At 48.1% G+C, this 137,385-nt stretch overlaps 11 protein-coding genes across 14 annotated transcripts in view; 9 read left to right on the plus strand and 2 right to left on the minus strand.

The window, feature by feature from the left end:
* The first annotated feature begins 2,176 nt into the window (after window positions 1-2,176).
* Window positions 2,177-4,374, plus strand: Ramp2 (receptor activity modifying protein 2). Its single transcript, XM_057775639.1, has 4 exons — window positions 2,177-2,683; window positions 3,153-3,218; window positions 3,673-3,778; window positions 3,920-4,374. Exons 1-4 carry the CDS (start codon window positions 2,260-2,262, stop codon window positions 4,173-4,175), a joined length of 852 nt encoding a protein of 283 aa, XP_057631622.1. The 5' UTR covers window positions 2,177-2,259; the 3' UTR covers window positions 4,176-4,374.
* A 6,240-nt stretch (window positions 4,375-10,614) lies between these two features.
* On the plus strand, window positions 10,615-15,640 carry Vps25 (vacuolar protein sorting 25 homolog). Of its 2 annotated transcripts, XM_057775251.1 has the most exons (7): window positions 10,636-10,703; window positions 10,911-11,056; window positions 11,783-11,836; window positions 12,196-12,284; window positions 13,053-13,128; window positions 14,337-14,482; window positions 15,013-15,060. In XM_057775251.1, the coding sequence occupies exons 1-6, from the start codon at window positions 10,651-10,653 to the stop codon at window positions 14,447-14,449; spliced, it is 531 nt and encodes a 176-aa protein (XP_057631234.1). In that variant the 5' UTR covers window positions 10,636-10,650; the 3' UTR covers window positions 14,450-14,482; window positions 15,013-15,060. The 2 variants fall into 2 exon arrangements, with proteins under 2 accessions (XP_057631233.1, XP_057631234.1); XM_057775250.1 differs by lacking the exon at window positions 14,337-14,482 and having other exon boundaries at window positions 10,615-10,703; window positions 15,013-15,640.
* Window positions 15,641-16,646: 1,006 nt separating this feature from the next.
* Wnk4 (WNK lysine deficient protein kinase 4) lies at window positions 16,647-33,126 on the plus strand. Of its 3 annotated transcripts, XM_057776517.1 has the most exons (19): window positions 16,648-17,379; window positions 18,817-18,989; window positions 20,036-20,256; window positions 20,499-20,656; window positions 21,138-21,226; window positions 21,310-21,526; window positions 24,003-24,267; window positions 24,490-24,611; window positions 24,848-24,906; window positions 25,007-25,121; window positions 25,386-25,502; window positions 30,085-30,222; window positions 30,715-30,757; window positions 30,857-31,416; window positions 31,505-31,565; window positions 31,671-32,070; window positions 32,160-32,359; window positions 32,526-32,623; window positions 32,733-33,125. In XM_057776517.1, exons 1-19 carry the CDS (start codon window positions 16,771-16,773, stop codon window positions 32,733-32,735), a joined length of 3,648 nt encoding a protein of 1,215 aa, XP_057632500.1. In that variant the 5' UTR covers window positions 16,648-16,770; the 3' UTR covers window positions 32,736-33,125. The 3 variants fall into 3 exon arrangements, with proteins under 3 accessions (XP_057632499.1, XP_057632498.1, XP_057632500.1); XM_057776516.1 differs by having other exon boundaries at window positions 16,647-17,379; window positions 30,860-31,416; window positions 32,526-33,126; XM_057776515.1 differs by having other exon boundaries at window positions 16,647-17,379; window positions 32,526-33,125.
* A 760-nt stretch (window positions 33,127-33,886) lies between these two features.
* Window positions 33,887-34,624, minus strand: LOC130878521 (cytochrome c oxidase assembly factor 3 homolog, mitochondrial). The gene is made up of 2 exons (XM_057776525.1): window positions 34,395-34,624; window positions 33,887-34,135 (listed from the first exon to the last, which is right to left on the minus strand). The coding sequence occupies exons 1-2, from the start codon at window positions 34,606-34,608 to the stop codon at window positions 34,023-34,025; spliced, it is 327 nt and encodes a 108-aa protein (XP_057632508.1). The 5' UTR covers window positions 34,609-34,624; the 3' UTR covers window positions 33,887-34,022.
* A 367-nt stretch (window positions 34,625-34,991) lies between these two features.
* Cntd1 (cyclin N-terminal domain containing 1) lies at window positions 34,992-43,569 on the plus strand. Its single transcript, XM_057776523.1, has 7 exons — window positions 34,992-35,160; window positions 39,222-39,297; window positions 39,525-39,693; window positions 40,591-40,753; window positions 41,607-41,751; window positions 42,396-42,492; window positions 42,963-43,569. Exons 1-7 carry the CDS (start codon window positions 34,992-34,994, stop codon window positions 43,128-43,130), a joined length of 987 nt encoding a protein of 328 aa, XP_057632506.1. The 3' UTR covers window positions 43,131-43,569.
* Window positions 43,570-43,794: 225 nt separating this feature from the next.
* Window positions 43,795-57,909, minus strand: Becn1 (beclin 1). The gene is made up of 12 exons (XM_057776522.1): window positions 57,763-57,909; window positions 57,360-57,488; window positions 55,430-55,497; window positions 51,616-51,674; window positions 50,549-50,639; window positions 50,308-50,444; window positions 49,999-50,193; window positions 49,021-49,167; window positions 46,730-46,879; window positions 45,932-45,992; window positions 45,277-45,419; window positions 43,795-44,522 (listed from the first exon to the last, which is right to left on the minus strand). Exons 2-12 carry the CDS (start codon window positions 57,484-57,486, stop codon window positions 44,354-44,356), a joined length of 1,347 nt encoding a protein of 448 aa, XP_057632505.1. The 5' UTR covers window positions 57,487-57,488; window positions 57,763-57,909; the 3' UTR covers window positions 43,795-44,353.
* An 11,559-nt stretch (window positions 57,910-69,468) lies between these two features.
* Window positions 69,469-75,781, plus strand: Psme3 (proteasome activator subunit 3). The gene is made up of 11 exons (XM_057776524.1): window positions 69,469-69,745; window positions 70,423-70,455; window positions 70,581-70,643; window positions 70,852-70,956; window positions 73,143-73,191; window positions 73,560-73,672; window positions 73,861-73,929; window positions 74,012-74,079; window positions 74,175-74,229; window positions 74,346-74,432; window positions 75,550-75,781. The coding sequence occupies exons 1-11, from the start codon at window positions 69,704-69,706 to the stop codon at window positions 75,628-75,630; spliced, it is 765 nt and encodes a 254-aa protein (XP_057632507.1). The 5' UTR covers window positions 69,469-69,703; the 3' UTR covers window positions 75,631-75,781.
* A 154-nt stretch (window positions 75,782-75,935) lies between these two features.
* Window positions 75,936-84,916, plus strand: LOC130878516 (retina-specific copper amine oxidase). The gene is made up of 4 exons (XM_057776520.1): window positions 75,936-80,675; window positions 83,033-83,318; window positions 83,499-83,628; window positions 83,894-84,916. The coding sequence occupies exons 1-4, from the start codon at window positions 79,067-79,069 to the stop codon at window positions 84,158-84,160; spliced, it is 2,292 nt and encodes a 763-aa protein (XP_057632503.1). The 5' UTR covers window positions 75,936-79,066; the 3' UTR covers window positions 84,161-84,916.
* A 467-nt stretch (window positions 84,917-85,383) lies between these two features.
* Window positions 85,384-90,677, plus strand: LOC130878517 (retina-specific copper amine oxidase-like). The gene is made up of 4 exons (XM_057776521.1): window positions 85,384-87,013; window positions 89,241-89,526; window positions 89,707-89,836; window positions 90,102-90,677. The coding sequence occupies exons 1-4, from the start codon at window positions 85,411-85,413 to the stop codon at window positions 90,366-90,368; spliced, it is 2,286 nt and encodes a 761-aa protein (XP_057632504.1). The 5' UTR covers window positions 85,384-85,410; the 3' UTR covers window positions 90,369-90,677.
* A 661-nt stretch (window positions 90,678-91,338) lies between these two features.
* Window positions 91,339-99,271, plus strand: Aoc3 (amine oxidase copper containing 3). The gene is made up of 4 exons (XM_057776518.1): window positions 91,339-93,288; window positions 95,971-96,256; window positions 96,638-96,767; window positions 97,837-99,271. Exons 1-4 carry the CDS (start codon window positions 91,689-91,691, stop codon window positions 98,110-98,112), a joined length of 2,292 nt encoding a protein of 763 aa, XP_057632501.1. The 5' UTR covers window positions 91,339-91,688; the 3' UTR covers window positions 98,113-99,271.
* A 29,087-nt stretch (window positions 99,272-128,358) lies between these two features.
* Window positions 128,359-137,385, plus strand: part of G6pc1 (glucose-6-phosphatase catalytic subunit 1) — a 14,007-nt gene continuing 4,980 nt past the window's right edge. The window contains exons 1-3 of the mRNA XM_057776406.1: window positions 128,359-128,588; window positions 132,690-132,799; window positions 136,889-136,994. Coding sequence (XP_057632389.1) covers window positions 128,359-128,588; window positions 132,690-132,799; window positions 136,889-136,994 — 446 coding nt within the window. The remainder of the gene's footprint in view (window positions 128,589-132,689; window positions 132,800-136,888; window positions 136,995-137,385) is intronic.

The following is a 137,385-nucleotide window of genomic DNA, read 5'->3' on the forward strand; positions in this document are numbered from 1 at the left end:
TCCTGGAACTCAACATGGTGGACCACGTTGACTTTGAACTTACAGAGATCTGCCTGCCTCTGCCTCCTGAGTCCTGGGATCAAAGGCATGTGCCTGGCAAGTCCAAATTTTTTTAAAAACATATTTCTGTGTGTTTTGCTTTGTTGCCATAATTTCTGAGAGAGGGTTGGCTAAGTAGCTCTGCTGACCAGGAACTTACCTTTAGATCCGTTAGATCAGGCTGGCCTTGAACCTGCAACCGTCCTACTTCCATTATGCTAGACTGTCTCATTTAAAACTGTATTTGCTTATGTGACCTTTAACCTTGACCCTGACCCATAGTGAGCTCTAGTCCCAACCAGTGGAAATGCCTTCTTTTTGATCTTTTTGGTTTCTACACCTCCTTGCTCACCTCTCAACCAATCAATCTTTCTATCTTTTTTTTTTTTTTTTTTTTGAGACAGTGCTTGTCTGCAGGTTTGGAGCCTGTTCTGGAACTAGCTCTTGTAGACCAGGCTGGCCTCAAATTTACAGAGATCTGCCTGCCTCTGCCTCCCGAGTGCTGGGATTAAAGGCGTGCGCCACCAACGCCCGGTTTATCTCTCTTTCTCTCAATTTTATGGCCCAGAAACCTCCCTCTTGACCAAATTTCCTTCTTGAAAAGGGCATCCTGGGCTGGAAATACGTTCAGCTGATGGAGAGCTTGCCTCACAGTCATGAGGCCCTGGATTTTCTCCTTAACACAGCATAAACTGGGTGTGGGTGTATGCGCCTGTCATCCCAACACTCTACTCAGAAAGTGGAGCAGGCAGATCAGGAGTTCAACGTCATCCTTGACTGTGCTGAAGTCAGTTAGAGCTTTATGAGGTACTGATCCAAAGGAAGGAAGGAAGGAAGGAAGGAAGGAAGGAAGGAAGGAAGGAAGGAAGGAAGACAGGCTAGGGAGGTGGCTTAGTGGTTAAGAATGTTTTCTGCTTTTGCAGAGGATGGGGGGTTCTATCCCCAGTACCCACATCAGGTAACTCACACCCTCCTGTAACTCCAGCTCCAGAGAACCCCACACTGTATTCTGGCCTCTTCAGGCACCTGTACACATATGTACATACATACATGTCCACTCATACACACACAGATAAGTAAAATAGTACTTAAAATTTAATGAAGGGGCAGTTCCAGAAAGAATGAGAGATAGAAATCTTGCTCCCCCGTTTGAAGTGGCTCTGAGGCTACCTGAATCTCCTCTGCACCTTTGCAAGAATGATCCTTACTAATGGACCTTTGAGGTCCTGAGACAATAATCTTTAAAAAAGAGATCACAAAAGAGAACTTCAGTGGACAGGAACCAGTAAACTGTGACAATAGCAACAGCTGAGTTCAAGGGTCAACGTCTGGGAATAATTGGGAAAGTTTTGTGCTGACAGCTGTGTGCCTGGGGTTGAACATCATAGCCAAACCAGCTCACGAACTGCTGGCTCAGTATCCAGCAACAGCTGAGCTGTGATAGCAGACAGGGTCCCTAGAGGCCTAAGCTGAGCCTTGGGGCTTCCCAATAATGTGACCTTAGTCAAGTCACTCAGGAAAGGGAAAGGGAAAACCGGCTTCTGCAGAGTAAGTGCAATCTCTTTCCACAGATGAGGTAAGTCATCGCAACAGGTTATGAGAAGCCCCGATGGCAAATGTGGGCTTCACGGCTGTACAGCTGGGGAGTGGGAAAGGAGCATCAGGACCAGAAGTTCCCAGTTCACGTCTTGCAGTCTTTCCTCGAGCTTTAGCTGCTGCCTCCTCGGTCAAACAGGTGACAACAGGCATACCTTGGGGCTGAGGTTCCACTCACAGCAGCAAACAATAACTCACCTCAAACACTAGAGGAATATTGGAAGTTCTAATCCCTCCCTGCTTTATAGCAACCTGGGTGGCCATATTCCTGGAAATGTAGCCATGTTACGTTTGCACTGCCATATCAGGTTTGTGGGCGAAGGACCCAGAATTTACTTCCTCCCTACCCTGCTTCCCTGCTCGTTTCCATTTCTCAGTAGAGCCAGGCCCCTCTTCTCCTCCCTGGGACTTGGCAGACAGGCTGACATCAGTGGGTGTTCCCTGGGAAAAGCGGGCGGGCGCAGTTCCTAGCACCGCTTCCCTCAGACCCCTGCCTCAGAAACCAAGCAAGGCGTCTGGAGGCCTTTGGAGCAACCAGCCGCCTCCCTCTTCCCCAGGTCTGGGATGGCAGCTGGTCCCCACACATGGCGTGAGAAGAAGGAAGCGACTTGAATCCCTCAGCTGATGCTGGGAGTTAGTACCCGGCGAGAAGTGAAACCCGGGTTCTGGGGTTACAGGGGAGCTGTCCAGCCCCACAGACCCAGCTGGAAGGAAGAGTGGGCCAAGGCGCGCCAGGCGGAGCGAGGCTCGGGCGCCAGGCGCGGGTGCGGCAGTGACTCCCCCTGCAGCCCGCCCCCCACGTGGCCGCCGCCGTCCCAGCCCCTCCGAGGAAGCGGCGCGGCTTCCTGCGGCTCGGGCCGGGGATATAGGCTCCCCCGCCCGGGCCAGCTCAGCTCCAGCGCCCCTCCTCGCCTTCTCGCCCAAGGCGCGATGGCCCGGTTCCTGGAGGAGCGCGCCCCGGGTGGATCGCAGCTCGCTAGGATCCGCGCCGGGCGGCCGGCAGCGCTCCGCCTCCCTCCGCTGCTGCTGCTTCTGCTGTTGCTGGGCGGTGAGCGCAACACCGGGGGCCCGGGTGGGAGACGAGGGAGGTCCGGGAGGGGAAGGGGCCTGGACTACCGAGGCCAGCACGGGACCACCATGCGAGTACCAACCGACGTGCGGAGGGAGCAGCTCTGACCTGCAGATGGGCCCTGAGCACAACTCCCGATTGGCAAAGGACGGCGCTTTCCTTTTAAGGAAAGCTGGGGTTCCTGCCAGGGCCTGGCGGAGAGGTCTTGGGAGGTCCAGGACTGACAAGAAAGGAGAGGGCTTTGGGCCCGGGGTACGAGTGGGGCGCAGCTGGTACCAGCCGCTCCCTTCCCGGACTAGGACAATAAAGTAGGGAGGGGGAGATTATTTCTCTTTATGTTCCAAAGCGGTGCTGGCTTTCCAGAGCCTTGGTCACTATCCCTTAAACAGGCACCACTGTTCAGACCTCTCCCCACATCATCTCGCCCTTCTCGTTCGTTTTTTTACAGCTGTCTCAACTTCTCCGGAGTCCCTGAATCAATCTCTTCCCACTGAGGACAGCTTGCTGTCAAAAGGTGGGTGTCCAAGCCTGTGGGAGAACGACCTAGCGGAAGGATAAAGCCAGCACAGGGGAGGGGAGGGGTCCTTTCACACTACCAGCAGAGGGCCAGTTGAAGTCCCGCTAACCTCCGTGGTGTCTCTGGGGGTTCCTATGGTCTTTTTGCCTGTTATCCCGCAAAGCCCGAATCCAGCTTTAAGGTGTCCTACCCCAGTTGGGTAAGAAGACCCAAATAGGTGTATGTGAATGTGCGTGCGAGGCTGGAAGGGAAACACTGTACACATGGAAGCCATTACAGGATTCCAGAGCCCGGACCACCCCTTAGCCACAAGTGTCCTGCTAGAGAAATTTTCGGAGGGATTCCCTTCTCTAAAGGCAAAGGGCTCTACTTTGGAAATACCTGGGTCAGAAGGCTTGGAGGGAGGGCCAGGGGCAGGGGCGTGGTCACTGTGAAGCCTCTGTCCCCACAGAGAATGTGGAGGAGAGCTACGAAGAGAATGTCCTAGGTTGCTGGTCTCTTTATAATAGTCATATGGACTCTGTCAAGGACTGGTGCAACTGGACTTTGATTAGCAGGTAGGGGCAGTGTTGAAGGGTGGCTCGGGCCAGGTGTGGGGCCCACACTCCTTGTGGGTGGACCTTGAGTGAATGTGGGATGCCCCTCTCCCTGCGCCCAACCCTTCCCTCACTCAAATCCTCTACCGCTCCCTTCCCAAGGCATTACAGTGACCTGCAGTATTGCTTGGAGTACTTTGCGGACCGGTTTGGCCTGGGTTTCCCAAACCCTTTGGCAGAAAGGCTCATCTTGGAGACTCACCTGATACACTTTGCCAACTGCTCCCTGGTGCAGCCCACCTTCTCCGATCCCCCAGAGGATGTGCTCTTAGCCATGATCATCGCTCCCATCTGCCTCATCCCTTTCCTGGTCACTCTTGTAGTGTGGAGGAGTAAAGACAGCGATGGCCAGGCCTAGGGGGGGGTGGCTGGTCCTCGGCAGCCATATTTTCCCTTTCCTCTGCTGGAACCGGGAATCTCTCCTCGCCTCTCTTCCCGTTTCTCACTCTCACCTTTCCCACAGACCTTTGGATTGGTGGAAATGGAAGCCAAGTTCAGTCACGGCACAATTTCTGTAGTCCTTAAAATTAAAAAAAAATATGTGTTTTTGTACAATATTCTCTTTTTCGTGGGCTCTGTGTCCATGACCTTCTATGGAGCGTCGTTCCTGGGAACAGGGCTTGCTGTTTGTCATTTCACCTGCCCTCTGCTGCCATAGGAAGACCATGTTCCTATAGTCTTTCCTCCCAGGGAGGGGCCTTTCCTGCCCCTATCCAAACCCAGCTCCAGGAAACCAGCAGGAAGAGACTCCCTTCCGGTCAGGACAGCAGCTGGGGGCCTTTAGTTGGGGAGCTGTGGGAGGAGGGGCAAAAAATCTCTACCGTGATTCCTGTAAGGAAGAAAGGCAACCCAGGAACCCAGCTTTGCCCTTTCTTTGTGCCTCAGTTTACTCCAGAGACAGAAAGAAGAAGAAATATGATTACCAGCAGGAATTTATCCTTCAGGACCTCAGAACTGAGGCCTAAGGCCGTGGGGGTTTCCTCTATAAGAGTCTGAGGTCGCCCCCCCCCCCAGGTTCCTGGCCTTCATCCCACATCCTCTTAGCCTCATCATGGCCACACACTGCCCCCTGGTGTCCACTAAAGTCAGCAACCAGGGAATGTATGGGATCTAGAGGAAGCTCCAGGCTGAGGAACTCTGGACCCTGGCTGGGGCTCAGAAACATGTTATCTCCTCAAGAGCCAAGTTCTTAGCTGGGCCCTTGTATAAGCTTCTTGGGAAGTATGGATAGGATGCTCCGTTGACAAATCTACTCTCTCTGTGAGCAGTGTTTCATCTCCACCCTTCCAGAGCTACACTTGCCAGGTTCCCCCAAACACAGGCAAAGCCGCTCTCCTTTCCACGCAAACATCTGACTATCTTTTGCAGCACTCTCAGCTTCTTTTGAGGCTGCTGTTTTCCCTGCTGAAATGTCTGCTTCCCTAAATAGTGCACGTCTACGTCCGGGCACACGCCTATCTGTTTTACAGATACATGCCTGTGTTTCTTGGAACCTACCGACGTGTTGTTAAAGATATACTTCTCCCAGGCCACATCTGTCACCTAAAGATTTTTGTTTTGTTTTTCAAGACAAGGTTTCTCTGTGTAGCCCTGGCTGTCCTGGAACTTGTTCTGTAGACCAGGCTGACCTTGAACTCAGAAATCCACCCGAGTCTGCCTCCCAAGTGCTGGGAGTAAAGGCGTGTGCCACCACAGACCAGTAACCTAACGATGCTTTTTTAGTTTTCAGCTGGGATAATATTTGCTCTATTTCCATGAATACATATCTGTCTTTATTCATTTTACTACTGTGTGCTAGGGGCCTGCTGCTGTAAAAACAGTGGGCAGCATAACGTTGGAAAGGCAAGTTAGAGCAATTCTGGTTTCTACTCTAAATGGTTTTCATCCTCTGGGGAACTTGACACGTACAAATAAATGAGAAACATAGACCATACGGAGGTAGTCATGCAAGGGAAACAGCCCACATTAGCATCTGAGTGCAAAGGAAGCAGGGAAGGCTGTCTGGCTGAGAGGATCACAAGAGATGTGGTGTTAGACTTTCTGTCACTTGTGACAAAAATCCCAGCCAAAGCAAAAGCAACTTCAAGGAGCAAAGGAGCAAAGGTGTTTTTTTTTTTTTGGTTGTTTTTTGTTTTTTTTTTTTCCTTAATGATCCAGAGTATGGCCACTTGGCTTCATTGTTTCTGGGGCCATGGTGAGGCAAGAACATTACAGCAGGGAACATGTGACCAAGCAGAACCCTCATGGAAGCTGGGAAGCAGAATGTGGCAGAGACTAGGGATAAGGTATACCTTTCTAGGGCATGCCCACCCCCACCCCCCGCCCCGTGACCTACTTTCTCCACCAGGCTCTATCTTCTTTTTGCTTCTTTGTTTTGTTTTTCCAAGAAAGGGATTCTCTCTGTAACAGTCCTGGCCATCCTGGAACTCGCTCTTTAGACCAGTCTGGCCTTAAACTCACAGAGATCCACCTGCCTCTGCCTCCTGAGTTCTGGGATTACACTACGACTTCTGGGCAAGAGCTAACAGACCATTCTGTCATAAATTCATTAATGAATTACCTGTGGATGAAGTTAGACTCCTCGTGATCTGAGCACCTCTCAATAACAAACACAGCTGGAGCCCAAGCCTTCAATACATAAACCTTCAGGGGAACATTTTCTATCCCAACCATAACATGTACTCGCAAAGGTGACTGCCGAGTTGTACATGCAAGGCATTAGGGAGAATGTATCGCCTAGAGTAGATAGTGAAAATGAGCAAGAATTAGGAATCCAGGAGTGAAGCCTGGCATTGTGGCCCACACTTTTGTTGTTGTTGTTGTTTTGTTTTTTTCGAGACAGGGTTTCTCTGTGCAACTTCGGAGTCTGAGTCTGTCCTGGAACTCACTCTGTAGACCAGGCTGGTCTCAAACTCACAGAGATCCACCTGCCTCTGCCTCCCAAGTGCTGGGATTAAAGGTGTGTGCTACCAGTGTCCTGCTTGTGGCCCATGCCTTTCATTACAGCACTCCAAAGGTAGAGGCAGGTGGATCTCTGAGTTTGAGGTCATCCTGGTCTATGTAGCAAGTTCCAGGCCAACCAGACTTACATAGTAAGATACTGTCTCAAAAAACAAAACAAAACAAAAAGCAAACAACAAAGGCATTCATGAGTGAGAAAATAAATATTTGGGGCTGAAGAGATGACTCACAGTTAAGAGCACTGACTGCTCATCCAGAGGACCCGGGTTCAATTCCCAGCACCCACATGGCAGTTCACGCCTGTCTGTGACTCCAAGATCTGATACCCTCACACAGACATGCATGCAAGCAAAACACCAATGCACATTAAAAATAAATAAATTTTTTAAAGAAAAGAAAGGTTTAGTCAAACTTATGAGTGGGAAAGTAGAAACTAATTATGAAGCAGGTATGATTAAAATCAATGAAGAGAATCTACTGGATTAGGTATGGGGGGGTGAAGAAGAAGTAGTTGGACTTGGGCCTTCAGGACTGACCTAAAGTAAAGGGTGCTGGGGGCTGAAGAGATAGATCCAAGGTTGAGTGCTCACTGCTCTTGGAGATGACCAGAGTTTGATTCCCAGCATCCACGTCAGGCCACTCACAAACCCCTGTAACTCCAGTCCCAGCGGATCCTCTTTTGGTCTCCATGGGCACTTGCATAAATGTGTACGTACATGTACATAAAATAATGTCTTTTTTTAAAATATTTATTTATTTATTATGTATACAATATTCTGTCTGTATGTCTGCAGGCCAGAAGAGGGAACCAGATCTCATTACAGATGGTTGTGAGCCACCATGTGGTTGCTGGGAATTGAACTCAGGACCTTTGGCAGAACAGGCAATGCTCTTAACCACTGAGCCATCTCTCCAGCCCCCAAAATAATGTCTTTTTTAAAAAGAAAGAGAGGATGTTGCCAGGTGTGGTAGCAGTGAACCTCTCTAATCTCAGCAATCGGGAAGTGGAGGCAGGAAGATAAGAAGTAAAATATCATCATCTTTGGCTACATAAAGAGTTCCAGACTATCTTGGGATGCATGAGACTCTGTCTCAAATTAAAAAGAGAGAAGGAGGGGCTGGAGAAATGGCTCAGTGGTTTAGAGCACTGCCTGCTCTTCCAAAGGTCCTGAGTTCAATTCCCGGCAACCACATGGTGGCTCACAACCATCTGTAATGAGGTCTGGTGTCCTCTTCTGGCCTGCAGACATACACACAGACAGAATATTGTATACATAATAAATAAATATTTTTTTTTAAAAAAGAGAGAAGGAAAAGAAAAGAAAGAAATGTTTAACATGAGGTAACAATGGGACAAATCATTATATCTCAGAGAGAATCAACAGTGGGACGGGGGAGGGGAGAAAGAGTTGAGTGTAGAATTATCATTGGGGGATTATTTCCACCCTCAGCCACAATGTGTCCATAAGAAGCATAAAGGCTTTGAAAGTTTATTGAAAAAAAGAAAAAAAAAAAGAAAAAGAAAAAAAGTGTTTTGAAAGGAATGTGGCGGGCTAGAGAGATGGCTCAGTGGTAAAGAGCTCTGCCTGCTCTTTCAAAGGTCCTGAGTTCAATTCCCAGCAACCACATGGTGGCTCACAACCATCTGTAATGAGGTCTGGTGCCCTCTTCTGGCCTGTAGGCATACATACAGGCAGAACACTGCATACATAATAAATAAACAAATAAATAAAATTTTAAAAAAAGAAAAAAAGAATATGACTGAGGTTTGACTTAAGGGAAACACCTTTAAAACATAAAAGAGAGCCGGGAGGTGGCGATGCACCCCTTTAATCCCAGCAGTTGAGAGGCAGAGACAGGCGGCTCTCTGAGTTCATTGTCAGCCTGCTCTACAGAGTGAGTTCTAAAACAGCCAAGCCTACACAAAGAAACCCTGTCTCAAAAAACCAAAAACAAAGAACAATGAGAGAGAGAGAAAGCCAGGTGTGGTGGAACATACCTTTTTCCAGCACTGGGAAAACTGAGGCAGGGGGATAGAGAGTTCAGGCCAGTCTGACCACCTAGTAGGACCTCATATAAAAACAAACAAACAAGACCATAGATATGGCACATATATAGAATCTCAGTACTTAAAAGGTTGAGACAGTAGGGTTAAAGATTGAGCATTGGGGTTAAAGGCATGCTCAGTTAACATTACCCCCCCCTCCCCCCAACACACACATACCACACAAAGGGCTTCTCTGTGTAACAGCTCTGGCTGTCCTAGAACTTGCTCCATAGACCAGGCTGGAATTTACAGAGATCTGTTTACCCCTGCCTGGAATTAAAGGCGTGCACCACTACCAGCTAACATTACTTTAAAATAGGAATAAACTGAGCTGTGGAGAAAGGAAGAGAGGTAAGATGATAGGGAGGTCCTGTAGAAAATTGGAAAAGAGAGGCAAGAGCGATGGTAAATGGTTGGTTTTATAAAGGAAGAACGATACTTTTTAGTCCAAAAGGAAGAGGAAGGAAAAGTGAGGAGAAACATTTTTTTTGGGGTGGGGGGGGATTTTTTTGAGACAGGGTTTCCTCCATAGCTTTTGGTTCTTGTCCTGGAACTAGCTGGAACTAGACCAGGCTGGCCTCGAACTCACAGAGATCTGCCTGCCTCTGCCTCCCGAGTGCTGGGATTAAAGGCGTGCGCCACCACCGCCTGGCTGAGGAGAAACTTTTGAGGTATGAATTAGACATTCTGACAGAGACAGATTAAGGGATTCTCATAATCACTCTGCAGGGAGCAGAAGGATAGACACAGATGGACCATCCCGGTGAATGAGGACGACAAGGAATCAATGAGAACAGCCCAACAGCCCCTCAGTCTTTAAAAGTGATCCATTTCCAAGCAATCCAACAGCAGCCTTCTTTTCAGTTCACGTTCTGTTTAGCACTCTCATCCCTAATATGGATTCATATTGCATTTCAGATCAGAAGGTTCCCAAACTTATTTTTCTAGATTCAACAAGGCTCCCCTGAGAGCCCAGTCGTGAGATTATACTCAGGGAGCCTGGGGCTCAGTACACACAGTCTAGTCACTTTTCTCCTTCAGCAATTTTCCGTAGCTCAGGAGTGGAGATAGTGTTGGGAGGATGGAAAATAATTCTGGTTTGGAAACTGACTAGTTGTTTAGGCAGGCAAAAGGACTGAGTAGTGTACGTTGGGTCATGTCATGAGTCAGATAAAGCCAACAGGGATTCCAAGTCTGTAGTCTAGAAAGGTACGGTTGTGGGAGAGGTGAGAACTAGATATTAGTTTTTAATCTTTTTTTTTTTTTTTTTTTTTTTTTTTTTTTGGTTTTTCGAGACAAGGTTTCTCTGTGGTTTTTGGAGCCTGTCCTGGAACTAGCTCTTGTAGACCAGGCTGGTCTCGAACTCACAGAGATCCGCCTGCCTCTTAATCTTTAAAGAGAGCAAAGTTGCTTATAGTGATGCAAACCACACAATATGTTCCCACGGTTCTACAGGAAATGAAGTAGTGAAGTTAGCCTGGGTGAGACTGTAGGAGGCTGCGAGTTTAAATGGAATGGTAATTGACACGAAAGTAAAGAAGCCTCGATATCTGGGTTCTACACTTGCGTTCTGCTAACTGCGCACTTTGCAGAAGTCACTTATTTTTCCTCCGTTTAAACCAGAAGACTTCCAGGACCCTTTCTGGTCTACATGGTGAAATTTTTTTTAGGACAGTGTCAGATTGGTTGGCAACAAAGAGCTCTCTCATCTCGCTGCTCGCCTCCAGCGAGGAGTCCGGAACCTTTCTGCTGTGCGGTCTACCCGGACGTGCCGAGGCGGAGACCGGAAGCCCCTCGTCGGTTCCGGGTTTTCTGGGCTACTACGATGGCGATGAGTTTCGAGTGGCCGTGGCAGTACCGCTTCCCGCCCTTCTTTACGTGAGGCTCAGACCCCGAGAAACCCCGTGCACCTCCCTCCCCTCCCCGGGGTCTAGGGCCCAGCCCGGATGATTCCCTTGGGGTTCCGGGGGAGACAGGAGCCTCCGGCCGCCTTCCGTCCAGCCAGCCCCTCACTTTCTCCCTAATGGTGCTGCTTTCGCCCTCTCACGCTCTCTAATTCTGCGTCCCACTCCCTTCACCCGGCAGGTTACAGCCGAACGTGGACACTCGGCAGAAGCAGCTGGCCGCCTGGTGCTCTCTGGTTCTGTCCTTCTGCCGCTTGCACAAACAGTCCAGCATGACGGTGATGGAAGCCCAGGAGAGCCCGCTCTTCAACAACGTCAAGCTACAGCGTATCCTCCCTCAGGCTCTTCCATAGCCCACACACATGCACTCCCACGCTTCTCTACTTGTCCAGACGGCATCTCCCCGCTTTAGGCAGGTTTCTGCCCAAACTGGACTTGGGAGAAGACAGATACATGGCAGACAATCATTTTACACGCACCCTCCCAAGCAGTGCCAGCCACTTGCCCTAGAATTAATAAGTTCTGGGTCTTACAATCTGGGCCGTTAAGTCAAACTGGACTGTTTTAAACAATTTGAATCTCGTCTCTGTGAGGGTCAAACCCCTAAACCACCTTTAATAATTTTCTGTACTTTACTCCACCTCTCCCAGGAAGTGAGGGTCATTTATTTTTGCTGACTGATTCATAGGTAGAATATGTGAAGAAAAGGACAGAGAATGAAGGGAATGGGGAAGGTAACACCCTTTATTTTTTAAAATTCTTGGGTTGTTTTGTTTTTTGAGACCCAACCCATCCTTGTATATTGGCGATTCTTTTATCCATCTCACAAGAGCTGGTACTGCAGGCCTGTACAACCACACACTGCCAGTTCTTGGGAGTGTCTTTTTACCTTTCCAGAATATTCAGAAAATGCTAACTTGTATCTTCTTCAAAAATTGCATGTATGTATAGCAGGAAGGGACAGGATGATACTCATCTCATCATGGGCCCCTGCTCTGAAGATTTTTATTTAAGCTAGTTCACACATAGGCCATCCCCTTAACCCTAAACCAGGAAAACTTCCTGTGGAGTCAATCCAGATTGTATTAGAGGAGCTAAGAAAGAAAGGTAGGTTCAATTCCTCAGATACCTGTGTTCTTCTTCCTTGGGTTTTCCTGAGGGCAGAGCAGGGCATCTCTTTTCCTCTTAATGACTTTTTTTTCTCTCCTCTAGCTTGAAGCTGCAAGTATTCTGAGATGGCCCAATTCTTTTCCCCCATTAGTTCCCAAAATTAAAATCCCTCTATGGCCTAAACCTGAAGAGAGATGGACTAAGGATAATAGGATGCTTTATACATAAGAATAGTAAAATAAATATTGAATCTCTTATTCTGAAAGCGGAGTCTCTTCCACTCTGCCCTATATTGGTGTTTGCCTCTCTGTCCCTTTTTTTAGAGCATGATGCTTTCATAAGTATCTGTTTTACAGGGAACCTCGAATGGTTGGATAAGAATAAGTCTAGCTTCCTGATCATGTGGCGGAGGCCAGAAGAATGGGGGAAACTCATTTATCAATGGGTGAGGCCACCCTGCTAAGCACTAAGCAATGACCCATGGCAAAGAAGAATTGTTGCCTGTGCCCAGCCGATAGCTGGTGTTTTTTAGATCCAAACTTGGCAGAGTGGGAGTGGGCAAAAACGGAAGCACGGGCCTTTCTGGCAACCATCCTTTAGTGACTCAATGTCTCTCCTGCACAGAATCTCCCTTTCTTTGCCTGCAGGAGGCCAGAGGCTACGTGAGGCCATGTTTGGAGAATGCAGTACTGGGAACCATGAGTGCTATTGTTGGCTGGAGCCTCTGGCCACAGGAGATAAATGGGGAAAGGAAGGGAGAGGGAAAAAAAAGACCTGGGTTCCCTCTCCCACTGTGCCTTCATGGTGTCACTCCCATGAATGAGACCTTCTGAACCAGTGTGGGTGTGAGGACAGCGTACTCTGTCTCTTGGACTCCACGTTACCACCATCCCCAAACACTCCCAAGAGAGAAGGAGGGGAGGAAGCACCAACAACCTAAATATAACAAACACACACCACCCATTCCTGAGCAGAAAACAACCAGGATGAGAGGTCACTTTTGAGACACGTGAACGGCTGTGGTTTAGTGGTTCCGAATGTGTGTACACGCAGACAGATATAGCACCTGTAGGACTGATGGGTTTAGGGCCCCGCAGAGGTGACAGCCCTGATCTGGGAGCAGGCGCCATTCCTGGAGGGAAAAGGTAGAGCTGACGTTTACCTTCTCCCAGATTTGCGGGCCTTGCTCAGCCCTCATTGTTTGTGCCCTCAGGTTTCCAGGAGCGGCCAGAACAACTCTGTGTTTACCCTGTATGAACTGACCAGTGGGGAAGACACAGAGGACGAAGGTAATTCCCTTTTCTTCTTCCAGGTCTCTGATCAGAACCCTCTTCTCTCCAGTATTGGTTTAGTGCATCTTCAGACTCACCATTTCTCTGTCTCTCAATTCCATAATGCAAAGTTCTGTGAGTTTTGTTGTTGTTGTTTGTTTGTTTTTTAAGATTTATTTTTAGCTGGGTGGTGGTGGCGCACGCCTTTAATCCCAGCCCTCAGGAGGCAGAGGCAGGTGGATCTCTGATTTTGAGTCCAGTTTGGTCTACTGAGCAAATTCCAGGACCCCCAGGGCTATACAGAGAAACCCTGTCTCAAAAAACAAAAAAAAGAAAGACTCGGGAGGCAGAGGCAGGCGGATCTCTGTGAGTTCGAGACCAGCCTGGTCTACAAGAGCTAGTTCCAGGACAGGCTCCAAAACCACAGAGAAACTCTGTCTCAAAAAACCAAAAAGAAAGAAAGAAAGAAAGAAAGAAAGAAAGAAAGAAAGAAAGAAAGAAAGAAAGAAAGAAAGAAAGTTTATTTTTATGTTATGCACATGAATGTTTGCCTGAACGTATGTATGTATATGCACCACATACATGCCTGGTGCCCATGGGGGCTAGAAGAGGTCATTGGATGGATCCCCTAAAACTGTTGTGAGCAGTCACATAGGTGCTAGGAACCAAATCTGTTGCCTCCACAAGAGCAGCAAGTATTCTTAACCACTGAGCCATTTCTCCAGCGCAGTTCAAAACTTAACTCTCATCCAAACATTCCATACCACTTGAGTTTACAAACAAACCAACTTTTATTGCTGTGGATGTTTGTGTATTTTTAGATTTCTCAGGGCTATGTTAAGAATTGTTGCTGAAAAAGCCAGCGAGGAACCAGCGTGGGGGATTAAACTTGGGATTTCATTCCTTGCTGACTCAAGCTCTTTTTCACCCTTCCTTCTCATAGAAGGCTCAAGATTTGTGGGTGTCAGCTGAAGGGATCAGGCCAACACCCCCAGCCCCACCCCCTGCCCATTTCATATTGAGTTTGTGCCAGGCGAGGATTTGTGTGGCCTTTGATTTTTACATAGGGAAAATACCTTCGGAGCTTTTTTTTCCTGTGACTCTTTATTAGGATCCCCAGGATCACCAAAAGTTTGGGTCTTTGCCAGGATCAGGGGTAGGTGTTCTGCCAGGCTGTGAGTGCTCCAACAGACTTTACACTGCTTGGCTGTCTCCCTTCCCTGCAGGCCTCTGCGTGCTGTTCCCACCATCGCCCCGTGAGTTCAGCACTGCAGCCTGGCCCAGCCCACCACTCAGCCTGTACAAAGCTGGAAGCTTCCTCAGAATGCTCACTCCTTGACTTGAGCTGGGCTCCCTGTGGGGGGGTAGTGAGGTGAGCAAGCCTGTCAGGGCTTGTCTACTGCCTCTCACATCTTGACAGTACCTTCCCGTATCTCTGAATACTCTGGCCCTGGCTCCCTTTCATCTAGGAAAGGACGATTTTGGCTGTGAACTTTAGCAGTCTCCTAGCTAGGGGTGCCAGCTATACTTCCATGTATTAAGGCAGATCTCCTGGTTTGTACAGATGTTTGGATGGGGTCATTGTCCAGTGCATGGGCCCTGACCTAGTTCAGATTATCAGGGTTACTTGTGGTCCTAAAGGCAAAGGGTGTCCATGGTACGTTAGATATTTGATAACAGCAAAGAGAAAGAGGGCTCTGGAGGTAGAACTGAGAAGGCTGAAGTAAGCCTGCTTCATTCCATGCTGTCCAGGCTGCCTTCCACTCTTCACTCCCAGTGAATGCCCAGGAAATGTGAGTGACGGCTGCAGTGGTACAGATAGCACACGAATAGAATAGCTTGGCTTTGGAGTCCTCAGCTTCTAGAACTGAGTGTCCTGACTGACCATCTCTTCCTCTCTAGAGTTCCATGGGCTGGATGAGGCGACCCTACTTCGTGCTCTGCAGGCCCTACAGCAGGAGCACAAGGCTGAGATTATCACTGTCAGTGATGGCCGAGGAGTCAAGTTCTTCTAGCAGAGACCTGTCTCCCTCCACTTCTTACCTCCCACCTTTCCAGGGCTTTCAAAAGGAGACAGACCAAGTGTCCCACAGACTGGATCACTCACTCCACCAGACTCAAAGGGCTCAAGTCCTGAAAGCTCGGACTTAGGAATACTTCCCACATAATCCATTCTACCTACCCCTGGGACAGGATGAGCCCACGGTGTCAGGGAGAAAGGATGTTTCTTGCCCTACCTCCTTTCCCATCCTAGACTGTCTCTGGGCCAGGGTGTATAAACCTGACACTTTACATGTGTTCTCACACATAAGTACACACCTACATGCGCCTGCACACGCTTCTTTCTCCTCCCCCTCCCACTCCTTTAGCTGCTATTGCCTCCTTTCTCAGGCTGGTGCTGGATCCTTCTTAGGGAATGGGGGAAGCCCTGGCTGCAGGCAGCCTTCCAGGCAATATGAAGATAGGAAGCCCCAGAAGGGGCCTGGCAGTGAAAGGCGGGCCCACTCTGATTTAAGATATTAAAATCTCAACTCCCACTGCCTGCCTGTTACTACTGCTGGAATAGGACTGCAGAAGGCGGGGCGGGTTCCACCTGATTGAGTCCCAGCCAAGGAGAAAGAATCCTTTGGCCTTTGTACAAGAGAAGGGCTGCTGGGTTTGGGGGTCTCCAGTGAGCCCCTAGTTTTCCATGTGCTGGGTGGGTTGTGTGGAGGAGTGCTGTTGGAACATAGCTGGGGAACAGACTGCTCTCTAAATTGGAGTCAATTGCTCTCCCATGGAAGTCCTGAACTAGCCTGAAGCCCCTCCCTCCACCCATCTGGTCTGGGTGGGGTAGTTGTGGCCAAGGGGAGCTGGGGGGGGGGGGACCGGATGTGAACTTTGGTTTATTGAAGACTTTGGCAAACAGAAGGGGAGGAAGGAGAGCCCACAGCAAAAACAGCCTTTCTGGCCAGGGCCAGACTCAGGCCAAGGTGGGGTGGAGCTGATGGGTGACCAGCTCTTGGTGGGGGTGGTGGCACTTGTCCTGGAGTACACACACCCATCTGTGGACAGGGGGGTCTGGCTGAGTCAGAAAAACCTTACCTTTCCAACACCGGCGATGTTAGGCCTGGGGCTACTCCTGATTAGGGCTGGGTAGTGCTTGCTGCCTTATCAGGGGCTTGCAGGCTAGTGGTGCCCCTCCCCAGCTACCCTCCTCCCCACTGAGGCATGGGAGCCTCAGTCACTTTTCATCTCCTGTTCCAGTGTCCTCCAACTCCCCCACCCCAAACATGTTTGCGCTCTCCTTGTGCGGGAGCACACCCACCGCCTCCTCCCACTCACTCTGCTCTTGCCGGGGAAAAGGGTTGAAGGCGGAGACTCTGGAGACCAAGGCGGGCGGCCGGGGGGCTAAGCGGCCGGGCGGCAGAGGTGAGGGCAGCACCCCAGCTCCACGCGGTATAACGCGCCAGGCTCACAAGGGGGTGACCCTGGGGGGTGAGGACCGGTCTCGGCTGGGGGCGGGTCGTGGGGCGGAGCTGGGGGCGGGTCGCCAGGACGGCCCGCCGGGGCTGGGGCCCCAGCCGCTCAGCCGGAGCGCTGCGCACCCAGTCGGTCCGCCTGTCAGGCCGCCGCCTCCAGTTGCCTGGCTTTCCGCCCTGCGGCGCCCGGCCCTTCCCCATGCTACCACCTCGGACTACGGAAAACGGGGTCCCCATGTCTCAGACCGAGGCTGACTTGGCTCTGCGGCCACCGCCGGCTCTCACCTCCTCGGGGCCAACCCGCTTGGGGCCACCTCCTCGGCGAGTGCGCCGCTTCTCTGGGAAGGCTGAACCCCGACCCCGCTCTTCACGACCGAACCGCCGCAGCTCAGTAGATTTGGGACTGCTGAGCTCCTGGTCTCAACCAGTGTCACTCCTTCCGGAACCCCCCGATCCTCCGGACCCCGTTGGCCACACGAAGAGCCCACCTCCTAGCGCCAAAGAAACCTCCGAGGGCACATGGACCGGGGCAGCCCCGGTGAAGGCTGCAGACTTGGCAAGTCCTGAGCTCACGGTGCCTTCGGGAGGTCCCGGGTCCCGGGAACCACCGAGGCTTCTTGATGCTGCAGCCCGGGAGCGGCGGCGGGAGCAGGAAGAGAAAGAGGACACAGAGACCCAGGCTGTGGCAACGTCTCCAGACGGCCGATACCTCAAGTTTGACATTGAGATTGGAAGAGGCTCCTTCAAGACGGTGTATCGAGGGCTAGACACCGACACCACGGTAGAGGTGGCCTGGTGCGAACTGCAGGTGTGGCTGGGCGCCCCCTCTGTGGTACCTAGGGATGGGGCCCTTTGGAGGTCGCAGGTTGGGAAAACGGAAGGACAACATCAAGGAAAGGATCTTTTTTTTTTTTTTTTTTTTTTTTTTCTTCTTATCAGATGTCCAGGCACCCTTGCTCTTCTTGCCGGCATGATCTCACTGACTCTGGGTGGGTTCAGGAGAAACTGAGGCAGGTGGTATATGGTGGCTCCCAGTGAGCCAATGCGCATAACTAGCTTCACTTTCAAGCCTCTCTACAAACCTGAGTGTTGGGAAACTGAGTAGCGAGGGAGGCAGACCCTCCAGTCTCCTGCCCTGGGCACCACTGCCCCGTCCTCTCTTTTTCCTCTAAGTCTTGAGACTTTGTGCTGTGACCCTGGTCCTCTCGCTCCTCCTCCTTCCTCTTTACTGGGATGTGGGAGGCCCGGGGTTGAAGCCAAAGTTCTCTCCACCTCCAAAAAGATTTAGGGTAGTTATGGCAGAAGGGGGCTCCCCAGGTTCCTTCTGAAGCAGTCAGCCTTACAGACTTCGCAGCAACTTCAGGGAGCAGGGACAGGGCACTCTAGCTGAAGCTGGAGTCCAGTCCGGTTTCACACCCCTCTGCATACCTGGGTTCTCCCTTTCCATTGCCAAAGGAGCTGAGCTCTAGCAAGTTTTGGACTTAAGGAGGATACAGATTTTTAGCACTTTCTTCCTCCCGTTGCTCCCACTCTTAAGTGTGAGTGGTCCCAAAAACTCAAGATCCAGATTAGGAAACAAAACCAGGAGGAGGGGTCCTTCCACTTTGGCTCTGGCACAGGACTCTCCGCTAGTGCCTGCTAGTGCCGCGCCCCAGGCTTTAAGCCAGGCCAGGAGAATCGGCCAGACTCGGTGGGGGGGGGGGTAGGAGGGAGAGAGAGAAAGGAGGGGTGGGGCAGCCCCAGCCATGGGGGGCGGTCTTCTGGCCCTGATACAGGATCTTTTCTTTCTTGGTACCTTCATCTACCTCTTTCTAGAGCCTGCAGTTCCTAGGTTTTAGGGCTAACCTCTTACCGGCCCCAATTCCCGGCCCGTGGTCTGCGTGCTGCCTACCGGCTGCCAGCCCCAGGGCACAAGCCCCCCCCCCACTTCCACAGTCGGCTCTGGAGGCCACAAAGGCGCTATTGAGCACCCGGCTCCCAGACCTGTGCATAAAGACGCTTGTGTCCAGCGGGGGGTCCGGATTGCTGCCCCAGGCCCAGGATGGGTGTGTTCTTGGAGCAATAAGAAGAGACCAACCAAAAGTCGGGGGTCTGCTGCCCTTCTGGCTAGCGATTTCACCAATCGTACCCCGGCCATATGCTCCTGCCCTCATCTCGCCCCCCCTCCAAGTTCTGTCCCAGATATCCCGTGCTCTTCTTCTTGGGGTTCTGGGTCTGATGTGACCCCGATCGTCCAATCCCACAGACTCGGAAACTATCTCGAGCTGAACGGCAGCGATTCTCCGAGGAGGTTGAGATGCTTAAGGGGCTGCAGCACCCCAACATCGTCCGCTTCTATGACTCGTGGAAGTCGGTGCTGAGGGGCCAGGTCTGCATCGTGCTGGTCACTGAACTCATGACCTCCGGCACGCTCAAGACGTGAGCTCTGGCCTGGGTGGGAGGGGGAGGATGGGACGTCACTCCGAGGCCCTGGGAACTTCTCCCAGTCACTCCGAGGCCCTGGGAACTTCTCCCAATCACCATGACAATGTCCTCCCATGTCTATATCTTTGTTGTGCTTAACAGCAGCGTCTCTTAGGTCTTTGCTTAATATCTTCCTGCTGGGTTTTCTATTTATTTATTTATTTATTTATTTACTATGTATACAATATTTTGTCTATGTGTATGCCTGCAGGCCAGAAGAGGGCACCAGACCTCATTACAGATGGTTGTGAGCCACCATGTGGTTGCTGGGAATTGAACTCAGGACCTTTGGAAGAGCAGGGAATGCTCTTAACCTCTGAACCATCTCTCCAGCCCTTCCCGCTGGGTTTTCACTGCTCATCTTGGCCCTCCCTACCTTGCTGCAACACTACTGGTGCCCCCCCCCCAACACATATACACAACAACAGCCCTACAGGGCCTTTCCCAGTGTGCCCACCCCTCGTTATCCCATCTTCCTGCAGCCTAGAGGAAATCTGACCCTTTGCCTCCTCAAACCCCTTCAAGATTTCCTACTGCCCTGGGGTAAAGTCCACAAAGTCCCTAAAACACACTCTGATTTATAGCTTAAGTTAACAAAACCAGTTCTCAGTGACTTCCTACCCTGCCCTGTCACTCCTGTGGTCCTTCAGCAGGGAAAATCTCCATCTCTTCCCATTTTCACCCTTGAACTTAATACTCCTCCTTCAAGGCAAAAGTTATTTCCTCAGTGAAATCCTCCCCCTCACTTGGGACAGTTAGTCATTCCTTCCTGCTCCCACAGCACCTTCTTTGGCGGCCACCCTATCTCCGAATTTACCGTCAGTCATTTTGTAACCTATTTACCATACTCATTGACTCAGTTTCTTTTGGGGCCAGACGGACCTGATTTAAAAGAATCTGACAGGGGACGCAGAGGTGGCGGCAAGGGTAGGATGAGAGGAAATCTTCCAGTCCAGGAATCGATATCCCCACGGCGACCATGGTTATGCGCCCTCTCCCAGGTACCTGAGGCGGTTCCGCGAAATGAAGCCCCGAGTCCTTCAGCGCTGGAGTCGCCAAATCTTGCGGGGACTTCATTTCCTACATTCCCGCGTGCCCCCCATCCTGCATCGAGATCTCAAGTGTGACAACGTTTTCATTACCGGCCCTTCAGGCTCTGTCAAAATCGGAGATCTCGGACTGGCCACACTCAAGCGCGCCTCCTTTGCCAAGAGCGTCATCGGTGCGTCTCTCCAGCAGTTCCTTTGTCATTGCTAGCTCCCCCACATCAGAAAAGATTTCCAACAGGGCTTTGGAGAGCTCCCGCACTAGGGCAACCCATTCTTCCTGCCCCCAGAACACACTTCGGGCAACAGTTGGTCACCAGAACTCCCAGGGTTGCCCTTGGGCTACTTAGCCCGTGATAGACCCGAATGGAGGGAGGGGACCAAGAGGAAGGCCTGACCTTTTCTGTGGGTCCAACAGGGACCCCGGAATTTATGGCCCCCGAGATGTATGAGGAAAAGTACGACGAGGCGGTGGACGTGTACGCCTTTGGCATGTGCATGCTGGAGATGGCTACATCTGAGTATCCCTACTCTGAGTGCCAGAACGCAGCACAAATCTACCGCAAGGTCACTTCGGTGAGAAGGACTGGGTTCGGGAAGAAGGGATCCCCAGAGGCCCTCCCACTCTCCTGCCCTCTAACTAGCCTGTCTGTAGCTGGTACCCTTTATCTCAATAAAAACAGGCCAGACAGAAAGATGCCCCAGTGAAGCGGAAATGTGTTGTATGCACGTAAGCCCCTCACACAAGCTAGTAAGAATATGTGCAATCCTAAGAGTTTACAAGCCGCTGCACATCTAGTCTTGGCAGATCTTCCTAGTTGTCCCACCAGGTGAGCCGGGCGAATGTTCTGCTCTGCGCTTTACAAATGAGAAAACAACCAACCGGGAAGTCTTGCGCGAGGTCACACCAGCAATATGTGGAGGGAATGGATTTGAAAATCGAGTCTCTCAGTACCAGCACCCTTCCCCCACCCGAGCCTTGGAGACTGCCTGCTTTGCACACTTCCTGAGAGCTGGCTCGCAGGCAACCCGAGGCCTCATGCAACTCTTCTCGCAGGGCACAAAGCCCAACAGCTTCTACAAGGTGAAGATGCCAGAGGTGAAGGAGATCATTGAAGGCTGCATTCGCACGGATAAGAACGAGAGGTGGGGTCCCCGGGCCAGAGAGGGCATGGAGACGAAGCTCGGGTGGCAGCAGGCTCGGCTCCTCACTTCTCCACGGTCCCCAGGTTCACCATTCAGGATCTCCTGGCCCACGCGTTCTTCCGCGAGGAACGAGGTGTGCACGTGGAGCTGGCAGAAGAGGATGACGGCGAGAAGCCAGGTCTCAAACTCTGGCTGCGCATGGAGGATGCGCGGCGCGGGGGGCGCCCACGGGACAACCAGGCCATCGAGTTCCTGTTCCAGCTTGGTCGGGACGCTGCTGAGGAGGTGGCTCAGGAGATGGTGAGGAGATAGGTCCTGCTTTGATTGAGTGTTTAAAGGGCGCAGCCAATCTGTCACCAGTCAATAGGAGGGCCAGGGTGGGCCACTAGAGGAGCGAGAGGAGGCTCCCACCCAGAGGAGCATCTTCTACAGGGGTCTTCCTGTCTCTCCTGCCCTAATTCACACCTGCACACACTAGGTTTTTTTTTTTTTTTTTTTTTTTCCAGAACCAACCGTGGATCCTCTAACCTCCCTTCTTTGTTTCTTGCAGATTCATTTATCATGGAATGTCCTTCTTGGCAATTTATCTATTTATTTTTCCCTCTCCACCTTCTTTGTCGTCCCCCCCACCCCCAATGCTTAGCACCATCAATTCCAGGAAGGTCACTCCTCTGGAGTTAACAGTTGAATGCTTCTTTCCATATCAGTGAGGCCTCTACGCAGCCTCAACCGTGGGCTTTGTTTTATACCAGAATGCATTTTACCATCTCTCCCCTCTGCTAGACCAGAAACTATCCGTGACCAGACAACACGTCCTGATTTTTTTTTCTAATCCCTTACTGTTTGGCAGGTGGTAGGTCCTCCTTAGCAATCACACGACTTGAACCATTTTCACGTGAGCCTGTTTGGAAGGCAATTTTATCCCAACTTATCGATGAAGGAATGCAAGCTCAGAGAGACTGATTGTCTTGTCTGGAGTCCCAAGTAAACAAACGACAAAGCAGGATTTAAGCTCAAACCATTCAGATTTGGTCAGGTGGCCCTGCTGCTCTTCTACTCCACCTGCAAAACTCACAGCTAAACTGAAAGGGAAGAAGAGGGGCGGGGAGGAGCAGACACTGGTGAAAGAGAAAGCAGGTGTGGGCATAGATGATGTCAGGGCAGAACCTTAAAAGCTTGTTGAGGAGAGCCTGAATGGGAGAAGGGGTGAGAATGTGGGGTTCTCAATAGAGAAATGGCAGCAGCAAGGTCAAGGGTCATCTGTGCTAGGTCAAGAACCTGAGACTATCCTGACGTAGTGGCGCATATTAATTTTTTCTTTTTCTTTTTTTAAATCTATTTATTGTGTACACAGTGTTCTATCTGCATTTTGCCTGCATACCAGAAGAGGACATCAGATCTCATTACAGATGGTCATGAGCCACCATGTGGTTGCTGGGAATTGAACTCAGGACCTCTGGAAGAGTAGCCAGTGTTCTTAACCTCTGAGCCATCTCTCCAGCCCCAGTGGCTCATATTATTGACCCCAGCACTCAGGAGGCAAAAGTAGATGAATCGCTGAGCCCAGTTTGGTTTATATTGTGAGGCCAGGGATACACAGTGAGACCCTATCTCTAATGATAATAACTTGAGACTGAATATGGCAAAAGTGTACTTGCCAAAGCACTGCCCAGCTTGACTATAGATGCAATCTTTTTAAAAAGTTACATCTTGTAGTTGAGCCTTGGCACACACCTTTAATCCCAGCACTCGGGAGGCAGAGGCAGGCGGATCTGTGAGTTCGAGGCCAGCCTGGTCTACAAGAGCTAGTTCCAGAACTGCTAGGGCTATTACACAGAGAAACCCTATCTTGAAAATATTTAAAAAAAAAAAAAAAGTTACGTCTTATTTGTGTGTGACTGTGTGTATGTATGTGGGTGCGCATGTACCACAGCATACCAGTAGAGGTCAAGGACATCTTGTGGGAATCACTTGTCCCCTTCCATCATTCTGACTCAGGGTGTCAGGCTTAGCAGTGGGCAGTTTTATACACAAAGCCAGCCTGCCTGCCCTCAAGATCAAATCTTGATCTATTACCTGCAAGGGATGTGGGTATGGGTGTGGGTGTGCATGTATGCATGCATGTATACGTGTGCATGCTTTGACATGGGTGCTGGGGGTTGGAATGCAGGCCTTCATGATCACTATCATGTCTAAGACAACAGCAGCAAAGTTTATTCCCCAATGTTATTGAGAAGGCTTAATGAGGATGAGTTTTCAGTAACAGACAGGGCCTCAAAAGGTGTCCTAATGATCCTTTTCCCCTCCCTTCCCCCTCCCTCCTCTCTCTCTCTCTCTGAATGTACAGAAGTGTATGTGCCTATGTGTGAAGGCCAGAAGCCAATTTAAAGGTATCCTGATGGATCCATCCTCTGTCTCTGTCTGTCTGTCTGTCTGTCTGTCTCTCTCTGTGTGTCTGTCTGTCTGTCTCTCTGCGTGTACAGATGTGTGTGTGCATATGTGTGGAAACCAGATGTTAACTTTGGGTGTCATGCCTCAGGAACCACCTGGGGCCCCCTAATTAGGCTAGACAGGATGGCCAGCAAGCTCCTGTGTCTGCCTCCCCAGCACTGAGATTACAAGCATGCTTGCCTGACCCTTACATGAGCACTGGGGATCAGACTTACGTCATGTTTGTGCAGTAGGCATTTTACTAACTTGGGTAGCTCCCCAGTCCCTGGTAAGTCTTTGAGAGGGAGGAGTCTGAAGCTGTCTCCCTTTCTATCCCCGACTCCAGGTAGCCTTGGGCTTAGTTTGCGAAGCTGACTACCAGCCAGTGGCCCGTGCAGTCCGGGAACGGGTTGCTGCCATCCAGCGGAAGCGGGAGAAGCTTCGCAAAGCTAGGGAGTTGAAGGTCCTTCCACAGGAGTCAGGACCTCCTCCAGCAACTGTGTCCCTGGCTCCTGGTGCCACCAGTGCCTTCCCCCCAGAGCCCGAGGAACCAGAGGCTGACCAGCACCAATCCTTCCTCTTCCGCCATGCTAGCTACTCATCTACCACCTGTAAGTGACCCCAACTTGGAGTTCTAGGTCCCAGAAGCCAGCCCAGAAATGCTGTCACTTATCCAGCCTTCCAACTCTAGCTGTGAACCTTCCCTTAGGGACAAATACTCCCACAATTCCCTCTTGGCTCCAGGCCCCTCTTTGCACAGACAGGTCCCCTCCTCTACCACCACAGTCCTTTATTGTTATTATTATTTTTTGATCCACTCCCTCCCCCGCCAGCTGATTGCGAGACTGATGGCTACCTCAGCTCCTCCGGCTTCCTGGATGCCTCAGACCCTGCCCTTCAGCCCCCCGGGGGGGTGCCATCCAGCCCCGCTGAGTCCCATCTCTGCTTGCCCTCGGTGAGAGGGGGGTCCCTCCCTCGGGAGCCTTCCAGTGATTCATGACCTATCCTTTTCTCTTGAATCCCAACCCCCTACCTGTTCCCTTGTTCCTGAAATACACTATTCCTGTCTTTACGTTCTCCAATTCTATTTCCCTGGCATTCTCCCCCATCCCTGGCACCATTTCCCTGGGTCACCACGATTAGCATCAACAGCTATTATCTCCTGACCTCAGGAAGTGTATCCTCTTTCAGAGTTTCGCCTTGTCCATTCCACGCTCTGGCCCTGGCAGTGACTTTTCTCCTGGGGACAGGTATGTTCTGGTTTAAGTTGGGGTACCAGGGTGAGACACAGAAAGTTCTGGGTCCCCACTGCCCACTTAAACACTTCTATCTTCTTTCCCCCCTGCCCAGCTGTGCCTCAGATGCAGCATCAGGCCTCAGCGACATGGGAGAAGGGGGGCAGACGAGGAAACCTCCAGTGAAGAGTCTTCGTCGGAGACCCCGATCCCGGCTTCGGGTCACTAGTGTACGGCGAGCATAGGAGCTGGAGAGCAACCTACAGAACCCGTGGGGAACTGCCAGGGAGACAGGGGAGGTGGGCCAGAAAAGCAGAGCTGCAGCGTGTGACTGGTGCCCACGAGGCATCTAGTAGCTTCAGCGTCAGACTCTAGGGGTAGAATTTGCTCTCAATGTCCACTCCGGCCCACGGGCTTTGGCTAGAGTAGGGTGGGAGGACATGACTGAGGCAGAAGCATTGATGTCTTTCCTTCTGCTGACTTTGAATCTAAAGGTCTCAGACCAGAATGACAGAGTTGTGGAGTGCCAGCTCCAGACCCACAACAGCAAGATGGTGACCTTCCGATTTGATCTGGATGGGGACAGCCCGGAGGAGATTGCAGCGGCCATGGTGAGAGGGAGAGAGACAGGGCAGATTTGGATATAAGCATTTCCCTCCTGGCGGCCACAGGTGCTGACACACCCTGGCCCCACAGTCAGGTTGAACACGTTGAGATCAATAAGGACTGGGTAGAGCCCGGCGGTGGTGGTGCACGCCTTTAATCCCAGCCATCGGGAGGCAGAGGCAGGCGGATCTCTGTGAGTTCGAGGCCAGCCTGGTCTACAAAGGGAGTTCCAGGACAGGCTCCAAAGCTACAGAGAAACCCTGTCTCGAAAAACCAAAAAAAGAAAAACAAAAAACAACAAAAAAAAAATAAGAACTGGGTAGACACAGTGATGTGTGCACGTGGTTCCTGCTAGAGCTGTCTTACTGCGACGGGAAGTAAAGCATGGACGGGAGCAGCACAGGAAGGAATGGGATTGGCCCACGTCCTAGCGAATGAGTAGGAATGGGAATGGCAGGGAAGGGTGGGAAGGGCGTGGCCGGCTGGAGGCACAGGACAGTATTAGTGCTAGTGCGTTAGTACTGAGTGTTGGGGGGTACTGCGGAAACCACTGTCACAGGAGGAAAGGGGTCCTACAGTAAATCCTGGAAGGTGGGATTCAGATCATGAGTGCATCCGAAGGCCAGCTCTGCAGTGTACGCCTGATATCTTGAGCACTTAGGAAGTGGAAACAGGAAAATCAGGGGTTCAGGGCCGCCCTTGGCTGCACAGCAGTTCAAGGCCAGCACAGGCTACACAAGACCTTAAAGCAAAGAAAGTTAGGCAGAGAGAAACACGACTAGAATGGTTTTTGTTTTTAAATTTATTTATGTATATGAGTGCTCTATTTGCATGTATGACTACATGCCAGAGGAGGGCATCAGCTCCCATTACAGATGGTTGTGAGCCACCATGTTGTTGCTGGGAATTGAACTCCGGACCTCAGGATGAGCAGGCAGTGGTCTTAACCAATGAGCCATCTGTCTAGCCCTGAGAATGGATTTTAAGTAGACCATTCTGCTGTGAGATGTAGGAGGGTTTTAGGAATGAGGAATCTGGTTGGGAGGTGGACACAAGAAGCCAGACGGGAATGGAGGTGAAATGGAATGTGGAGGAGAAGAAAGGGTGGATCTAAGGGTTGCTTCAGGAAAACTACTCTGTAGTCCAGTACGTTCTTGACGTAGCAGTGTGGGTAGTGGATGCCCAATAAATATTTGCTGAGTTGATATGCTAGGGAGTTAGGGAGAAGGGATATCAAGGGCAACCCGTATCAGAGGAACAAAGAGGAGCAGACTACCCAATGAAAGAAGAAGTTGGGAATGAAAGCAGGGTTTCTTAAGGGTCACGATGAGCTTGAGCAACAGCTGAGTCAAGGTCCTCCATGGCAACAGGATATGGCCAGGAAGAGCTAAAGAGAGATGGGTTTAAGAGTCCTCAGTCCAGCGCTGAGGGTAAAAACAGACCTGTAAGTGAGAGACATGGAAGCTTCTAGACTGCGTCTCTTGCAAGCATCCTGTTCGAGAATGAGAAGTGGGGGCACGTTACTGAAGGACAGCAAGTTGGAGCCAAAGAAGTAGGAGGATTCTAGTGAGGCACAGGGAGAATCCTGAGCAAGACGACACTGGCTCGTTAGAGGTCCCAGTGGCACACAGTTTCAGCAGAGTGGGGTGGCAGATGTCAGCCGCTGAGATGGTGGAGAAAACATCTGGCTTTAGGAATTCTTCACAAAGCACCTCCTCCTTGAGGCCATTCACCTAGTCTCCAGAGCAAAGACAATCTAAGGCTTGTCCTCTTCCGTCAAGCCACGTGACCCGGAGTCTTTATCAAGCCATACACTTCTGAACAGTTCTGGAAGAGGCTGGGCACCTTCCTGTCTCTGTTTCTATCTATCCAGGGATCTGTAGGTCTGAAAACCTTTCCCCATGGTTCCCGTGTGCACGTAGAATCTACACAATCCAAGTGACCCACCCCTGGACCCAGGATCCATCTTCTTTTTTCTCCTCACTAGTTCATGTCTCTGCAGCAGAGTTTGAGACTTGGACTGAATCTTGCTGCTTTTCATCATCATCATCATCATCAGCAGCAGCAGCTATGATCTAAAGTCAGGAAGCATGGCCATAAAAACCATAGTCCACCAGCTGCATCAGAGTCAGGATGTGCTCTGCCTTTTTGTTGTTGTTGTTGTTGTTTTTCGAGACAGGGTTTCGCTGTAGTTTTTTTAGAGCCTGTCCTGGAACTCACTCTGTAGACCAGGCTGGCATCCTCGAACTCACAGACATCCGCCTGCCTCTGCCTCCTGAGTGCTAGTATCAAAGGCGTGCGCCACCACCACCCAGCTTGCTTTTTGAGCCTCAAGGCTGTGCTTCCGATGGCCGGGGTGCAACAGAAGAATGACTAGCCTAGCAGCAGTTCTCAATCTTCCTCCTACTAAGATCCTATAATACATAAATATATAATATCATGATAATATATATATACCATAAGATTATTTCATTGCTACTTCATAAGTGTAATTTTGCTGTTATGAATCATAATGTGAAAAAAAAAACTGACCTGTGACCCCAAAGGGATTGAGACCCACAGGCTGAGAACTGCCCAGTCACTAGGCTTTTATGTAACACCTGAGTTCAAGTTTCATGTGTTGAAGTTTGGTGAACTTGGCCAGGTTTCTCTTCTATTCCCTCCCCTTCCTCCTCTTCCCTTGCTTCTCCTTCCTTGTGGTGCTGGAGATCAGATCCAGGGTCTTGTGGCAAGTGCAGTATCAGAGCCGCACCCCTCAATTCTCGAGCAGGTTTCTGCGACTCTGAGCCTCAACTCTCTGTCAATTACTATTTGTTTCTCAAAGATGTGATCGAATTTGATGATGCATGGAGGTGGCCACAGACCCTCAGTGAAGGGTGGCTTTTCTTAGTCCACATTTGTAAGGTTTAGCATCAAACACTTCCTGTGTAACACTATCTCCAGTTCTCCCAACCCCAGAGGCTGGATGACCTGTTCCTTCACTGGAATAGCACTGGGGAAGACCAATTACAGATTTTTTTTATTACGTTTATTTATTTGTATGTGGAGGTCAAAAGACAACCTGTGAGAGCCATTTTTCTCCTTTCACGTGTGGTCATGTGACTGAGCTCATACAGTCAGGCTTGAGGTCAAGCAACTTTATCCATCTCAATGTCCCAATTACAGGTTATTAGCACTTTTTAAACTGTGGGGTTTTTGCTGTTGTTGTTGGTGGTGGTGGTGGGTTTTTTTTGTTTGGTTGTTTTTTTTTTTTTTTTTTTGGTGATTTTGAGACAGGGTCACACTGTGTAGCCCTGGCTGTCCTGGAACTCACTCTGTAGACCAGGCTGGCCTCAAACTCACAGAGATCAGCTTGACTCTGCCCCCTGAGTGCTGGGATTAAAGGTGTGTTACATCATGCCTGACTAAACTGCGGTTTAAAAAACAACAACAACAAAAAAATCCAAGCACACTGTAAGTGGGATATAGTGGCATGTTCTTGTAGTCCCCTCAGGAAGCTGAAGCTGAGGCGGGAGGATTGCAACAAGTTTGAAGCCACTCTGGACAATATAGCAAAACCCCCACCCGCCCTGCCTCCAAAAAACAACAAAGCGCCAAACCAACTAATCAAATACAATGTAAGACTAAACCACAACATAAAATTTACTGCTGTAACCACTTTGAAGAATAGTACAGTACCCACATTGTTGTGAACTGGATCTCCAGACCTTACAGGTCTGAAATGCTTGCTAAAGATCCTCCCACCTTCAGAAAGAAAAAAAAAATTCTTAGCCATACTCACTACCAGCAAGGCGCTCAAGTGTTCTACCCACCCCAGGACGACTTGCAGCCTGCTGTGTATTGATGTGGGGTGTGAGACCACGATGTTCCATGCTTCCCCTACTCAACAGCATTTCCCACAATGCGTGGTAGGCAGTAGGTTCGCGATGGCTGTGGAGTGGAAAGTGACATTTACCACTGACCGCCTTGTTCCCCTTAACCTTGCCATGCGTGACTGGGGCCCCATGTGATGTACTTTATAAACTTTCTATGAGTGCAGAAATTGTGCCCAAAAGCATGCAGCTGTGCAAAGAATTTAGGCCCTGGCTTTCAGTGGACCTGGCTTCAAATAGCGTGACTTTGAGCCGACTGAACTTTTTAAAAAAATATCTTATTTATTGAAGGTGCACTGGTATTTTGTCTGCATGTATGTCTGTGTGAGGGTGTCAGATCCTCTGGGACTGGAGTTACAGGTGCTAGGAATTGAAACCAGGTCCTCTAGGAAGAGCAACTAGTGCTCTTAACCACTGAGCCATCTCTCCAGCCCCAGGCCAGCTGAACTTAACCTGAGCATTAGTTATCTTCACTGCACAGGGAGGATATTAATAGACCGTAGCAGGCTGTTGGTATTACATGTGACGATACATGGAAAGCGTTGGTTCACACAGAACACGTATCCTAGGCATGTCAGTTCCTGGACCACAAATGCCTGGCGCACAACATATACCCAGGAAATGATGCAGCGGTATCAACTGTTGGGTTTAAACATTGGGAGCAGGGAAGCAACGGTAAGATAACAGCCTCTTCCCATCCCATAACCCCTGCCAGGTGTACAATGAGTTCATTCTGCCCTCGGAGCGAGATGGATTCCTGAGCAGGATCCGAGAGATTATCCAGCGAGTAGAGACCCTGCTGAAGAGAGATCCTGGTCCTTCGGAGACTGCTGAAGATGCCCTGAGCCCTCAGGTCAGGCCTCCGGACATCCCCAGCAGGAACAGACTCTGCCCTCAGCAGTCTGCTTGGATTAACTTCTCTTAATCTTGAGGACTTTACAACTGGCTCTTAACTCTGTTTGGAGTCTGATGAAAGCTACAGACTCTTGTTCTAGAAACAGTGAGCAGACACTTTTAGCTTGTTATCTTGAAATAAGCGAGAACTATGGAGCCCATTCCTAGATGCCCTTTGCCCAGATTTCCTGGTTAAGGCTAGCTTTTTGACTAGCTTTCTCATTCTTCCTCTGTATTCTACGTTATGTTCCTTTGAACCGCCTGAGAGTAGTTTGGCAGATTTCATGCCTCTTTACCTCCAAATATTTCAGCACTTATGCTTTTGAATCCCAAGAGGCTTGTGTCTGGATTCCTAGAGGCTCATGGGTCCTATCTTAAGAATCACAGCCTGCAACTTCCCGTCTGAGACTCGGCTTCCCCACTGAGACTGAAGGCCCCCTTTCTCCCTCAGGCAGAGCCAGCAGCACTGCCTGCCCTCCCAGGCCCACCAAATGGTAGGTTCTATGTTCTGTTTCTGTTCATCACAACCCTTGGGTTGACCCTGTGGAGGGCACAGGGCACGGGGGTCTGAAATCTCAACCCTTCCTCTTCAGCAGAGCCGCAGAGAAGCATCTCCCCAGAACAGAGGAGCTGGGCAGCCTTCTCCACCTCTCCATCTTCTCCTGGAACCCCCCTGTCCCCTGGAACCCCATTTTCCCTTGGGACGCCCCCTGTCTTCCCATGCCCCATCTTTCAGATTCCTTCACCCTCATGCCATTCCTGTCCATTCTCCCAGGTCTCTTCAAACCCCTGTCCGCAGACCCCCAGCTCCCCACTTCTACCCTTCGCCAGTGCTCCTCAGTTCCCACTCCCATCCTCTCACCTTCCTGTGAGTGACCTCCATACCAGCTCTCCCCACCCATTCCCTTCTGGTTGTTCCCAAGTCACTCTTAGTCCCTCTCCTCCCACCCTCCCTGCTACCACAGCAGGCCCCCTCCTCTCTCTGGCTAGTGCCTTCTCTCTGGCTGTGATGACCGTAGCCCAGTCCCTGTTGTCCCCTTCCCCTGGGCTTCTTTCTCAGTCTCCTCCAGGTCCCTTGCCTAGCCTGCCCCTTCCACTAGCTTCTTGTGGCCAGGAGAGCCTTTTACCCCAAATGGCTGAGACACAGAATGAGGTGAGTAGGGGATGGAGAGGGATATTGGGGTGAGGGGGGAGGGATCCGTTCTGGATCCTTTCCTTTCTCATGGTACCACACTTTGTAGGCTTCCCCAAATTTTGCTCAGCCACTACTGGGCGAAGCTAGACTGGCACCCATCTCTGAAGGTGAGGCCGCTAATCCCCAACCTTCTCCTGCCTGTTACCCCCAACACATTTATGTCCAACTAGTTTTCTTCTGTCCTCCTCACTTCCCGCCTTACCCCACTGCAGAGAGGAAGCCCCAGCTTGTTGGGCGCTTCCAAGTGACTTCATCCAAGGAACCAGCAGAGCCGCCCCTACAGCCAGCACCCCCAACTCTCTCCAGTTCCCTAAAGCTTCCAACCCCTGAGCTGACCTCAGAGAGCTCAGACACAGAGGACAGTGCTGCGGGAGGACCAGAGACCAGGGAGGCTCTGGCAGAGAGTGACCGTGCAGCCGAGGGCCTAGGGGTGGCGATCGAAGAGGAAGGGAATGACGGGACCCGGCCTGGAGGAAGTTCCCCACTCTTGAGTCATCCCAGCCCAGTGTGGATGAGCTACTCCTACAGCAGCCTGTGTCTGAGCAGCGAGGAGTCGGAGAGCAGTGGGGAGGATGAGGAGTTCTGGGCTGAGCTGCAGACTCTTCGGCAGAAGTGAGTCTGGGGAAGACAGCAGAACTAGAGGTAAACCTGGGAGCACAAAGTATGTGACTAGCCATTTCCTGCCCCTGGTGCATCCTCAGACACTTATCGGAAGTGGAGACACTGCAGACCCTACAGAAAAAAGAAATCGAGGACTTGTACAGCCGGCTTGGGAAGCAGCCCCCACCTGGCATCGTAGCCCCAGCTGCTATGTTGTCCAGCCGCCAGCGCCGCCTCTCCAAGGGCAGCTTCCCCACCTCCCGCCGCAACAGCCTGCAGCGCTCTGACCTCCCTGGCCCTGGTGAGATGGCAGCCACCCAGCTTTCACTTTTCCCTTGAGACTCCTTCCCTATCGACAGGATCTTTCGGGCCCTAGTGGTCTAGCCTTGGTTCTGGGGAACCAGCCCCCCCGCTCCTCGCTGCCCCTTCCTTCACTGAGAGCTCTCCTTCCCTCATCCTGCTCCCAGGCATCATGCGAAGGAACTCCCTGAGTGGCAGCAGCACCGGCTCCCAGGAGCAGCGGGCAAGCAAGGGGGTGACATTCGCCGGGGATGTTGGCAGGATGGTGAGGGCGGGCCCAAGGGAGGGAGAGCCCAGGGAATGGTGACTGGCAGCAGCTTTGCCTCCCCCCCACACTTTGGGCATTTCCTCAGTATTTTTCTTCTCCCCTCCAGTGAATTCAGAACAGAAGTCCTATGTCTCCCCAACACCAGGGCCCACTGTGGCACTGGGCTCTCAGAATCTGATACTTTGGTGACCAGCTGAAGTCAGCACAGAACACCCCAGCACTGAGGGGCATAGAAAGTGCGATTGTGTTATCCTGAAGAGTCAAACAATGTGGGGAGCTCTGCTGTGTGGAAATGTCATTTCTGTCCCTACCCTCCCCCACCTTCATCTTTGCTCCTCCCCAGGCAAGGGCTAACCACTATGCAATCCCACTCAAGTCCAGATGCTTCTAGAAGGCCAGCTGGGAGTGTAGCAGGTGTGCTCACAACACCAAAGTGAACAGCAATCAATAAAAATACTGGGAAGGATTGTGGGTCTGTATCTGTCATGTCTTAGGAGCTGGGGGCAAAGACTTGTGGGGTGAGGCGGGGGAGGATTTAGAAGCCATTCTCCTCTCATAATGGGAGGCAGGATGGACGCTGCCCAGTTTTCTGGCTTTTTGCCACCAGGTCATGAGGAAACTCCATGACCAGTGATCCACCTGGCCAAGCTATGACCCCCTCCAGACTCCACCCTAGACCTGTATAGGCAGGTACCAGGGAATATCAAAAGAATGAGGTGGTTGTCTCTTGTCCTTCATCTACCCATGCAGTGACGGGAAAAGGTTGTGACATTAGAGTCTTTAAGGCTCAGAGCAAAAGAGTGACCTTCCTCTCCCTAAGACCTGGTTCGGTCTCAAACAGCCCAGTAATCTCTCCCTTAAATCAGGTGGAAAGATCTGCTGGAAAAAGTAATTCTAGTTAAACATTTACCGCTCCCTGGGGCTGTGCCACCCCCGCAGTTACTGCCAGGGCGCTTTCCAGCGTGAAGCGCCATGTGTCCCTCGGCCCCCAAACACTAGCCTTGCCTTCAGGAGAGATGACTCATTTTATTTCTCTTAACTTGACACACCCCCCATCTTTCCTACTTAAGGTTCCAACTCTGCAGATACACCACACCCTCCCCCTTAACAGTTGGGCCCCTGGGAGGTGAAGGGGTAAACCACAAAGTTTGAGGAAAGGCAAGGTCGCATACCTCTCGAACAAGGAAATTAGAAGGCTGAGTAACTGTACAAACTACATGTGAAATGAGCAACCCCCCCCCCCCCCCCCCCCCCCCCCGGCAGTGGCCAGACGCACAGTCTCTGGCTTCTTGGGCTCAATCACAGTTCGAAGTTAGTAAGCCAAAGATGCTGTGAGATCGCCAGGCATCATTTAAGGGGTACAGGAGCTCCAGCAGTTTGAAGATGGTCTGTACAGTTAGGGTCCTGATGCTCTCTCCCTCTCGAGAGCTCGGGCTCGGGCAGCTTTGGCCTCATCTTCCAGCTCATCAAGGAAACGCTCCTGAGCCACTGAATAGAAGGTGTAACCATCTGGCGGGGTGGGTTCAGGAAACCAAAAGCATATGGGCATTTCTTTGTTCTACCACCCTTGTTATCACCCCCAACTAATGATTGTGGAGTGCCACCCTTTTGCTCCTTTTAAACCCTTAACTAATTGCTATCACAAAACCCTAAGAGCACCGTAGATATAGTAAGATTAGGTATTAACCCCACTTTGTCCACACATTAAAGGCTACACGTCTCGTTCCCTTTTCTCTAACCCCATACGTGGTATAGTCAGGACGGATACAAATAGCTAATACCACGGCCCCGATGCCCAGGCCAGTCACGATGTTCCGGGTCCGCCGCTGTGGCAGTGTTTTCTGCCATTGGGCAAGCTGCACCTGCCGCATAAACTGCACTTGCGCTGGGGTCAATTTATCCCGCGACGGGTCGATGCGCTGAGCGAATGGGGCATTTCCATCCTTAGCACCCAAAGGGTCACCAGCTCCAGACGCCGCCATGTTGCTGCTCCGCCCTAAGCCGCCCAGCCCGGAACTCGCCAGGAATAGTAGGCTTTGATTGCCGCAAGGGACTCTGGGAGTTGTAGTCCGTGTGCTGTTTCTGGGTAGAGACAGGGTCTCTCCGCTCTGGAGGAGGGGCAGGAAAGACGAGAAGCGGTTGTGTTTTCTGATTGGCTGAGCGCTTCGTGGCAGTTGGGGCGCGAAAAGCTATTGACGGTTCGAGGCTGTGGTGGGAATTACGGTTTCCTCAGATTCGAGGCCAGGGCAGACATATTGGAAGGGAAGGAAGACTCCAAGGAGTGGCAGAAGATTCTGGAAATAAGCTAAGGAAGCCAGTTTATGGATCCCGTGAACTGTCCCAGTGCTCCGAAAGATTTCTAAATATGGAAGGACCCCTGAGGCCCAGACTAGCTAATTCCAGTGACTTCCAGTTTGGAGCGGTTGCCACAGAGACCATCGAAAATGCGCTGCTTCACTTGGCCCAGCAGAATGAGCAAGCTGTGAAGGAGGCTGCGGGACGGATGGGCAGCTTCAGGGAGAGCCGGATCGTGGGTGTGGATGCAGAGTGGGGAGTCGGGTTTATGGGAGTCCTGGGAGCACTGAACTCTGCTTTTCACTCAAATATATTTTGTTGGTACTTTTTTTATGTTAGGCCGTGGGGGTTGTAAGTGATGAACGAGGCTTACCAGCAGCACCCTTCCCCTTCATTTCCGCACCCTCTACTCCCACCGACCCTGTCTTTTTCGCTCTTTTTTTTTTTTTTTTTTGACAAGGTTTTACTGTAGAGTCCTGGCCTGGAACTCTCCATAGCCTGGATGGCCTCGAACTCACAGAGATACGCCTGCCTCTGGCTCCCGAGAGGTGGGATTTAAAGGTGTATGGCACCATGCAGAGTTTTACTCTTCCTTTCGTAAATATGCTTAGAGTATTTATTATTGACATTGCTTGGGCGAGAAAGATGAAACAGCAATGTAGTCATTGCTCTCAAACTATGTACTTTGGGTGGGGATATTAAATATACAAACAAGTAGGTACAAGTGTGGTTAGAATAATTAACAGAATACATTTTAAAGGAGTGATAAGCTGTGGCCCAGGGCTTGTGACTTTTGAGGTACACCTTGAGGGAATGGTAACATTTTGTTTGAAGATAAAGGGAATCTCATCTCTACCTGAACAGGATGCCATGAATATAGAGCTTTGGAAGGCAGGAGTGGAGGGTCCAGTTGTAGCCCAGGTTGGCCAGAGCATGTGGAAAAGCATTAGAAATTAAGACCAGGAAAGTAGTCTGGAGATATTCTGAGTAGCAATTTGAATGTCAAGGGGGAGGACTTTATACTTGGTTTAGCAAAAAAAAAAAAAAAAAAGAGAGAGAAAGTTACTAAAATTTGATATTTCTTATTTAATTTATTGTATGTGTATGGGTGTTTTGCCAGCCAGCATGTATATGCACCATGCGTATTCTTGGTGCTAGAAGAAGCCAGAAGAAGGTGCCAGATTCTCTGAAACTGGAATTATAGGCAGTTGTGAGCCACCTGATGTGGGTGCTAGGAATTGAACTCAGATCTGGAAGAGCAGTCAGCACTTGTAAAAGCTAAGCCATTGCCAGGTGATGATGGCGCACGCCTTTAATCCCAGCACTCGGGAGGCAGAGGCAGGCAGATCTCTGTGAGTTTGAGGCCAGCTTGGTCTATAAGAGCTAGTTCCAGGACAGGAACCAAAGCTACATAGAAACCCTGTCTCAAAAAAAAAAAAAAAAAACAAAAAAAAACTAAGCATTTTTCCAGCATGAAGACACTGGAATTTAAACAGCGTGGCTATAATTTTTGCCTTGGTCAAAACGCTTTTGTGTGTAAAAAGGCTGGACCTGATTGATGGAGGTGGGCTAGAGGAGCCCGTGTGTAGTCAGAGGGATAACAGAGCAGTGACAAGAATGGATTTACAACACCCCGAGGCAAAATCTAGAAAGCCCAATTTTTATTTAAGAAAGAAGGTAAAAATGACTGTCAAAGGGTTGAACCAGAGACTGGGAGCATAGTGGTGCCACTGAGAGAACTACATCCACACACACACAAAATATAGAAATAAGGAAGTGTGACTTTTGTTTTATGGGGAAATTGTTTTGATTTGAATCTACTGAGTTTAAGAACATCCCGAGGAAGGTTAATAGCAGACGGTTTAGAAAGGTCAGAACTAGAAATCAAGGTTTTTAAATTATTTTCATGATACTCCAAGGAGAGAAGAGAAGCAGATCAAGAACATTTCCTTGGGAAACATTCTGTGCTAAGGGAATTGGAACAGGGGAGAGTCAACAATACAATGAGCTGCATGTAGTGAGTGGCTCATGTAGTAATCCCAGGACTCAGGAAGCTGAGGCAGGAGAATTGCATATTCTAGGCTAGAGTGAACTACACAGTGAGTCCCAGGTTAGTCTAGCCTAAGATACACCAATACCCATCTCAAAAACCAAACCAAGGACCTGGAAAGATGGCTCAGCAGTTAAGCTATTTTTCCAGAGGACCCAGGTTTGGTTTCCAGCACCCACATGGCAGTCCAAAACCACCTGTAACTCCAGTTCCAGGGGACCCAACCTGTTCTTTTGATCTCTGCAGATACTTGGCACGAATATAGTGCACATGCAAACTCAATCTCACACACATACACATAAAATAGAGACTTAGAGAAGGTTCAGTAGTTGAGAGTTTACGCTCCTCTTCCAGGGCACCCAAATTCAATCCCCTACAATGTACACGAGGCAGCTCACAACAGCCTCTAACTTCAGCTCCAGGGACTCCAACAACATATGATTGAAAGCACTGCACTCACACGCACACAATTTTTAAAAATCTTTTAAAAATTAAAATAATAAACAAATAAACCCTACCAACCAACAACAGTTGGGGAGAGAAGCACAGAACCAACATTTTTGAAGTCAACAGGAGGGTTGGGAAGGGTCAGTAGCCTCAGGTGCTTCCAGGGCATCAGTGGAAATGAAGGTCGGAAGAGGACAGTTTGAAAAGCCTGCTGACTTTGGTGTAATCATTTTAGTCAATTGGGAAAAGCGGAAGGGAAATCACAGCAACTTCAGGGAGCGAATGATGAAGTGGAAGGAGCAGGCGTGGAAGTCGGGCATTAAAGAAATCAGCCCTGATGAGATGGTGAGGCGGAGGCTGAAAGGCCTTGTGGGTAGCCCTACATCTGAGCATGTTCGTTAGGCAGAGGAGGTGAAGACAAGTGCAGGTGTGACCATAGTTACTCCGCCTAACCCAAACTCACTTTCCGTGAGGACCTAAAATAAAAAACCAGAAATGACTCCCTGAATAAGTCCTAACAAATCCAAAATAAAAGCAAAGGTCTGCTAGGAAATAAAGCCCAAGGTCCAAGAATAAAGGGACAAAGGTCTGGCCAGTAATATTTAGGTGTGCTCAGTTCTCTTCTCCATGGAGATTGTAGCCTGGCTGTGGGCTTTGTAACAAAGCTTTGTGTATAAATCTATCTGTAAGTTAAGTGTATTGCTAAACTGTCTTGGGATAGTTTGATTTTTTTTAATAGGTTTAAAACATATTTTTGAGACTGGGTCTCTTGTAGCCCAGTCTGGCATTCAATTTGCTATCTAAGTGAAGATATCCTTGAACTCCCGACCTCCTGCCTCCACCTGCTGAAATTAACTGGCATTTACCATCATGCGCGATACATTGTTTTTCTTCTAAGAAAGTCAGATTTTCTCAGGAGACATATGACAGTATGATTATGTGCATACAGGCTGAGAGGTAAAGGATCCCCCTCTGAAATTCTTTGCTTATCAATGATAAAGGTTCTTGGGTCTGCAGTTCTCTTTACTGAGAAGTGACATTTACCCTCGTTTCCGCCCTCAAATGATATTGCAAGCTAAATAGAATTTTATCTGAGTCTGTTCTTTCAAAGGGAAACAGAAGCAGGATAAAATCTTGCCAAAGTACCTTACCCTTCCAGCCCTCTCAATGATTCTTTCCCTCTGACTTGGGCTGTGTTCTCTGAGTTAGGGGATCTTTCTTTCAAACAAGTCACAATAGAGATTTACACAACAAGCTGGCAGTGGAGAGGCGGTGGCCAGCTGCAAGGTGAATTGTGTTTGTGAAGCAATGGGAGTTCTGCAGAGGGTGGTTACTAAACAAATAGTGTCATAAAGACTGTCGAAGCTCCAGGAGGGACCTTTCTGTTCCTGCCAACATTCCACTGAAAACAGAATATAGGGGTTAGGGCTTTTTATCCATCCAAGAACCTTCCATGAAGCTAGGGGTTCCCAGCATGAGGTAGAGACCAACTAGGCCAGCTGGTGTGTTTGTGTGTAACTGACCAAACCTTTAACAGCTGAGATGCACAGGAAGGCTCAAGGGTCACAGAGGGAGCTTGGTAAACCCTTGACTTTGGCACCGAGTCGGTCTCCTTTCCATGCCTCTGATCTGCCTGTTGGCAGCAAAGGAAACTGAGCTCAGCTTTGGTTGCTCCAGTCTCATCTTTCTCACCTCCTGACCCTCTTCTCTCAGCTCCCTCAGCGCTTTTATACAATGCCAAGAGTTCACAGAGTGGCTTGGCTTGCATCTTGTGAATTAAGCTGTTCTTTCCTGTTTTGGCAGAGTTTGTTTTTCTCCTGTCTGAACAATGGTGTCTGGAGAAATCTGTGAGCTACCAGGCTGTAGAAATCCTAGAAAGGTAAAGCCTGTGCAGAAGGCCATTGTGCTAGTGCCCCTCAGAATGGTGGTGCACACAGCACTAGCCGTTCCCCTTACCAAGTCACTGGCTTTGCACCCTTCTTTCACTTGCAAATGGAGAACTCCCAGCCAGCATTCGTTACCTGATCAGTGGAGCATGTCTACAGTACAAAGTCCCTTTAGTTGGTGTGATTGAAAGTTTCTCTCCATCCTTTTCTTCCCTTACAGGTTTATGGTGAAGCAGGCAGAGAACATCTGTCAGCAAGCCACAATCCAGCCGAGAACTAAGACCGAATTGCAGAACTGGAGGGCTCTGAAAGAGCAGCTTTTCAACAAGTTTATCCTCCGCTTGGTGTCATGTGTGCAGCTGGCCAGCAAACTGTCTTTCCACTACAAAGTAAGGAGCGGGGTTGCTCATGGGCACCTGAGTGTTAGAAAGAAAGCAGCTCATTGAAGGCGGCTGTGAGAAACCCACTCCTAAGCTAGGTGCCTGCCACTACTCATGTGGAAATTCCAGAGTGTAATTATGCTTCCTAAGCACACCGCCTGAATACACACACAGTCACACAGAGGCAGTTATTAAACAGCCTGAAGTTCTGTTCCCAAAGTATAATTGCTGGACAGATGCCATCATTCATACAGGTCACCTTTCCTCCCCTTGGACTTAAGGACAGTTTACATAAGGTACCTGAATTACCAACATGCCTATCAGCATTAAAGGCAAATGATTACACCTAAAGATAAAATGTTTCCACGTTATATCCAGTGCCTGTACAGTAAAATACCACTTGTCCAGCAAATATTTACTGAGTTTTTTCTATGGCTAGATGTTTCAGTAGATACCATGGCTACCACAGTAAAAAATATTTATTGTCTGTGCTCTCAAGGAATCCCTTACCCAATGGGAAAAGGCATGGGGGTAAACAAGGTGAAAAGGTGATCTGTTAGTGTAACAGAGCTAGGAAAGGAACTTCATCAGCTTGGGCAGTCACGGAAGTTTATTCAGAGAAAATGAATTATTGAAATTGGTAGGTGGGAGATAGTAGCTACAAAGAAAATCTAAACAAAATTAGGGCGGGCAGGGAAAAAGGAAGGAGCAGAAGGTAAGGGAAATCCAGCATGTGTAATGACCAGAAGGGCGAACTTGAGTTTAACTGCAAGTAATCCTGCTTGCATAACTTAGTGGGATTACCAAGAGAGAAGACCGGTGTGGACTTGCAGTGCTCTGTGGACTGCTAGGGTTTATGACCTGCATCCTGCTATCTCTCCTCTGCCTTTTTTCTTTCTTTCTCAGATAGTCAGCAACGTTACAGTCCTGAACTTCCTCCAGGCTCTTGGTTACATGTGCACCAAAGAAGAACTACTGGAGTCAGAGCTTGATGTCTTGAAGTCCCTGAACTTCCAGATAAACCTGCCCACTCCTTTGGCATATGTGGAGATGCTCCTTGAAGTTCTAGGTACTTTATTAAATGTTTTAGGAGATGTGGGCTGGAGACTGCCATACAAGACAAAACAAAAACAAGCTGGGCGGTGGTGGCGCATGCCTTTAATCCCAGCACTCGGGAGGCAGAGGCAGGCCTAGTCTACAAGAGCTAGTTCCAGGACAGGTTCCAAAACTACAGCAAAATCCTGTCTCGAAAAACAAAAACAAAACAATGTGCCCAGGGATTTGGGAACAGGAATCACATCCTACCAATGAGGAGCAGTAGGAAGCCTGTGTTTCTGAATGATGTAGATGTCCCCCCAGTACTAGTCAGGGAAGGTAGCTCAGAGGTCTCAGCACCTGATTTGGATTCATTAGGCACTTTATTTTTGGGGGACAGGGTTTGTGTAACAGCCATGGCTGTCTTGGAACTCTTTGTAGACCCAGGCTGGCCTCCCAAATGCTGGGATTAAAGGTATGCACCATTATGCTGGGCTCATTAGACACTTCCTTATTGCAGGATCCGAGAGCTGGGTTTATGGAGAAGCATAAGACAGAACAAATGTACTGTGATTGGACATATGCATTACTGGTGGAGAGCTGTCCTTTAAAATGAACCTTCTGGCCAGACACAGAACTTTAATACCAACAGTTGGGAGGCAGAGGCAGGTGGATCTCTAAGTTTGAGGCCAGCCTGGTCTACACAGAGTTCCAAGCCAGTTAGGGCTACACAGTGAGACTCTGTTTCAAATAAAACTGACCTTCTGCTAACAGATCTTCCGTGGTAGCGTGTATCAGGAAGCACACTAGCAACAGAACAGCGCTGACCTAAGACTTGACTGGAGGGCACAACTTGATGCTGTCTTTCATGCCTGTGCTCCATGTAGGGTACAATGGCTGCTTGGTCCCAGCCACACAACTACATGCAACTTGCCTGACCCTCCTTGACCTGGTCTATCTTCTGCATGAACCCATCTATGAGAGCCTATTGAGGGCTTCAATTGAGAATTCTACGCCCAGTCAGCTGCAAGGGTAAGAAACTTTTCTAGGATAGGTTCCTTCCGGGGTTGCCTAGTAGGTGACAGATCTATGAATATGAGGCGTTTGGGGTTTGGAGCTTGGTGGTAGAGTACTTTTGCCTAGTAAATTCAATACCCAGCACTGAGAAACAACACAGGATAATTGGTTCTAACTGACTTCTGTTATTGCTGATTACTGAACCAAATCGGGAAAACTCAAGGTTTTTACTATTAAATGTAAATTACTGCAAACAACTAACATTCTTTTCTAGTTCTTCCTTTGCCATTAGTTAAAACTTGAGAGTGCTGGATTGCTTTTATAGTCACTTGAAGGGGGGGAAAGCCTGTCACATGACTCTAACTTGGACAAAAGTGACTTTGATTACTGTGCAGTCAGACTGACCAAAGCCTCACAATTACAATTGTTAGGGAGATGGAAATAAAGGCCTATCACACTCAAGACACAGGTGTATGTTTTAACCCCAGGTGAGCGGGGGAACAATGACAGGTAAGCTATTAAACCTGACCATGGCTTCTTTCTGTGTCTAAAGTGCAAGACGATCAACATGAACAATGCATAGCTGAAGTTCTATGACCATAGCATTTAGAACCGCATTTCATACTAGCTCCAAAATTAATATGGTCTTAATTATTCAGGGAGAAGTTTGTCTCTGTGAAGGAAGACTTCATGCTGCTGGCAGTTGGAATCATTGCAGCAAGTGCTTTCATCCAGAACCACGAATGCTGGAGCCAGGTACGCACCACTGAGCGGGGCCAGCATGGTCAGAATTAAGAGAGCTTTTAATAGAGAGGACAGTCTGCACAAGAGAAGTGCCAGGACCCAGGAACTGGGTGAACAGTCAAGAAGGGAGGGTTAGAAAACCAGAGTAGGATGGAAGTGTCTCCATTTTATTTATGAACTGGAAATAGACACTCAAGTTCAGTTTGTCCAACTCCTTTATAATTATGACCCACTGTTCTGTCTTTAACAGAGGGAAACAGCTAACTAGAGAAAGAGTCCACGTTAACACTATCAGGGCAATGACACTTGGCCATCAGCAAACATAGGAATCTGGATTTAATTTTGTGTTCAGAAAAATGAAAAGCTTGTTAGGCTTGGGAGACTATCTCAAGCAAGAATCTCTGTTAGTGTGTGCATAAGCATGTTGTGCACTGCAATGTGCTGAGACTTTAGTAATAAGAAGTTCCTCTGTCTTCCTGAAGGTTGTAGGGCATTTGCAGAGCATCACTGGCATCGCTTTGGAAAGCATTGCTGAGTTCTCTTATGCAATCCTGACTCACAGCGTGGGAACACACACTCCTGGGCAACAGCAGCCTGTTCCCCACAAGGCAGCCAGAGCTCTGAGGACTGCTGCTTCCTCTAACACATGAGGCTGGCTAAACCCCAGACACAGCCTTCTGTCACTGTATTCTCCTTCTCTTTGTTTACTTCCATTCTCAGGGTACAAAAATTCCAAGTTTCCTTTGGATAGTATTTTGTATTCCAATTTCAGGCACTTTTTCCCTACATCAGAGACAGTTATGGTGGACAAATACATCCTTGTATGTTCATAGCAGGCTAAAAACATCAAAGAATTGGAGAGAGTTAGATTATGAAATTGGTTCATTTTTGTTTGACAAGACATTTAAGTTTTCCTAATTTAATCTGATTATCAGAGAACATCAGATAAGTACTACCCAGGGTTTTAAAACAGACTTTTGGATGGCCTTGGCTGAGTATCTCAGTAGCCTTTCTTCCCTTGTTCCCCTACAACTGTTTGTTCTTCCTTCCTTCTTTTTTTTTAAAGATAGAATCTCACTATTTGGATGTGGCTGTCTTAGAACTCACTATACACACCAAGCTGGGCTGGAATTCAGAGATTCACTTGCCTCTGCCTCCTAAGTTCTGGGATTAAATACCATCAAGTCTGGCTTACTATTTCATTTCATTTTATTTTATTTTTTTAAACTAAAACATTTTTCAACAGAATTTCTACAAAACTGACTGGAACTCAATTCTTCCAGAATATAAAATTCTCAATTTTAAAGAAAAATTTACCGTCACATCTCTTGGTAATTAATAGACCATAGCAAATCCTTTATTACAAATAATTAAATCTTTCCATGTCTCAAACAGTACCAAACAGCATTTTGTAATCCTAACAGACAGTAGAGTAGGCATTTAATACTAGAACCGCCTGAGGAAAGAGTTAGACTTCCAGCATCTGACCTGGTGTCTTTCCCACATCATCCAACCGTGTGCCACTAATATCATCTCTAAACGTTCCTATTTCATATTTTAAGTGCAGGAAGTTGAGAGAGATAAAATCCAGTGAAAACACATCAGTGTCAATCAACTAACTTAAAGTGAATGTCAATTAGTTGTTTTCAAGGGAATGGCAAAAGGAAAGCATGGGGTTGAGTCAAAACTGTGGCAATGGCTGTTCGCTATCCTCTGGAAACTATCTGTCACATGATATTTTAAAATAAAGTGGCTTTTGTCTCTTTTGGTATTGTAAACATGTGGTTTAATATTACCCAGATTTAATTTAAAGCATCTTTCCAAATGAAACCAAATGTAAAACCTTAAAGGCGAACAACCCCCGAGGAGTAAGTCACTTGTTATAGAACTGTGAGGACACCCAAGCAAGACCCCACTTAAGATTCGTCAGCATGAACTTGAGCGCTTTTGTCCACTGCTCCTCAGAGTTAAACTGGGTTTTGATGGAATAGGAGCCGCCACTGCCTCCAGTGTCTTCAATCTTGCCTTTCTCCACATCCATCCTGCAGACAGACGAAGCAGAGCTCATTAAGAAACAGATCCAAGTTAAGTCAGTTCAGGCAAATGGGCAGGGATTTGACCACGAGACCATTCCCGTCATTTATCTAACAGCGCTTGGCAAAGAGCTACTGCTAGTATGTATTTTGGATTTGCTTGAAACCCTAAAATAAAAGGCTGTCACAAGAGCCTCATTGTCATTGTAGAGTACAAGGGCAGGACACACCCAAACACATGACAAGTCTGGAGCAGGAGAGGAGTGAAGGTTACAGTACTCCTCACTGTCTACCTAGGCATCCCTGAACTCAGGAACAGAAAGAGGCAAAAGAAATAAACAGTTTGTATTTACTCCTCCTCTCACTACGAAGCACAGACTGACCTTTAAAACCACACATTCTTCCTGCCTCAGCCTCCGGAGTGCTGGAATTATAGGTGTGCCCATCTTACTTGGCTCTCAGACTCAGTCTCTTGAACTCCCAAAGGCTGCAGGAAAAGCCTTTCTAAAATGAGGCTACAAACTTGATCTCTGTCCCAAGAAAATCCCCACTACCACCTACAACAATATTCTTTACTCCAGGGACCAGGTGGTTGCACTCTGTTCTGCAATATCAAATGAGCCCTTGCCCACCAGCGTCCTAGGATTGCACTGTTTTCCTTCTTGCCATTTTTAGGATCTGTTTCCATTCACTACCTTTTAATTCAGTTTAGTCCTTGCTACAAGTTCACTGAGCCCGCACAGGATAAAGGGCAAACTCTCACCTGTATGGAAGACAAAATCGTGTCTCGCCTTTCTCCACCTCTTCTTTGAACTGCTGCACACAGTCCAGAAAAGCTACCATTGCATGGTCAAACTTGTTGTCCCAGAAAAACCGCAATCCCCCAGAACAGTATAACGGCAACTCCTGCCCAAGAAGAGAGAACTGGCTATAGGCATGTCCCCAGTCATTCCCTGCACTCCAATCACCTGAGCTTTGTCTACGCCCACCAGAACATGTATTATAGCTGACCGATGTCTTCTATAACCCTCAATCACTCCAACAGCCCTGGGCAAACAGCAACTCCCAGCAGCCTCCCTACCACTGGAAATGTACTGAACTTCAGCATATTCCCACCCCCAAGTCCCCAAGTGCATGCACTCCTCTGATCTGCCCAGACCCTTTCTCAACAGGCTGTAAAAACCTGAATTTTTTCCACCAACCCCAAAGAGCTAAGTCTGAACAAGATGTTGTTGGCTCCTTATGAGATAGTCTGAGAAAGAAACTGAAAAATGTCAGCAGATATAGAAACTAAACTTTTTTTTTTAAGCACAAGGTCTTGTATACTTTAGGCAAGTGCCCTATCTCTAAGCTACATCCCTAGCCCCCAAATGTACCCATTTTGTTAGAATAAACAAGAACTCTAGCTCCCAGAGTACCTTAGATTTGTCTGTCAGAGACTCCAGATATGAATGATTTCCATAGGGAACAAGTCGGTACCTAAAGTGGAGATGCAGAGATGCCTACAGGATTTCTCCTATGTGATTATTGCAAAGTTGCAACCCAGTAATTTTCAATCTGCATCTTACCCAAGGACTTTATTATTTATTATCCCCACCTCCCTCCACCTCCCTCTAGAGTCCATGTTTAAGGACTTAACTAAAAAGATTTCATCTATTATGTAACGGGTACTCATCAACTCATGTATATTTTGTCTTTGTTTTGTCTTTACATGACAGGGTCTCCTTATGTGGGCCAGGTTGACCTTGAACTTTTGATTCTCCTGCCTCAACTCCCCCAGTACTGAGATTACAGGTATTCAACACTGTGCCCAGTATTTTGCTTTAAAAGGTATGTATAACTTGAGGCCTGTGGGTTGCCCTTGTTCCCATGACAGCTATGAATAACACTCAACACATTTGTAGACAACAATATCATGTCATAGTATCAAAAGGCTGGACACCCTGGTAGGTTTTTAAAAACAAACACTGAAACTTCATTAGGGAAAAATTAGGTTCTGGAGACTTTTGGGACCACCACTGGAGTCATGCAGGTTGATGATACTGCTCTATGACATCACAGCAAGAGCCCTGTGATGAAGGGAAAGCAGGGCACAGGCCCTTCTGTCTGCTGGCAGCAAGAGTTCTGGCCATAGTGAAGCAGTACCATGTGGTATAGACAGAAGACATCACAGATACGCCTTGCCCAAGGTGCCGTGGAGAGCGGCATGTTCTCACCTCTGAAATTTCAGACCCATCTTATTGGCTAGGGCATGCAGCAGCAATACTGTCTGGCCCCAGGCAGCATTGATTTCATTCCATTCCACAGGAACACTGGGCAAGCGACCTAGTCTGAAGTTATTGATTGTGCCAAACTGTCCACTGTGCCTACAGAGAAGGGCAGAGGGGGTTGGGGGGAAATAGAGATTATAAAACGTTTGAGGTTTCCCACTTTCACCCAGAACCTAGCATACATTTCTTTCGGCTGCCCCAAACCTAAGGCATCTTTCCCCCTGCTGTTTGGATGTCCAAGCAGAACTGAGAGTCACTCAACACTCTTACGCTCCTCCCCCAACAAAATAACAAAACAAATATCAAAGCCAAACAAACCCTCCACTGAGTCTCCCTCCTACCCCTCTCTCTCTTAGGCTGATTTACTTTACTTTATGTGTATGAATGTTTTGCCTGCATGTGTGAATTTGTACCAATGCATGCCTGTTGGATTCCCTGGAGCTGGGGTTATGGATGATTGACAACCACCATGTGGGTGCTGGAAATTGAACAAGTTCTCTGCAAGAGCAACAAGTGCTCTTAACTGCTGCTGAGCCGTCTCTCTAGCCCCCTCCCACTTGTCTTAAATCTGTCTACTTTCCCTCCATCTCAAGGCTGCTATTCTTTTCTAGTTTAAGAATTCCATACCTCCTTCCCAGATTATTTCCCACCCTGTACGTAAAGCTACCATCCACAGATGCAAATGTGCTTATGTCACTTCCCTGTCTGAAATGCTTCAATAATTCCCTCTGCCTTTGGGATCAACTCCAAATGCCTAATAATGGTAATTCTCCAGTTTCACATCTGGTCACTTGCCCCTTTACACTCAATCTTCAGTCATAATTAAGATCCTTTTAGTTCTTTGAATTTGCCATTCCCTTGCTCCCGTTTCTTTGCACACAATGTTCTCTTTGCCAGAATAACTCTTCCTCTGTAGACATCTATTTCACCCCTCAGCCATATCAGCCTTCTCTGGGTGAAATTTTCCATGCAGCTTCCTCAAAGTGGGAAGGTCCCCTTTCATTTCATGTTCTCAGAGAACCCTTGGCACACTATCACACTGTATAACACCAGTCTGCTATTTATGCATTTCTTGAAGGCAATGAGTAGCTGGTATACTGTAGATTTCTTACTGGGACTCTCCTGGTGTCTAGCTCAGTGCTTTCCACACATCAGATAGTCAATAGTTATTAAATCAGGCCGGGCGGTGGTGGCGCACGCCTTTAATCCCAGCACTCGGGAGGCAGACGCAGGCGGATCTCTGTGAGTTCGAGACCAGCCTGGTCTACAAAGGGAGTTCCAGGACAGGCTCCAAAGCTACAGAGAAACCCTGTCTCGAAAAAACCAAAAAAAAAAAAAAATAGTTATTAAATCAGTTATACACAAATGAGCCTGGGGTTAGTAAATCAGTACCAGGGCTGGAGAGATGGCTCAGCTGTTAGGACCACTGGCTGCTCTTCCACAAGACCCAGATTTGATTCCCAACACCCACATTGCAGCTCACAACTTTCTGTTACTCCAATCTCAAGGGTTCAACAACCTCATCTGGCCTCTGTGGGCACTAGGCATGCATGTGGTGCAATGACATATGAAGGCAAGCACCCGCACAGATGAACATAATACAAAAATTTTAAAAGCAGCACCAGGCAACAGGATTTGGTGGACAGATACCACTAAATTCCTGTTGATTTTTGTTTCACTTTTTCTTTTTTTTTCTTTTTTTAAATATTTATTTATTATGTATACAATGTTCTGTCTGTGTGTATGCCTGCAGGCCAGAAGAGGGCACCAGACCTCTTTACAGATGGTTGTGAGCCACCATGTGGTTGCTGGGAATTGAACTCAGGACCTTTGGAAGAGCAGGCAATGCTCTTAACTGCTGAGTCATCTCTCCAGCCCCGTTTCACTTTTTCTAAGAGAGTTTCTCTGTGTAGCATTGGCTGTCCTGGAACTCACTCTGTAGACCACCAACCTGGCCTCAAATTCAGAGCTCTGCCTGCCTCTGCCTCTGGAGTGTTGGGATTAAAGTTGTCAACCATCACTGCCCAACTAACCACTCTAGAATCCTACCTGTGTGCATTCGAGTGTGTGCACTTGCACCCCACATTATAGCTATCCTATTACAAGGAATGACATAAAGCTGGCTTAGGTGAAGACCGCCAGTGCCTCTTCTATGGGGAGGTGTTCACCCTGGTATGTGGCTGCCAAATATAAAATGCTTCCCAGATGTGCCTCCCCCAACCCCGCGCCCTCATTACCAGATATGGAAGGTGGCATTGAAGACGTTGGTTTTCTTCAGTTTGTCCAACTGCATCTGGGCATACCGCATCTGGTTCTCTACGCTCTTCAGCTCATCATCCAGCTCCAGCTGCTGTCTTTTAAACTCACTGTATTCCCGCTGGTACCTACGAGCAGCCAAGGGGACCCTAAGGGCTGAGCATGGGGGCTGCCGTCTCTTTCTCACCATTCTTCTCAAGGGCTTACTCTAGTGGTGGAGTTACAGCTTATTACAGAAATCTCCATTTGCCATTGATTCCTCTCAGAGGAATGTTTTGCCTACAAGGCATAAAAACACCTCAAATTCCAGATGCCCATATTTAAAAATATAGATGAAAAAAAAAAGATTATTGTGAACCATGACAAAAACATTCCTGTATTTTTTTGTTTTTGTCAGAAGTAAAATAAGTAAGAGTGGGTCTCTTAGCCAGGCGTGGTGGCGCACACCTTTAATCCTGGCACTCAGGAGGCAGAGGAAGGCGGATCTCTGAGTTTGAGACCATCTTGACCTCAGAGTGATTTCCAGGACAATTGAGGCTGTTAACCAGAGAAACCCTGTCTCAAACAAAAAGAATGGGTCTTTCATTATATTTTTTATTTGTGTGTGGGCAGGCTTTGGTTCTCTTCTACCATGTGGGTCTCGGGAATTGAACTTGGGTCATCAGGCTTGACAGAAAGGGATTTAACCCACTGGACCAGTTAGCTGGCCCAAGAGTAACGTTTTCGGAGCCCTGGTACCATCACCCTACTTAACTAAAACATCCTTTCTTCACTTATTATGTCAAGTCTTCCTCTACGGCCCCAGACACTCTCCTGGAAACAAGCCCAGAAACAACAGGCAGGGCTGGAGCAGATATGGCACTGACTGACAGCTGACCTAATCGGACATGTTCAGCCAGAAACCACTCCCTGGCCTGGTATTAGAGACAGGAAGGTAGAAGAGCAGGGCGAGCACTCACTGAGCTTCCTCCTGATCCAGTCTCTCCGCCTCAGCCTGGACCTTCTCTAGGTTTTCTGCTACTACCTTGCGGTTTTTCTCCACATCTTCCAGCTCCTGGATCAGCCTCTCCTCCTCTAAGGCCAGCTCCTTCAGCTCCCTCTGCAGCTGTTCACTGTCATCCTCGTTCATTTGCTCGAGGATCTCCAAACAGCGTCTGCCAAGAACAGTCTATTGACTGGAGGGCACCTGTTGTCCCGTGTGCCCGAGGACAGCACCCGAGTCCTCCGGGCCGAGCAGTCCCAGGAACACCTGCCCCGGAGGTACTCACTTATAGTTCTGACACTCAGTCTCCGTGACGTTGAGCTGGGTGTCGAGCTGGTCGAGGAGAGTATCCGTGCATTCCTCACACAGTGGGTGATCCACGTCTGTCTGACCCGACATGATGTCAAAAAGGTCTCCAGTGACCTGGAGACAGGACAGTCAGGATAGGGCCTCTCCTGGGCTATCTGCCCAGTCAATCCCTATAACAACTATACAAAATTCTTGACAGTGAAATGAGGCAAACTTGCCTTCAGTCTTCGGCTGAGATTCTCCATGGTGCCACCATCAGATGCCTCTCCGATCAGAGTGAAGCTATTAGCACTTTCGGTAGACATCATCCTGCAGATAGCCCCCACCCATGGGCCACATGAGGGAGCAGAGAGGCCTCCTCCACCTAAGCACTGGCTGAGGGGCCTCAAGGGTCATACCCATTCCTAGCCTGACTGGACCTCCCAAGGGTACCTATCTCCCAAGAGAAGGCCATGCTGGGGCACTACTCAGCAGGAAGTTACCCCAGGTGGACTAAGGAGAAAGGGGGGGGCAATCAAAAATGGATATGTATGTTTATAGCAAAAAGCAAGGAGGATCAAGAAAGACCATTTTTTTTTTTTAATATTACACTTCTTTCTTTTTTTTTCGGTTTTTCGAGACAGGGTTTCTCTGTAGCTTTGGTGCCTGTCCTGGAACTAGCTCTTGTAGACCAGGCTGGCCTCGAACTCCCAGAGATCCGCCTGCCTCTGCCTCCTGAGTGCTTTTAAAGGCGTGCGCCACCACCGCCCGGCTTAATATTAAACTTCTTTTTTTTTTTTTTTTTTTTTTTTGGTTTTTCGAGACAGGGTTTCTCTGTGGCTTTGGAGCCTGTCCTGGAACTAGCTCTGTAGACCAGGCTGGTCTCGAACTCACAGAGATCCGCCTGCCTCTGCCTCCCGAGTGCTGGGATTAAAGGCGTGCGCCACCACCGCCCGGCTAATATTAAACTTCTTGACAGCAACTTTTACCTGCTACATTGATGAGAACTAAGAACCTAAACATCTAACAAGCACCACTAAAACCTTCTCCAGAACTCATCTCAATCACTCCCTCAACATTAGAGGCACTACCCCTTCTCACTGTGGGAATGGCTATAGAGGAAAAAAGAAAAAAAATCAGTGCTGAAAGGTGATAGGTAATGTGTAAGGGAACATATCTTTTCTAACAGCTAAAAGGCTAGATGATGATTCGTCTACATCACCTGGTCCCAATTCCTAATTCCCAGGTTTAATTAAAATTCCCTTGGCCGTTGGCAAGAAACAGGGAACTGAGGGATAGTAAGCACCTGGCTGGGGGGATGAATCTTCGAGAAACACCATCCTGGCGAGTTTCAATAAATGGCTCCTGAGAAAGAAATAAGAGTGCATTAGAGCCCTACGGTGGTGGCGCACACCTTTAATCCCAGCACTGCGGAGGCAGAGGCAGGTGGATCTCTGTGAGTTCGAGGTCAGCCTGGTCTACAAGAGCTAGTTCCAGGATAGGCTCCAAAAGCTAAGAGAAACCCTGCCTCAAGGAAAATAAATAAATAAAAGGGCATTAGAATTCTGGCAACTTTGGGGAAATCTATTTCCCCTATAGCCCAAGAACTATTTGACTTTAGCCTAGATAGCTAACCACAAAACTTGATAAACCAGAGCAACTTAAGAAGTGGGTAGGGTCTGAGCTGGGAAATGGCTAAGTAAATACCATTCTTTCTATTCAAGGAAGAGGGACCAAGTTCAGATCCCCACAGTTAAACAAACAAATGGGGCAGGGAGGCACATGCCTTTGATCTCAATACTCTGGGAGGCAGAGATAGGCAGATCTCTGTGAATTTAAGGACAGCCTTGTCTACATAGCACAAGAGCCAGGATAATATAGAGACCCAGTTTCTGAAAACAAACCAAAACCAAACCAAAACAACACCCCCACACACACACACACAAAATAAAACCCAGAAAGAAAAATAAAGGGTGAGCAGGATGGTGTGCACTTGTAATTGCAGAACTGGGAGATCTTTCTACCCTCCTGGGTCTAAGCAGCCAGCCAGCCTAATCTGTAAGCCCAAGGATCGGGTCCAGGCTAAAGCCCGTCCCAAAAAAATAAAGTGGCGTGCCAGGCGGTGGTGGCTCACGCTTTTAATCCCAGCACTCAGGAGGCAGAGGCAGGCGGATCTCTGTGTTTGAGATCTGGTCTAAAAAGTGAGTTTCAGGACAGGCTCCAAAGCTACACAGAAAAACTCTGTCTTGAAAAACAAAACAAGGGCTGGAGAGATGGCTCAGTGGTTAAGTGCTCTTCCAGAGGTCCTGAGTTCAATTCCCAGCAACCACATAGTGGCTCACAACCATCTGTAATGAGGTCTGGTGCCCTCTTCTGGCCTGCAGTCATACACACAGACAGACTATTGTATACATAATAAATATTTAAAAAAAAGAGAAAAACAAAAAACCCCCCAAAACAAAACAACAAAAAACCAAGCAGTAGGGCCTGCCTAACAGAACTGCAGGCCTACTGTCAACTTGTATATAACAGTTCTTCTATGTTCAACATTTTATAGTATCACTGGCTTCAGCTCTTCTGTCTGCCTCTTTTGCTTCTTTGCAGGTTCTCTCTGGCCCCTGCATCCTAGACTGCCTGCAGAGCATGTGGCCAGAATTAACAGCCCTCAATCCACTTAAGGTTTGCTTTCCAGATGACAGACAGCCAGGTGGATAAATATTCCCTTATTACCCTGGCAAGCTAACTCTCAGGGGTAAAGCCGACACCCTCTAACAGGTGCTGCTCCACAGAATGGAGCTCCAAGTACCCACTCGGGCTTGACTATGCCTCCATCCTGGCTTCCTTCCCTTTCCCATCTCCCTTCTCTGCTTCCTACTAGAGTCCGCTAGGATACCTCTCCCAAATAAATAACTACCACTTAAACATTGATCTGTTCCCTGCAAAAGAAAAGCAACTTATGGCTGGGCGGTGGTGGCACACGCCTTTAATCCCAGCACTTGGGAGGCAGAGGCAGGCGGATCTCTGTGAGTTCGAGACCAGCCTGGTCTACAAGAGCTAGTTCCAGGACAGGCTCCAAAAACCACAGAGAAACCCTGTCTCAAAAAACAAAAAAAAAAAAAAAGAAAAAGAAAAGCAACTTAACAACATATATCTTTAGTAATGAAAACATCTCTATTATTACTATTATTATTGTTATTACTATTTTATTGTCGTCCTGTGCAGTGCTGGAGAGTGAACCCAGGCCCTTGCCCATGCAAAGCAAGGGATCTATCACTAAACTACATCCCCAGCTTTATCACTGACAGCGTTAAAATTTTAAAATGACATATATTCTAACACTGCTGATCTGCTGCGTCTATGGTAAATATACCACCCTCTGTCCAAATGAGATGTGTTTGTGAATGGAGAGGAATGTAGACAATAGCTATAGAGAATAAAAAATATAAAGCAAGAATGCCCTGGAGCCACCCAGACACACAGGTCATCCCACCTCTGACCTTAGTCATTTACCTTTAAAAACTACATTATTGCCGGGCGGTGGTGGCGCACGCCTTTAATCCCAGCACTCGGGAGGCAGAGGCAGGCGGATCTCTGGGAGTTCGAGGCCAGCCTGGTCTACAAGAGCTAGTTCCGGGACGGGCACCAAAGCTACAGAGAAACCCTGTCTCGAAAAAAAACAAAAAAAAAAAAACAAAACAAAAAAAAAAAAACAAAAACTACATTATTTATTTATGTGTAGGTGCATGCTCATGCCACAGTACAAAGGGCAACTTGTAGGAGCCAGGTGTCTTTCCCCTGTGTGGGATCGAGGGTTTGAACTTAAGACTGTTAGGCTGAGCCCAGGCTGACTGGAAACTTATAACAATCTTTCTGCTTCAGCCTCCCAAGTACCTAGAATTGCAGGCATTAACCACTATGCTGGTCTATAATCACATTTTATTTTTTTATTTTTTTTAAATTACTTATTTATTTATTATGTATACAATATTCTTTCTGCGTGTATGCCTGAAGGACAGAAGAAGGCACCAGACCTCATTACAGATGGTTGTGAGCCACCGTGTGGTTGCTGGGAATTGAACTCAGGACCTTTAGAAGAGCAGGCAATGGTCTTAACCGCTGAGCCATCTCTCCAGCCTCCTATAATCACATTTTAAAAATATTTATTGACGTATTGGTGTGTGTGTGTGTGTGTGTGTGTGTGTGTACAAGCGCACACACACTCAGGTGACAGGATGAGTGGCAAGCATGCTTACCCACTGAACCATCTCGATGGCCTTATACTTCCTTTTTCGCTTTTTAATTTTTGTTGTTCTTAATTATTTTTTGGTTTTTGTTTTTCCAGAGAGTTTCTTTGTGTAACCCTGGCTGTCCTGGAACTAGCTCTAGAGACCAGGCTGAATGCCCAGAGATCTACCTGCCTCTGCCTCCTAAGTGTACCACCACTGCCTGGCCATAATTCTACTTTTTAATGGATGCCTTATTCAGTAACCCTGTGCCTTGGGGTACACTCTAGTACCTCCAATGATTCACAGTGGACTGACCATGAGCAACTTTCCTTTTTCTTTGTCTGCAGTGCTGGGATTGAATCCAGGAACTTGCACAACCCAGAGCTATAACCCCAGTCCTTAACTTCGTTTCTTTCTGTTTGTTTTTGGAGGAACAGTCTCATGTATACTGGGCTGACATCAAACCTGTTATAAACATAAAAAATGACCTTGAACTTGTAATCCTCCTGCCTCCATGCCCAGGTTAATGTGATGCTAGGACTCAAAGCCAGGGCTCTGTGCACAGTAGGCAAGCTCTCTATAACGGAACTACATCCCCAGCCCCTATTGTTTCGTTTTTAATACATGTATTTCAGGCTGGTCTGGAATTCACCAGGTATCCCAGGCTGGCCTCAAATTTGTGACCTTCACAGCCTCAGCCTCCCAAGTGGATTACAGGTGGGCAACACTGTATCTGGCTGGAATGTTGTTATTAACCACTCTCTATTATTAGCCCCCAAAGTCTAGGGCACCAAATATTCTGCAGAGATCCAGTCTATACTCTGATGTTTTCATGTCAGCCTCCCGTTTAGCAGACTGTGAGGAGGACGGGGAGAGGGCGCTTTGTTCTCTTACCTCTCCTGAGTGAGCCTCTTCCTCCTGGGTCTCTCCTGGTTTCGCCTGGGCTGTGGTAAGTAATGGAGCTAAGGGTAAGGGAAATCCTCAGTCAGAACAGTCTTATCAAATCAGGAGAGCTTCCCAAAGCATGGGAAAGAACCCGAAATAGTCTCATTACCAGCCCAACCCTACCACAATCTCTCTCTAGATAGGGTCTCACTGTGTAACTCAGGAGGCAGAGAAAGGACAATCTCTTATGAGTTTGAGGCCAGTGAATGGCTACATAGTGAGGCTCTGTCTTAAAAAAAAAAAAAAAGAAAGAAAAAGCTTTTAGAAAAACAGAAGAAAATAGGGTGGTGGTGCACGCCTTTAATCCCAGCACTCGGGAGGCAGAGGCAGGAGGATCTCTGTGAGTTCGAGGCCAACCTGGTCTACAAGAGCTAGTTCCAGGACAGGCACCAAAGCTACAGAGAAACCCTGTCTCAAAACAAACAAACAAAACCCAACAACAACAAAAAACAGTTTAGGGCACTTGTTTCTTTTCTTTTTTTTTTTTTTTGATTTTTCGAGACAGGGTTTCTCCGTAGATTATTTTTTTAATTCTTTACACAAAGAAAAACCTCTTTTCTTCCTCACCTATTATGAGAATGTTAGAATTCTAAAAGCACAAGGGTGTCATGACCTGAACAGTCATACAGAAAGACCTACAGTCTTTATGTCTCAGGCATTTACTTCAAGGTATTTCAGGGCTGAGAGGACGGATGGGTCTACAGACCAAACTGGATTGAACATGTGTTGGTAACTGTTCAAACCAGGTGGTGAGCATGTAGGAATTAATTATATATTTAAAACCTTTTTAAAAATTAGAACAACTGCCGGGCGGTGGTGGCGCACGCCTTTAATCCCAGCACTCGGGAGGCAGAGGCAGGCGATCTCTGTGAGTTCGAGACCAGCCTGGACTACAAGAGCTAGTTCCAGGACAGGCTCCAAAAACCACAGAGAAACCCTGTCTCGAAAAACCAAAAATAAATAAATTAATTAATTAAAAAAAATGAGAAAAATAAGCCTGGTGTGGGGGTGCATGTGTTTAGCCCCAGAATGCAGGGGGCACGGCAGGACAATATGAGTCTGAGGCCAGTCAATGGCTACACGGGGAGACAAAAAATAAAATGTTTTTAAATAATGGTTGGACAGACCATTCAAGCAGTTTAGAGCGCTTGTTGCTCTTGCAGAGAATCTGGGTTCGATTCCCAACACCCACAGGCTGCTCACAACCACCAGAACTCCAGCTTGGAGATCCAACACCCTCTTCTGGTCTCTTCGGGCATCAGGCATTCATGTGGTAGAGAGAGACATACATGTAAGCAAAACACTCATACACATAAATTAACAGCAATAATGAAGAAAAAGCAAGGAATAGAGAAACACAACAAAGCCTTCTGCCAGGTCTGTGAGCTTGTTTAAATTCCCTGTTCACCTCGCTCACTTCTTCAGGCTTGGAGACTACCCTGAGGCGGGCCTCAGAGAAGTCCAAATCACGTGACCTCTCTAAACCTCCATTCTTCACCTGTAAAAGGATGCGACCATGGTCCTTCTCTGTTCTTATTTTTGAAAACAGGGTCTCATTCTGTAGCCCAAGCTTGCCTGGAACTTGAGGCAGCTCCTGCTTCAGTTCCCCTGAGTGCTGCAATTATGGGATGTGAGTCACCATGCCTGGTTTCCACGGGGACTGTTACAGGGACTAAATGGACTGCATCCGGTACACTGTACGTCCTCAAGCAATTCTGTTTGGTATATATGGATATGTGTCTACTCTGGAGACAATGTCAGAACTCTAGACCCCTGATGAGGAAACCGAAAACCAGAGACTGCCACCACAAGACCAATGTCTCTAAAGTTGCCCATTTCCCACACTCTTGATCACCCGCTTTCCACCGGTCCCGCTGACCTGTAAGTTCCTGGATGGTGACCCGGTCCAGGATCTTGAAGCTCGTGTCCAGTTTCAGAGGCTGGCTGCAGCGCTGGCACACGAAGCTCACCTGCATCGTGCTGCCGGACGCCTTCGACCCCTCCATGCCTGCGGCAGCGAAGAGGAAACGCGTTAAGAAGAATCGGCGCCCTTGAACCTCGAGCCCGAGGCTACCTTCTGCCCTGGTGGTGGAGGTGAAGAGGAAAGTCCCGGTCCGCGCCTTTCCCTCTGGGAGTGGGATGACACCAACGGAACCGGCTTCCGGGGCAGAGCCAGCCTAAAGCAGTAGGGACTCCCGGGCGGAGAAAGGGGCCATTAAAGTGGCTGTCAGGGTTCCCAGGCTTCTTTCTAAGTTTTCATTTCAAGCCCCGACGCTCTTCACCTCAGGACCCCAGAGCCCGCCGCCCAGGCTCGTTCTACCGCGGGGGCACGGTGGCCTCGGGTCCGCCCCAGAGCGAGACCTCCAGAGTTCCCATCGCCCGGTCTTCAGCTACTTCCCCGTCGGCTAGCTGAAGACTTCCGCCCGGGACCAGACGTGACGTCTTGACGGCTGCTGACGCAAGGACCCCTGGTCCAGATCCCTGCTTACCCGCCTCGGGGCGCCATCTAGAGATTAAAGGGGGAAGCGCAGCCTGTGCCGGCAGGTGTGCTGAAGCCACCACCCACGCTCGCTTCTGATTGAGAAGGTCCTAGAGATTTAGATGTGTTACTTCCGAGTAGAGCCACTTCCATTACTCCCTTCGTGTCAGTTTTGAAAGTGTCTTTTTGGGAGATTCAAGCTATCTTTCAAGCCCCTCTGAGGGAGTGCGTTTGGCGGGCTGGTAAATTTATTGTTTGTGTGTGTGTGTATATATATATATGTATATGTATATGTATATGTATATGTATATGTATATGTATGTATGTATGCATGTATGTATACAATAAAATGAAAATTAAATTTAAAAGGTGATAGTGGTAAGGATTGGGTATCCTATTTTTGGAGATCATACAAGTTTTTTTTTTTTTAATTTTGTTTTCTTTTTAGAGACAGGGTTTCTCTGCGTAACAGCCCTTGCTGTCTGGAACTAGCTCTGTAGACCAGGCTGGCTTCGAACTCATAAGTTCCGCCTGCTTCTGCCTCCGAGTGTTGGCATGAAAGGCGTGTGCCACTACGGCCCGGCTAAATAATTATTAATTAGGAAATGTTCAGCACTTCCAGATTTGGGTAAATCTTATAAAATTATAAAGCTAAATCATTTGGGGGAACTGAGATGTGGCTCACTGGTAAAGCCAAACATACCCTCCCACCCAACAGAGACAGATATAGTCACGTTTTTGTGTTGGTGCAGTAATAAATGGGTCAATGAACCAGAACAGACTTGAAAAATACACTAAGGACACAGACACATTTAGTATGTGATAAAAATGGTGTTTCAAAACAGTCATGTGGGGCCAGACACTTGCCACAGGCCTTTCATCCCATCCCAGCACTTGGGAAGAATAGGCAGGTGGATCTCTGTGAGCTCAAGGTCAGCCTGGTCTACAGAGTGAGTTCCAGGACAACCAGGGCTACACAGAGAAACTGGTCTCAAAAAAAAAAAAAAATCAACCAAAACAAAACAAAAACAATAGTGAGGAAATGCAGATGTGAAGGGAGACCAGAAGAGGGTGTGGCTCCCCAGGAGCTGGGGTTACAGGAATTGAGAGCTGCCTAGTACTGGAAGATGAACTCAGATGGTTTTCTCTGGAAAACCACTATGCCCTTTTAGTGGCTGAGACAAGTCTCAGCTCCTTTTTCTTTAAAAAAAAAAAATGTTTTAAAAAAGAATGGGATTGGGGCTGGAGAGATGGCTCAGTGGTTAAGAGCATTGCCTACTCTTCCAAAGGTCCTGAGTTCAATTCCCAGCAACCACATGGTGGTTCACAACCATCTGTAATGAGGTCTGGTGCCCTCTTCTGGCCTGAAGGCATACACACAGACAGAATATTGTGTACATAATAAATAAATTAATTTAAAAAAAAGAATGGGATTGTTTAAATAAATTGTAGGATAACTTATTCAATTGAAACTATGTAACTATTAAAGAGAATGAAATAAACACCTAGGTGTGAAAATTTATCCACTCAACAAAGTTATTGAGGGCTGCCATGTGCTCAGGAGTATTTGAGGCATTGAAGATTTAGCAGCAACAAAACGACAGCTATTAATGCCTCCAGAGCTTTATACTAGTGAGAAAGAAGGAAAGTAAAGGTAAGTAAATGTTTAGTATTTTAATTTTTAAACACCAAGGAAAGATTACCAAGAGACATAGGCTGTCCTTGCTGAGAGCTTCTTATTTATTTATTTACTTATTTAGGTTTTTCGAGACAGGGTTTCTCTGTAGCTTTGGAGCCTGTCCTGGAACTACCTCTTGTAGCCCAGGCTGGCTTCAAACTGCCTGCCTCTGCCTGGCAAGTGCTGGGATTAAAGGCCACCTCCACCTGGCTAAGAGCTTCTAAGCCTGTGTCTCATCAAAATAAGTCTTTCAAAGTCACAAATAAAGTTGGGGAGTGGTGGTGCACGCCTTTGATAAAACACTCGGGAGGCAGAAGAAGCAGGCAGATCTCTGTGAGTTCAAGGCCAGCCTGGTGTACAGTTCCAGGACGGCCAAGGCTACACACGGAGAAACTCAAACTCGAAAAACTGAAAACAAACAAACGATTAGACCCTTGGAAAGAACCAAGTTATTCTGATTTCCAGAAATGCTTTTCTTTTATTTCAAAAGGGTGTGGTTCTCCTATGATTGGTTCTGGATAAGTGGAATTCCTTGATTTTCTCCTCCTAACTAGAGATGTCTTCACACACCTTTTTCTTTCTTTCTTTCTTTTTTTTTTTTTTTGGTTTTTCGAGACAGGGTTTCTCTGTGGTTTTGGAGCCTGTCCTGGAACTAGCTCTTGTAGACCAGGCTGGTCTCGAACTCACAGAGATCCGCCTGCCTCTGCCTCCCGAGTGCTGGGATTAAAGGCGTGTGCCACCACCGCCCGGCTCACCTTTTTCTTTTCAAGTCCTTCAGCATAAGACCCTACTCCCTCTAGAGATGGAATCATACCCAAAGAATTCCCACTTAGGCCTGGTGTGACTGTTTGAATTTTTTTATGTCTTCTTGCTTGGCTGCCATCAGAAAGCATAGAAAATTAGCCAGCTTCTAGAGAGGTAAGGGCTCAAGCAGTTGTACAGCCACACCACAGGGCCTCAAAATTGCTTGTTGCTCTACACCAACCCTGAGGCCTGGAACAACTTCTCTGTGCCTTGTTTTGAAATCTCGCTTGTTAAATAAGATATTATACAATAGTCTACAACCCATGGAGCATTGTAGGGATAAAATAAGTTGATACAGGTGAAAACCTGGAGCAGCAAGACCTGGCCAGTGTTCTGCTGGGAAAGTCCTTGATAGCTGTTACATGCCATGAGAATCAACACTCCCTATATTGATTGAAAGACCTACTATGTGCCCATCTCTACTCTACATCTGGGGGGACACAGTAGTAAGCTGCTCTAATGGAAATCAGACAAACAGACATGTAAACAAGATCATTTCGGACAATGGTAGGTGTAATGGGTTGGATGTTTTCTGCCCATAAGACAGTGAATGTATTTCGGAAATCATATCTTTTTCAAAATATTTATTTATTTATTTATTACATATACAATATTCTGCCTGTGTGTATGCCTGCAGCCAAGAAGAGGGCACCAGACCTCATTACAGATGGTTGTGAGCCACCATGTGGTTGCTGGGAATTGAACTCAGAACCTTTGGAAGATCAGGTAATGCTCTTAGCTGCTGAGCCATCTCCAGTCCCAAATCATATCTTTTCTGTGGACTGAGTTTTGGCGAATGCAGCAGGTAGAGCCCTGTGGTGGTTGAATAAGAATGGCCCCCAGAGGCAGTGGTGGTGCATACCTTTAATTTCAGCACTTGGGAGGCAGAGGCCTGTGGCTCTCTGAGTTCAAGGCCAACCTGGTCTACAAGAGCTAGTTCCAGGGCAGTTAGTAGGGCTGTTATACAGAGAAACCCTGTCTCAGAAAAACAACAACAGCAAGAAAACACTGCTCTGGGTGTAACAAAGGCCTTAGTAGCTTAAAAAAAATTCAGGAGAGGCCAGAAAATAAGTATTTTGGCAAACTGCTATAAATGATCAGAGATCAAATAAATGGCGTTGAAACTGAAGGTTAGTTGGCATAGGAGTCGATATAACAATTTCACCCAAAACTTGGTATCCAGATTGGCCTCTTCAGCAGGTAAATATTTAACTTCTAGGGATTGGAACTTTATCTTAGGTAAAACTGCTGTGGGATAATCCTTTTGTACACTGTAAAGATTTGTCATTCCTATTAGTTTAATAAAACGCTGATTGGCCAGTAGCCAGGCAGGAAGTATAGGTGGGGCAACCAGACTAAAAGAATTTTGGGAAGAGAAAAGGCAGAGAGTCAGTCACCAGTCAGGCACAGAGGAAGCAAGATGATATGCCTTTCTGAGAAAAGATACCAAGCCACGTGACTAACATATATAGGAATTATAGGTTAATTTAAGTTGTAAGAGCTAGTTAAAAATAAGCCTGAGCTAATAGGCCAACCAGTTTATACTTTATATCAGCCTCTGTGTGTTTCTTTGGGGCTGAATGGCTGTGGGACTGGGTGGAACAGAGGAACTTCCATCTACATAAAACAAAGTGTGAGATGGGTTGAGTTTACAGGGCCAGAGGAACAAAAAGGAAAATTAAAGCTGTATATGGCTCATATGGTCATGAATTTATGGGGATGTGATTTCCTGCACCAATGGAAAACACAGATTAACATTCCTCCAATCTCAGAAACAAACCATAAAATAAAGAATGCTTCCGAGAAAAATAGTAAAAGGTATTATCAAGAACAGTCACAGAACTGGGAGGTGGTGGCATGTGCCTTTCATCTCAGCACCCGGGAGGCAGAGGGAGACGGGTCTGAGTTCGAGGCCAGCCTGATCTACAGAGCTAGTTTAGTTCCAGGACAGACTCCAAAGCTACAGAGAAACCCTGTCCAAAAAAAAAAAAAAAAACCCAGTCCCAGACTGTTCAGGTTGTTAAGTAAACAGGACACAACAGCTGTTGCTGCTGTCCTTTCAAGGTTCCCAACTGCTCCACCTTTAAAATGATGTGGGCGGGGTGGAACCCTGGCCTTTGACATCAGAAAAATTATAGGCACTAGAACAGCTGGAACAGGAGCAGCTAAATGCTCAACATACTGAAGAACTGACCAGTCCTTGGGTTTCTTCTATTTTTGCCATTAAAAAGAAATCTGGAAAATGGAGAATGTTAGCAGGTTTGAGAGCCATAAATAAGATGATTCAGTCAATGGATTCTTTGCAGTCTGGAATTCCCTTGCTTTCTTTATTACCTATTATAGTGATTGATTTAGAAGACTGCTTTTTTTTTTTTTTTTTTTTTTTTTTTTTTTTTTACTATACCTTTACAAGAATAGGGTAAACTCAGAGATTCTTAGTCCTAAAACTGCCAAATACAACCAAGCTGAGCACTGTGGAAAGCTTGACAGAAATAGCTCCATTATTGTAAATAGTTAAAATCTTTCCTTCCTACTTAGATAAGAAGAGGGAGGTCAGTTGGCTAAACCGCAGCCACCGGGACTCCTAGCTGACGTCTCCACCGCCACCACCCCCACAGGCACTATGGCTCAGTACAAGGGCGCCTCAAGTGAAGGGCATCACAAGCGAAGCTGGCCGCGCCATGCACCTGATGAAGAAAAGGGAGAGAAACAGCGTGAGCAAGTGGAGCAGACAAAGCAGAGGATTGCAGAGGAGAAGAAAATGAAATCCAGCATTGATAAGAAGTTTTCTGCACGAATAATACAAATCCAGAGACAGATATTGTGGTTCAACCTGAAGATCAGAAAAGCAAAACAGCTAAGCCACCAGAGAAGTCTTACCTCTACCAAGGCTGGGCGACTGCAGACTGAGCCCTGAGCCCCCCGCCCCCCCCCCCTGTCTCCTCCTGTTTTATTCCCCTTTAGTGCTGGGATTAAAGATATGTGACTCCCTGGTACTGGGATTAAAGCTGTGAGCCACCACCTGGATCTGCTTCAGCACTGATCTTGTGTAGCCCACAGTGGCCTTGAACTCACAGAGATCCATCTACCTCTGTCTCCCAAATCCTGGGTTTAAAGGTCTGTGACAGCACTGCCTGGCCTCTAGTGGCTTAGTTTTACCCTCTGATCTTCAGGCAAGCTTTAGTTATTAAAACATAAATAAAAAGCGGGGCGATGGTGGCACATGCCTTTAATCCCAGCACTCGGGAGGCAGAGGCAGGCGCATCTCTGTGAGTTTGAGGCCAGCCTGGTCTACAAGAGCTAGTTCCAGGACAGGCTCCAAAGCCACAGAGAAACCCTGTCTCGAAAAACCAAAAAAAAAAAAAAAAAAAAAAAAAAAAAAAACAACAACAAAAAGTCCCCTACAGGCATTACCTACAGCCCGATTTTACAGAGGCATTTTCTCAATGGATGCACCCTCCTCTCTGATTACTTTAGCTTGTGTCTAGTTGACAGAAAACTACCCAGCACAGGCGTGCTGGTGTGGCTTATAATACCAGCACTTGAGAGGTAGAGACAGGAGAATCAGATGTTCAAGGTCATCCTCAGCTATGTAGTAAGTTTGAGGCCAGTGTGAGTTGTGTATGAGGCCCTGCCTGAAAACAACAACAATAAAATCATAATTTTGGGTGCTCAATGGGGACTAGAAAAGTGGGGAGGGTGACAAGAATGGGAATGTAGAGACCAGAGAGGAACCAATTATTTATCCTAAGAAAGAATGGCGTGGCTTAGAGTGCAAAGGACAGAAAAGGCATCGTGCAGGCACACAAATCCTAACAGGACCCAAGGACAGACTGAGTGCAGGGAGATGCAGAGCTGAGCAATCAGGAGGTTGGTTGTGAGGTTTTTGGTTGGAGCGACGAGGTATCTGAGTTGGACAAAAGAACTGGAATTTTGTTTGGTCATATTAATTCTGAGATGCCTGAAGCTATGAGATGCTTGAGCTTCTAGGGCAAAGTTGCAAGCTGTAAGCGAAAGGAATGTTAGCAGGGGTGCAGGAACATGATGCCAAGAAGTGGGAGTCCAGGGCTAAGAAACAGAGAAATCGCCATTGAGGTTGGTGGCCAATCAGAACAGGGCTCTTAACGGGTTTTGTTGTTGTTGCTTGTTCTCTTTTGCTATTTATTTATTTATTTATTTATTTCTGATACAGGGTCTCACCACGTAGCCCCAGCTATCCTGGAATTTGCTAGGTAGAATAGAACAGGCTGGCTCGAACTCACAGAGATCTGCCTATCTCTGCCTTCCGAGTGCTGGGATTAAATGCACGCATCCCTACACTTAGTCTACCTTTGTGTAGACTTTAAGAGATTTGTTTTACTTTTAGGTGTATGGGTGATCTGCCTGCATGTGTGTATGTGCGCTATGTACGCCCGAACTATGAACAAACCTGCTAGCAAGTGGAAGCCAGAAGAGGATGTGGGCTCCTGTGAAACCGGAGCTATAGACAGTTGTGAGCCTCCATATGGGTGCTGGGAATGGAACCCAAGTACTCTAGAAGAGAATTCAGTGCTCCAGACTACTGAGCTGCCTCTCCATCACTTACTCTTGGCTGTTTGAGAGAAGGGCTCACTGGATAGCTCACTGACTACCCTTCTACTTCAGTCCTGAGTACACTGTAGCACCTACACCGTTCCCTGCCGTGTACATACATCATACACACATGCACACAACACAACAATAACAAGTACACTTTTAAAAAGAAAATAAGAAACCACCAATGGCAGTTCATGCCTTTAATTCCAGCACTCAGGAGGCAGAGGCGGGAAGATCTCTGAGTTTAAGGCCAGCCTGGTCTAATTAGCAAGCTCCAGGACCACCAGAATGGCACAGATAGACCTTGTTTCAATAAACAGACAACAAAAAAGATGAAACAAAGTTAAATATGAATATGTGGATAATGTGATTTTGAGTGAAAGCTAGTATCAGGAGTTAGGGAAAGTGGCTCAGCTGCCAATGTTTTCTGAGTGTGTACGAAGCCCTAAGTTTTATCCCAGGAACCCAAATGATGGAAGGAGAGAACAAGCTCCCTACAAGCTGTCCTCCAGCAAGCTGTGGCATGCAACTGGGCTGCCAGGACATAAATAAACATGTAAAATTACTTTTTTTTTTTGGTTTTTTTTCGAAACAGGGTTTCTCTGTGGTTTTGGAGCCTGTCCTGGAACTAGCTCTTGTAGACCAGGCTGGTTTCGAACTTACAGAGATGTGCCTGCCTCTGCCTCCCGAGTGCTGGGATTAAAGGCGTGCGCCACCACCGCCCGGCGTAAAATTACTTTTAAAACATAAGTTGTCAGGGCTGGAGAGATGACTCAGTGGCTAAGAGAACTGTCTGGCCGGGTGGTGGTGGCGCACGCCTTTAATCCCAGCACTCAGGAGGCAGAGGCAGGCGGATCTCTGGGAGTTCGAGGCCAGCCTGATCTACAAGAGCTAGTTCCAGGACGGGCACCAAAGCTACAGAGAAACCCTGTCTCGGAAAAAAAAAAGAGAGAGAGAGAGAAAAGAGAGAACTGTCTGCATTTCCAGAGGACCTTGGTTCAATTCCCAGCATCCACAAGGCAGATGGCAACTGTCTGTAATTCCTGTTCCTGGGGATTCCATACCCTCACACAGATGCATGCCTCTAAAACATCAGTGTACATAAAATAAAAATAAACAAATCATTAAAAAAGTAAGTTGTCCAGCTGTGGAATGACCAGTCTTTTCCTGGACACATTTTCTTACATAGTGACAGGGCTTTAGTGTGTTCTCAACCCCCAGACTCCTATGAGATTTCCCGCAGAAATTCTAATTTTAAGATCTTGTTTTTCCATATTTTAGGGTTCCTTTCCATGGTTACATCTGTCAGGATTAGTTTGTACATGGTGTAGGGCCTTACTTTGTTTCAGCCTGCCCTTGAACTCTTGTGTTCAAGGTATCTTCCTGTTTCATCTCCTCAAGTAGCTCCCATCACTGATTTCCTAATCAGGGACCTCAGCTCAGAGATTTGGCCACAGGCCTAGCCAACTTGGGAGTTAAGCGGAGCTGTCTGTGTTGGCTCAGCTCTTAGTGGGAGACTCAGGACAAGGAAGCTCACATTAGGGAGAGGAAGGGTTGGGGTGCTGGTAGGGATGGTCAGCCTTAAGTTAACTGCATTTATTTTTGTTCTTCAGTACCAATATTTCAGGCTATGTCTTCAGTTGCTTGCATATATCAATACACACAGCCCTGCCACCACTATGCTAATGCTTTCCTGACTTAAAATTTAAAAATATACAATTTTTAATACTTGAAAACTTTTAGCCTGCTCTGAAACACAAACATTAACTTCATGAAAGGTGGTGATTCACGTCTTCGAAAATTAAAATCATCAAATGAGGAGTCTCTCTCCCTTACTAGGCTACCCTAGGGCCAGAAGCTCTGGTTTTGATCTTGGGATATGTCAGAATTGTTAGGGAAACTTACATTTAATTCATTTAAAAATAATTATATTTCATGCAGTAGATGTCAGAGGAGAAAGAGGACCACACCAGGTATTGTTAAAGTCTCAATTATTTGCAGCCAGGTGTGGTGGTGCCTATCTGTAATGCCCACACTTAGGAAGTAGAGGCAAGAGGACAGGGAGTTCAAGGCTTGCCTACTCTATATATTGAGTTGGAGGTCACCCTGAGGTACACACAAGCCCCTGCCTCAGAGAGTTGTGGGGGGAGGAAGAAGGTGTCAAGAAGTAAAAGAGAGGACCATTGCCGGAAGCATCTCCTTGAGATCTGAAAAGATGGACGCCAATGCCCAAAAGGAGGAAAGAGTTTTTGTAGGAGGAGAGCTACTTTCTCCCGTGAGAGAAGATGAAGAGAGGCAGAAAGGATTGGTAAATTGGGAATGTGGTGATAAGGTGACATCTTAGTTTGCTTGCTTTCTTTCTTTCTTTCTTTCTTTCTTTCTTTCTTTCTTTCTTTCTTTCTTTCTTTCTTTTTGGTTTTTGGAGACAGGGTTTCTCTGTGGTTTTGGAGCCTGTCCTGGAACTAGCTTGTAGACCAGGAACTCACAGAGATCCGCCTGCCTCTGCCTCCCGAGTGCTGGGATTAAAGGCGTGTGCCACCACCGCCGGCTTAGTTTGCTTTCTTTTGCTGAAATCAAAACCATAAATAAAAGCAATTAGGGGAAGGGTTTATTTTATCTTTCAGTCCCATGTGAAAGGAAGTTAGGGCAGGGACTTAAGGTGGAAGCCTGGAGGTGGAAACTATAGTAGACTATAAAGGAATATAGCTTCTGGAATGTTCCTCCTGGCTTGCTCAGTTTGTCTTCCTTTTTTTTTTTTTTTTTTTTTTTTTTTTTTTTTTTTGGTTTTTTGAGACAGGGTTTCTCTGTAGCTTTGGAGCCTGTCCTGGAACTAGCTCGTGTAGACCAGGCTGGTCTCGAACTCACAGAGATCTGCCTGCCTCTGCCTCCCAAGTGCTGGGATTAAAGGCGTGCGCCACCATCGCCCGGCTCAGTTTGTCTTCTTACACATCTCAGAAGTAGTACCTGCTCAGGGCTAGGTTTCCCACAGCTGCCTGACCTTTTGCATATCAATTATCAATCAAGAACGTGCCCACAGGCTTGCCTGCAGGCCAATCTAATAGAGACCTTTCGGTTTGAAGTTCCCTATTTCTAGATGACCTTGGCTTGTGTCAAGATTTAAAAAAAAAAAGAAAAGAAAAAAAAAATCTAACCAAGCCAGGTGATAAGGAACTTCTCTTTTGCTTCTGTCTTCTCAATGAAAAATGATCCAAGACCATAAAATGGAGGTGAATGAAAAGGCGGAGCAGAGGTTTTAGGAGTAGACAGGGTGTGACAGTCACCTTACTTGCCAGTATGAAGCATCAGTAGACGGACAGCGAGGAGCCTTAAATGGACTATTCACTTTCAGTGTCCCCAAGCTGTTGTTTCCATGTTGCTACTGAGTACTACAATGTGCCAGTTTCTGTGGTTGCTTTGTTATAGTGTGTGTGTGTGTGTATGTGTGTGTGTGTGTGCAAGCTTGCTTTCTCATGTTTGCATAGAGGTTAGGGACTACTTGTAGGGCTTGGTTCTCACAGCATGTGTATAATGGATTAAATTTACATCTTTAGCGCCTATTACCTGCTGTGTCATCTTTCTTGTAGTTCCCTGTAGCTCAGGCTTTCCTGAATATTTTCCATTTTTTTTTTAAAGTTTTTGAACCCAGTGAATTGGAAAGCCACAGGCACAGGGGGCTAACTACATTGTAATATAAATTGGATTAATCGTGGCTAAAGTTATTTAACCTTTTTTTGATGCGGTTGTTAGAAGATTAACCTACATATATTTGCATACATTTCTAGTATCTGCGTAACACTGCTCTAGAATCTAGCATAGAACCCTGCTCTATTTTATTGTATTGAATAACCTATATAAAGTCAATAAATTGGTGAAGAGATATTGTCTCAGACTTCCATTAGGAAAATGGTAATAGTTTTATCCTAGAACTGGGAAGGTTTGATTCTAGTGAAGTCACCAGAAACCTTAGATATGCCACAATTATCTTCTTCTGGGAGTAATTTTGTCCCTCATATTTGATATCTGAGGCCCGCGTGTTTATGATAACTATACCAGGAAAGTACGGTGTCATGGAACTTGTCTTCTGTTTGGTGCTAGGGGGAGGGAGAAAGGGATGGGAGGCAGGAGTAAGGGAGTCAGCCCGGAACGCTCAACTAGGGACCGGAGACGCGGGCTTCTCCAGGCAACGTCACTAGGACGCGACGTCTACACTTCCAGAAGTAGCGGCACACGCGGTCCCACGGTGAAGTCGTGTTCCGGGACAATAGGACACACCACTCTTGAGTCCCCGGGAGGCTTGGGTCTCAGCATCCCTGACCCAGATTTAGCACCTCAGGGCACAGGGGCCGGAGCCCTAAGAGCCGCAGCAGGAACTTCTAAGAGCCGAACATCAGCGCGGCTGCGCGGAGCACGTGCTAATCCTCGCCGGAGTCCCGGCGATTGGCTGTGACGTAACTTCCGGCGTGAGCGGCGAAAGCCGGGAGGGCGAGCGAGAGAGCTAGCAGGCAGCAGGCGGCAGGCGGGCGGGTGGCCGGCCGGCACGGAGGGAGGGAACGAGCAAGCGGTGAGCAAGCCAGCGAGGGCGGCCGGATCCCGAGGGCAGTGGAGATTCCTCAGGCCCCTCCGGCGCCCTCCCCGGAGTCCACAGCGCCTCCAGCACCCAGCGGAGCGGACACGGCCCTGCCCGGCCATGGCCTCGTTGCTGAAGGTGGATCAGGAAGTGAAGCTCAAGGTAGCGGCACAGCTCCGGGCCTCCTCATCCCTCCCTTCGAACCCCCCAGCAGTCGGACTTGCTCCCTACTCCCCATGTCGTCTTTGTCTCCCTGGGGACACCAGCTCTGAGCTTCCGCTCGGCTCAACCCAGCCCCCCACGCCTGGAGACGGCATTGGAGAAGACGATGTAGGGTGGCTTTCTGCCCTGCTTCTGGTGATGGAGCGCACCAGGTTCTCCTCCGCGGACACGTGTTAAACTCAGTACTTTAGGCTAGTGACAGGTGGAAGTCCCCCGGCCCAGCTACGTCCCCGCCCCCGGACGCTGTCCCTGACCCTGCCTTTGGAGGCTAGCCTGCTGCGCGCGCCAGGCCAGGTCTGGGTGGGAGTTGGCACGTTTGTGAGCTCACACCTTTCAGTCTGGCCATTGTCTGCTTATCAAATTCAGAGGATTTCAGACCAACCGGAGGGAGGGAGGGAGGGAGGGCGGGGAGGAAGGTGGAAGGGGAGAAGAGCCTCCAGCCCCGACAGACTCTCCTGAGATGGAGAGATGGATCCTCAAAAAAATAAAGTATTTGCAGTCTGGGGGCCTCTCACCTTCTGATTATAATTTCAAGGTGAGGGAGAGACAGTTGGATTTGGGGTTCCACATCTTACCCTTCTGTCACCTGGCATTGAATTGCTCTCTGTTGATTTTAGGTTGATTCTTTCAGGGAGCGGATCACAAGTGAGGTGAGTGTTTATTTGCATGGGAGAAAAGAGTTGGTTCCCAGCTCGGGGTTTCCCAACAAGAGCCATCCATAGGGAGTGACTAGCCCACGTGTATTAATTAATTCGGGTGTATTTTCTCTGTCTAGGCAGAAGACTTGGTGGCAAATTTTTTCCCAAAGAAGTTACTAGAACTTGATAGTTTTTTGAAGGTGAGAAGTTACTTCTTGAAACCACCTCTTTGGTTCCTGTCTTTGAGACAGATGGGGCAGACTGTGTGTTGATTCTTTTCTCGTGTATTATGAGGCTCTCCTTTCTTTTCTTTCACAAGAAATTCTTCACTCACTCACTCTCTCTCTTTTTTTTTTTTTGTTTTTAACTTACACTAATACTGTTTTGGGGTGAATGTCTCTCTTTCAGGAACCAATCCTAAATATCCATGACCTAACTCAGATCCACTCAGACATGAATCTCCCAGTCCCTGACCCCATTCTCCTCAGCAATAGCCACGATGGACTGGATGGTGTGAGTGTCTTGCATTTATGTTTGTGTTTTTAGTATTTTATTTCCTGGTAAGCCTCGGGATGTGCAGAGGACGTGGGCTTTGCTTCTGGAATCTGGGGTTCTGTTTTAGGTGGTTATGGTGACTCCAGAATACCACGTTTTGGACTTTTATTTTCCTTTTTAGCAAGGTGAGTGTTTTAGTGCTGCTCCCAGTGTTGGCCTGGGATTTTAGTTCTAAACTAGGATTTTGGTGTTGGTCTTTTTTTTTTTTTTTTGTTCCCAGCTGCCTGGCTTTCCCCATGCTCCAGAATAGGACTTTTCTGTTGAGTGTGTTGTGTCTTGTGGTGGGAAGAGAAGCTCTTCTTGCCACATAGCTGCAGTCCCTGTCTTCACTGTCTCTTTAGCACCTGAACTTTGTTTTGTTTTGGAGGTGGGGTCTCACTATATCACCCCAGCTAGCTTGGAACTCCCTATGTAGATTAGACCAGGTCAGCCTCAAACTCATTGAGATCTTCCTGCCTCTGCTGTCTGAGTGCCGGGTTGAAGTGTGTACACCACCATGCCAGCTAATACCTATTCTGTATTAGTTCCATGTCTGCATTGTGTTGTAACACCAGTGATACAGTAGTTTTGTCTAGATTCCTGTGATCTTTTTAATTACTAGCTTTCAGAACTGTCTTAATTATAACTAATTAAACTGGGTGTGATGGTTTAGCACTCAGCTTGTCTGATGAAGGAGAGTTGTGAGTTCAAGACCAGCCTGGGATACATAGTGAATTGAGGGTTTGTTGGGACACATACTGGGATCCTTTCTCCGACACAAAGCGAAATAAATTTGCAATTAAGGGAGGAACCATCTTAATTGCTTGTATCCTTAACTCCCACTATTACTGTTCTGAATTTGTTGATTGAATAATTGCTTTTATTTTATTTTTATTTACTTATTTAATATTTATTTATTATGCATACAATATTCTGTCTGTATGCCTGCAGGCCAGAAGAGGGCAGCAGACCTCATTACAGATGGTTGTGAACCACCATGTGGTTGCTGGGAATCGAACTCAGGACCTTTGGAAGAGCAGGCAATGCTCTTAACCACTGAGCCATCTCTCTAGCCCCTTGCTTTTATTTTAGAACCAACAAATTTGTGCATACTCCTCTTATTCTCCACCTGCCTTGATTGCTCTCTTCCTATTTTTTTAAAGCTGTAGTATATGTACAGTGTTCCATCTGCACGAATGCTTGCATGCCAGAAGAGGGTACCAGGTGTAGTAGTAACGACAGGGCTGTGTCCCGCCACCTGGCTAGCTTTACCCGAAATAATTACACGGAAACTGTATTCTTTTAAACACTGCTTAGCCCATTAGTTCTAGCCTCTTATTGGCTAGCTCTTACATATTGATCTAACCCATTTCTGATATTCTGTGTAGCACCACAATCTGGTGGCTTACCAGGGAGATCTTAACTGCGTCTGTGTCTGGTGGACGAATCATGGTGACTCACTGACTCGGCTTCTTTCTCCCAGCATTCTGTTCTGTTTACTCCACCCACCTAAGGGTTGGCCTATCAAATGGGCCTAGGCAGTTTCTTTATTAATTAACCAATGAAAGCAACAGATTAGAAAGAGATCACTCCCACATCATTTCGATTAGAAAGAGATCACTCCCACATCAACCAGGTTTCTTTATAGATGGTTGTGAGCCACCATATGGTTGCTGAGAATTGAACTCAGGACCTCTGAAGAGTAGCCAGTGTTCTTAACCTCCGAGCCATCTCTCTAGCCCCTTCTTCCTGTTTTTTTAAAATAGAATTTTTCCTGCTCCTTGACTGCTTCAGAAACACTGCTTATTTAGCTTGTAGGTAGGGAGCCTGCCGGCTCTTCTCCTCTGCCATGTTGTCCTAGAGATCAAACTGAGGTTGTCAAACTTGGCAGTATGTGTCCCTACCTGCTGAAGTGCCACACTGGCCCCTCTGGTACTTTGTAAATTTTATTTGTGTTGTATTTGTTGAAAAATTGGCTTTCCCAGATAGGGTGTGTTTTGTTGTAGTTTTTATGGCAAGAGCCTCTTTTAAAAACCTTATATATATTGGTGTAGAAATTAATAAGATCACCTATAGGGGCCAGGAATGGATTAAACTTGTATAGTATCTTGTAATGGGCATGTGCCGCTGAATGCAAGCTAATTCCTGCTTCTTTATACCCTTAGCCCACTTACAAGAAGCGCAGGTTGGATGAATGTGAAGAGGCCTTCCAAGGTAAGAGCTGGCCCCTAATCTAGGCTGACTAGCAGTCCTGAGAAGCAGCATGGTTCTGGTTTTCATCAGCTCAAAAAGTGAGAATCAACACTTAGTATCTTCCTACAGTGGTCATTGCTTCACCTCCTAGTACACCAGGAGGGTCTGACTTGGTGCAGAAGCCACACCTCACACTTGTACAGAAGTCCATGTTCCGTGTCATTTCCCCTCTGCAGTGGTAGTGGTAGTAAGGGACAGTGGAGTCATTTAGCTTGCGAAAGATAAAGAGCAAAGGTCACTCCATCTTCTAGATCTAGGAAAGAGGAAAAGATGGAGGGTGCTTTCACTTTTCTACTTCCCTGAACATGCGACTTTGCTGTGTCTTCCAGGAACCAAGGTGTTTGTGATGCCCAATGGGATGTTGAAAAGCAACCAGCAGCTGGTGGACATTATTGAGAAAGTAAAACCTGAGATTCGGCTGCTGATCGAGAAATGTAACACGGTGAGGCACGGGCTAGTGACCTATGACTGGACCCATATAGCTCCACTTGACCTGTGGAATGAAGGGTGGGGTTGGCAGGTTAAGTCTCTTGATTACTTTGTTTCTGACATCTGTCCTTCATGTACTTCATGGCTTTAGTAAAAAAGACCAAGGTCCTTCTATGTGCATTTTGTCTTCTCACACTCTAGGTCAAAATGTGGGTACAGCTCTTGATTCCCAGAATAGAAGATGGGAACAACTTCGGGGTGTCTATTCAGGTAATGTGTCCCCTACCTTGTCTCTCTGGTGCTGCTGTAGGGTGGTGTTGAGGTAACTTGACTCACCTGTTCTTCCCCACAGGAGGAGACAGTTGCAGAACTAAGAACTGTCGAGAGTGAAGCTGCATCTTATCTGGACCAGATTTCTAGGTAGGGCTGCTTGGGCTGCACCTAGGAGTTGAAGTGTTGAAGTGGGGACATGTTCAGTGTCCCCTTCAGTTGCCTGTCTTTTTTCCTCCTTCCAGATACTATATTACAAGAGCCAAATTGGTTTCTAAAATAGCTAAATATCCCCATGTGGTAAGTAGAGGTTTGGGGGTCTGAGGTAGGGGTGGCAGGATAGGTAGGGTACTAGGAATGAGCTGTTTCTGGGCATTTGTGCCTTGGAAGGCTAGTTTCCCCTTCTTCCCATGCAGGAGGACTATCGCCGCACTGTCACAGAGATTGACGAGAAAGAATACATCAGCCTCCGTCTCATCATTTCAGAACTAAGGAATCAGTATGTGAGTAAAGCCAGTGCCTGCCCATAGCTGTCCTGGCTTCGCTTATTTCTCTGGTAATTTCTGGGAAACTGAATGGCCAGGATGGTATCTGCCTATAATCCCAACTGCTCAGGAGACTAAGCAGGAGGCCGGCCTAGGGTATGTGAATAACTGTTCATCAGCTGGGTATGGAGAACATGAATTCGCTGAGGAAGTCTAGTTGGCTGTTTCTGTTCTATCTAGGTGGAGGTGTTATACAGCATGGGTCTTGGAATCAGAAAGATAGCTTTGTAACCAAAGCTTTCATGTAGTGAGTCATTTGTTTTCTTTTGTTGTTTGGTTTTTAGACAGGGTCTCATTTTGTAGCCCAGACTGGCCTGAAGCTCACTGTGTTGGTGTCAAGACTCATTGATTCTGTCTCCCAAGTGCTGTGTTAAAAGATGTGTGCCACCATAACCAACCAGTTTTTTATTATTATTATCATCATCATCATCATCATCATCATCATCTCTGTGTGTCAGCATGTGCATATGTGAGAGTGCAGGTAGCTGGGGCTACTAGAAGAAGGTGTAAGACTCCCTGGGATTGGAGTTAATGGCAGTTGTGAGTTGCCTGACATGGGTGCTAGGTACTGAGTTCCGGTCCTCTGCGAGAGCAATGCCTGCTCCTGGCTTCTGAGCCAATCCCTGCAGCCCGGAAAGTGTGTTCTTGATCATGTTCAAGCTCAGACTTAGGAGTTAAGATTACCGACTACAGAAATGGGTTTTAGCAGTAAATGAGGCTACACATTAAAGGACTTTAAAAAAAAAAAAAAAAGATTTATTTATTATGTATACAGTGTTCTGCCGGCAGATCTCATTACAGATGGTTGTGAGCCACCATGTGGTTGCTGGGAATTGAACTCAGGACCTCTGGAAGTGCAGTCAGTGCTCTTAACCTCTGAGCCATCTCTCCAGCCCTAAAGGACTTCTTATACTTGTTAGTGTGGTAAATACTGGTAGCCTGCTCAAGGAATGAATATAGGGGGTAGTGTTTCCCCCTTCACTGGGTGAAGTGATAGAATTAAGGTAACACGTGTTGTTGCTTGATGAGGTAGAGGTTGAAGAAATGAATGATTCCCTGACCTTTCCTTTCCCAGGTCACTCTACATGACATGATCCTGAAGAATATTGAGAAAATCAAACGGCCCCGGAGCAGCAATGCAGAGACACTGTACTGAGGCCAGGGCCAGGGGACTCTGTGAGTCTGGCTCAAGACCGATATTGCCTTGGTTTGTTACATGACTATCGTGATGGGGAAACTGGCTGGAAATAGTAACCACACCTCTCTGTTTTTAGTTAGAGTCTAATGAAACTCTCATCTAGTTCTGTGATGTGTTTACCTCTTTTTTCAGGCCTCAGGAACTCTTCTATCTCCTTCCCCAAACCCCACACCCAGCCTGTCCTAATTTCTGGAGAACTCCAGATTTGTGTGAGATATTGGCACAAGAATAATTGTGGGGTTTTTGTTTTTTCTTCCCTTCCCTTCCTCCCCTTGTTTTAAGTTTTGTGTTAAAAGCTGGAGGAACTGTAGGGGAAATGTTAGGTGTCTTTTAGGAACTGGGGAGTCGAGGTGGAAGGGACATCTTCCCGTCACAGGCCAGTGTCTCTTGCTTCTGTGGGACTTTCGGTCCTCCCCACTGCAGCTGCCCTGGCAATGCCCTGGGGCCCTCCACCTGTGTCTACCCCTCGTTGAACCTGACCGTGACAAGGGATACCTTAGGCCTTCAGCTGCATCCCTAGAGCTCCTCTGGATGTTTTTATAACTGGGGTTTTCACAGATACTGTGTACACTTGTACACACGCATAGGGACATGTATACATGCTTCCTTCTCCATTATAGAACGTAGCCTTCCTTCCTGCACCACTACCCCTTCAGCCCCTGTCACACACACAACACCTCAGCAGGTGACAGTTGTCTTAGTCATCCACCCAGGCAAGTCCCAGGCCCACCCTCTCTTCTGATAATGTAGCCGTTGGTGCCCAGGGTAAGTTGAAGGAGAGCCGAGGAGCAGAGGGCTCATGAAGGCCTTTCCTCTGTGACTCAGGTTCTTTGGTGTTATGCAAAAGCTGGCCCCTCTGGCCCTCACTTGCCCTTCTCCCAGGCCAGCTTGTGCATTGGATAGGGTGTGGGCAGCTATGAGGTCCAGAGGCTGCTACTCCTCGCTGTGCTTTCCTTTTGGGAAATATTTCTCATATTTATAGTATTGTGCTTCCAGGGAAAGCAGTAATTCATGTGTATATGTATCTGTGCACATACACACGTGCCCGTGTGTGTGTGTGTTGTGTGTGTGTATAAATATGCTGCGAAGGTCAAACCCATAGAAGAGTTGCCTCTTTCGAATCTTCCAGAGATCTCACTGGTTACAGCTTTTGTGTTAACCCCATTAGCCCCCAGCTTTTTAAGTGAGAGTTGGTATCTGCAGTTAACCTGCCAGTGACTCTCGGTATCTATTTGGCTTTTACTCCTCTCCGTCTTCCAACTCCAATCATATTCCACCTGGGATGCATCGTTTCACTCCCAGTATTCTACAGAAAAGGAGTCAGGATGCTCTCTTCCCATGAATAGTGCTCAGTAACAAACCAATTGCATTTCAGTTGGGCAGTACTCCTACCCACCCCTCAGGTCCCTTCCAGCTAAACTCCTCCCCTTCCACCATGTGTTTCTCAGCTTCCCTTTTTGTTTGACTGTTCCACTGCCCCTCCTCACCCTACCAACCTTGGATTGTAATGTAAAATTCTTTTACCATGTCAAGAAATTATTAAAAATACAGGTACTTTGACCTCTTTCTAAAGCTGCAGACCCTTGTGCCATATTCTGGTGACTGAGGGACATAGTGTGAGCGTTCAGACACCCACCTTCATAGATGCCCTGGCCAGCCTGCTGTGTGTACACTTGCTATTGAACTCTTGCATCATGGTGGCAAGAGTGAAGCTTCTACGCTGGGTGGTGGTGGTGCACGCATTTAATCCCAGCACAGGTAGAGGCAGGTGGACCTCTGTGAGTTCAAGGCCAGCCTGGTCTACAGGAGCTAGTTCCAGGACAGGCTCCAAAACTACAGAGAAATCCTGTCTCGAAAAACCAAGAAGAAAAAAGAGTGAAGCTTTTGACCAGAGAGGGAGGTGGTTCCTGCTTTGTTTTGAAGATAAATTATGTGAAAGCCTTTCCAGGAATTTAAACTGCCTCTCTGTCCATCCACCAGATCCTGATTCCTTCCCTGTGATACCCATGAGCTACCAGCAGAGGTTGCTGTGGTTCTGTGTGGGAACAGCCACTCAGGCACGCCCTATCCAGCCTTTTCTGTCATAATAACTTTCCTTTCTACATAATACTTGAACTTTTTTGAGGGAACCCTTGGGGTTGGTTTAAATGACTCAAAGGGTTTGCAGGAGGCTCATGTCCCTCAAAAGTAAAATGCCCTCCCCTTTAATAGTAAGACAACTTTGTAGAGGTTTAAGGTCCTCAGCAAGGAAGGGACATATATCTGTTCTGTCCCAGAGTTTAGTGTCCCTAGCTAACAAGTAGCTTCTGCCTGCTTTGTGGGATTATTAAGCACTTGTGTGTATGGTTGCATTTTTTTTATATTTTTATTTTTGGTTGTGTCTGTAACAGTCCTAGCTGTCCTGGAACTCAAGGACAGGCTGACCTCAAACTCACAGACATCCATCTTCCTCTGCTTGCTGAGTGCTGGGGTTAAAGGTGTGTGCCACCATGCCTGGCTGTATTTTTTTTTAATCTCTCTCTTTTTTGTTTGTTTGTTTTTGTTTTTTGAGACAGTGCTTTTCTGTAGCTTTGGAGCCTGTCCTGGAACTAGCTCTTGTAGACCAGGCTAGTCAGTCTCAAACTCACTTGTCTCTGCCTCCCAAGTGCTGGGATAAAAGGCGTGTGCCACCACTGCCCAATTTATGTCATTTTTTTAAGGCAGGTTGTCACTGAGGTTGGCCAGTAACTCACTATGTAGTTCACCTGGCATTGAACTAACAATCCTCCTGAGTGTTGAGACTGTGGACATAAGTGACCCTGTCCCACTGCATTTATAGGCAAGAAACTCAAGATGAGCAGCTTTAAGGCTACCACAGCTTGGACAGGTTCATTGTACCAGTATGAACAGAAAGCCCAGAACCTCAACCGGTATTTTCTCACTAACTGGATAGATAATAAGGCCTGAGACTCCCAATTCAGACACTGCATTAGGTCCCAGGTAGAGCTAAGAACTTACTGCTGAGCTGGGCAGTAGATCCAGGAACTATTGCTTGGGGCATGATGCTAGTAATGGTGTTTTATTAGTTCTTGTGTGTGACACAGGGAAAGGATTATGCATCAAAATTGCCTTGTCAGAACTGTTTAAGGTTAAAAGGTAGTTGCATATCATTATCCCAATGCCTTCTCATCTGTTCTAATGATGGAAGGTCGTAGTTAGAGACTTAGTAGTTGGAGTTTAGGGAAGGAACATTTTGAGCCAAACCTCAGGACAGAAAATTGGAACAGAATTAACATAAAACATGATCAGAAATTTCCTGTCCAGCCCACGGGGTGGGGTTTTGTCCATTCCTGTCTCGTACTGAATATAAGTCCTGTGGTAATGTCAGAACCAGAAAGAGCTGCTGTTGGAGTGAATGCATCTCAGCATCACCATGGCTCTCAAGGTGCTGCTGGTGTGTCTGGTGCTCGCTCTCCTTACTGTCTTTGCTCTTACCTATGTCTTGCTGACCAGGCAAGGCAGTTCCAGCCAGTCTCCTCGATGCCCCTCCATTCCTCCCAGAATTCATCCTTGGACACACCATGGCCAGAGTCAGCTCTTTGCAGACCTGAGCCCCGAGGAGCTAACAGCTGTGATGAGGTTTCTGACCAAGCACCTGGGGCCAGGGCTGGTGGATGCAGCACAGGCTCGGCCCTCAGACAACTGCGTCTTCTCGGTGGAGCTGCAGCTGCCTGCCAAGGCTGCAGCCCTGGCCCACCTGGACGGAGGGGGCCCGCCGCCTGCCCGAGAGGCGCTGGCCATCATCTTCTTTGGTGCACAACCTCAGCCCAACGTGACTGAGCTGGTGGTGGGGCCCCTGCCTCACCCGTCCTACATGCGGGATGTGACCGTGGAGCGTCACGGTGGGCCTGTGCCCTATTACCGGCGCCCCAAACTGAGAGTGGAGTTTGTTCAGATTTGGAGGTATTTGAAAGAAGTGGAGCTCCCAAAGGCACCCACCTTTCTGGCTTCTGTCTTGAACTACAATGGCTCTACCTTGGCACCTCTGCATTCTTCTGCTAGTGGCTTCCAGTCAGGGGACCGGACCACCTGGATAGCCCTCTACCATAACATCTCAGGTCTTGGAATATTCCTTCACCCTGTGGGATTGGAGCTACTGCTGGACCACAGAGCCCTGGACCCTGTCCACTGGGTGGTCCGGCAGGTCTTCTACCTTGGGCACTACTATACAGACTTGGCCCAGTTGGAATGGGAATTTAAGGCTGGCCGCCTAGAAGTGGTTCGTGTTCCTCTGCCCACACCAAATGGGGCTTCCTCCCTGAGGTCTCGAGTTACTCCGGACCCCCCTCTTCCCCCTCTTCAGTTCTCACCCCAGAGTCCCCAGTACAATGTGCAGGGAAACTTAGTGGTATCCCCCCTCTGGATGTTTACATTTGGTCATGGGGTGTTCACTGGCTTAAGACTTTTTGATGTTCGGTTTAAGGGTGAGCGTGTGGCTTATGAAGTCAGTGTCCAGGAGTGCCTGACTGTTTACGGTGCTGACTCCCCCAAGACGATGATGCTCCGTTACTTGGACAGCAGCTATGGGCTTGGCCGAAACAGCCGAGCCTTGGTTCGGGGGGTGGACTGCCCTTACCAGGCCACTATGATTGACATCCATGTATTAGTAGGCACAGGGGCAGTCCGGCTGCTCCCAGGGGCTGTGTGTGTATTTGAGGAGGCCCAAGGATTACCCCTTCGAAGACACCACAATTATATAGGGGGTCATTTCTACGGTGGTTTGGCCAGCTCAGGCCTTGTGGTCAGGTCGGTGTCATCAGTGGGCAACTATGATTACATTTGGGACTTTATACTGTACCCAAATGGGGCGCTTGAAGGGCGTGTCCATGCCACAGGCTATATCAACACAGTCTTCCTGAATGGAGGGGCTGAGAGCCTCCTCTTCGGGAACCGCGTGGGAGAGCGAGTGCTGGGAGCAGTGCACACACATGCTTTCCACTTTAAGCTGGACCTGGACGTGGCAGGTGAGTTCTGGGGCTGAGGCTTGAGGGTTGGGAGTAGCGCACAGGGCTGGAAGCTTCCAGACCGGGCTGCAGTCTGAAAGGTGGTGAGGACAGTCTAACCTCCAGTGGAGGAGGATTGTCTGAGTGCCGCTGCAGTCACACCTGGGCATCTGGCCAAGGATGAAAGGGTTCATCTGCCCAGCTCCCACCTTCTCATTCCCTCCCCCAGATCTGCAGTTGTGAAACTAACTTAAATGTAATGGCTGCGCCCTGCTGCCTTAACCAGAGGGACCCTCTGGGTCAGTGGATTGACCCAGTGAGAATTGGATGGGACTAGAGCCAGCACTTGGCCTCTTGAGCTCAGGGTGGGAGGATGGGACAAGGACCTGAGCAGAGGTAACCAAAAGTCTGGTTGAAGGGTTTGCAGTAGGGCTGGGGATGCTGTGGTCTGTACACGGGGAGGGAAGGTGTCAGGGTTGTGGGTAGCTCTGCAGTTAGTGCCACTTAACAGCGTGGGAAGGCCACCCTCTCCTGTCATCACTATTAACAGTCCTCTGTTGTGGCAAGTCTGGGATAGACTGGCTGCCAGTCTGGCGCTTGCTGCTCCTGGCGGACTCTGGAGGAGAGAAAACAAACTCATCAAAGCACACGGACCCAGAAAGAAGTCAACTCCACCAAGACCTTCATTTTACACTTGGGGAAACTAAGGAAGGCAGGGGAGATGGAACAGGAAGGAAGTGGCTGCCCAAGTGTAATGTCTGACCAAACATACATCTTGTGAAACGTTCTCAAGTATGCGGCCCTGGCACGTGTACCTTGCACACTATGCTTGCGTTTGTGGTTTTTGGGTGTGTGGGGGGATTAGGGGGTAGGAGAACCGAGACTAACATGATGGCCATAGATTATAATCTGACATACTTACAATCTGACAACTGGAAAATAACATCTTTGGGCATTAAAGAGCCTGCTACCAGTTACTAGGCTTCTAGTGTGTGTATCATGGTCACATTTAAGGGAACCAAATGTCCTGAGCCTCGAGGAAAAAGTGATAAAGTGCTGTGCTGGGTGATGCAGGGTTTGGTGCATGCAGTAGGATCGAAGAAGCTACAAAGCTCACTTTCAAAAGACTGGCAGTAGTGTCCCCTGTGTTGAGAGAGTGGAGTCCTGAAGCTGGGAGGAATCTGCAGGGGCTGTGGAAGAGGACTGGGCTTTCCGTGTCACTTCAAGTCTCTTTCATAGTCACAGGAATGTTTCAGTCAGCGCGTATGTTTTTCCATTGTTGAGCATAGCCATAAAACAGTTTGTGTTTGCCATCGAGATTGAGAAGGTGAGAGTGAGAAGCAAACTGTTGTGGGGTCGACTGGATAGGCCCATACTAATAGAGCCTTCTGTATTGTGGCTGCCCTAAGAGTCTCCAGCCATATGTGACTGCCACGTGGTTTAAGACTGGGTCTCGCTATTTAGTAGACTGACTTTGGACATACCCCCTTCTTCCTTCCTTTTTTCATTCCTTCCCTCCCTCCCTCCCTCCCTCCCTCCCTTCTTCTTTCCTTCCTTCCTTCCTCCTTGTCTTTCTCTCTCATTTTTTTAAAAAATATTTCCTATTGTTTATTTACTTTATTTTATATGCACTGGTGTGAAGGTGTCAGATCCCCTGGAACTGGTTCTTCAGACACTTGTGCGCCACCATGTGGGTGGTGGGAACTGAACCCGGGTCCTCTGGAAGAGCAGTCAGTGCATTTTTTTTTTTTGGTTTTTCGAGACAGGGTTTCTCTGTGGTTTTGGAGCCTGTCCTGGAACTAGCTCTGTAGACCAGGCTGGTCTCGAACTCACAGAGATCCGCCTGCCTCTGCCTCCGAAGTGCTGGGATTAAAGGTGTGCGCCACCATCGCCCGGCTCTTCAGGCACTTGTGAGCCACCATGTGGGTGCTGGGAACTGAACCCGGGTCCTCTGGAAGAGCAGTCAGTGCTCTTAACCGCTGAGCCATCTCTCCAGCCCCTCTCCCTTTCATTTTTGAGACAGGGTCACACTGTGTAACCCTGATTATATTGGAACTCTTTGTAGATCAGTCCAGACTTGACTTGGCAGCCGTCTCCTGCCTCTGCCTACCAGGTACAGGGTTTCAGGTATGTGTCACCCCGCTTAGCGATGCTTGAGCAGCTAGTGTGACTGACGAACTGGATTTTCAGTATATGTAGCCACATGTGACCAACAGTTATGCGATTGAAATGGTGTGTTTACCCAAGCTTATGACTCCGAGCATAGCGTTCTCTGATGCCTGTGGTCAGATAGTAATATAGGCATCAAGAGGAGATCAAGGATTCTGTCTGAGCAACCTCACCCCAGTGTAGAATTCTCCCTTTCTTCATCCTGACAGGCTTGAAAAACTGGGTGGTAGCTGAAGATTCGGTGTTTGAGCCTGTAGCAGCCCCCTGGAGCCCGGAGCATCAGCTACAGCGCCTACAGCTGACCAGGCAGGTCCTGAGCAGGGAGGACCAGGCTGCATTTCCCCTGGGGAGCTCCCTTCCTCGATACCTTTACCTGGCTACCAACCAGACCAATGCCTGGGGCCACCAGCGTGGGTACCGAATCCAGATCCACAGCCCTCGTGGTATCCATGTACCTCTGGAGAGTGACATTGAAAGGGCTCTCAGCTGGGGAAGGTGAGGAGGGCCCTGGGAATGGGTGTGAGGGAAGAACTTGTCCCCCAGCCGTACCCTGGCCCTGCCTTCAGATCCAAGTCGATATGGGATGGGAAATGGTCTCAGCATCCGATCCAAGGGACTCGTATGTCTGTAAAGCTCTGATTTTTCCAACATCACCTACCTACAATTCCTGGTCAGATACCAGCTTGTGGTGACCCAGAGGAAGGAGGAGGAGTACCAAAGCAGCAGCATCTATTACCAGAATGACCTGCGGACCCCGACCATGGCCTTTGCTGACTTCATCAACAATGAAACCCTCTTAGGAGAGGTTGGTAGCTTCAGAGGTAGAGGAGAAGGCCTTCACTTTTCCTGGCATCTTGGCTGGCCAGCCTCCACCTAGTACAGGTCATCCCTACTAGGGGGCCATTAGTCACCACACTGGGACCCCACCCAGCTCCTTACACAGGTCATGAAGTGTTCAGTGTAGGAATGTGGTTGGCAGAGGCAGAAGCCAGGCTGAGGCTAGAGGCTGGGAAACTGCAGCCGGGAGGACATTCCTTGCCTCCAAAGGCCTCTGCTTTTCCTCCTTGCAGGATCTGGTGGCTTGGGTGACAGCCAGTTTCCTGCACATCCCCCATGCTGAGGACATCCCCAACACAGTGACTGTGGGGAACAGTGTGGGCTTCCTGCTCCAGCCCTACAATTTCTTCGATGAGGATCCCTCTATCTTCTCCCCTGGCAACATCTACTTTGAGACGGAAGAGGATGCGGGGCTGTGCAGTGTCAACCCTGTGGCCTGCACCCCACAGCTGGCAGCCTGTGTCCCCAACTTGCCCTCCTTTTCCTATGAAGGCTTATAGGCCTGAGGATGTGGTAAGACCCCAGGGGGCCAGGGAGTGAGCCGCATGCACCTCTATTCTATCTCCTGTGTTTTTAATTATCTGCCCCCCCCACCCCCAGGTCTCTACCCTCTGTTCCTTAGAAAACAACCTCTTGGGCTGGAGAGATGGCTCAGAGGTTAAGAGCAATGACTCCTCTTCCAGAGGTCCTGAGTTCAATTCCCAGCAGCCACATGGTGGCTCACAACCATCTGTAATGAGATCTGGTGCCCTCTTCTGGAATGTGGGCATACATGGAGGCAGAATGTACATAACAAATAAATAAATCTTTAAAAAAGAAAAAAAGAAAGAAAGAAAGAAAGGAAAGAGAGAAAACAGCCTCTTGTCACACTAAATTCCTGGGCCTCCTCTTCTGGGTTGATTCTTGCCTCCTGCCTGTGTTTTGTTTTGTTTTTCTATTTGAGACAGGGTCTTTCTATGTAGCCCCGGCTGTCCTGGAACTTGCCATGTAGACCAGGCTGACTTCAACTTGCAGAGATCTGTCTGCCTCTGCCTCTGGACTGCTGGGACTAAAGACATGCACCACTACTCCTGGCTTCTGCTAGTTGTTTAAATGATGATTTATTTAAAAGTGTTTTTAGAATACTCAAACAAAATACCACAAATCCTACCATTTTAAAACTCGCTGGGGTTCACATTACACCAGGCCTTATCTTACACGTGTGTGTATCTCAAAGGAACGGTTGTGTGTAACTGAGAATAAAATGGTTTGCAAAACTTTTACTTGAGTTTACTCTTTGGCTTTTGAAAGCATGTGGAGTTCCCGGGAGAATATTAAGAACTTTAGCCAAGGAAGTTTAGCGACAGAAAGATACATAGGAAGGGAGCTTAGACCTGGCCAAGGAATGTTGCTTGGGAAAGAGACTGGAGGTGGGGGTTTCCTTGGCAGATGATCCTTCCCAGTGAAAGCAAAGGAAGCAAGCATCTGGCCATCGAAAAGTGGGAGCTGGGGAAGAACTTGGCCTGGGGGGAACAAGGCTATGTGGCAGACCCCACTCCTTGCTAGTATTGGGTTTCCATGCACAGACTGGGTTCCTCCCCCTTCTCTCAAACCAAACCCTGACCCAGAGAGCACATTCTGATGGGGAAGCCTGAGGACCTCCCTGCTCCCGCCCTCAGCCAAAGCATCAGAATGCAAAGAAGCTATTAGCATCTGGACTCAGGCAAGAGTTGTCCCTGTCTGCTTGTAAGCTGTATGTCTGTAAGGAACAATGACCCAGAAGACTACCCTGGTGCTCCTTGCTCTGGCTGTCATCACCATCTTTGCCTTGGTTTGTGTTTTGTTAGCTGGCAGGAGCGGAGACGGGCATGGACTGAGCCAACCGCCTCAGTGCCCCTCCGTTCCTCCTAGTGCCCAGCCCTGGACAAATCCTGGCCAGGGTCAGCTCTTTGCAGACCTGAGCCCCGAGGAGCTAACAGCTGTGATGAGCTTTCTGACCAAGCACCTGGGGCCAGGGCTGGTGGATGCAGCACAGGCTCGGCCCTCAGACAACTGCGTCTTCTCGGTGGAGCTGCAGCTGCCTGCCAAGGCTGCAGCCCTGGCCCACCTGGACGGAGGGGGCCCGCCGCCTGCCCGAGAGGCGCTGGCCATCATCTTCTTTGGTGCACAACCTCAGCCCAACGTGACTGAGCTGGTGGTGGGGCCCCTGCCTCACCCGTCCTACATGCGGGATGTGACCGTGGAGCGTCACGGTGGGCCTGTGCCCTATTACCGGCGCCCCAAGCTGAGAGTGGAGGTCGTTCAGATTTGGAGGTATTTGAAAGAAGTGGAGCTCCCAAAGGCACCCACCTTTCTCGCTTCTGTCTTGAACTACAATGGCTCTACCTTGGCACCTCTGCATTCTTCTGCTAGTGGCTTCCAGTCAGGGGACCGGACTACCTGGATAGCCCTCTACCATAACATCTCAGGTCTTGGAATATTCCTTCACCCTGTGGGGTTGGAGCTACTGCTGGACCACAGAGCCCTGGACCCTGTCCACTGGGTGGTCCGGCAGGTCTTCTACCTTGGGCACTACTATACAGACTTGGCCCAGTTGGAATGGGAATTTAAGGCTGGCCGCCTAGAAGTGGTTCGTGTTCCTCTGCCCACACCAAATGGGGCTTCCTCCCTGAGGTCTCGAGTTACTCCGGACCCCCCTCTTCCCCCTCTTCAGTTCTCACCCCAGAGTCCCCAGTACAATGTGCAGGGAAACTTAGTGGTATCCCCCCTCTGGATGTTTACATTTGGTCATGGGGTGTTCACTGGCTTAAGACTTTTTGATGTTCGGTTTAAGGGTGAGCGTGTGGCTTATGAAGTCAGTGTCCAGGAGTGCCTGACTGTTTACGGTGCTGACTCCCCCAAGACGATGATGCTCCGTTACTTGGACAGCAGCTATGGGCTTGGCCGAAACAGCCGAGCCTTGGTTCGGGGGGTGGACTGCCCTTACCAGGCCACTATGATTGACATCCATGTATTAGTAGGCACAGGGGCAGTCCGGCTGCTTTCAGGGGCTGTGTGTGTATTTGAGGAGGCCCAAGGATTACCCCTTCGAAGGCACCACAACTATAAAGAGGGTCATTTCTATGGTGGTTTGGCCAGCTCAGGCCTTGTGGTCAGGTCGGTGTCATCAGTGGGCAACTATGATTACATTTGGGACTTTATACTGTACCCAAATGGGGCGCTTGAAGGGCGTGTCCATGCCACAGGCTATATCAACACAGTCTTCCTGAATGGAGGGGCTGAGAGCCTCCTCTTCGGGAACCGCGTGGGAGAGCGAGTGCTGGGAGCAGTGCACACACATGCTTTCCACTTTAAGCTGGACCTGGACGTGGCAGGTGAGTTCTTGGGCTGAGGCTTGAGGGTTGGGAGTAGCGCACAGGGCTGGAAGCTTCCAGACCGGGCTGCAGTCTGAAAGGTGGTGAGGACAGTCTAACCTCCAGTGGAGGAGGATTGTCTGAGTGCCGCTGCAGTCACACCTGGGCATCTGGCCAAGGATGAAAGGGTTCATCTGCCCAGCTCCCACCTTCTCATTCCCTCCCCCAGATCTGCAGTTGTGAAACTAACTTAAATGTAATGGCTGCGCCCTGCTGCCTTAACCAGAGGGACCCTCTGGGTCAGTGGATTGACCCAGTGAGAATTGGATGGGACTAGAGCCAGCACTTGGCCTCTTGAGCTCAGGGTGGGAGGATGGGACAAGGACCTGAGCAGAGGTAACCAAAAGTCTGGTTGAAGGGTTTGCAGTAGGGCTGGGGATGCTGTGGTCTGTACACGGGGAGGGAAGGTGTCAGGGTTGTGGGTAGCTCAGCAGTTAGTGCCACTTAACAGCGTGGGAAGGCCACCCTCTCCTGTCATCACTATTAACAGTCCTCTGTTGTGGCAAGTCTGGGATAGGCTGGCTGCCAGTCTGGTGCTTGCTGCTCCTGGCGGACTCTGGAGGAGAGAAAACAAACTCATCAAAGCACACGGACCCAGAAAGAAGTCAATTCCACCAAGACTTTCATTTTACACTTGGGGAAACTAAGGAAGGCAGGGGAGATGGAACAGGAAGGAAGTGGCTGCCCAAGTGTAATGTCTGACCAAACATACATCTTGTGAAACGTTCTCAAGTATGCGGCCCTGGCACGTGTACCTTGCACACTATGCTTGCGTTTGTGGTTTTTGGGTGTGTGGGGGGATTAGGGGGTAGGAGAACCGAGACTAACATGATGGCCATAGATTATAATCTGACATACTTACAATCTGACAACTGGAAAATAACATCTTTGGGCATTAAAGAGCCTGCTACCAGTTACTAGGCTTCTAGTGTGTGTATCATGGTCACATTTAAGGGAACCAAATGTCCTGAGCCTCGAGGAAAAAGTGATAAAGTGCTGTGCTGGGTGATGCAGGGTTTGGTGCATGCAGTAGGATCGAAGAAGCTACAAAGCTCACTTTCAAAAGACTGGCAGTAGTGTCCCCTGTGTTGAGAGAGTGGAGTCCTGAAGCTGGGAGGAATCTGCAGGGGCTGTGGAAGAGGACTGGGCTTTCCGTGTCACTTCAAGTCTCTTTCATAGTCACAGGAATGTTTCAGTCAGCGCGTATGTTTTTCCATTGTTGAGCATAGCCATAAAACAGTTTGTGTTTGCCATCGAGATTGAGAAGGTGAGAGTGAGAAGCAAACTGTTGTGGGGTCGACTGGATAGGCCCATACTAATAGAGCCTTCTGTATTGTGGCTGCCCTAAGAGTCTCCAGCCATATGTGACTGCCACGTGGTTTAAGACTGGGTCTCGCTATTTAGTAGACTGACTTTGGACATACCCCCTTCTTCCTTCCTTCTTCCCTCCCTCCTTCATTCCTTCGTTCCTTCGTTCGTTCGTTCGTTCCTTCCTTCCTTCCTTTCTTCTCCTTTTTTCCTTCTTCCTTCCTTCTTTCCTTCCTTCCTTCCTTCCTTCCTTCCTTCCTTCCTTCCTTCCTTCCTTCCTTCCTTCCTTCCTCCTTTTCTTTCTCTCCCTTTCATTTTTTTTAAAAATATTTCCTATTGTTTACTTTCTTTTATGTGCACTGGTGTGAAGGTGTCAGATCCCCTGGAACTGGTTCTTCAGACACTTGTGAGCCACCATGTGGGTGCTGGGAACTGAACCCGGGTCCTCTGGAAGAGCAGTCAGTGCTCTTAACCGCTGAGCCATCTCTCCAGCCCCTCTCCCTTTCATTTTTGAGACAGGGTCACACTGTGTAACCCTGATTAGATTGGAACTCTTTGTAGATCAGTCCAGACTTGACTTGGCAGCTGTCTCCTGCCTCTGCCTCCCAGGTACAGGGTTTCAGGTATGTGTCACCCCACTTAGCGATGCTTGAGCAGCTAGTGTGATTGACGAACTGGATTTTCAGTATATGTAGCCACATGTGACCAACAGTTACGCGATTGAAATGGTGGGTTAGCCCTTATCCAAGCTTATGACTCCGAGCATAGTGTTCTCTGATGCCTGTGGTCAGATAGTAATATAGGCATCAAGAGGAGATCAAGGATTCTGTCTGAGCAACCTCACCCCAGTGTAGAATTCTCCCTTTCCTCATCCTGACAGGCTTGAAAAACTGGGTGGTAGCTGAAGATTCGGTGTTTGAGCCTGTAGCAGCCCCCTGGAGCCCGGAGCATCAGCTACAGCGCCTACAGCTGACCAGGCAGGTCCTGAGCAGGGAGGACCAGGCTGCATTTCCCCTGGGGAGCTCCCTTCCTCGATACCTTTACCTGGCTACCAACCAGACCAATGCCTGGGGCCACCAGCGTGGGTACCGAATCCAGATCCATAGCCCTCGTGGTATCCATGTACCTCTGGAGAGTGACATTGAAAGGGCTCTCAGCTGGGGAAGGTAAGGAGGACCCTGGGAATGGGTGTGAGGGAAGACCTTGTCCCCCAGCCGTACCCTGGCCCTGCCTTCAGATCCAAGTCGATATGGGATGGGAAATGGTCTCAGCATCCGATCCAAGGGACTCGTATGTCTGTAAAGCTCTGATTTTTCCAACATCACCTACCTACAATTCCTGGTCAGATACCAGCTTGTGGTGACCCAGAGGAAGGAGGAGGAGTACCAAAGCAGCAGCATCTATTACCAGAATGACCTGCGGACCCCGACCATGGCCTTTGCTGACTTCATCAACAATGAAACCCTTTTAGGAGAGGTTGGTAGCTTCAGAGGTAGAGGAGAAGGCCTTCACTTTTCCTGGCATCTTGGCTGGCCAGCCTCCACCTAGTACAGGTCATCCCTACTAGGGGGCCATTAGTCACCACACTGGGACCCCACCCAGCTCCTTACACAGGTCATGAAGTGTTCAGTGTAGGAATATGGTTGGCAGAGGCAGAAGCCAGGCTGAGGCTAGAGGCTGGGAATCTGCAGCCGGGAGGACATTCCTTGCCTCCAAAGGCCTCTGCTTTTCCTCCTTGCAGGATCTGGTGGCTTGGGTGACAGCCAGTTTCCTGCACATCCCCCATGCTGAGGACATCCCCAACACAGTGACTGTGGGGAACAGTGTGGGCTTCCTGCTCCAGCCCTACAATTTCTTCGATGAGGATCCCTCTATCTTCTCCCCTGGCAACATCTACTTTGAGACGGAAGAGGATGCGGGGCTGTGCAGTGTCAACCCTGTGGCCTGCACCCCACAGCTGGCAGCCTGTGTCCCCAACTTGCCCTCCTTTTCCTATGAAGGCTTATAGGCCTGAGGATGTGGTCAGACCCCAGGGGGCCAGGGAGTGAGCCGCATGCACCTCTATTCTATCTCCTGTGTTTTTAATTATCTGCCCCAACTCCCCAGGTCTCCACCCTCTGTTCTTTAGAAAACAGCCTCTTGGGCTGGAGAGATGGCTCAGAGGTTAAGAGCAATGACTCCTCTTCCAGAGGTCCTGAGTTCAATTCCCAGCAACCACATGGTGGCTCACAACCATCTGTAATGAGATCTGGTGCCCTCTTCTGGAATGTGGGCATACATGGAGGCAGAATGTTACATAACAAATAAATAAATCTTTAAAAAAGAAAAAAAGAAAGAAAGAAGAAAGAAAGGAAAGAGAGAAAACAGCCTCTTGTCACACTAAATTCCTGGGCCTCCTCTTCTGGGTTGATTCTTGCCTCCTGCCTGTGTTTTGTTTTGTTTTTCTATTTGAGACAGGGTCTTTCTATGTAGCCCCGGCTGTCCTGGAACTTGCCATGTAGACCAGGCTGACTTCAACTTGCAGAGATCTGTCTGCCTCTGCCTCTGGACTGCTGGGACTAAAGACATGCACCACTACTCCTGGCTTCTGCTAGTTGTTTACATGATGATTTATTTAAAAGTGTTTTTGGAATACTCAAACAAAATACCACAAATCCTACCATTTTAAAACTCGCTGGGGTTCACATTACATCAGGCCTTATCTTACATGTGTGTGTATCTCAAAGGAACGGTTGTGTGTAACTAACAATAAAATGGTTTGCAAAACTTTTACTTGAGTTTACTCTTTGGCTTTTGAAAGCATGTGGAGTTCCCGGGAGAATATTAAGAACTTTAGCCAAGGAAGTTTAGCAACAGAAAGATACACAGGAAGGGAGCTTAGACCTGGCCAAGGAATGTTGCTTGGGAAAGAGCCTGGAGGTGGGGGGTTTCCTTGGCAGATGATCCTTCCCAGTGAAAGCAAAGGAAGCAAGCATCTGGCCCTCGAAAGGTGGGAGCTGGGGAAGAACTTGGCCTGGGGGGAACAGGGCTATGGGGCAGACCCCACTCCTTGCTGGTATTGGGTTCCCATGCACAGACTGGGTTCCTCCCCCTTCTCTCAACCCAAACTCTGACCCAGAGAGCACATTCTGATAGGGAAGCCAGAGGACAAAGCCATGTAAGGTCTGTGAATATCACTGCAGCCAGCTCAGAGCCGCCTCCAACTCTGGCTCTAGCCTCCCTGCTCCCGCCCTCAGCCAAAGCATCAGAATGCAAAGAAGCTATTAGCATCTGGACTCAGCCAAGAGGAGTCCGCGTCTGCTAGAAAGCTGTAAGTCTGCAAGGAAGGATGACCCAGAAGACTACCCTGGTGCTCCTTGCTCTGGCTGTCATCACCATCTTTGCCTTGGTTTGTGTTTTGTTAGCTGGCAGGAGCGGAGATGGGGGTGGACTGAGCCAACCTCCCCAGTGCCCCTCCGTTCCTCCTAGTGCCCAGCCCTGGACAAATCCTGGCCAGGGTCAGCTCTTTGCAGACCTGAGCCCCGAGGAGCTAACAGCTGTGATGAGCTTTCTGACCAAGCACCTGGGGCCAGGGCTGGTGGATGCAACCCAGGCTCGGCCCTCAGACAACTGCGTCTTCTCGGTGGAGCTGCAGCTGCCTGCCAAGGCTGCAGCCCTGGCCCACCTGGACGGAGGGGGCCCGCCACCTGCCCGTGAGGCGCTGGCCATCATCTTCTTTGGTGCACAACCTCAGCCCAACGTGACTGAGCTGGTGGTGGGGCCCCTGCCTCACCCATCCTACATGCGGGATGTGACCGTGGAGCGTCACGGTGGGCCTGTGCCCTATTACCGGCGCCCTGTGCTAGCCAGAGAGTATCAGGATATCGACCAGATGATCTTCCACAGGGAGCTGCCTCAGGTTTCTGGTCTCCTCCATCACTGTTGCTTCTATAAACAAGGGGGACACAACCTGCTCACGATGACTACAGCCCCCCGTGGTCTGCAATCGGGGGACCGGACCACCTGGTTTGGATTGTATTACAACCTCTCAGGGGCTGGGTTTTACCCACATCCTATTGGCTTGGAGCTGCTGGTAGACCATAAGGCCCTGGACCCAGCCCTGTGGAGTATCCTGAAGGTGTTCTTTCAAGGCCGTTACTTTGATACTCTGATTCAATTGGAGGACCGCTTTGAGAATGGCCTGATAAATGTGGTGCTGGTACCAAACAATGGCACAGGTGGGTCCTGGTCCCTAAAATCCTCAGTGCCACCGGGTCCAGCTCCCCCTCTGCAGTTCCATCCCCAGGGACCCCGCTTCAGTGTCCAGGGGACTCGAGTTGCCTCTTCATTGTGGACTTTCTCTTTTGGCCTTGGAGCTTTCAGTGGCCCGAGGATCTTTGATATCCGCTTTCAAGGGGAGAGGGTGGCCTATGAAATCAGTGTCCAGGAGGCCATAGCCCTGTATGGAGGCAATTCCCCAGCAGCAATGCTGACCTGCTATATGGATGGAAACTTTGGCATTGGCAAATACTCTACCCCACTGACCCGTGGGGTGGACTGTCCTTACTTAGCCACCTATGTGGACTGGCATTTCCTTCTGGAATCTCAGACCCCCAAGACACTACGTGATGCATTTTGTGTGTTTGAGCAGAACCAGGGCCTCCCGCTACGACGACACCACTCGGATTTCTACTCCCACTATTTTGGGGGTGTTGTGGAGACAGTGCTTGTGGTCAGATCTGTGGCTACCTTGCTCAATTACGACTATGTGTGGGACATGGTCTTCCATCCCAACGGGGCCATAGAAGTCAAATTCCATGCCACAGGTTACATCAGCTCAGCATTCTTCTTCGGTGCTGGTGAAAAATTCGGGAACCGAGTTGAGGAGCACACACTGGGCACGGTACATACTCACAGTGCTCACTTCAAAGTAGACCTGGATGTGGCAGGTAAGACAGTCTGAGGGACATCAGGGAGGGGGATAAGTGTCGTCCCTGCCTTGGGGTTTATGTAGGTAATTCACAAAAGAAAGATTTGGGGTTTCATGCTTCGTTGTGGGCTACCTGGGAGAGATGGCAGCCGGGTTTTATTCGGATCATAGCTCCCTAGCTGGGTGTAAAGCTGCCAGTTTCTATATATGTGACTGCCTTAGGAAACCTTGGGAAATGGCTAAGCTGAGGGAGAAGGCAGCATCTGGTTTCCCAGAGTCCCTTGAGCACACATGGGCCTCTGTTCAAGCACGCAGCAGTTTGTTTCCCTGCACAGCTTTCTCCCTCATACGGTGCTGCAGCTCTGGATGTGTTTGGGTCTGCTGAGTCCCTGGGTGTGCAAGCGAGGCTTGGAACAACCGTTGTTCTACATTCCTGTGGGAGATGGACCCTCCTCTTCCCTGATTTTTCAGCTCTTTCTGGGCACCCTTGGCTTCAGTGCAGAGTGATAGTGGGTACTGGGGAGAGGTTCCGGCTCCTGAAGTTTGTGGTCACAGAGACAGCCAAGGCTGTCATGATTTCCTGAAGATCATCTTTCTTTCTTTTTTTTCTTCCCTACATTGAGTCATCACCTGATTTTTTTTTTTTTTTCTGATCTCAATATGAAATATCTCAGAACTCTCACTGGGCCACTGTTTCCACTCCTTTTTTGGGGGGAAGGTGGAGTTCGATTCGTTTTCTCCTTGTAGCCCTGGTTATCCTGGAACTCATTCTGTAGACCAGGCTGACCTTGAACTCACAGAGACTCCCAAGTGCTGGGATTAAAGGCCTGTGCCACCACCGCCCAGGTCGGTCCACTCTTGATGCTCTTAGTTCCAGGGTCCACTCTTTAGACAGAGAACTGTCCCCCTCATGCCAGCCTGCTGCTCCCAGCAGGATGTCCACTGCAGGAGTACTTCCCTTCTGCCATTGCTAGCCCACCCCGAGAGTCTTCCCCGGGCTCTGCTGTAGCTGTGCCCACTGCTTCCAGGTCCCGGGCACACGGGTTTTCTGTTTGAACTCAGGCCTTACTCCCAGCTAGAAGGGCCTTCTGCGACATTTAATGATATCCTTTAGGGGTAGACAGAAATGCTATCCTGGGGTTGGGGAAGTCCTGTCCCTCCCTGCCTGCCCTTTATTCTTGGAATGTTGACCCTGTCTCACCCCGGCCAGGCTATGGATTCTCTGACCCCTGTGGGCCTGTGAGAGCCTGAGAGTGATAATGAAGTTTATTCAGCTCTGGCCTCAGGGATAAGCTCAGGCCATCCCACTAAATAAAAAAAAAAATAAATAAAAATAAAAAAAAGAGAAGAGGAAGAAAGAAACCAGGCAGTGGTGCACACGCCCTTTAATCCTAGCACTGGAGAGGCAGAGGCAGGAGGATCTCTGTGAGTTTGAGGCCAGCCTGGTCTACAGAGTTAGTTCCAGGACAGACTCCAAAGCAAAGAGAATTCTGTCTCGAAAAACAAAGGTAAAAAAAGAAAAAAAAAAAAAAAGAAAAGAAAGGAAGGAGGGAAGAAAGAAAAAAAAAGAAAAAGAGACCAATACAGGTTGGTCTCTGAATCTGAGGCCCCCTTGTCTACAGAGTGAGTTCCAGGACAGCTAGGGTTACACAGAGAATCCCAGTCTCAAAAAAACCAAACCAAACCAAACAAACAAAAATTGTGTTTTCTGTTCTGACTTACATGTCTGTGGGTATGTGCACATGAGTGCACATGAGTGGTACATGAGTGCACATGAGTATACATGAGTGCACATGAGTATACATGAGTGCACATGAGTATACATGGGTGCATATGAGTGCACATGGGTGCATATGAGTGCACATGAGTGTTACATGAGTGCACATGAGCATACATGAGTGGTACATGAGTGCACATGAGTATACATGAGTGGTACATGAGTGCACATGAGTGGTACATGAGTAGTACATGAGTGGTACATGAGTGCACATGAGTATACATGAGTGGTACATGAGTGCACATGAGTATACATGAGTGGTACATGAGTGCACATGAGTATACATGGGTGCACATGAGTACACATGAGTGCACATGAGTGGTACATGAGTGCACATGAGTGGTACATGAGTGCACATGAGTATATATGAGTGGTACATGAGTGCACATGAGTGGTACATGAGTAGTACATGAGTGGTACGTGAGTGCACATGAGTATACATGAGTGCACATGAGTATACATGGGTGCACATGAGTACACATAAGTGCATATGAGTGGTACATGAGTGCACATGAGTGGTACATGAGTAGTACATGAGTGGTACATGAGTGCATATGGGTGCACATGAGTATACATGAGTGCACATGAGTGGTACATGAGTGGTACATGAGTGCACATGAGTGCACACGAGTGGTACATGCCACTGGAAACCAGAGATGTTGGATCTCCTTGAAGCTGGAGTTCCAGGCACTTGTGAGTGGCTCGGCATGGGTGCTGGGAGGCAAACTGCAGTCCGGTGGAAGACCCAGCACTCTTAACCGCTGAGCCGCATCTTCAGCACCTGAATATATTTAAATTTATGGGTTAATAGTTTTGTCTGAAGGATGGGGGAGGTCTTGGGACAGGGAGGGACACTCTGAAGTCAGGTGGATGCCAGAAATGTCCAGAGTGGCCGAATGACTAGCCCTTACACACTGTACACAGGGCTGAAGAACTGGGCCTGGGCAGAGGACATGGCTTTTGTCCCCATGAACGTACCTTGGAGTTCTGAGCACCAGATACAGAGGCTGCAGGTGACTCGGAAGCTGCTGAAGACAGAGGAGGAGGCTGCCTTCCCCATGGGGGGTGTCACCCCTCGCTACCTGTACCTGGCCAGTAACCACAGCAACAAGTGGGGTCATAGGCGAGGCTACCGCATCCAGATCTTCAGCTTTGCTGGGGAACCACTGCCCCAGAAAAGCCCCATAGAGAAAGCCTTCAGCTGGGGAAGGTGAGTGGCAGGTGATCAGAGATGGTTGGGGAGGTGTGCCCTGGGGTACGGCAGGGGCAGAGGAGGGGTACCTGGAAACAGATCAGACTGTTTCCGACATTGCCTGTCTCTGGGCACAAGGGGTACGGGTAGGGCTGTCATATCCCTTGGAGGACTCGAGTCAGGGAAGAACTCTTTTCTGTTCAGTGGTGGGGTGGGCTGTTCTGTGCAATGGCAGGGGTATGACACAAACCTCCTCCAATGTGGTGTCAGGGGTTCTAGAGCCGGGTGATGCTATGCGAGCATATGTGGAGGTTGGTCAAAGCACAGAGTTTGCCTCCGTCAGAAACGGGCATCATGCTGGGCTTAGCAACCATGGAGACCTAACCAGTGCCCTTCTAGGTACCACTTGGCTGTGACCCGAAGGAAGGAGAAAGAGCCTAGTAGCTCTAGCATCTTCAACCAGAATGACCCATGGACCCCCACTGTAGATTTCTCTAACTTCATCAGTAATGAGACCATTGCTGGAGAGGTGAGCTGCTGGTGGGATAAACCGAGATGGGGGTACAAGGATGAGCTTTACCTTCTCACGGGTGGGTCCCTGGAAACCATCTGAACTCCTCAGAAAAGGAGCTGGTTCTTGCCTTTTGCACGTCAGTGGATATGATCGTGACATCTAGAACAGCAGTTCTCAACCTTGTGGATGCTGGGATCCTTTTGTATAGTTCCTCATGTTGGGGTAACTCCCAGCCATAACATTATTTCATTGCTATTTCATAACTGTAATTTTGCTACTGTTATGAATTGTAATGTAATATCTAATATGCAGAATATCTGAAGTGTGATCCCCCGCAGAGGTTGTGACCCACAGGTTGAGAACCACTGCTCTAGCAAGGCTCTTCCAGAGCTGAGAAGTCATGTGCAAACAACTGGGTCCTAAAGCCTTCAAAGTCTCAGGTTTGTAGACTGAGCCCTTTCCAGGCCTGAGGTTTTTTACAGAGAAAACCACAGACCACAGCTCCCATCCCTGCCTTGAAGGGTACATTCTACATGTCAACTTGCTACCACCCCCTTTTTTTTTTTTTTAAGATTTATTTATTATGTATACAGTGTTCTGCCTGCATGTTTGCCTGCACAGCAGAAGAGGGCACCAAATCTTATTACAGATTGTTGTGAGCTACCATGTGGTTGCTGGGAATTGAACTCAGGTCCTCTGGAAGAGTAGCCAGTGCTCTTAACCTCTGAGCCATCTCTCCAGCCCCTGTCCCTACCTTCTAAGGTCTGAAAGTCCCTGTTCCACAATTCTCCCGAGTTACACTTTCGGGGCTCTTGGAGAATTAGGAAAGAAAAGCGGAAGTCGCCTGGAGTGATCACCCTCCTCTGTGAGCAGGCAAAAGACGTTGTGATGGGGGACATCAGAGATGGAGATGCAGAGCCTGGTCTAAGGGAGGCAGCCGCGGTTCCCAAAATGGAATGAGCTTTTTACGTTTTGACTCCTGGGACATCTGAAGGAGACACTAGATCTGTGGACTTGTGAACAGACCTCTGTGTAGGGAGGCTGTGTCTAGCCCACCTCACCATCCTGTTTTCTCTCCCGCTAGGACTTGGTGGCCTGGGTGACAGCCGGGTTTTTGCACATCCCACATGCAGAAGACATCCCCAACACAGTGACTGTGGGAAACGGGGTGGGCTTCTTCCTCCGACCCTACAACTTCTTTGATGAGGATCCCTCCTTCTACTCGGCTGACTCCATCTATTTCCGGGAGGACCAGGATGTCGGTGACTGTGAGGTCAACCCCCTGGCTTGCCTGCCGCAGACTGCCACCTGTGCCCCTGACCTCCCTGGCTTCTCCCATGGGCGCTTTACTCACAAATAAGTGTCCCCTGGATGGACAGTCGAACCAAGGCCCCTGGGGTAAGGACTGGGGTGCAACAGCTGGCAGTGCACAGGGCAGTCTGGTTCCCTCTTTTGTCCTCACACCTCTGATATCCCATCTCTCTTCTGCTGTCTCCTTCTCCCTGCCTGGAGCAACCTGAGCCCATGATGCCTGACACACAGGGACACTGGGCTTTTGTTGATCATGGCTGTACAGAGTTCCTGCCTCGGGAGCAGAGTGCCCTGGTTAGGAGCCTGGGGTGACGACTATGTGACCCCTGTCCACAGTCCTCTTCCCCCCAGCCTCCCTCTTTCCTCTCTCTTGCCCACACCTCCTGGAGTCCCTGCTTGCTCTTACATTCTAGGATTTCCCACTCAGTCCGAAGGGATACCTGTCCTTCGTGTTCTCTCAGCCCTCATTTCTCAACTGCACTCCCTTCTCCTGTGGAAGTCTCAAAGATGCAATGGAACAACATCTTATTGGAAAGGACCAGGCTTGCCTGGCTCCTAACACTTATCACATATCAACAGCAAGCATTGTCCCTGCTATAGTCCTGCTTTGTGCTCTCTCCAAGATGGTCATAGAGACAGCAGGTGGCTTGGAGTTGCTATGATTATGACAAACAGTTATTTTATTCCATGGCTCTGGATGACCATGGTCTCTGTGCCCCGCAGTAGCCAGTTTGGGACCAGTGGAGTAGGGACCATGTGAGGACATTAAAGGTGAGAAACAGAAACCCCTGGGACTTCATGCTCAAAGCAAGGGATGTCCAATCAGAAGCAGACATACAAATGAACATGATAGAGAGGGATATGACTTCATGGGACCTGCTTCAGGGCTTCCCGTCACTGGCTTCCCTGAGTTCTGGACAGGGGACGGTACAAAGAAACACCAGAGCCTGGAAACGAGATGCACCGTTCCTGAGCAGACTGACTAGGCTAGGCCCATTGTGTCAGTCTTACAGTGCAATCCAACTGAGCTGGAAACCCTTCTGTCATTACTTGTTAGTAGGAAGCAGCCTTCCCTGGGAAAGGGCATGCAGAAATGCTTCTGGTTTACTCCCTGCTTGTGTTTTTAGAGCAAGGAGAATGTAGACAGCTGTGATAGTGCCCAGCTGTGATTCCAGAGTCTGCCTGGGGGCTTGACTGATATACAGTGAGACCTTATCTCACGAAACCAAGGGCTCGAAATGTGACTCAGGGGTAGAGGACCCGAGGTACAGTTTTACAATAGATAGATGTTGTTTTGTTGTTGTTCATCATGTAAAAGACCTTGGGTTTAATTCTCAGCACCGTTAAAATGAAAGAAAGGCACCGGAGAGATGGCTCAGTGATTAAGGGTGCACACACTGCTCTTGCAGGGGACCAAGTTTGGTTCCCAGCACCCACATTAAGTGCTCACAACCACCTGTAACTCCAGGCCATCCAACGCCCTCTTCATGGGTACCTGTCCTCATGCACATACCCCACCCAGACGCTGACACAGAAAGAAAAAGAATTCTTTAAAGACAAAAAGAAAACCTAATTAAGAGGAGGATATAAGGGCGTATTTGTTTATTCCTGCATTGAGAAATGAGAAACACTGATTACCTCTGGGTTGGAGGATGGGTGAGAGCAGGAACTGGGTACCGAACGCCACTCAGAACATCCCATGTACTGAATCATGTGACTATTATTGCTTCATCAGAATAAATAAGTGGCCCCAACTGAACTGTCCTGTCTTTTCTGTTTCTTTTTTTTTTTCAAATATGTTGTGTGTGTTGGGGGAGTGGATAGTCCGAGATTTTGAGTGCTGAAGAAGTAGGTGGCCTGTGGTACCGCCCTTGCCTTTCTTGCGTCAACTCTGGGGAAATGTTAAGCTTCAGCCAGCAGCTCCCCCCATCCCCACTGCCTCTCTCAGAGGAAGGGATAAGGAGAAGCGATGGGATTGGAGTTCTGCTCAGGCTGGGCCAGGAGGGGAAGTGCCAGGAACAGATATGGATGCCGCTCAGCTTCTGAACAGAGAGACACGGTCAAGAGCTCGGACACCGTGGGGCCTTTCGCCCCTTCTCGCTCCCTGTGATGATGGGACCAGCTGCAGTCACAGCACCACAGACACTTAGTCCAGAGATACATGATTTAAGATACTGGCATTATTTGGGGAGTCTCTAGAAACTTAGAACATGGTGCCAACCTGAAGGAAGCAGACCACTGGGTAAATGAACCCTTGGGATACGTTATCTCCAGTCGTTTCCTGTCTTGCTCTCTCTGCTTCCTGGCCCACCATGATGTGACCTGTTGTGCTCTACCATGTCATTCTCACCAGAGACAGAACCTTCCGAAACCATGGGCTAAAGGAGTCTTTCCTCCTCAGACTTTATAAGGTCCTCTCTCTCTACTCCCCTCCCTTCCCCACCTCCCCCTCCCTCTCTCCCTTCCTTCCCAGGTGGTGGTTGTTATTCTTGAAAAATGTGACCCCCCCCCCCCACGGAGCAGCAGGGAGCTCAGGCGGATGCCAGTGGGGAGGGCGGGTTCCCATCAGCGGGGAGCCACGCGGCGGAATTCCCAAAGCAGCGGGGGGGGGGGGGGGGGGGGGGAACGCCCCGTGTGTACCCCGGGAGAGAACAAAAGGAGAGAGAGAGAGAGAGAGAGAGAGAGAGAGAGAGAGAGAGAGAGAGAGAGAGAGAGAGAGCGCGCGACGGAGGTCGCGCGACGGAGGTCAGTGGTAAAAAAAAAAAAAAGGAGTGGGCGTGGCTAGGACACGGACCAAAAAAATAACAGTGGTGGCGCACACCTTTAATCCCAGCACTCAGGAGGCAGAGGCAGGTGAACCTCTGTGAGTTCGAGGCCAGCCTGGTTTACAGAGTGAGTTCTAGGATAGGCTCCAAAACTACAGAGACACTTTGTCTCAAAATAACAACAACCAACCAACCAAACAAACAAACAAAAACTTTCTTAGTTGGGGTTTCTAATGCTGTGATAAAATAACATGACCAAAAACAACATGAGGAAGAAAGGGTTTATTGAAGCTTGCTTGTGGTTCATAGTCCATCATCCAGAAAAGTCAGGGCAGGAACTCAAGATAAGAACATGGAGGCCAGAACTGATGTAGAGACCAAGGAGGAGAGGTGCTTACTGACTTGCTCAGTCAGCTTTTTCTTTTTTCTTTCTTTCTTTCTTTCTTTCTTTCTTTCTTTCTTTCTTTCTTTCTTTCTTTCTTTCTTTCTTTATTTATTTATTTATTTTTCGAGACAGGGTTTCTCCGTGGCTTTTTTTGGTTCATGTCCTGGAACTAGCTCTTGTAGACCAGGCTGGCCTCGAACTCACAGAGATCTGCCTGCCTCTGCCTCCCGAGTGCTGGGATTAAAGGCGTGCGCCACCACCGCCCGGCATGCTTTTTCTTTTTTCTTTATTTCCTTTCCCTTTCCCTTCCTTCCTTCCTTCCTTCCTTCCTTCCTTCCTTTCTTTTTCCTTTTTTTTATTTTTTTGTTTTGTTTGTTTCTGTTTTTGTTTTTTGAGATAGGATTTCTCTGTGTAGTCCTGGTTGTCCTGGAACTCATTCTGTAGACCAGGCTAGGCTTGAACTCACAGAGATCCACCCACTTCTGTCTCCTGAGTGCTGAGATTAAAGCTTTTCTTTTTTAAAAGATTTATTTATTTATTAAGTATATAGTGGTCTGCCTGCATATGTCCCTGCAGGACAGAAGAGGATGCCATATTTCATTACAGATGGTTGTGAGCCACCATGTGGTTGCTGGGAATTGAACTCAGGACCTTTGGAAGTATAGCCAGTGCTCTTAACCTCTGAGCCATCTCTTCAGCCCCCAGTCAGCTTTTCTTAAAGCAACCAGGACCCCAGCCCATGAGTGGCACCACCCACAATGGGCTGGGTCTACCCACATCTATCACTAATGAAGAAAAAGCCCTACAGACCTGCCTACAGGCCAGTATTATGGAGGCGTTTTCTCAATTGAGAGTCCTCTTCCCAAGTGACTCTAGTTTGTGTCAAACCGATGTAAAACTAATCAACACAATTAACACCTCATCAGCTTGACACACAAACACTGTACTGTCCAGCTACAACCTTTCCTTTTTCATTTTTTTCCCAAGACGGTATGTTAATGTTCATATGACAATATGAAACATAGCATAGCTTGAAAACTTCTACATTCTTTACAAATTCAAATACTTTAAAAGTTTGGTCTCTTTAAAGCATCCAAAATCTCTTTCAAAGTTCCAGGCCTCTCTAAAATATCTGAAGTCACCATAAAATGCCAATGTTTCTTAACTACGGATGCCCGTAAAATGAGAAAAATGTTAAATACTTTCTTACTCTAAGAAGAAGGAGCCAGGGCTGGAGAGATGGCTCAGCGGTTAAGAGCATTGCCTGCTCTTCCAAAGGTCCTGAGTTCAATTCCCAGCAACCACATGGTGGCTCACAGCCATCTGTAATGAGGTCTGGTGCCCTCTTCTGGCCTGCAGACATACACACAGACAGAATATTGTATACATAATAAATAAATAAATAAATATTTAAAAAAAAAAAAAAAAAAAAAAAGAAGAAGGAGCCAGGACACAGTCACAATCTGAACAAAGCAAAACCACACTCCAACAGCGTAAATAACTCAAGTGTCTGGGATCCGCCCACAATCTTCTGGGCTTCCGAGAATTTGAACAGTCATACTTCTCTGGCTCTCCCATCCATGGCAGGCACAGTTTGTCTCAGACTCAGAATGGCTTCCTCTTCACAACTATGCCATTCCTAGTGGTTGTTCCAGGGTATTGGCATCTCCAAAATGCTGCGGTCTCTGCGACTAGGCTGCACCAACACCAGTGGACTTTCAGAGAGAGAAGGACCAGGCCATGTGGTGCCACGCTTCAACTTCTGTCTGTGACCTCTTCAATTCTGAGACTTCAGATGCAACTGAGTTTTCAGCCTCAGTGCTGGCCTTTCTTCAGGGACTCCAGCCCTGATATACAGTGCCAACAGACACAGACAGTTTCTGCGGTCAGGGCTGAAAGATCCCGGTAGGGACCTTCCCTCAGGTGGAGACCCCCAGACCCAAAGACCAGGCCGAGACCACGGGTCGGATGCAAACTGCAAGAGGTTTATTAGGTAGACACAGGTACCTGCGGGCGGCAAAGTCTTTCGGAGGACTTGCGTGCCTGCAGACTGGGAGGAGGTCTTTTTATAGGAAAGAGGGTAGCAAAAGCAAGTTTTACAGAAGCAGAAGCGTGGTTATCGGAATGAGGCGGGGGGGCATGAATGGTTTTTCCTCTCCCAGCATGGATGTCTGGCAGCAGACATCCTGCTCTTATCTTATAGATATCCTACTTTGCAGTCATCCTGCTTTGTAGATGTCCTATCTTATAGATATCCTGTTTTCCTCTCAGGAGAGCAGGCTAGCTGCTGATCCTGAGAATCTTTCAAACAAACAGGACGTTCTCCCGGGAGCCTGCTAGCTGCGGGTTCTGAGGAGGGGGTCTGTAGGGTCTTTCAAGGGCAAAGAAAGGTCACAGAGTCGTGGTTGTCATCAAGGATAGAGAAAGTCAGTAGTGAGGGGTTGGGGAAGGCCTGCTAGAGCAATGGATCTCAACCTTGGGGGTTGAACGACCCTTTCATAGGGTCAGCTAAGACCACCAGAAGGCACAGATATTTACATCATGATTCATAACAGCAAAATTACAGTTAGAAAGTAGCAATGAAAATAATGTTATGTCTGGAGTCAGCACAACATTAAAGGTTCGTATCATTAGAAAGGCTGAGAATCTCTGTCCTAGAGGATGGGATGTCTGAATTGATCTTCCAGAGAAACAAATGTTGCCTGGAAGAGAGGGAAGAGAATGTGGAGAGGCTCCGGGGCAGAGAACAGCGTGCTCAATTGCTGATCAAAGAGAGAGCCTCCCCACCAATCAGTTCCCTTTCCAGGAGGCTGATTTCACAGTAAACGGTTTATCACTTGTGGGCACTTACACGGCCTGGCTGGAAAACCATGGAATGAATGAACCTTGGGAAGTGAGGAGGATTTCCAGCCCTTTTTGAAAATTTTTGTTTTGACAGGGTCTCACTATGTAGCCCTGGGACCAAAGCACACACACATGCACGTACACACAAAAAATATATATGTACACCGTGAACAAATAAACAGAAACACAAATGTGTGTGGCATATATACACAAATGTACCCATACTCCCAAAACACGTGTACATACATATACAAACACAAAAGGCACACATATACTGATGTACACACATCTATTTACTCACACATAAACACACTCACACATGCACATACGCACCAAACACAGGTCCATGCACACACAAACATATGCCTGCACAGATATGTACAATCAAACACACATTATGGAATGATACACAGATACACGCAGTTATACATACACCTTTTACTCTTTTCTTTTTCCTTCCTTCCTTCCTTTTTTCCTTTCCTTTTTTTTTTTTTTAAAAAACAAGGTTTCTGTAGCCCTGGCTATCCTGAAACTTGCTATGTACACTAGACCGGCCTCAAACAAACAGAGATACTGTCTATGTCTCCCAAACGCTGGGATTAAAGATATGTATCATTACACTTGGTTACCTTATTTTCTTTAAGAATTAAAAGAAAAAAACACAAAGTAAAACAAGGGTCTCACCCTGTGGCTCAGACAAGCCTGGAGCTTATGATGTCACCCAGACTGACTGGGAGCTCATGGCGACCATGCAGCTCAGTGCTAGGATTACAGGCATGCACCTTGACCCCCAATCCTTTTGCTGTTGCTGTGTGTGTGTGTGTGCAGGTGCCTGCAGAGGCCAGAAGAGGATATATGACCCCTGGAGCTGGAGTTACAGGGAGTTGGGAGCTGCCATGTGGGTGCTGGGAATGGAACCAGGATTCTCAGAAAGAGCGGCCAGTGCTGTTAACCTCTGAGCCGCCTCTCCAGCCGTTAAGACCTTTTCTCAATAGATGCCAATTGTTTCATAAAACCTCTTCCTGAAGTTGTTTTCTGTGGCACTGTGATGGTTTGAATGAGAAATGCCCCCTCCATAGTCTCTGGCATTTGAGTGTTTGGTCCCCAGGTGGTGGCCCTATTTGGGGGAAGCTTAGGAGGTATGGTCTTGCTGGAGGAAGTTTGTCCCTGGGGATGGGTTTTGAGAACTTGTTGAGCCTGTTCTCTGGGCTTCTTGTGCGTGTGGTTCAAAGTGCAAGCTCTCAGTAGTCGCTCCAGCCACCCACTGCCATGCTGTCCACTTCATTATGGAACCAAAGCCCAAAATAAACACTTCTGTAAGTTACCTTGGCCATGGTGTTTTATCACAATAGAAAAATAAAGTGACGAACACAGGCATTTAATGAAATCATCACAGCTTCTCCTGGAACTGAAACTCCTAGAGAAAAGCCAGGGCTATGTTAAAGACTCTACAAGGTGGACTGACTAATTCACGGTTGTGGAGAGCTGAAATGTTGCAGATTCTGAGCTAAGATATCCTGGACTACTTTCAGCCTCTGTAAGAGGCATCTGTTACCCACTTATGTGGTTAGCCTAACATCTTTGCCTCTATAAGGTAAAACCGTTTGAAGCTTAGAGTGGGTGCTCACTCCTGTAATCCCAGCATGTGGGAAGAAGAGGCAAGAACATCAGGAGTTCAAGGTCATTTTCCGTTATACAGTGAGCTCAGTACCAGCCTGGGATGCATGAGACCTTGTCTGAAAACAAAGAACAAACAAACAAACAAAAACTCTTTGGGGATGCATTCACTTATCAAACAACTAACATCTAGCATCTCAAAGCTAAAAATAATGTTGGGTAGCATCTGAAACCTATCCGAAACCGGGTGGTGGTGGCGCACGCCTTTAATCCCAGCACTCGGGAGGCAGAGGCAGGCAGATCTCTGTGAGTTTGAGGCCAGCCTGGTCTAGAAGAGCTAGTTCCAGGACAGGAACCAAAAAGCTATGGAGAAATCCTGTCTCGAAAATCCAAAAAAAAAAAAAAAAAAAAAAAAACCTATCCCAGGGATCTCCCCATTTTGCCACATCCTACTAACCTGAGATTTCCTTCAGTGTTTTTGAGAATGTCTTGACTTATTGTTGGGGAGTATTATTTTAAGGTGTGTTACTTTTGTTTATGTTGCATTTTTTAAAAAAAAAACTCTGTGAAGCTGTGATTCTTTGCCTGTCTAAAACACCTGATGGTTTAATAAAGCGCTTACAGCCAATAGCAAGGCGTGAGAGAGAAATAGGTAGGGCTGGAAGACAGAGAGAATAGATAGAAGGAGAAATCTGGGAACGAGATAGGAAGGAGGAGGACTTCAGGGACCAGCCACCGGGTCAACTAGCTATACAGCTGGATCAGAATCAAAAGGAAAGAAAAGGTATACAGGAATAGAGAAAGATAAAAGCCCCAAGGCCAAAGATAGATGGGATAATTTAAGAAAAGCTGGTAAGAAACAAGCCAAGCTAAGGCTGGGCGTTCCTAACTAAGAATAAGCCTCCGTGTGTGATTTATTTGGGAGCTGGGTGGTGGGGGCCTCCCAAAGAGTCAAAAGAGCAGAAGCATCACACAACAGCTTACGACTTTCTTGAGGTATGTAACTCTAAAAACTTCATGAAATAATTTTCATGTTGAGATATGCTACTTGAGGCAACCTAAACCCGTGTCCCAGACCAGGGTCAGGCACATTTGGCCCAGGAATAAACTCTGTCTTCTCCCCTTGGATGTGTTTGTGTTCACACCCAAGGAGCGGTCTCTGACATGGGCTGCTCCAGGCAGCAGTGCAAGACTTCATCTCGTTGACACAGGCTACCCCGTTTCTGCTGCCTTGATAATGGGGTGGTGGGGGAGGGAGCAGGCTACCGCTCCTCTCTGAGGCTGTTACTTCTCCAAGCTTTGGGTGGGAAGAAGACTTAGTTCCTCATCCTCCGGGATAGGGACATGCTCACTTTCACTTGTGGGTCCCACAGAATTCCCCAGTGGCTTGCTTTCCTTTGTTAGGGAAGCTCTCCAAAGTCTTCCTCCCGCCCCTCCTCCTTCTCCGTCCCTCTCACTCCATCTGTCCTCCATGCCCACTCCGGACCTCCCTGGAAGGAGACACAAGAGGAATCAAAGGAATTCATCAGAGATGACAGAAGCGTCTGTCACAGCATCCTCTTCCTGTCTACTACCTTTTAAAAAATGAAGGTCAAGTCTCCTGTAGCTCAGGCTTACCTTGAGTACTCTATGTAGCAGAGGGATAGCCCAGAACTCCTCTTTCTCCTGAGGGTTGGGATTACAGATGTGCACCGCCACGCCTGCTTTTTGTGCACCTGGGGATGGAACAGGCGTTTTGTGCACACCAGGCAAATCCTGTACTAACTAGGCTACATGTGGTCATGTTTCCTAAATCTCTAATCAAATATTTAGTGCTTGTTTACCAAATGCTCCCCAAAATGTTCTGAAAACATGTTTTCAGTTAGCAATATTTATCATAAAGTCTTGTCCCCCACCCCCTACCTCAGAGAGCTGCTGCAGAATGCAAAAGTCAGATTGTGAGAGACAAAGTTACATTTTAAGTTTTAACGACTCTGCCATAGAGATCCATGAAATAAAAAAGCCTCTGATCTGCAAGCGTCTCGCCCAAGGATGGATAGTTCCTGAAATGTTGGAGGTAACTGTTTATGGGAGACGACACGCCACATGTCTTCACTCCCTAAACAAGTTCATTTGACCCATCTGCACCGGATGTGCTTGATCACATGTGGGTGATGGGTTCACAGGCAGGAAATATGTCAGGATGTTGAACCTGATAGGAAATGCAATGAATTATGGGTTTTCTTTCTTAAGCTCTTGCCATCCGTGGTCCTGGGACATTTCCTGGAACCCCAGAGATAATCGGGACATTTCCTGGAACCCCAGAGATAATCTGGCCAGAGTTCATCCATCTGGATGATAATCATTTAAAACTGGCTTCAAATGTGGCTTTAAATTGTGGTAGTGGAATTAACAGGACGAGGAAGAGAGAAAGAAGCCCATCTCACTTCACTAGAGGAAAAGAGGGCTGCTCCATGGAGTCGGGGGAAGGGACATGGATGGATGGATGTAGACTGCCTTGACGGGTTACTCTGTCTAGGGTCTGTAACCCGCCTGGCTGGTCAGTTATTCCAGGGTCACGGAGAGGCACCACCTGAAAGACATAGGCTGATAAGAGAAAAAAGGCCAAGCATAGTTCTTGTCAAAGCCTCCGTTAATTAGAGTCATGGTTACAGCTTATATAGCCCCTGGATGAGGAGCTTGGGGGGCTGGGGCACGGGATCTTGCCACGTGGTCCACGCCCGTCACGTAGGCCAAGAGGTTACGATCGGTCAGGTCACGATTCCTTGGTCAGGAAGTCACAAGTTGACACACCTAGTTCTCTAGATTGTTTGGAATGTGAGACGGGTTCCGTTAACAGATAGCTCTCTATTAACAGTTAATTTGGGTGTGGGATAGGCTTTGTCAATAAGACTATTCTTAATACAATTGAAAAGTGAAGCCCTCTACAAAACTCCTCATGGCAGTGATTCCTATAATAATTTTGGGGGGACATGGCTCCTGACAGAGGGACAGATGGACGGACGGACAGGCAAACCGAGGACAGGGGACACACGACTGATGACAGAGATGGACTGTTCCCACAGCCTTTCAGTCCCAAAGAAATACACAGAAGCCTACATGAATTATAAACTGGTGGGCCTATTAGCTCAGGTTTACTAATTCTTACATCTTATATTAACCCATTTTTTTTTTTTTTTTTTTTTTTTTTTTTTTTTTTTTTTTGGTTTTTCGAGACAGGGTTTCTCTGTAGCTTTGGTGCCCGTCCCCGAACTAGCTCTTGTAGACCAGGCTGGCCTCGAACTCCCAGAGATCCGCCTGCCTCTGCCTCCCGAGTGCTGGGATTAAAGGTGTGCACCACCACCGCCCGGCCCATTATTCTTTTTTAAAAATTTATTTATTTATTTATTTATTTATTTATTTATTTATTTATTTATTATGTATACAATATTCTATCTGTGTGTATGCCTACAGGCCAGTAGAGGGCACCAGACCTCATTACAGATGGTTGTGAGCCACCATGTGGTTGCTGGGAATTGAACTCAGGACCTTTGGAAGAGCAGGCAATGTTCTTAACCACCGAGCCATCTCTCCAGGCCCCTAACCCATTATTCTTGTCTCTGACTTGGTACCTTTCATCAGCAAGGCATTCTCATCTTGCTTCCTCTCAGTCTGGGTGATGACTGCAGACTGACTCTTTCCTCTTCCCAGAATTCTCCTGTTCTTGTTGCCCCACCTCTACTTCCTGCCTGGTCACCCCAACTATACTTCCTGCCTGGCTACTGGCCAATCAGCATTTTATTAAAATACAAGTGGCAAATCTTTACAAAGTACAAGACCATTGTCCCACAGCACCTGACTGCGTGGAAATCCCACCCCGCTGGAAGAGTTTCTGTTTTCACAGGCTTGGAATGAGCTCATGCTGACACCTTTGAAGGGGAGGAACCACCGCCAAAGTTTCAAAAGTCCAGCCAGTGACACAGTGACTTCAGGGAAGACTTAGTCTCCAGACTGAGTTCTAGGCTCTCATCTTCCTGCAACAATGACCTTGGGGGGATACCCCCTCGCCCCAGCAGCCAAGAAGGCTTCCGGCAGTCTACCTGAATACTTCACAACCATTAGGTTGATCTCTTGCCTTTGACTAGAACAGCTTCCCATTCTGTGCCAGCAAGACACAATGTCTTTAAGGTCCCCTCAACATTTCTGCCTGGACATGTCATCAGTAAAAAATAAACTCCACCCCCACTCCAGGTATGTGAGGGAATCAGGTCCCTTCTCTGGAACCCTCAGACCCTCTGCCCAGCATGTGGCTGTCTAGTTGACAGTGGTGATGGAGCTAAGTCTGAGGGCTGAGAAAGGAGGTGGAAATGAGCCGAGGGATTAAAGATCATGCAGGGATTTTGCTGGCAGATGTGACATACTTTCTTCACTCAGTAAGCACACGTGCCCCTGGTTCCAAGGGCAGTTTTGTAGAATATCACACCAACGTGGCTAGGTACATAACAAGTTATTTAACAGTCACATTTATTATTCATGGTTCCCTGGGCGTCCTGTATCTTAACCAAGTCAAGCAAGGGGATGTTCACACCAGCATCTTTGTGTGAATCTTTACATGGCCCTCACCACCTTTATTCCCTTCAACTGGCCTCACACATGTCCACCACCTGGCAAAGAAGCCCACCAGAGGGCTATGAGGAATAGGGGCCACTGTGCTCTGCTTCTGCACTGTCTTGGAGGAGGGTGTGGTAGTTTGAGAGAAAACAGCGCCCAAAGGGGGTGGTACTACTAGGAGGTGTGGCTTGGTAGGAGGAAGTGTGCCACTGTGGAGGGGGGCTTTGAGCGCTCATATATGCTCAAGCTGTGCCCAGTGTCTCAAACCATTTCCTGTTGTGTGTAAATCAAGAAGAACCCTTGGCTCCTTCTCTGCACCACGCCTGCCTGCATGCTGCCTTGCTTCCTGCCATGATGATAGTGAATTAAGCCTCTGACCTGTAAATGAGCCACCACATTAAGTGGTTTTCTTTATAAGAAGCTGCCATGGTCCTGGGGTCTCCTTACAGCAATAGAAGCCCTAACTAAGACAGTCCTTGTTGCTAGGATAAAATAACCTGTTGCTAAAGCCACTGGGCAAGAATAAAACCACCACCGCAATCTTAATTAAAAATTAATCAATAAAGCTTGATAAATTTGAAGCAAGCTTTATTAAATACTGGCCAGGATGATGGGCACTGGCCAGGTCCATACTCGGGATTCCCAGTATGGTGCTGAACTACATTAGACAGGGGCTCATAAAGGCAACATTCACAAGGCTACATACTCTCCACCTTCATCCAACTGCGGGCAACTGTGATCAAGCACATCCTGTATAGTTGGGGCAACTAAGCTTGTTGACAGAAGTAAAAGCATGCGGCTTGTTATTTCACAAGGACAACAGCCCCCAGCATTCCAGGAAGTCATCTCTTTTGGGGCAAGTGGGGCTCACAGGTGAGAGACTTTTTGTTGTTGTTTTATAGCACAGTAATTTAAACTTAAAACAATTTTAGCCCACAATGGCAAGAAAGGGAAGGGTTTATCTTTAGGTGCAGTCCAGCGTGGCAGAGACTGGACGCCACTGGTCACATGGCACTCATAGTCAGAGAGCAGGGAGGGCCGGGCAGCGGCGCGCATCTTTAACCCCAGCACTTGGGAGGCAGAGGCAGGCGGATCTCTGTGAATGCGAGGCCAGCCTGGTCTACAGAGCTAGTTCCAGGACAGCCAGGGCTACACAGAGAAACCTTGTCTGGAGGGGAGAGGGGGCAGCGGAGAGGGCAAAATGAATGCTGGTGCTTGACTCCCTTCCTATTTTCTGTGTAGTCTGGAGCCCAAACCCAGGAAATGGTGCCAGCTACTTCCAGCATGGGTCTTCCCGCCTCCGATGACATAGTCCACTTGCTGGTCCAAAGCTGAATTACCCCCCCCCACACACACACACACAGGCAGTCTGGAGACTCATATTCTAAGTAACTCCAGGTCCATCAAACTGACAAGGAACATTAACCCTCACGGAGGATTTTCCGTTTGAAAGCACTGGCTATAAAGGGTAACCCGGAGGTCAATGCCCCAGCCGCACCTGACCTCTGACCTGGCCTGCCTGTCAATCATGCTCAAGGGGACTTGGTTTCGGTTGCCTGGTGTATGCTCCCGGCTCCTCATCAAGGAAGCATCCAGCTTCCAGCTTCCTCAGCACACTGCACGCTCCTCTCCGATGCCTAGAACTCTCAGGCCGCCACAAAAGGACACCACCGTTCGGTCCCACAGCCCGCCTCCTCCCGGAGCTTCTCTTCTTTGCCCGCTGTATCAAAAGCTGCTGGAGGATTGTGATGGGGCAGGGCCGGGGCGGAAGATGGTGGGGAGGAGGGTTTGAAGTGCTTCAAACTATCGGAAGGAAAGTGGGAATGAGGGAAGCCAGCTGTGGCTCGGGTGCAGGGCAAGGTTCATCTGCGGCTTGTAACCAAGAGAGAGAGCAGAGAGAAAGAGAGAGAGAGCCCCAGGGTCAGAGCACTGCAGCGCTGCTACCAGCTGTTCTCCAGAGCGCACCCGGCAGCCCACGTGACTTCTCACCCCTGACCGTAAGTGTGTTGCTTGATTTGGAACAGGACAGCGACGACCTTCCATGAGTCACTTGAAGTCAAGGTTCCTCCGCCAGTCGCCCCTTCTGCTCCTGGTCTGGCCCTGGTACCTGCCTGCTCTGGCCCTGTCATTCTACCCAGGGCTTCTGTGTGCTTGTGGTATCATCCAGAGACCAGGACCCTAGTAAGGCAGGGAGGTATCCTTTGCCAAGGTCCTTTCTGTAGTGTGGCCTTTCTATTTCCTGCTTACATGCAGAACCGAAGCCTGAGGTGGTAGGAGTCTAGCTATGGATGTTTTCATTCTTTCTGCCTATTTACGGTGCTGGAGAAGGAAGAGCAGAGTAAGGGAAAACTAGAGAGGGAGTTAGGTGGGCCTGGCTCCTTCATACCTCCTACTACCCAGCGCTAGCATACCCTGGCCAGGGTCAGCTGTTTGCAGATCTGAGCCCGGAGGAGCTAACAGCTGTGATGAGCTTTCTGACCAAGCACCTGGAGCCAAAGCTGGTGGACGCAGCCCAGACACGTAAGAGGAGACTGTGCTTTTGTTTCCTGGCAACCCAGACCTGAATAATAACACAGAAACTATATGAATTACAACACTGTTTGGCCAAAGGCTCAGGCATATTCCTAACTAACACATCTTAAATTAACCCATTTCTATTTTTTTAAAGATTTATTTATTTATTTTACATACAGTATTCTGTCTGCATGTATGCCTGCACACCAGAAGAGGGCACCAGATTTCACTACAGATGGTTGTGAGCCACTATGTGGTTGCTGGGAATTGAACTCAGGACCTTTGGAAGAGCAGGCAATGCTCTTAACCACTGAGCCATCTCTCCAGCCCCATTTCTATTTATCTGTATATTGCCACAAGGCTGTGGCTTACTGGTGTGAGGTGTTTACTCCTTCAGTGACTACATGGCCTCTCCTTGACTCTGCACTCGCTCTCTCTCTCTCTCTCTCTCTCTCTCTCTCTCTCTCTCTCTCTATTCAGATTTCCCACCAGGCTTTACTCTGCTAAGCCATTGGCTGAAACAGCTTTATTCATCAACCAATAAAAACAACAGATATACAGAAGGCCATCCCACAACAATTGCATCTTCTCAATGGAGCTGCAACTGTCGAAAAGGCTGAAACCCTGACCAGAGGCCCCAGCAGGGCCTTCCTCCTGCATCTGCCCAGGAGGCACTGGCATTGTATTCTTTGGTGCACAACACTAGCCCAGTTTGAACAAGCTGGTATTGGAGCCCCTACCTCACAGCTCCTTATGCAAGAAGTGGCTGTGGGGTGTCATGATAGCCCCCTTCCCTATTACTGGTGTTCTGTGCTGGCCAGAGCATCTGGTTATTGACTAGATGGTCTTCCATGGAGAGATGCTCCAGAAAGGAGATTAGTCCCAAGAAGTCACACAGAGGTGGAGGGAGAGAATCAACTCCATACATGTTCTATGGCGTCCATATGTGTGCTTCTGTGCGTGCGCGCGCACACACACACACACACACATTGTTCACTGTGAAAATGTGTTGCTCTCATTGTTAATAAAAAGCCGATAGACCCATAGCTAGGCAAGATTGGGGGGCAGAGAGAACACTGGAAAGAGAAGGAGCAGAGTCAGGAGAGATGTAAGCCAGATGCAGAAGAAACAACATGGGAACTTAATAGATGAGTTCAATGTGCCTGGGGCAGCATGTAGATTAATAGAAATGACTTAATTTAAGTTATAAGAGCTGGCTGGAAACAAGCCTAAGCTGTCGGTGAAGCATTTATAATTAATAATAAGTATCTATGTGGTTATTTGGAAACTAGCTGGTGGAACAAAAAAGGGTCCTTCTACACACACGTGTGCACATGCAAGCACACACACACACCACACACACACATACACACTTATAATGAATGACAAAATTGGATGATGTAACCAGGTGTGGTGGCTCACATTGGAATCTGTATTTGGAAAGCTGAGACAGGAAGATCATAAGTTGGAGAGTAACCTGAACTTTATAATGAATTCTAGGCCATCCTGAGCCACATTAGGAGGTTATGTCAGGGACTGGAGAGATGGCTCAGTGGCTAACAGCATTTACTGCTCTGCAGAGGACCCACACTTGGTTCCCAGCACCGACATGTCAACTGACAACCACTTGTAACTCTAGTTCCAGGAGATTCAGTGCCCCCTTCTGGCCGCTTTAGAAACTTCATGCATGTGGTGCACATACATACTTGCGGGCAAAACACTCATACATGTAGAACAAAGGAAATAAATCTTTTTAAAAGGGAGAGATATGTCAAAACAAACTCTCCTTGTAGCTGGACAGCAGCCATGGCAATAGGTGGTGGATTTTGCTGCTCAGAACACCAGCTCCCCAGAACAGCTCCATAGATAGAAGTCTTGTGTGGGGGCCAGTGAATTGTGGGCGGTCTCAAGGGCTGGGGTGAACTGGAGAGAGGGCTTCACAGTGCTCTGCCTCCTAGGGGTGCAAGGGACCTGCACATCCTCATTTGTGGATCGTGATCAAAATAGAGACTACCAGATGCATGATGGATAGGTGAATGGATGAATGATACACACACAGAGATGCTAAGACAAGACTCACTTAATTAAAAATAGGAAAATATTTCTGGTAGAATTTAGGGTGGGCTTACAGGTGTTTTCTGGGATTACAGACATTTACCACTATGCTGGATTTATTTTTGGCTGGGGATGAAATTAGGGCCTTGTGTTACATGAGCACTCTACTGACTGAGAGATCCCAGCCTTGTGTTTGAAACAGTTACAGTGAAGATACGCTGCTCCAGCAAGGACACACTGACTAAGCATCCTGTTGTGGCTTGGTTTTCTTGAGGGAGATTACTTTTTGTTTGTTTGTTTCGTTGGTTTGGTTTGGTTTGGTTTTTTTGAGACTGGGTTTCTCTATGTAACATGCCTGCCTGTACTGGAACTCACTTTGCAGACCAGGCTAGCCTTGAACTCACAGAGATCCACCTGCCTCTGCCTCCCAAGTGCTAGGATTAAAGGCGTGTGCCATCGCTGCCCAACTTGTTGGTTGTTTTTACTCTTTTTGGGGGCCCACCACCCAGCTCCCAAATAAATCATATACATGGAGGCTTATTATTACTTTTAAATGCCCAGCCTTAGCTTGGCTTGTTTCTAGCCAGTTTTTCTTAACTTAAATTGTCCCATCAGCCTTTTGCCTCTGGGCTTTTTCCTTGTCTTCTGTGATCTTGCTTTCACTCTTACTCCATGGCTGGTTGGGAGGCTGGGTGGCTGGGAGGCTGGGTGGCTGGGTGGCTGGGTGGCTGGGTAGCCCCTAATGTCCTCCTCTCCTTGTTCTCTTGCTCCTTCTTCTTTTCCTCCCAGATTTCTCCTTCTCTTTATTCTCTCTGCCTGCCAGCCCCACCTGTCCTTTCTCCTGACTTGCTATTGGTCGTTTAACTCTTTATTAGACCATCAGGTGTTTTAGGCAGGCAAAGAAACACAGTTTCACAAAGTTAAACAAATATAACATAAAAGAGTGCAACGCATCTTTATCATTAAAACAAATGTGCCACAACATAAACAAATGTAACATATCTTAATATTCTACAGTTGGGTGGTGGTGGCAGCGCAGGCCTTTAATCCCAACACCAATCCTTGTTGTGGAATATTATTTTATTTATTTATTATTTGTGGAATATTATTTTAACTGGGTAAAGATGTATTACTTTTGTTTCTGCTGCATTTGTTTAATTTGTTTAATTGTGTAAAGATGTGTTACATTAGCTTCACCTTGCCTGCCTAAGGCACTGGATCTGGATTGGTCTAACTAATAAAGAGCGGAGTGGTCAATAACAGGCAGGCAGAATACATAGGAAGAGAAATCTAGGCTCAGAAAGAGAAGAATGGGAAGAATGAGGGAAGGAATAGAGAATGAGGGACACACCCAGGGCAAGAGGCCAGGCAGATGCCAGCCAGACACAGGGAAGCTGTGGAAGTGATATACACAGAAGAAAAGTAACAAGTCCCAAGGCAAAAGGCAGACAAAGAGAAACAGGTTAATTTAAAAGAGCTAGCCAGAAACATGCCTAAGCTAGGGCGAGCATTCAAAACTAATAATTAGTCTCTGTGTCATGATTTGAGAGCTGGTTGGTGGCCCAAAAGAAAGCGTTTGGTACACATTCTGATGCTGATGTTCCGGACCTCAGACCTCCACTGAACAGGCTCTACTATCCTCTCCCCTCAACCCAAGTGCTCCCCTCACCTTCCTCCCTTCAGCGCTTTTCTCTTTTCCTGTCTTCTCCATGAGACGACACCGCCATCATTCACTAAAGCTCAGCTCCACCATCACTCCTGTTACCTTTGCCTGCGCAAACGGTGGCTTGCTCTCGCCCATCCCTGTGTAAATCAGTCTGGATTCTATAACGGAGGGTTGCACGCTGAATTGCAGCTCCTTGCCTATCTGGGTCCTGTATTTACTCAGCATGGAACTGGAGTTCCTTGGGCTGGGGAAATGATCCAGTTGGCAAAATGGTTGCTATGTAGGCATGAGGACCCAAGTTCTGTCCCCAGAACCTACACACACACACACACACACACACACACACAACAAAACAGGGCATAGTGGCACATAATTTCACTTATTTTAAAATAGACTTTGTTTGGTTTTATTTTATGTACATAAGTGTTTTGCCTGCATGTAAGAGCACCACATGCATGGATCCTCTACAGGGGCCAGAAGAGAGTGTCTGATCTCCTAGAACTGGAGTTAGGAACAGTTGTGAGCCACCATGTAGGTGCTGGGAATTGAATTCCTGGCCGCTGCGAGAGCAGCCAGTGCTCTTAGCTGCTGAGCCATCTCTCCAGCCCCTCTGGTAATTTATACTTTTAATAATACTAGCACTAGGGAGGTGGAGACGGACAGAGACAGGCAGATTGGCAGCTAGCAAATGTACCCTACTTGCCTACTTGGCAAGACCTGGGCCAGTTAAAAACACGTGTCCAAAAGCAAGGTCAGGGCATGTGCCACCAAGCTTGCCAACCTAAGTTTGATCCCTGGGTCCCACATAGTAGAAAAAGCAAACTGACTCCTGCAAGTTGTCCTCTGACCTCTATATGTGTGCCATGCAAATGTGCATCCATACAAGTGCCAACAAACAAATCAATAAACGTAATTTAAAAATTAAAATAGGATAGATGGTTCATAAGGGTGATCTCTGATCTACACACACATACAGAGAGAAAGAGAGACAGAGAGAGAGAGAGAGACAGAGAGAGAGAGACAGAGAGAGAGAGAGAAGAATTGGAGGTTTTTGGAGCAAGTACTAGTCAAATGGCCTTGGTGACGGTGCCCAGCTTGGTATTGCACCCATTTCTGAAAGCTCAAATGCATCTCTATTGACACTGAAGCAGTCACTAGTCGTTGCTACGTTCACATAACTTTTGTCTTCAAATGTAAAAAGCCATTCCACATCCATTTCCTGATTTGACTCCCGCAGAAAGAGTGGAAGTCCAAAGAACCCGGGTGAATAAGCCACCTTGTTGCACTGTCGACTTGGTACACTGGGCCAAAGGGCACTGCTGAGGTGCCAAGCCCAAGCACTTCCATTCCTGATGCGTGTGGAGTTATCTGAACTTGTGCCCAGCAAAGGCTGCAGGAAGGAGATGAGGCCAAAGGATCTTGGGATATTGGATATGAGCAGATCGGAAAAACAGTTCACTTGGCTCAGGAGGAACCCCGGACTTGGAGGTAGACCCAGAAGGCCGGGGAGAGTAGAGCAGGGACTGAGGATTAGACCTCGGCTTTCATTCACCAATCACTCACCAAATTTGTAAGGGGCAGGGGGGCTTTAGGGAGAACTGAACAGGCAGAGGCAATGGGGTACAGCAGTTTACAGAGTGCCTATGGAGTTACACTGCTAGGATGTGGATCAGGTCAATATGACCTAGGATGAGTTACTTAATACCCTTGTACCTCAATGTTATCACCTGTGGAACGGGAACAGTACCAAAACCTACTTCAGGATTTTTATGAGAATTAAATGAATCAATCCATGCATTTTTCTGAAATCGTCCTGAACATAATAAACGTCCAGTGCATGTAGCTGCTAATTAACTTTTTATTAGCCAGCATTTATAGGCTAGGTCTTTCTTCTTTATTTCTTTAATTTTTTTTTTTTTTTTTAGACAGGGTTTCTCTATGTAGCTTTGGAGCCTGTCCAGGAACTAGTTCTTATAGACCAGGCTGGCCTTGAACTCACAGAGATCCTACTGCCTCTACCTCCCAAGTGTTGAGATTAAAGGTGTGCACTGCCACTGCCTGACTTTCTCTCTCTCTCTCTCTCTCTCTCTCTCTCTCTCTGTCTCTCTCTATCTCTCTTTCTCTCTTTGTTTTTGTTTTTTGAGACAGGTTTCTCTGTGCATTACCTAGTCAGGAGTGGTGACTCACACCTTTAATCCCAGCACTCAGGAGGCAGAGGCAGGCAGAACTCTGTGAGTTCAAGGCCAGCCTGGGGTATACAGATCGAGTTCCAGGACAGCCAGGGCTATACATAAAAACACAGTCTCTAAAAAGAAAAGAAAAAAAATGTGTATCATCACCACCTGGCTATAGGCTATTTCAAAACTGTGCAAGCAGTCGCTCTAAAAGCTTAGTGGTCAAGAACAACAAGGTAAATTGGTTAATTTACCTTGCCACAACCCTGAGCATGGGCAATCTAGGCTGACTCAGCTGCGTAGTTCTGCTGGAGTCTTCTGGGTTCACTGACGAGCCTACAGCTATCTGGCTAGTGAACCGGGTCTGGGTTGTCCAAAGTGGCTCTATTTATGTGTCTAGTGGCTGCGGTTATCGCAACATTGTCTTCTGTAAGCTTTCCACTGTGGTCTGGGATGCCAGCCACGGCAAGAGAGATCTTTTCCTGCATCAGCTTGACGTGTGTGTGTGTGTGTGTGTGTATGTGTGTGTATGTGTGTGTGTGTATATGTGTGTGTATGTGTGTAATGTGTACACATGCCCCCTTGTGGAGGCCCGATGTCCAGTGTCTTCCTCAATTGCTCTCTATTATTATATTATTATTGTTTTACATGGTATTTGTTTTGCATGGCGGAAGTGGTGGACACATGCCACAGGGTGCAAGTGGAGGCCAGAGGACAACCTGCGGCAATTATCTCCCTCCACCACGTGGGTTTGGGGGTCAAACTCAGGGCGCTTGGCTTGGCAGCAAGCACGTTTACCCAGTAAACCAACTACCTGGACCTCCACTTTATTTTTGGAGACAGGGTCTCTCCCTGCAATTGGACCTTACTAATTGGCTCGCCTAGCTGGCCAGTGAGCTCTAGAGGGCTACCTGTCTGCCTCCGCTGCAGCTCGGGAGTTATAGGAGCATACGATGATGCTGACTCTATGTGTGTGCTGGGGATGAGAACTCAGGTCCCCATGCTTGCCTGACAAGCACCTTATAACTGAGCCGCCTCCCCAGCCTCCTGCCTCCCCCGTTTGCCAATGTCCCATTAGCCGAGGTAGGTCGCAAGACCAGAGCCACATTTGAAGGCTAAAGACACTTCACGTCCTGATAAGGAGAGAGATGCCGTCAAGGGCAAAGGGGCCTGGGCTAGGACTAAGACGAGCACGTTCTCCACCATCTAAACAACACATCACTGGGTACCTGTTAGGTGAGCAGAGCTCAGTTTTAGAAACTGAACATGATGCTCAAAAGAGATGGGAAAGGATTGAGACGTGAACAAAACAACCACACGGTGGCCTTGAGGGTGGCCAGAGCCCCAAGGCAGGACCAGCTATGGGCTAGCGAAGTTTGGGTCAGAGAGCTCCTTTAGTCAGGGGTGATGGTCACTGTGTTGGGAAGGTTTAATTAGCTTGACTTGTCAATACTGTTAGAATCTGGGCACGTGGAGACGAAGGGAATGATATTCTGGGTAGAGAGAAGAGCAAAGCTAGAGAAAAATGGGTGTCTGTGGAGTGCAGGAGCCATGAAGGAAGGACTGCAGGGAACAAGACTGGAAAGAACCCGGAATCTGACCATGGCCTTGAACTTCATTCTGTAGGCAATGAGAGCCACTGAATGGTTTTTGGATGATGAGTGAAAAGAACCATATTATCAAAAGCCTCTCTTGCTAATAGTTGAGGGCTTGGGGGAGGGGTGAGAGGGGTGTGGATGGATCGGGTGGTGAAGGAGCTAGAAGTCTAGGTGGAACAGTTGGCTGGAGCATCAAGAGAGAAAGCAGGGGTGGAAGATGGCTTAGTGGGTAACCTGCTTACACGCACAGCACAGTAACCTGAGATCTGGTCCTCAACATCCATACAAACTGAGATTTCACCTGTAATCTCAGCACGGAGGTCCCAGAACAGATATAGATGGATCCCAAGAACTCATGGGTGAGCTACTCTAGCCAAGCTCGCAAGCCCTGGGTCCACTAGGATCCTGTCTCAAACACTCAGGTGGAGGGGCTGGAAAGCTGTAACAGCAGCTAAAAAACCTTGCTGCTCTCGCAGAGGACCCAGGTTCTAGTCCCAGCACCCTCATGGCAGCTCTCACCCATCCATAACTCCAGGTCCAGGGGATTCAATGTCCTCTTCTGACCTTGGTGTGCACCAGGCACATGCATAGTGCACATGCACACATATAAGCAAAAACACTCAGGCACATAAAATAAAAATAATAGAACCAAAAAAAACATGTTTTAAGTAAAAATAAAAAAAATAAGGTGGTAGAAGACATTGAGCTGCGGTCTCCACGTGCACATGTATGAGCCAGTGTGCCCTCACACATACCTGTGCACACGCAATGCATACACCACTCACTTACCCACAGACACAATAAATAAAACAAAGTAAGCATAGGAAATGTGGGGGCCTTGATGAGTGACAGCACAGAGGATGAAGAGCTGTCAGAGATGATGCCAAGGATGCCAGGCTCAGTGCCCACAGGAGGGCAAAGAAGAAAGGGTTCCCTTCCAAAGCAGGGGATCCTGGAGGAGAAACAGATACCTGTGGGTGTGGGGGATGTGGAGGACTTCTGTGTAGTGTGTCTTCCTAGAGACAGACGCTCCCTGAGAGTAGAGCTCAGGACAGCAGCCTTGAACACAGCAAGCACGGTGGCAAGCACGGTATCAAACATATCACCTATGGTTACGTGATTAAAAGAGGAAGCAGGATGCATGAAGCTCCCCTCCCCCATGAGATTTGACAACAAAGGCATCATAGCAATCTTCCAATATAGCAGAGGAGGTCAAGGTCACTCAGGGTTCATGGTGAAAGGGGGACAACAGGTATCTTATTGTTGGGAGCTTTCTGGTTGGAGAGTTCCCCTGGATTCTTGGGACCTCTGCATCTGAAACCTTCCGGAGAAGGTGCACAAAGTGCTACTCACTCCCCTCCCATCAAGAAACTGCCTTGTGCTCCGAGGCTCAATCACTGAGCCGAAGGGTAGCCAAGTGCATTCTAGCCCCCAAGGTGTTTAAAACCTGAAAACCAACAGGAACACTCTTCCCCTGCCTGCCCTTCTAGAAGGGAGGCCGGTTAGGCACTCCTGGCATCCCCTTTCTCCATCCTCCTGGTGTTGTGGAGACTTGGAGAACCACCTGCTGGGGCGTATACTTCCTGACTAAGTCCCGCTGTGTTTTCATAGCTAAAAATAGCAGCACGCAGGCCACTGTTCTCACAGGAGCTCCCTAACCTCACTGCTTGTTTTTATGACAACCGGGGACCTCACCTCTTCCTGTCCAAGCCTCAGAGAACTCTCTGGGTGGTGGGGGTGTTAAAATGGTCCTCAGCTACTTATTCCCTAATAATGTCCCCGGGTGGCCTCCGGGAAAAGAGCAGGAGGGAGGGTTCCATAAGACGGGGTGTCTGCTAGAGATGGAGCGTTCCCAGGTTTTGGGAGAATGGACGAAAGGTGACATGGATAGAGCTGGGGGCACAGAAAGCTCACAGTGCAGGGCAGGTGCCAGGTGGGGGGCTTCTACCGTGTCACGTGCCCTTGAGATCTCGGCCGCTTCCAGCAGCCTTAGTGTCCAGGTGTCCAGGGAAGGAGGACTGGCTTCACAGGCCATTCACTTAGGCCTGTGTAGTTTTTTACTTAACTGTGTGAATTCTTTTTTGTTTGTTTTGCTTTTCAAGACAGGATTTCTTTGGGTAGCCTTGGCTGTCCTGGAACTTGCTCCGTAGACCAGGCTGGCCTCGGACTCCACAGAGATCTGCCTGTCTCTGCTTCTTGGGTGCTGGGATTGAAGGTGTACGCTACCACAGTCTAGTGTAAATTCATTTTTTCAAAATACATTTCTTTATTGTGTGTAGGGGGGGGAGGGGATGCATATGAACAGCTTCATGGCCAGATTTCTTTTGCCACCATGTGAGTCCTGGGGATTTGAACTCAGGTCCTCAGACTTGGCAGCAGTCACATTTACCTGCTTAGTCATCTCACCCTGAATCATTAGAGGTTTTTGTTGTGGTGGTGGTTGTGGGGGGGCTTATTTGTTTGTTTTGTTTTACTACTCAGGCTGGTCCTGAACTGTTTGAGCTCAGTCACTCCCCCTGCCTCAGACTCCTGAGTTGCTGGACTAGAGAGAGATGCAGGCCTTCACACCCAGCTGAGAGGATTTCGGCTTTTCACATTGGAAGGCTATTTATCTTCTCTTTAGCTCCATGGCAGAGGGCTTGCTGCATATGTGCATGTGTATGTCAAGGCCCTGGGCTCTAACACATCCTCACAGGAGACACTTCCAGAGGGTGGAGCATGCTCAGGGAGGGAAGAGATCCCCTGCAGTGCACCAACGGCCAAATTCCACGGTTAGCAGGAAGGACCAAATTTGACAGGAAGAATGTTTTCTACCTACTGGAAGGGTTTGGCATCACCAAAGGTTGTGCTGGGAATGAGAAAAGAGTCTGCCGTCTGTCCCCAAGGGATTGTCCTGGCAGAAACAACCACTTCTTTGTGGGAAGGGGTTTTAAGAGAGCATGTTTTGATTTGGAGTGAAGGCAGCTGCTGGGCTGGCAGGAGGAAGGGAGCGGAGCAAGCAGTGGGCTCTTAGTTGTTTGCCATGGAGCAAAAAGCTTTTGGGGAATTTCTCAGTGGACAAAATGTCCAGCCCTTCCCGAGAGCCAGGCTCTTGCTGCCTGGTCAACAGGTGTACAGTTCAAGGTCCTCAACCTGAACTTTCTCACTGAGCCAGCGATAAGTCAGCCATTTTTCACTGGCTAACAATCATTAACCCACCTCCATCTGAATCCCCGACTTGTTTTTCTGGCGAACCCGAACTGGGTCACTCAGTCTGAAGGTGACAGCAGCTGAGCCAGCCAGTTCCCACCCCAAAATGCCTCCCCCATCCATCACTTGGTAGGAGGGAGGGAAAAGAAACCCACCTAAAGTTGTAAAGAAAAAAAATATTAAATTAAACAGTGTGGCTGGGGCTGTAGCCTGTTTGGAAGTGTGTGTGCCCAGCTTGCCACAAACCAGGAGTGGTGATCCAAAACTAATCCTAGCCCTCAGGAGGTTGGAGGTCATCCAAGGTCATTCCTGGCTACAGATAGAATTTAAGGTCAGGCTTGGCTGCAGACACTGTTTTAAAACACACACACAGAGAACTGTTTATCTTGCAGTTTTGACCCACACCCTTCAGGTCAGACAGCTATAAGCTGTATCCCGGCTCCAGTTTGTAAGCAAGACTTATTCTAGCAATACTAACGAACAAAGTAAAAGAAGCCCCTCTCTCAATAGAGCCCAGAATCCAAGCAAGAATACAGGATTCAGCTAAAAAAATAAATAAATAGATAGATAAATAATAAAAAAATAAAATAAAATAAAAAACCTAGAGTTTCTTTTTGGTAGTACACAATTTTGGCCTATGTGTATGGTGAGCCACACTCCTTCCGCTCTTGGTTCTCCTGCTGGCAAACAGACCTGAAGGAATGAGTCAACCTCACTCAAGACAGTGGCAGCCAGGACACTGCGCAGGGTCAGACTGTCATTTCTGGCCCCTTTCCTTCATTTTCTTCCCAAACTTCTGGGTGTCTGTAGAAAAACGGTCCCGTGTCTCTGCTGGTTAGTGTACCTCACAAAGAGAGGGCCAAGCCATCTTCCAGCTTTGGCATTTCTCAGCTTTCCCTGGAACCGCCAGTTAGCACTGATATGTCCAGAGTCTTCACCATTGAGGACCCATAAGGGGTTCATCGGCATTTGTACAAATAAGAGACCATTTCAATATGAAGAGCACTCAGTTTTGGTCGCTAGGTCTGGCTCCCTGCCCCGCCCCCCAGTAGACCACCAGTGCCCCAGAGATTAGCCAGGATTTAGCTTGGAATCCCTGTGGGTCGGTTGGTGGAGCATGAAACTTGGGAAATGTTGGTTAAGTTGAACTGTAGATTGTTTAAAAATAAAAATGGGAGCCAGGCGGTGGTGGCGCACGCCTTTAATCCCAGCACTCGGGAGGCAGAGGCAGGTGGATCTCTGGGAGTTCGAGGCCAGCCTGGTCTACAAGAGCTAGTTCCAGGATAGGCACCAAAGCTACAGAGAAACCCTGTCTCGAAAAACCAAAAAAATAAATAAATAAAAAATAAAAAAATAAAAATGGGGGGCTGGAGAGATGGCTCAGTGGTTAAGAGCACTGGCTGCTCTTCCAGAGGTCCTGAGTTCAATTCCCAGCAACCACATGGTGGCTCACAACCATCTGTTATGAGATCTGGTGCCCTCTTCTGGCGTGTGGGCATACATGGAGGCACAATGTTGTATACATAATAAATAAATAAATTAAAAAAAAAAGAAAAGAAAAATAAATAAATAAAAATGGCAAGAATTAAAAGGAGGGGGTTAGAGAGATGGCTCAATGGTTAAGAGCATGTTCTATTCCTGCAAAGGACTCAAGTTCAGTTCCCAGGACCCATACGGTGGCCCACAGCTGCCAGTAACTCCACCTCCACACACACACACAACCACAGACAGACACATACACATAAACATAATTAAAAATTAATCTTGAAAAATAATCATTTTTTAAAAAAATTTAAAAGCTCATGAGAGGGAGAAGGTGAGGTTCTTTCTTTGGAGAGAGATTTTTGTTATTGTGTTTGTGTTGGCTTTTCTTTATTTGTGTGTTCGTTCATTACGGTGGCACTGGTATTCAAACCCAGAATCTCATGCGCACCACTGTTAGACCGCTGAGTTATCCTCCCACCCCTTAGGTAATTGGTTCTTTTGAGACAGAGTCTCACTGTAGAGACCAAGCAGGTCTTGAACTGCTAGCCTCTGGGGTCACCTCCTGCTAGGATTATGATCATAGAAGTTGAGACAAAATTCCTTAACCAACTAGATGCTTAGCAAGACCTCCAGAAAAACAAGTGTTCCGTCCACAGTATTTGCCTTTGGGGATGCCTAAGACCTTGGAGGACCCACAGTTTCCCTCTTCCCTCCGTTTTCCAGCTGGGGCTCTCTGGTCTTTACCTCTTTCTGCACACGATAAAAATTTGCTGGGAGCAGCAAGGAAGAGCTGGGAGGTCAAAGATGAGATCTAGGAAATAGCCTCATCATGTAATCCAGAGCACGCATACACACACACACACACACAAGCACGCACACACACACACACGCACCCACCCACACACTCACACGCCACATAGCAGGCAGGCTGCAGCAGAGCCTCCCACAGCCTCTGCATGCTCAGAATAGGACATCAACCCCGCTCTGAACCCTTATCAGCACGGGCGAGCATTCCCCCGGAGTTCCTCTGAAGATAGCGCTCTCAGTCCGTGCTCCATATGCTGAGCACATGACAGAACCCCGCCTGACACAGAGATCCCGACTCCTCACCCTGCAGGGACCCAGACAGTGACCTCTGGATGCTTCGTCAGAGAATTTGCCCTGTTTGTCCTCAACTCTCCTCAATCCACAGAAACTCGAGTGCTAGGATCACAACGGATACTCGATACTCTCTAGGAAGACTTACCTGGCACAGGGAAGAAGCTGCCTCTTCTAGTGAGACACACTCACTATGACCCCCAAAGTCCTGACAGTAGAGAATACAATGCCACCTCACCCTCTCCAGGTTAGAGACAGTATGGGTAGGGCAATCAGAGTCTGCTAGAGAGAGCCGCAATCCTTGATGGCAGAGCTGAGATGGTGCCAGATCTCACCTCCAGGTCCAAAGCGCATACCCTGTGAGATGTGCCCATCACTTCCAGCATGGTGTGCTGTCGACTTTCTCTGCAGATTTAGGAACTCTGAATTTCTTGAAAAATGCATGGGTCTGCCACTTCCCTGCTCCCTTCTGAGTCCTTTGTGACCCAAGAGTAAGATTTTTGCTCTGTCCCTTGCTTTCAGGTTGATTGTATAAATATATATGAAAGAATAAGCAAGACACTAAAGCCCCTTTTCTTCCTTATTCTCTCTTTCTCTCCTTTTTCTCCCTTCCTCCCTCCTTCCTTCCTCCCTCCCTCCCTCCCTCTCTCTCTCTCTCTCTCTCTCTCTCTCTCTCTCTTTCTTCTGAGACGTGGTCTCTCTATGTAGTCCTGACCGTCTTGGAACTCGATACACAGAGCAAGCTGCCCCTTGAGCTCACAGAGATCCTCCTGGCTTCTGCCTCCTGAGTGCTGGGATTAAATACACGTGCCACCACACCTGGCTCTAAAGCCTTTTTTCCAAACATAACTAGGATGAGGCAAAGACTTAGCACACCTGCTGTAGTAAGTAGCAAGCGTGCATGAAGCCCTGGGTTGGAGACACAGCACCACGTAAACGGGGTGTGGCAGGGCATGCCTGTGGTCCAGCACCTGGGAGACGGGATAAGACCACGGTTATCCTTTTGTATGTACTCATTTCAAAGCCCGAGAAGGAGATCCGGCATCAAAGACAAAGTGCCTAACTTTTTCTCCAGTCTCCAGTTGCCGATTCCTACTTAGAGTCCCATGTTCATTCTAGTGTTATTGTTTACCAATTAAAGGGATGGAGGCGTAGCTCAGAGGCCCTGGATTGTGTAGCATGCTTGGGGCCCTATATTGGATTTCCAACAACACACCTGCAAGTGATTAAAAAAAAGGTCTTAAAATTCAAAAGAGCTTAGTTTTAAGATAATTCAATGAGTTAATCACTGCATTAAAAAATGATTGCCCTGGGGCTGGACAAGATGTCTCATCAGGGAAACAGGTAAAGGTGCTTGCCACCAACCCCGAGGACCTGAGTTCAAGTCCCGGTCCTCACATGGTGGGAGGAGAGACCTAAAAGTCATCCTCTTATCTGGACACACATACTTTGTCACATGCACACACATGTATACAAACACACACTCACACACATGTAAGTAAAAAAACATTTTAAATGATTGTTTACTTGCCCTATGAAATATAAAAATTAATATTGCAGAGGCAGGCGGATCTCTGTGAGTTCGAGACCAGCCTGGTCTACAAGAGCTAGTTCCAGGACAGGCTCCAAAACCACATAGAAACCCTGTCTCGAAAAAAACCAAAAAAATAAAAAATAATAAAAAATAAAAATTAATATTGGAAGGAGTGTTGGCATCCCGAACCAGAGGTAGACCCCGGGCCCACATGAAGTTGGTGAAAGGCCAGCAGAGTGACAGCTCCCAGGACAGCAGGACCTGCTGTTACATATTTTAAATTAATAACTTAAAACGTCAGCCCCCACAGCAGCGAACTTCCCTTTGGCGCCAGAGAAATGCTGCTGGCTGCAGACTTCAAAAGGCAGAGGCACTTACTTGCAGGAGCCATGGTGGCAACAGACTCTGCCCCGAGCCTCTGGCCTGGCTTCAGGGGCCAGGAAGGAGGACAGCCCCCAGCACTGTCAAGCAGTGTGCCCAAGTTAATAATTGGCTCTGCCAATGGCAGATCAGGCTGTTTTTGTGTGCCTGTTTTGCTATTTTACGTAAATCACCCTGAACACGCTTGCATCAACCTACTGATGATGCACCTTTGATCAATAGATTTTAGACAAAAGTGGTTTTCGAGTCCAAAGATCAGGGCTGGGTTGACCTACAGACTGAATCCAGGGCATATAAAACAGGGGCAAGGCGCAAACTGATAGCAGAGCAATCCACCATCAAGCTTGGGCTCACCGCACGGGCTCGGCTGCCAGCTTCTTGCAGTATCAGCGGAGTGAGGATGGAGGAGGGAATGAACGTTCTCCACGACTTTGGGATCCAGTCGACCCGCTACCTCCAAGTGAATTACAAAGACTCCCAGGACTGGTTCATATTAGTGTCTGTGATCGCTGACCTCAGGAATGCCTTCTATGTCCTCTTCCCTATCTGGTTCCATCTTCGAGAGACTGTGGGCATCAAGCTCCTTTGGGTGGCAGTGGTGGGGGACTGGATCAACCTCGTCTTTAAATGGTAAGAACCATGCGAAGGGGTGCTTGGCAAGGAAAGAGGCTGTGTTCTTGCTGGAAATGGCTGTCCTCCAGAAGGGGCACTCCATACCAAGCCACAGGCTAGACCTCCCTTGACTTGAGAGTATCAGCAGAAAGGAAAAAGATGGCAAGAATCCCACCAGGGTCTGGGAATAGGGAAAGTCTATTTTATCAGACATGCAGGAGTGGAAAGACAGCTGAATTAACTGAAAAGTCCAAGTGAAGTCTTTGTTATACTTTATTACTTTAAGACAGGGTCTTGTGTAGCCCAGGCTGGCCTCAAACTTACTAGGCAAGAGATAGTGAATGACCTTGAATTCCTCTTATCTCTCCTCCTGAGCGCTGGGATTACAGGTGTGAGCACCCACGTGCAGGTTAGCATTCTGGCGATTGAACCTGGGGCTCTGTGCATGATAGCATGTTCAAAGCATGTTCATGATGCTTGACTGGGCCAGCTGAGCCGCATCTCCAGCCCCTGCATGCAGGTTTTACTACTTTGAGGAAGGATGGTCACTGTAGAAACAGATGTAGGAAAGAAGCAGGGAGGTTGGGAAGAGGAAGCCAATGGCTCTTAACCTTTTGGTTAGGCAGTGAGAAGTAACCCAGGTAACCAGGACCTGGTTCTACCACTTTGCAACTGTACATCCTTGGAAAGTTGCATGAATTCTCTGAGCTTCTGTTTCAGAGTCTGTAAATTTTTGACTCTCTCCAGAATCTTAATAATAATCACAGTGGGCATTTATTGAGTAGTTATTATGTGCCAGGCTCTGTGTGTGTGTGTGTGTTGTGTGTGCGTGCGTGCACGCATGCACGTGTTCTGTCACTGAGGAGCGCCCTCAGCCCAGGCCTTGGGCTTTTCTGTGGAGATGCTATTTATGTTACAGGCCAGAGAGCAAGGCTAAGAGTTCACCAGTGGGATGAACACGGTTCCTCCAGAGCAGAGGCTGCCAGTGCTCTGAAGAATTAAGTTACAGCTAGTGGTGGGGGCGAGACAACAACCCTGACTTCTAACACTGGCCAGGCACCGTTGTGTAAATTTTCCTGTCATGGTAATATCTAAGCTATTGATGCTTCTTGTTTGAAAAGAATCAATGAATGCTGGTTTGGCCTGTTTCCTCAGCTAGAAAATGAAGAGGACCAGCTTTCCCATTCATAGAATTGTCTGTGTCTGTTACCAGGTGATATGTGTGCGTGTGTAGACATGGTCACGTGTGCCTGTGTTTGTGGAGGCCAGAGCAGTCATTCCTCAGAAACTTTCTGAGTCAGGGTCTGTGACTGGACTGGAGCTTGCTGAGTAGATTAGGTAGACCCTGGGGATCCACTGGCTTGTGTGGCCACTGGTGTACACCATCATGCCTAGGTTTTGGGTTTTTGTTGTTGTTGTTTTTGCTTATTTGTTTTGTTTTGTTGTTGTTTTTATCAGTTCTGGTGATGGAATTCAGGGCCTCCTGTTTTCATAGCAGGTTCTTGACCTTCTGAGACATCTCCCAGCCCCTGGTTTCCTGCTTTGCTTGTGGACTTTTTGTTTGTTTGTTTGTTTGTTTTGCTTGTTTTTTGAGACAGGGTTTCTCTCTGTATCTTTGGTGCCTTTCCTGGAACTAACTCTTGTAGACCAGGCTGGCCTCAAACTCACAGAGATCCTCCTGCCTCTGCCTCGCAAGTGTTGGGATTAAAGGCATGTGCCAACATGCCTGGCTTTTCATTGTGTTTTTTTAAGATGGGGCATGAGGGGAATACTCAGTGACAAGGAATTATCGCATTCTGTAGCCTAGGCTACCCTGGAATTTATTAAATAGTCCAGCCTGGTCTTGACTCACACCTCCTCCCAAGTGCTGGGATTACAAGTGTGAGCCGCCATGCCTAGTTTATTTGTTTGTTCTTGAATTCTAGAGGCTGAATTCAGGTCAGAGTCTTATATGCACTCTTTATCACTAAGCTGTAGCCTCAGCCCCATGAGATTTTCTTCTTAAAGTACAAGGTCTCTTACAGTGTGGCATGGACAGGCCTCCAGCTTGTAATCCTCAAGCCTCAGGTTCCAGGGAGCTCGGAGTAGATAGGGGTTCAACTATACCCCGTTGCAGGGAATTCTTCGCTTTGTTTTTGAGTCAAGGATTCATGTGACATTGGTTGGCCTGAAATTCAGTAAGTAACTGAAGATCACTGTGACTTTTTAATCCTCTTCTATCAGACAAGAGCTAGGATTACAGATGTGTGCCTCCCTCCCTGGCGTGTATGAGTCTGTGTGTGTGTGTGTGTGTGTGTTACATGCATGCCTCGCATGCAGTTTTAGGTCAGAGGACAGCTTGCAGGAATCTATTCTTTCCTTCTACTATGTGGTTACCAAAGATACAGCTCAGGTCGTCATGTTTAGAGGCAAGTGTCTTTACTTGCCAGACATCTCGTTGGCTCTCTCCTGGTGAATCTTAATACCTGCCTCCACTTCTCATATTCCTTAGCCATAAATAGTAAAAGTCCTTAAGAGTAGAACAAATTGGGTTCCAGACTGAAAGTAGGGCCTCAAACATGCTGATCAAGGTGAGGGGCGGCCCAGTCAGTAACTGTTTGTCTTATAAACCCAAGGACCTCAGTTCAATCCCCCGAACCCATATGAAAATGCTGGGTGTGGTGGCATGCATTTGTAACCCCAACACTGGGGAGGTGAAGACAGGCTGTCTTAGGGTGTCTACTGCTGTGAAGAGACACCATGACCACAGCAACTCTTTAAAGGAACACATTCAATCGGCACTGGTTCACAGTTCCAGACGTTTAGCCCATTATGGTCGTGGCGACAAGCATGGCGGCACGCAGGCAGGCATGGTGCTGGAGAAGGAGCTGAGAGTTCTATATCTTGGCCCCCTGGCAGCAGGAGACTGTACACCACACTGGGCATAGCTTGAGCATTTAAGACTCAAAGCCTGCCCCAATAGTGACACACTTCCTCCAACAAGGCCACACCTATTTCAACAAGGCCACGCCTCCTAATAGGGCCATTCCTATGTGCCAAGCATTTAAATACATGAATCTGCGGGGGGGGGGGGGGGGGGGAGGGAGGAGCCCATACCTAGTCCAACCACCACACAGGTGGAACCCTGCAGCTAATCTAACCTGATTGGTGAGCTTCAGGTCAGTGACAGACCTCATGTCAAGGAGGCAGATGGCCTTTTGGAGGTTGTCCTCTGACCTTCACACCCTTGGGCACACACACATTAGAGAGTTTGGGGGAATGGCAAAGGGGAGAAAAAGGGAAGGATCAGGACCTTGCCGTGTTGCCTAGGCTAGCCCCAAAGTCTTGGTCTGAAGTGATTCTCCTGCATCAGTCTTCCAAATATCTAAGCCCATTACTACATCTGATTTTGGAAGCTACTTGTTTATGCTTGAATAGATAATAGGTTCACCTGTCAAAATTTCAGAATTTGGCCGAGCGGAGGTGGCGCACGCCTTTAATCCCAGCACTCGGGAGGCAGAGGCAGGCGGATCTCTGTGAGTTTGAGACCAGCCTGGTCTACAAGAGCTAGTTCCAGGACAGGCTCCAAAACCACAGAGAAACCCTGTCTCGAAAACCCCCCAAAAAAAAAAAAAATTTCAGAATTTGCCAGGTGGTGGTGGCACAAGCCTTTAACCCCAGTACTCGCGAGACAGAGGCAGGTGTATCTCTGAATTCAAAGCCTGGTCTACAAAGCAAGTTCCAGGACAACCAGGGCTGTTACACAGAGAAGCCCTTTCTCAAAAAAGATTTTCTTTCTGCCGGGCGATGGTGGCGCATGCCTTTAATCCCAGCACTCGGGAGGCAGAGGCAGGTGGATCTCTGTGAGTTCGAGACCAGCCTGATCTACAGAGCTAGTTCCAGGACAGGCTCCAAAGCCACAGAGAAACCCTGTCTCAAAAAAACAAAACAAAAATAAAAAGATTTTCTTTCTAAAGCTATCTACTGTGTCACACAAAATCCTCCCAGGCCCTCTCCCAGGCAAAGGGAGAAACATGCCTCCAAAGGGGATAAACACGCTAGCTTCTTCCTCTTTGAAAGTGTGGGCTTCCAGCTAAATCATGCACGGAGTCACTCAGACACTGGTTCTACTTTCCACAGGATCCTTTTTGGACAGCGCCCGTACTGGTGGGTCCTGGACACAGACTACTACAGCAACACCTCAGTGCCACTGATAAAACAGTTCCCTGTCACCTGTGAGACTGGACCAGGTGAGAGTCCCAGCCCTCACTGAGGTGAGGTGGACATCGTTCTTCATAGGCAGGCCCCAACATCCTTTGCGGATGATGCTGACCTTGGGGGGGGGGGTTTGAGGACATCCATTGCTTCATTCTTTTATCATAATTCAATCTGTCTTCCATTAGTGCGATATCACCTTAATTCACAGCAGCAGGGCCTTCCACCGCTAATGGGGAAATCTAAGCGACACTTCCAGAATTAAAGTTCCTAGTTCAAGAGAGGCCGGGCCACACCCAGAGGCAAAAGACTAGTCAGAGTAACTGAGTCATAGCCCTGTATCGAGAGAGGTGAAAGTGACTGATAGAAGCCGGAGGCTTTATTGTCCCTCCCAGCAGCCAGGCCTAGTGAACGTGGTCCTCTCAGCTGACTATCCCATCCTTTAAGCTACCCAAGGTTTTTGTCTTATTTTGGGGAGGTTGGGGAGGTGGAGTTCTTCTGTTCTGCCAGTCAGCTCTGTCCTGCCAGCTGGCTCCCGAATAACCACACAAAGACTTATTAGTTATAAATGCTCGTCTGATAGCTTAGGCTTATTACTAACTAGCTCTTACATCTTACATTAACCCATATTTCTTTTCTACACTCTGTCACACGATGGTACTTTTGTCAGCACAGCATGCTGTTCCTACTTCTCTGTTTCCTTGTGACTCCTCATGACTCTGCCCTTCTTCCCAGTGTTCTCTTAGTTTGTTTCTCCTGCCCAACCTCTTTCTGCCTAGCTATTGGACAGTCAACCTTTTATTAAACCAAATCAGAAGGTGCCTTGGCAAAAACACATCCTCATAATGTACAAAAAGATTATTCTATAACAGGGTTGATATGGGATTCCCCTCTGTATGCTATGAATATGTTTTATTACCACTGGTTAATAAAGAAGCCACTTTGATCTATGGCAGGGCAGAATATAGGTAGGTGGGAAAACTAAACTGAATATAGGGAGAAAGAAGGTAGAGTCAGGCAGACACCATGTAGCCTCCTAAGAATCAATAGTTAACAATCCATGAGTTTTTTGGTCAAATACAAAATAATAGAAATGAATTTATATAAGATGTAAGAGTTAGTTAATAAGAAGCCTGAGCTAATAGGCCAAAGACTATATAATTACTATTAAGCCTCAGAGTGGTTATTTCATAAGAGACTTCAGGAGCTCATGAGCAGGACCTGGTAGGTGGAAAGAAACCAGTCCAAGGGGACCAGCAAATTGGAGACTATTTGTAGCTACACAAAGTTGTCTCCTTGTTATGAGGTAGCTTCTCAAACAGGCCAACTAGTCCTAAACTCACTATGTAATTGAAGAGGACCTTGAACTTCTGATCCTCCTGCCTCCCCAACCCTCCTGAGACAGCAGATGTGCCAGGATTCTGTACATGCTAGACAAGTACTCTATCAACTGAACCACATCCCTGGACCCACCTGTGATTTGTTAGTTATAGCCAGATAGGAATTGTTAGGTCAAATGACAACTGTTTTTCGTATTAGAAATATCCAGTAAGTCCTTCCCAGAAAGTCTCAGTGCTACCATCCCTTCCTCAGGATCCCTTTCCTTGCCTTCTGCTAGAAGCATCTACCATGTCCTAAGCCCTGTTCTAGATGCTTGAGATTCCTTTGCTGATGAACAAAACAAAGGTCCTGGACAAAGAGCTGAAATTTGAAGGGGGTTTTGTGTCAGTATACAAAAATCATAATAAATCAGTAAAACAGAATATTAGAATATGATTATTTGAGTGCAAAAGAAGAAAGGGAAGAGAGAAGAGGAGGTTGGAGAGATGCTTATGCAGTTAAGAACACTAGCTACTCTTCGAAAAAAAAAAAACCCAGGTTCAATTCCCAGCATCCACATGGCATCTCACAGATATCTGTAAGTTGTAAGTTCCATTTCAGGGGATCCAGTGCTTCTATGGATACTTCATGCACATAGAAAACAGACATTCTTGCAGGGGAAACATACATACACATAATTTTTTTAATAAGAGAGGAGAGAGAGTTTGTCCATGAGATTTCCTGGAATGCTGACTGGAGTGGAGATGAGAGAGCAGCTGATAACTCTCCAGAGCTACAATTGTGCAGGAGTAGGGATGTGTTGATGGGCAGATGAAGAAGTCCAGGTGGGACTAATTCTCCCTTGACTCCACAATGAGCTCTCAAACTGGAGATGTCTTTTTAATACATTTCAATTATGGGATACAGGCTATACCTAGGCATAGGGGGTAACCTTGACCAAGGTGACTGTCTTCAGCCCAAAGCCATGCCCACAAAAAGCTGAGAGTTAAGGACAACCTACAACTATGCTCACAGCAGTTGGAAAACCATCATTCTGTCTAGGAGGGATGGCAGATCTCGGAATTGGAAACTACTGTAAATTGGTCAGAGTAGGTTTTATTGATAAGGTGAAATCTAGGGGCTGGAGAGATGGCTCAGCTGTTAAGAGCACTGGCTGCTCTTCTGGAGATTCTGAGTTCAATTCCTAGACCCCATTGATGACTCACAGCCATCTGGAATCTGATGTCCTCCTCTGGTTGCAGGTGTGCATGCAGATAGTGCACCCATATACATAAAATAAATAAATATATCTTTAAAGAAAGAAAAGGTGAAATGAGCCAGGCAGTGGCGGCGCACACCTTTAGTCCCAGCACTCAGTAGGCAGAGGCAGGTGATCTCTGTGAGTTCATGGCTAGCCTACAAAGTGAGTTCCAGGACAGCCAGGGATGTTACACAAAGAAACTCTGTCTGGAAAAAGAAAGAAAGAAAGAAAGAAAGAAAGAAAGAAAGAAAGAAAGAAAGAAAGAAAGAAAGAAAGAGAAAAGAAAAGCTGAAATTTGAGTCAAGACTTGAAGAGGCAAGAGAGTTAACCAGAGGAATTATGGGAGAAGAGCATGCCTGATGCATTTAGAGGCAAGCATCGAGGCAGCATGGCCAGAGCAGCATGAGAAGGAAAACAGAAGGGAACTGATGGTGATCAGATTGATGTGTAATTTACCAATGCCCTGTGCAAACTCCAGACCATCTGAAACAACAAAGGCAGAGGACGACCTCCCCACTGTACTCCCCGATCCCTGCGCAGTCCTGGCGCATAGTATGAATTCAGTTTGTAAAATAATTGAATTATAGATAAATGAGTGGAGAGTAAGAAGGATGGATAGTTAGATGGAAGGCGTGGTTAATAGATGGGTTGATGGATAGTTAGATGGAAGGCGTGGTTAATGGATGGGTTGATGGATAGTTAGATGGAAGGCGTGGTTAATGGATGGGCTGATGGATAGTTAGATGGAAGGCGTGGTTAATGGATGGGCTGATGGATAGTTAGATGGAAGGCGTGGTTAATGGATGGGTTGATGGATAGTTAGATGGAAGGCATGGTTAATGGATGGGCTGATGGATAGTTAGATGGAAGGCGTGGTTAATAGATGGGTTGATGGATAGTTAGATGGAAGGCGTGGTTAATAGATGGGTTGATGGATAGTTAGATGGAAGGCGTGGTTAATGGATGGGTTGATGGATAGTTAGATGGAAGGCGTGGTTAATGGATGGGCTGATGGATAGTTAGATGGAAGGCGTGGTTAATGGATGGGCTGATGGATAGTTAGATGGAAGGCGTGGTTAATGGATGGGTTGATGGATAGTTAGATGGAAGGCATGGTTAATGGATGGGCTGATGGATAGTTAGATGGAAGGCGTGGTTAATAGATGGGTTGATGGATAGTTAGATGGAAGGCGTGGTTAATAGATGGGTTGATGGATAGTTAGATGGAAGGCGTGGTTAATGGATGGGCTGATGGATAGTTAGATGGAAGGCGTGGTTAATGGATGGGCTGATGGATAGTTAGATGGAAGGCGTGGTTAATGGATGGGTTGATGGATAGTTAGATGGAAGTCATGGTTAATGGATGGGCTGATGGATAGTTAGATGGAAGGCGTGGTTAATGGATGGGCTGATGGATAGTTAGATGGAAGGCGTGGTTAATGGATGGGCTGATGGATGGGTAGATGTGCGGATGATACCTTGGCAGTCTCTCACACGGACACCTTTCCATCTTTAGTCCATTCTCCTCTTTTCTGCCATCTAGGGAGTCCTTCTGGTCATGCTATGGGCGCAGCAGGTGTATACTACGTGATGGTCACTTCAACCCTTGCTATCTTTCGTGGAAAGAAAAGGCCAACATATGGATTCCGGTAAGAACTCACCCCTGGGGATGTGGGTGAGCAGGAAGTTGTACACTCTGTGGCCAACAGTTGTTCTTCCTACTTCCCACGGCCCATTCTCACACGTGCAGCTGGCACTAGTAAGAGTCGTAGCACCTTTGCTACGAGTGAACATCGGAGTCATGAACTGTTAGGGCCAGAAGGAACCCACTAGGGTAGCCCTAGACAAATAAATAAAGCTTGCCACCATGAATAGGAATTCAAAAGATTATCTATTATTATTGATTATTGATTCTCAAGACCTGTGGGTGATGACCCCTTTGGGATTGAATATCAGATTTTTATATTACAATTCATAACAGTAGAAAAATTACAGTTCTGACGTAGCAACAAAATAATGTTATGGTTGGGGGGTCACCAC

Source organism: Chionomys nivalis, chromosome 7 (assembly GCF_950005125.1).
Source record: "Chionomys nivalis chromosome 7, mChiNiv1.1, whole genome shotgun sequence".
In the NCBI taxonomy this organism is placed as follows: Eukaryota; Metazoa; Chordata; class Mammalia; order Rodentia; family Cricetidae; genus Chionomys; species Chionomys nivalis.

Excerpts from the sequence above, each read along its gene's own strand:
- Cntd1 (XM_057776523.1), top strand. The coding sequence starts at position 34,992 with ATGGAAGGACCCCTGAGGCCCAGACTAGCTAATTCCAGTGACTTCCAG. Across the intron at positions 40,754-41,606 it reads GATGCTCCTTGAAGTTCTAG|GGTACAATGGCTGCTTGGTC; the intron begins GTACTTTATTAA and ends TGCTCCATGTAG. Across the intron at positions 42,493-42,962 it reads ACCACGAATGCTGGAGCCAG|GTTGTAGGGCATTTGCAGAG; the intron begins GTACGCACCACT and ends GTCTTCCTGAAG.
- Ramp2 (XM_057775639.1), top strand. The coding sequence starts at position 2,260 with ATGCTGGGAGTTAGTACCCGGCGAGAAGTGAAACCCGGGTTCTGGGGT. Across the intron at positions 2,684-3,152 it reads GCTTCTGCTGTTGCTGGGCG|CTGTCTCAACTTCTCCGGAG; the intron begins GTGAGCGCAACA and ends GTTTTTTTACAG. Across the intron at positions 3,779-3,919 it reads AACTGGACTTTGATTAGCAG|GCATTACAGTGACCTGCAGT; the intron begins GTAGGGGCAGTG and ends TCCCTTCCCAAG.
- Vps25 (XM_057775250.1), top strand. The coding sequence starts at position 10,651 with ATGGCGATGAGTTTCGAGTGGCCGTGGCAGTACCGCTTCCCGCCCTTC. Across the intron at positions 11,837-12,195 it reads AGAGGAGCTAAGAAAGAAAG|GGAACCTCGAATGGTTGGAT; the intron begins GTAGGTTCAATT and ends TCTGTTTTACAG. Across the intron at positions 12,285-13,052 it reads GGAAACTCATTTATCAATGG|GTTTCCAGGAGCGGCCAGAA; the intron begins GTGAGGCCACCC and ends TTGTGCCCTCAG.
- Wnk4 (XM_057776515.1), top strand. The coding sequence starts at position 16,771 with ATGCTACCACCTCGGACTACGGAAAACGGGGTCCCCATGTCTCAGACC. Across the intron at positions 21,527-24,002 it reads AGGAGGTGGCTCAGGAGATG|GTAGCCTTGGGCTTAGTTTG; the intron begins GTGAGGAGATAG and ends CCCCGACTCCAG. Across the intron at positions 30,223-30,714 it reads AAGATGCCCTGAGCCCTCAG|GCAGAGCCAGCAGCACTGCC; the intron begins GTCAGGCCTCCG and ends TTTCTCCCTCAG.
- Psme3 (XM_057776524.1), top strand. The coding sequence starts at position 69,704 with ATGGCCTCGTTGCTGAAGGTGGATCAGGAAGTGAAGCTCAAG. Across the intron at positions 70,456-70,580 it reads GGGAGCGGATCACAAGTGAG|GCAGAAGACTTGGTGGCAAA; the intron begins GTGAGTGTTTAT and ends TTCTCTGTCTAG. Across the intron at positions 73,673-73,860 it reads TGATCGAGAAATGTAACACG|GTCAAAATGTGGGTACAGCT; the intron begins GTGAGGCACGGG and ends CTCACACTCTAG.
- LOC130878516 (XM_057776520.1), top strand. The coding sequence starts at position 79,067 with ATGCATCTCAGCATCACCATGGCTCTCAAGGTGCTGCTGGTGTGTCTG. Across the intron at positions 80,676-83,032 it reads GCTGGACCTGGACGTGGCAG|GCTTGAAAAACTGGGTGGTA; the intron begins GTGAGTTCTGGG and ends TCATCCTGACAG. Across the intron at positions 83,319-83,498 it reads AGGGCTCTCAGCTGGGGAAG|ATACCAGCTTGTGGTGACCC; the intron begins GTGAGGAGGGCC and ends ATTCCTGGTCAG.
- Aoc3 (XM_057776518.1), top strand. The coding sequence starts at position 91,689 with ATGACCCAGAAGACTACCCTGGTGCTCCTTGCTCTGGCTGTCATCACC. Across the intron at positions 93,289-95,970 it reads AGTAGACCTGGATGTGGCAG|GGCTGAAGAACTGGGCCTGG; the intron begins GTAAGACAGTCT and ends CACTGTACACAG. Across the intron at positions 96,257-96,637 it reads AAAGCCTTCAGCTGGGGAAG|GTACCACTTGGCTGTGACCC; the intron begins GTGAGTGGCAGG and ends GTGCCCTTCTAG.
- LOC130878517 (XM_057776521.1), top strand. The coding sequence starts at position 85,411 with ATGACCCAGAAGACTACCCTGGTGCTCCTTGCTCTGGCTGTCATCACC. Across the intron at positions 87,014-89,240 it reads GCTGGACCTGGACGTGGCAG|GCTTGAAAAACTGGGTGGTA; the intron begins GTGAGTTCTTGG and ends TCATCCTGACAG. Across the intron at positions 89,837-90,101 it reads ATGAAACCCTTTTAGGAGAG|GATCTGGTGGCTTGGGTGAC; the intron begins GTTGGTAGCTTC and ends TCCTCCTTGCAG.
- LOC130878521 (XM_057776525.1), bottom strand. The coding sequence starts at position 34,608 with ATGGCGGCGTCTGGAGCTGGTGACCCTTTGGGTGCTAAGGATGGAAAT. Across the intron at positions 34,136-34,394 it reads GGCCGTGGTATTAGCTATTT|ATGGTTACACCTTCTATTCA; the intron begins GTATCCGTCCTG and ends CCACCCCGCCAG.
- Becn1 (XM_057776522.1), bottom strand. The coding sequence starts at position 57,486 with ATGGAGGGGTCGAAGGCGTCCGGCAGCACGATGCAGGTGAGCTTCGTG. Across the intron at positions 50,194-50,307 it reads ACTGAGTGTCAGAACTATAA|ACGCTGTTTGGAGATCCTCG; the intron begins GTGAGTACCTCC and ends TGTTCTTGGCAG. Across the intron at positions 49,168-49,998 it reads CTGGATCAGGAGGAAGCTCA|GTACCAGCGGGAATACAGTG; the intron begins GTGAGTGCTCGC and ends GGCTGCTCGTAG.